The sequence below is a fragment of the Pimephales promelas genome, chromosome 7 (assembly GCF_988280905.1).
Source record: "Pimephales promelas chromosome 7, fPimPro1.hap1.1, whole genome shotgun sequence".
Classification (NCBI taxonomy): domain Eukaryota; kingdom Metazoa; phylum Chordata; class Actinopteri; order Cypriniformes; family Leuciscidae; genus Pimephales; species Pimephales promelas.
This window is the reverse complement of record NC_142775.1, coordinates 20,321,797-20,434,204: the sequence shown is the minus strand read 5'-3', so window position 1 is coordinate 20,434,204 and position 112,408 is coordinate 20,321,797. Positions and strand designations below refer to the sequence as shown.

The window sequence follows — 112,408 nt, the reverse complement described above, 5'->3', positions numbered from 1 at the left end:
AAAGGGCTGCACATTGCATTGATTGCTCTCTGAGGTGCTGTTTGAATTAAAAGGTTGTTCTGTGCCCCTTTCTTATTAATACATATTCAGAGGAAGAATAAGGAAATTCTGCCTGTTTACTGACAATGATGCAACACTGGTAAAAAAATAATTCATTAGTTGTTTCAGATGCTGCATGACAATGCAGCCCTCAATTTCCTCCTGCACGAATGGATAGTTTTATGTACATTATCCATGTTTTTAATTTTAATTTGTGTTATGTATAGTAAAAAGGATTTCCATCTTAGTTTAGGGTCATAATTTTATTTACTTTAAATAATTTCAGACCACGTCACATTATTTTAAACATGTATTTCTCCTTTAAATAAATGCATTGAATTGTGAAAGAGGCAGATTTTAAACTTTTAACTACATAATTCAACAATATGAACAATAACAGTGATGTTCTTTTCCATTTAAAAAGGCATCTTTGGAGTTTAAATGGTGCTTTTCATATCAACTTGCTGTGATGTCATAATCAGAAGATAAATAGTGTTTGAGGTTGTTCCTCATTTTGCACACATTACATGTAATAATTTATATTATAGTGCTCTTTTATTTACAGTTACATTAATCACATTTCACTTTTACTAATATACAGCATGGCTGTTATGAATATAAAATCTGCCTTTGTGCATTTCTAGTTTAGCACCATCTGATACTGAATATTTGATTTATTACTATAAGTTTACAGTGCAAAAACATAATCTTAGCTGAACTGAATCTCGAGTCCCTGGAATCAAAAAGAAATATTGATGTGAAAAGCTACACGTAATCACTTTTTTAGACCCCTCCCTTATTTAAACCTAGTCCCAGACTAAAATGCATGTTTGAGCTGATTCAACTGTAATCATATCTTAAAATATGCCAGTGCTATTGTTTTGTCTCAAGATGCACATCAGTTTTAATTTTTTTTTCTAAGGTTTAAAAAAGCTCCTTAATTGAACTAATCCCTAATCCTGGCTTAATCTAAGCAATGTCTGTGAAACTGGGACATCCATTTTTAAACCTGGTAATACGTCAAAGATATAGATTTGAGAAAAAAATTGCCAAAAAGTTTTGACTAAAGATTTTCTCATTAAATTTTGTTCAGAAAAAAACAAAACTGACCTGTGAAAGATCCTCTGTTTAGTGAAAGTTGGGCTGATTGTGTTTGGCCTGATATATCTGTGCTTATGCAAAAGAGCGTCAGTTCTTTTCCAACCATATTAATCAGAAGAATCACAATTTTTGGCACAGAAAGTGGTGATATGTAATCTTACAAGATAGATGGGAAGTTAAGCCCAATTTTCCTGCAGGGAGTAGACAGTGAGTCATTGGACCAGATGTAGGACCAGCTGAGAGATGGAGACAGCACATTACCCACCCTTCGTTTCGATAAACCTCCATTTGATGGCGAGAGGATGCAAAAATACCACACTTGGAGTATTGTCACGCCGCTTATCTCCCGCTCTGAACAAAAGGCAGCATTCCGTACATGTTCCCTGGTGAGGGTGTTTCCTGTGGAGGGGAAATGCCTTGATGGATCTTGGAAGTCAGTTGGGGATTGGCGCACATAACACTTCCTCTGCACAACCTTATCAGTGCTTTTTGTTTAATACCATGTCCATCCTCCCACTCATAGAGATAAAACAATAAAGGGGTTTATGTCAAAGGGTGACAGAGTGCTGCAAAATAGCCATCAAACTGCTTTGTTTGGGGCATGTTTCCCCTCCTTGTGTAAAAACAGATTTCCAAATTGAACAAAATATACCAGATAATTTTATAAATATTGAAAAAAGTCAGGGTTAATGGCCTAATAGGCCTTGAATGAATGGGGGTGAGGAAATGCTAATATACTAGTAACATGTATGCAAATAAACAACTAGTTAATAGTGATAATTGGACCCTCAACTGAAGTATTACCAAATAAACAAAACAACAAATTAAAAGTAAAGCAGCAGCCCATCATGGATGACTGCCAAATAAACAAAAACTAAGACACTAACATAAATGTCCCAGGCCTGGTCCTCTCTCATCCTTCTCTGACGATACTCCTCCTTTTATCCTTCCATAGCTCCTCCTTGAGACTTGAGACCGGTGTGGTGTGTGGCGCCCATTAACACACCACTGGCCTCGCTCTGTTCCAATGGCTCTCGCTTGCCATAGTATAGAATATTTATATAGAATATATATATATATATATATATATATATATATATACACACACAACATATACAGTATATATATATATATATATATATATATATATATATATATATACAACAACCAACATTTAACTGCAGTTGCTAAACCTTGACCAAGTGGGTCCAAACTGTCAATCTCTCCATAAGCATTACCATGTTAAAAACCCACAATGCTTTACACTTTTTAAGACAAATGAATAAAATATAGCAAACTTGTCATTACATTAAGTACCTTCCTTAGTGTCTCCCCTTAACTTTAAAAGAAGCCTGTTTCTGCAGTTTAATTCTTGGCCAGAGATAGGCTGGAGTTGTCAAGCAGAGTTTGGAGGTTAGACTTAATACAGGGAAACAGTGTCCTCTAGCCATATAAGGTGAATGGAGCAGACTTGTGTTTGTGATGAAGCAGACAATAATTTGGGGCAAAAAGCAAAAACAGTGGAAGATGGGGGGGGGGACTACTTTGAAAAGCAACTATTGTAACACTTTCGATGGCCCCCTTTAAGATATTCTTTTTACTATATAAATAATAGTTGCACCTACATGTCAACTAATTCTCATAAGAGTATTGGTAGATGGTCTGCCTAATATCTGCTAACTCTTTATTTTAATGCACCCCAACAGATTCTACTTACTATAAGTACATGTCAACTTAATTTGCTAACCCTAACCCCTTATTCTCCTAACCTTAACCTAACCCTAACAGTCTATTACTCAACTGATACTCCAATGAAAGGTAAAGAATTTCGGCTCTACTTTTAAATAACTGCATAGCAACATGCTCAAAACTACCCTGAAAAACCAAGACACATGCTAAAAAAAACCACCCAGAACACAATAGCAACTGCATAGCAACATGCTAAAGACCATGGCCGTGTAGTTTGTGAATTTTATAAGGTTACTTATTTTGTCATTCAACATTGGAGCCTGATACCCCCTCACCCTCTGCTTAGTAAGGAAAGCTGTGACAGTTGGGTTAGGGTTAGGGCTGTTACTTGTATATTTTCCATCATTACACATTTAGTTTTTTTCTCTCTTTTTTTTTTTTTTTTTTTATTAATTAAGTGCATTATCAGGGTATTTTTCAGCTTGAACACTACTCACACTATTTATGCTATTAAAAAGCAAAGAATAGTAAAAACATGAATTGAGATGCACTAACAGAACAGCCTATAGCAACCAACCACACAGCAAAATGCTAAAAGCTATTCAGAACCCAATATAGCAAGTGCATAGCAACATACTAAAAGCAGACTGAGAATAACTTTGCATCCATGTGCAGTAGATGGCATAGCAAACACCCACAACACCTCTGTGACTTTTGAACATGTATTGAGTGATTTTCATAGCTTTTTTGTGTGTGTATATGTGTGTGTGTGTGTTGTTCAAACTCACTACTTGAACTGGCCTAATATCCTGATTTTGTAAATCAGATTTCCTTTTCAAATGCTGAGCTTCTATATCGTTTTATTGGGGTTATTTATCATCTTGTCTTATTTGCTGTTCACTTAATAAGGATTCCAGACTTTTATGAATATTTTGTCTCACAATTACTTAATGAGTACGGTCTGAACTTGGGATAGTAAAGTCTCGTCAGAATCTCACCGGAAGTGACCATCATGGTACTCTTTGAGTACTGTGAATACTGTGAGTACTCAGACATACTTCTTTTGTCACATACTTTTTCACCTAACTATATAGCATGAGCGTATGCAATTTTGGATGCAACCCATGTGTGTTCACCTTGAAGCGGAGCTGCACAAACCAATCGGTGTCTGCCCTCAAAGTACCATGAGAGTGATTAGAGAGAAGACAGCTTTGTATGCTTTCGAAACACTCTCGCGGTATGTCATACACTGATCCGTCTGTGCAGCGCTGCTTCAAGCCGAACACACCTAGGGCATTTGAATTTGAATGATGTGCATGGATAACTAATAATAAATACTGCAACATACTATACAAAAAAAAAAGAATAGTCAAATTTGATTTTGTTGTGACTAAGTGCATTCAAACATTTAATGCACACTGATAAGAGTGGCCGCTCTGGATTCCCAGTAGCACCTCATTGCAGTAAACAAGATCCAGGGGGCGGAGTTGGATCCAGATCTAAGGGGTGGAGATGGGTAGGATTAGAGGTGGGGTTAGGGATCAGGGGGCAGAGATAGGTAGGTTTAGGTAAATGTCAGGATCTGGATCCAACTCCTTCTCCTGGATTTTTTAATGTTCTACAGTGAGAACCTTCTCCTGGATTCAGCAGTCATGCTATGTTTGGGAATTGTACACAGAGGCCAGGTGACAGAGGTGTGGAGACGGTTACCGAGACGCAGGTGTAGAACTATTGCATCTAGCCTTGAGAGCGAGGAAAGTCTGCCCTTATCTCTCCCCTTTCTCGTTCAGTCTACCCCAACTCCAAAATCAACTTGAGCCCCTTTCACGCAGAGATTCCGGAAAATACACGGATAATGTGACCTGGCATTTGTCCCGGGAATGTTTGATCTCGGTTCATTCACACTGCCGGTGATTCGCCGGGATCTGTGAGTGCGTTCACACACAACCCGTAAAGATCCCAGGATGAGACGTGTAACTTATGGTTCGAAAACATGTACACACGCATACCGTTCCACAAAGTTGGTGAATGATCTCAGCTTCAGCGCGGATAGTGAGGAGCTCCTGGTCTCTGCTTCGTTCCAGTTTGCAGACATTTGTTCGTCCTTTCTTTGTTGATGACGAACACAAAATTTCTTCTAAAACCAACAGAGTCGTGCGATGGCACGAGCGTCATCACTATGACACACCCATTACGGCATTGGTCCTGGCTTTCGTTCACACAGCGCGCGTTCCAGGACTGATTCCAGCAATGTTACTAGGTCCCCAACCCGGCATCGATGCCGGTATCAATCCCGGGTCGTGTTTGCGTTCACACAGAAGGCGTTCTGGCAATTTCCCGGGATCAACGGACTGTGTGAAATAATGCCTAATGCACAGACATCCCACCTTATTGAAACATCATGCAGATTGTCACATTTATATTTATATGTCCACTTATCGAGGATTACATTTGTCAAGAATCTGTGGCAACCCATTAGATTATCAGTACAGACATTTCACAGTCACAGCACATTTTAAAAGCAGAGGACAGATGCTCAAACACAAAGAGAAACCCTTCTTGATATGTATCAAAGCAGACAATGTGTTTTTTGAATAGAATTAGTGTTTATCCTAGTGTACCTGTCAAGGCTCCTTTCCTGGCTGGAGGCCATTTGCAAGCCACACTTCCACTTTCATCCCCCAGCTGCTGGGCGAATGTGCAGCTAATCCCAAAAGACCGGCTGCAACGTCCCCGGGAAAATCACTGGGCTTACCTGATCCAGCACTGAATTAATCTCCTTCCCCTTTGGGAGGGGAACAAAGCACAGTTCGGTCCAGGAGGGATGGTGAGAGCGAGGAGGGAGGTTCCATACATGTTCTTGGTATAGCACAACGCTCACACCCCCTCCCAGCTGGTGCTGCTTGTGCCACCATGTATCATATCGCCAAAAAAAAAATAAAAAAAAAAATAAAAAAAATGCTTTTAGCCATTTTTGCTCATATCTTCATTTATTTATTTATTTATTTTTTTGTCAAGGAAACTCACTCTTTAAAGGAACACTCCGACTTTTTGGGACTTTAGCCTATTTACCTTACCCCCCAGAGTTAGATAAGTCCATACATACCTTTTTCATCTCCGTGCGTGCTATAAGTCTGTTTGACGCACCCACCGCTAGCCTAGCTTAGCACAAAGACTGGATGTGAATGGTTGCAGCTTTCATACTAATCCAAATGAGTGACAAAATAACGCAAACGTTTTCCTATTTACATGTTGTGGTTTGTATAGTCACAGAGTGTGCAAATATCATGGCCATATGAGACACAGACATCTTTTGACCGTATAAATACTATATTTTCTGAAGGGGAAGCACTGCTACTTGGGCAGAGTGATAACAATCACCTGAGACGCACCGTGACGAGAGAGTTCGCTTCGCTCAGCGTTGGAATAAAGAGTCAGCAATTACTAACGTTAGATAGAAAAGCATAGTTTATCATGGGTGTTTGCTTTATTGTATGAGCTGTGACAATAAACAGGGGAGACCAGGTAATACAGTACCATGTTTCATTGATTTCCAACCAAAAACGCACCCAGATTTATAAATATCACATGAATAAATGATTATTATTACAGGAATCAATATATTTTAAATGTAATTTATTAGCTGAACCAAATCTATTCAACAGTAAATACATTTGCCTATATAATATACAGTATTGCATTACTATAGGATAGAATAAGGGGAAAGTAATAGCACAAATTGTTTTTGCACAATGAACTCACAGCCTATCGTACCCTTTTGCACGCTCAAGTTCGTTATTTCCATGGTTATTTCAAATTTAGGCTACTAGGCGCGCCGCGCGCAGGGTGCAAGTTCAACGCGGTAAACGCGCTCGTTTTTTTTTCCCAAGCGCGTCCGCACCGCATCAAGATAAAAACATATTCATACCCTAATCATATAATAGTGTCACTAACGTTACATTAGATCTGGCTAAAGGCACTGTTACAGTAGGTCATCTAAAAACATGACGGAACACTTACCTCAGCCGCAGGTCGCAGGTGATCCACTTGTCCTGTCTGTGCTGTCGATGGGATGGCCGTATCCTTCAGCACATTATGGTCCGTGTGGCAAATTCCATTTTTTCAAAATAGTCGTCCTCATTGAAATGTACCGAGCAAACATAATGTCCCTTGATAATCTTAGGTGTGTTTGGATAAATATCCAGAGTAAGTTAGCCATTTCTTCATCCAGTCAGCGTTTTTAGTTGGAATTCTGTGAAACATGGTATTACCTCCCCTGTTTACTGTCGCAGCTATTTAAAATAGAGCGAAAACCCATGACTCTAAACTACGCTTTTACTATTTATAAATTGCTTACTCTATTACCCAAACACCGAGCGAACTCTCCGCTCCTCACCACAGCGTGTCTCCGGTGATGCGGTTATTACGCCGTCAAAGTAGCAGTGCTTCGCCTTCAGAGAATAGTTCCCAGGTTTTATACGGTTAAAAGATGTCTGTGTCTCATTTGACTTTGTTATTTGTACATTATGTGACTATACAAATCACAACATGTAAATAGGAAAACGTTTGCGTTATTTTGCCACTCATTTGGATCAGTATGAAAGCTGCAACCAGTCACATCGAGTCTTTGTGCTAAGCTAGGCTAGCGGTGGGTGCGTCAAACAGACTTATAGCACGCACGGAGATGAAAAAGGTATGTATGGACTTATCTAACTCTGGGGGGTAAGGTAAATAGGCTAAAGTCCCAAAAAGTCGGAGTGTTCCTTTAAGGGCCACAGGATAAGCAATTTTAGTTTACTGTGGTAAAATTGTGATAAAAATATTAATTACCTAATTCCTGCATCCCTTTTTCTTTCCACGGAGCTACCATCATGGGATTGTCTCTCCTGACAGTGCAGAAGCTGCCGTTAGAATAAGGATTGCTTTTATTCAGCAAGGATGGCTTTAATTTTAAAAAGGATATTTTGAAATTCCAATAAATGTTGTTCCTTTTGAACTTTGTATTTATCAAATAAATGTATGATGGTTTCCACCAAAATATTAAGCAGCAGCACAACAGTTTTCAACATTGATAATTGATAATAATTTTTCAGCACCAAATCAGCATATTATAATGTTTTATGAAGGATCATGCGACCTTGAAGACTGGAGTAATGATGCTGAAAATTCAGCTTTGCCATCACAGGAATTGGTAACACTTTACATTACGACCCGCAAGCAACTGCGTAAGTAAACCGGAATTATGGTGTATATTTCTGTAATTATAGTGTACTTCTGTATAGGCCTAGGTATAAGGGGAACAATATTTTAAGTTTTGGGTAATAAAGGGGTACAACCAGATATACTGTACAAGCAAATTATTTATAATGTAATTATTTTTAAAATGATCAGGTTCTGTTATTTTCCAGGCTACAGTTGAAGCAGCTCTTACGCCTTTTAACGTCACGTAATCCGTCCTCATTTATGTCCAAGAGACTCATTAATAATATTTTACTCCTTTAATTTTAATCCTTTTAATCCTTTAATTTTTCATATTATAAAAAGGGTTGTGTGCAGCAGCACATCCATGTGTTATTACTAATGCGCTCATTAAATAACAAAAACAATATTTCGCCATTAACAGACTTCATAGCCGGTTTTAATTGGTCAATGGCGTCTATTTTAGTTGCCTCAAAATAGCAACAGGCCAACAATGTGCCTGAACACACCTCATTTACACTGTAACTACACAGAACAAGGGGGTAACAAGCACCACTGTAATTTACAGCCCGCAGGAGTTACACACCCTGTAAAAACACAGTTAAAACGGGTAACAAACACAATATGTAACAATGCGAAACAACACTATTTGCACAGTAATTACAGAGAGAAATGTCTTATTAAGAAAAAAAAAAAAGAAAAAAAACGTGACTTTGCAACAAGCATGGTATACTGGAAGTCAATGAGACCAGAAACTGTCTGGTTACTGATATTCTTCTAAATATGGGAAAATCGGCTGAATGGATTCAAAAACAGTAAAACTCAACTGTTTAACTCTGGGGTAGTTGTAAAATGAGCCTATTTCTAAAAAAAGTGGAGTATCCCTTTAAGTCTTATATTAAAATTTTTAACCCAATAGTTGGGGTTGTTCATATTTGACCCAACTTTTGGTTTAAACAACCCAGCATTTTTAGAGTACATGACCGTGCAATTATCTCAGATAACTCAATCCAGCTATAATCATAACCGGAAGGTGTGTTCGAAGAACCTAATTAGCCAGATCATGAATAGGCCAATGATATCATCTTGGATGTCTCATTTGATCTCGGATGTTTTACCAAGAATGAGTCCCTGACATGACAAATTTTACTGATCCTAAACTTTTGAATGATGTACGTGGTTTTCAGTTTAATACACCACCAAATCTGGCAAGTTACAGTATTTTATTTAATATTTGGGCTAATTTAAATACTCTCAACTTCGTTGCACACATTTTCCCACAAAATAAGAGCAGAAATTCTATCTCTCTGGGACTGATTAGGGAAAAATATAGGTATTCTTTCAGTCATAATAACTCTCACTGTTTATTAGGGACAGAAACATATGATACATGTTGGCTTGGCAACATGTAAGTTTTTACACTGACATCAACAATAACCTTTATGACTTAACCCTAATGAAAATTGATTTCTAGATGAGGTAAGTTCACATGACAAATGCGAACTGATCCCAAAAGAGACATAGAATATTCAATCTACTCCCTTTTTAATCATATTATCCTTTCACAACCAGATCAGAGCCCATTGTTTACATAGAAAGAAAACAGCAGTGAAAGAGGCCAGTTTCTTTGCAAAAAAATTAAATATATATATATATATATAAAAAAAAAACACTTGGTTTGACAACCTTTGAGGGAGGAGGCCAACTCTGGGGATTTTCTGGACTATTGGTGAGGGGCGTTATGGGTGTGAAACTACACTCATATCATACATACATCCTCAACGGTGCTGCAGTGGGCAGAGCGAGAACGAGAGATAGAAAAAACTGGCTGAAACCACACTCTTCTGACGTCTGTGATGACCTCAGTGAAAACAGTGTGATAAGTGGAGACACTCTCCACCAGCAAAGCAAACATTCGACTGGGGGCTGCTCTTGTGTGCTTTTGGATGGGCGAATGACTGCCAAATATTTGTTGTTCTGCCCTGTTCCTTTCTACATGGGTCCAGGCACTGCTGATAGACTGTTGCTCATCTCCCACGTCACATGTCTGGATTGAACTTTGGCTTGCAAGGTGCAGCGTTAAAAGCCTGTTTTGAAGTCCTTTGAGTTGCACATCTGTTAGAAAGCAAGATTCAACAATTGTGCAGACAAACTCGCACAAGCTCTGCTGAGCAGGCAACATCGTAAAGGAGTGCAACTATGGGCGCACCCTCAATTAATTTCACAACCCACCTAGATCTCATTGCAATGACACCACACCCATCTTTCTAATAACAAACAGCCTCCACCCTCAGACCACAACTCACCAGCTCTCGTCACGCTCACACTCCACCACTTTTTTGGGGCCTCTGAGGTCATTGAAGTTGCTGTGTAGGTATGCTGAACTCCCCGAATGAGGTTTCTAAAAAAGACACTGGTGTAATGGTCGGCTCACTTAGGTTTTGTGTATCTGGCTAAGAGCCAATGTGCTTGCTCTATCTTTCCCTCTCTCTGTTTTAATCTTTATCTCGCACTCTCACTAACTCCACCCCTGACCACTGTACTTCCTGTTTCTGAAGGAGGGACCAGTGTCATTAAGCACTATTTATGCAGACAAGAGAGAGGAGAATTATGGGGCAATAAGTGGCGCTTCTCTTGATCACATCATTCATTTTTTAGCAGATAGCTATACGATCATGAAAAGAACAAATGTAAAAGTTTTTATAAGTATGATTTGGTACTAATATTCCAGATTTCACTTCACAAATCAATTTTAAATTCCTTTTGGGTATATTTCAAATGCAATATGAATTTTACTTTCCAAAGTTTCCAAACTTTAAATTGCATTTCCTGTATGAAACTAAAATATAATATAACAACGTGTAAAATTATAAAAAAATATATATATATATATATAAACTCATCAAACTCATGAACATTCAAGTACAAACTCCCAGTATAAAAGCTCTGAATTTGATATATTCTTTGAATTCATGAGTAAACTGAAATGGTTCATGATTTCATGAGTCATTTTAAATGATTTATTACAAGGGCCAGTTCAAAATTCGACAACACAGGTTGCGTTGTAAAAAAAGACGTATAAGTGGAAATAATTCCAAAAAGGATACAAAAGTCATTAACCTGAAAATTGTGCAATCAATAGCACAAATATGCATAGCAATCACCAGCCTGAATACTGTACCCAAGAGAATCTAAGCACTGCCTATAACAGTTTCTGTTAAAAAAAAAAAACTCAGACTAGCTCATGTTTCTCCAGTCTTAACATTTTCTATTCCTAACATCTATTTTGCCTTAAAAAAGAGTAACTGATATATGAAGTTTCACCAGCAGAGTTTCCTACATCTTGCTTCCATTCTCCAGTCCCCAGCCTGACTAATAATTGAAAGCCTGCATGGTTTCCCTGCGCACTGGGGCTGGGCCGGGCTTTGATTCAGGCAGTGTGGGCACTGCTGCTTCATCGGTCACTGGAGAGAACCTGAAACTGCTCTCTCCCACTCCACCTAGAGAGAAATCCTTTAGCCTCTTCACAGCACTAGTGGAGGAGGGCTGATTTCCCATTGTGCTTCATTAACCTTTCTTGGATCTCATCAGCATGGATTCATCGAGGTACATTTGAAGCATGCGCTCCAATGCCATTATCACTTGGGGGAGAAGATGGGTCTCTTGATATTGTGGTGACTAAACAGAGAAATATGGATTAATATACACAGATTAGACAGGCATATGCTTCCAAAGAAGGTGTGCCTCAGGTATGGGTACTGGGTCATTTTACTTTTCTCACTAACAATTGTATTGTTTGATTACCGAAATAAAACACCAAATGTGATAATCAGAAACCAAATAAGTCAGTGACACAACATCACCACAAACAATCTATACACACAAATCTGAATTATTAAGAAAGGGTGGCAAAGGTGAATAGAAGTATTGATCCAGCATCTTTAGGAGTGCAGATTGACACCATTAATCATGAGGGTGGAAACACACCAAGATATACAAACATAACTATGTAGGGAGTTGGAATACAAGCCCAATCTTATCTTCTGTCAGGCAAGTGGGCAGATGCAATTCAAGCATTCAAATTTTGAGGCAGTCTAATTTTGAAGATAATGTGAAGCACATGTATGGCAGTGTGTGTCCACGGACTTGTGTATAGAAAAGAGAGTGAGTGTGTGTTGGCTTTTTTAATGAGCACATACCCCTGCCCACTGCAACACAAACGATGAGAGGCTGTCAGCCCTAGTGGACTGGGGATGTGGAAATTGAATGGAGTCTTTCAGTTCTGTTGCTCATCTCCCCTGGGGTGAGAGACTTGTTACCATGGTTATGTTGGATTCCTGCAGCTAATGGGTGGGAGTAGCGTAACTCTGGCAACCTGGCTCCTGTCTAGGGTGGAATAGACGCGCTGAGAGCTGGGGGGTGTGGTGGCAGGACTCTAGGACATGGGAGGTCACACACTGACAGGACTGCACAAAGACACACACGGGTACTGTTAGCTGAAAAAGGACAAAGACACAATAAAATGTGAAAGATTATCCTAGCACTTTCATGTCCACATGTGCTTCGACTGAAAAGACTAGTGTAAGAGAAAAATCTATTACCAATGTAATAATTGAAATCCTTCAAGAAAATAAATGACAACTACATCATGCATTTATCATTGTTTCCCTCCTACATGTACACCTGACATAGAATATCAGAAAAAGCGTATTATAAATTACAACACTTAGAGTAAGAGTATTTAAAAAACTCCTAATCTTAAAGCTGCAGTCCAGCGCTTTTCCCCTTTGTTGCCATCTCTGTTTGAAATCTGCAATTGCAGTCATTCATGGAATTATCAACTTTACACAAGTACCGAAACCCCCTTCACAAGGCTGTCACTTACCGCGCCGGTGTGGATACTGTTATTCAGAATCACAGATTATTCTTTTTCGAAGTATGACCAACATAATAATTTTCACCAGAAAATGTCATCTGAACTAGTAACTTTTGGATGATCAGTTCAATTCTGTTATCTCCAATAAAATCAGAGGACAGAAAAAAAAAATACAAAATATAATAGGACAGTGGTGTAATAATGCACTACTTTTAAGAGAGTGTTGCAATCTATTGCTGAATATTTGAGACAGCACACACACACACACACACACACACACCTTCCCTCTGGCTGTGAACATTAGCACAGGCTATGGCAGTACCTGAGGAAAATGATGACAGGAAGCTTACTGATCTTTTCTCCTCTTAAAATCAGTGGTTCCTCAGACAATCAGTCACACAAAAACATCTTGTGGCAACAAAGAACAAATTAGCATTTCGAAATCAAAGTGGGTCATTGATAGGCATCACTGCTTCCCAAAATTCCCAACGCTGAGTGTTCCAAATCTGCGCCTCAGTAACCTCCTCTTGAGCGATGCAGATGTCTTGGCTCGGATAACACTTGAAAGACTGAGTCATGGCTGATCCCCCCCCCCCCCCCACCCCCCACCCCCAATGGACTCAAAGGAACTTGGCTCTGAGATGTATGAAACCCATCCCATTCCCTGCATGGAGCCGGCATAGCTTAGAATATATGAGCGACTTTTGTTTTCCAAACTCTGATGAACTTCTAGCTCCTGCTAAATTAAGGAACTCTGAAACAAAAGATTGCTTTCAGACATTTGCCGGCTGTCATGAAATTCCACCCTCTAAAATGAAGCAAAGAGACTAATGAAAACTGAAAGAGTTAGGAGTGAGGAAACCTCAGAGAAGGTTCAGGTAAGAAAGAACTTGTATGTTTTATTGATGTGGAGCATACGGTAATATTAATATTGGAATACGTTAGTGGTGTAATTAGCCAGGAAAAACTTGAAGCTCTCAGAGCAAGCAGTTACTGTGGAATGTGGGTGGGGATTAAGATCGACTCACCAATCAGGGAGCTTATAATATTATTTCACGTCTTGCCCTCTCAAATGTTGCCAGAAGAGTTATGCAATCCAATAAAGATTTCAGACTGTATTAGTCAAATAACTGAATCAGCCAGCTGTTCTCTTAACTTTTTAAAGCTGAAGAGATGACAGACAGATGTGTGAAATATAACTTGTATGTGTTGTGTGTTGTGTCCTTATACTTGCTTATCTAAACACGAACAAGCCCTTATTATTACATACACTAAACCAGATCATAAAAGGGTGCGCATAATCACATTTTAATGACACATTAAGTTTGGCAGTAGTCATAAAACAATATAAATGCAGTGATATTTGGTCATAGATCACGCCCTATACTGTTGACATCCATTTTTTAAAATAACTTTCTTTTTTATAAACGCTGCCACGTAAATGCAACAATGTATACACATTGACAGTGGACAATTCTTTTCCTAAAATTCTTCCATGTAAATTTAAACCAGGTCAATTTGTTTTCTTGCTGATTCTCTCTCTTTTGTCTTCCAGATCTCAGCAGTTTCATTGCTCACCCAGACTGACTTGAGTCGTGGCCACCACATGCTCTCACCGTCCAACTTTACTAACCGCAGTGAGACAGCTTTCGTTTCAGTGGCTGCAGGGTCTGAAGGATACCCCGAGTCGACTACACCCAAACACTGAGGCAAACTGTTTGGATCAAAGCCCTGAGGTCATATTAGTGGCTCAGGGGACAACTTCATTATTCATATTACACTCCATAGAGTTTTCTTGCTTGAGTTATGGCAACGCACTGACCTCACTCCACTTTAATCCAGGGAATAGTCTGATTCAAGATCTGTTCCAGCACAGTAATATTAAGGAACAACCATGGATTAACACCAAAATTAACACTAAGGACCAGATGTATATAACATGTAAGTAAATAAGAAAGAGGTACTTACCCGTTGTTGGAAAAATGGACTACATTTATATAGTGCTTTCACAGACTATATGGCTACTTCTTATTATTAACTAAAACTATTTTCAGTGAATGCTTCTGTCGGGAGCAGCTGTTAGGTGTCTTGCTCATGGACACCTCGACACTTGGTCTGGTGGAACCGGGAATTAAACCACCAACCTTCCAGTTTTTAGACAACCTACATGAACCACTAAGCCACTGCCTCCCACTTCTTATTATTAACTAAAACTATTTTCAGTGAATGCTTCTGTTAATCTAAACAAAGCTGGGTTGCAATAAAATATAAATATTAGATAAACAAATTAAAAACTGAAATATCAAATAAGTTGAAGATGAAGTAAAATGACAAACTGAAATAAAGATCATTTAATGCTATATGTATAAACGACTGATGATAGATAAAAATGACAAACATCTATCATAACAAAAATGTTTTAATTAAAAATATAAATAAAAGATCATTAAAATTAATACTAAAATTAAATAATAGTAAAATAACACTGCATCGGTTAACTGAAAAAAACTGCAAATTTCATGATTCCAATCCAGTTGTACATATGATAATCTGACCATTGCTGTAACACATGAAATTTAACTCAATTAAGCCTTTTCTAAGAAATGAGTCATTAAAATGAATAGGATCATATGAATCATTCATTCAGGAGTCATACTACACTTGTCACGCTGAATATGTTTGATTCATTAAAAAGAAGCTCATAAAAGTAATTTATTCTGTATTGGACTAGACTTAAAGGGATAGAAGACAATAGTGTGCTATGGAAGTCAATGGGAGCTCATCAACTGTTTGACTATACAATTTTACATTTTCTATTGTTTTCAACAGAAGAAATAAAGTTGAGTGTGATTAAACGATGACAGATTTTTCACTTTTGGGTGAATTATCCCTTTAAATTTTCAACATTATTATTGTTTTGACTGCACTGACATAATTGGATGAGAACTGAACTGGGCTGGACGATGACATCACTGTTTTTCTGCAGAAAAGTTTTATAGATTAACTAATTTAAGGAATAATTGACTCTGGGCCATTGAATTATTAGAAAAATAAAGCGCACCGAGGTGGTAATGCAGCAATAATTCAACAGCCTGGAGTCAGTTATTCCACTTATGTTACCACACCTCAAATCATTGTTCGGATGATGTAATTCAAGACATTTGTCAGGTTTTTGTCCTTAAAACGCTCTTGTTTGTAACTGTAAGCATGTAATCCCAAGCCTCTGTTGCTATACAAAACGTCATTTTAGAGCTAGTAACAGAAGCTTCAGCCACTGATAGCAGTCTAATACAGTTATTAATGCTGTTAGACATGCAAATGCACGTTTATCTGCCTCAAGAACAGCACTGTTATTACCGCGCTAATGAGAAATTCATAGTTCTTTTAAGTTGTTAAACTATTTTACTGAAAATCATCAGAGCAGAGCTGACAACATGATTCTGTGCGAATGTGTGTCCGTAATGTGTGTGTTTGAGTGGGAGAAGGGCAGGACTTAAAATTAGAGTATGTGCTTTCCGTACATAATAAAATGTAAATTTTGTGGCAAAAAAACATGGAAATAATTTGTAGTTTTTACCCTATTGTTTACTACTGTTTGTTTATTTGCTTGGTCGGTGTCATAGTGGGTTTTCTTTTGCTGTAGGCTGTAAAAATCTTTGAAATAACTGAAATTATTTGGTAATATGGATCTGTAATGTGGTCAAAACCTGCCTGGATGTGTGTGTTTCACTGAAAATAATTGCACACCTTAGAACCTTCAGCAACCAATCAGATCCAAGCATTGAACTGCCATAATTGACAATCTTTACAACGGAACTGAATCAACACTTAACAGACTTCAGCTGAACAATGACACTATTTGACCTGTTATGAATATGTACTGTTTGGATTATCTTAAACAATCTGCATTGTATAAAGCTCTATATAATTAAAGGTGACTTGACACTGGTTACACTGTCGCGCTTCAGATTCAGTAAATGTTACAGCCCTTTGAAAAAAAAAAAATTATTGTAGGAAACTTTTTCTTCCTAATACATTCTCAGTGGCAACTTCCTTCATTTAAAAAGCTGAACAAAACATATAATTATTACATTGTCATTAAACCGAAACGATTCCAATTTTTTTCGTTTTCATTTTTTAATGTTTCATGTCCTCTAAGAAATAAGTTTACTCGTCATTAGGTGTGGTAAAAAGGTAGCCTAATTTTGGAGCCTGGGAATAATTACTTGTGTGATGTCAGTCTTGGACACAGAGGCCATGTCTCAACCCTTTACAGCGACTCTGGGTCTATTAATCCGTTGCAGGAGCTCCAAATTATAGAACAAATGAAAGTAGCCGGCTCTCACCACAGGGACAGGGATCGCCTATTTTGCTGACTCGTTAGTTGCATTTGACATGCCTGTTTGTGCAAGAGGGAGAGCGGGAGAATATTTATTGGCTTCCAGAAATGTGAGAGAGCCGGGTACGAGCGGCTCAAGGGTCTTGTTATCGTCCTCTTTGCCTGCGTGTACTTTTTGGGGTTTAATGAACACTCGGGCGGTTCTCGCGCTCCAATCAGACCGAAGTCTCTGCCACTTTCCGCCGTGCTCCGCCAGGCTCGCTTCTGCTCCGCTCGCCTCTCCTGTCCTCCAAATCAAATGAGAGGGACATGATGGCGGTGCTGAAAGGCTCAGCCGCTGAATAATTGATGCCTTGACAAGTGTGGAGTCAATTTATCCAGTGGCTCACTTTGAGTGAAATTGTGTGCATAATCAGCAGCAGCAGGGGGAATAAGTGTTCTCCTAATTTTATTTATTTCATTTTAAAGACATTTCTGGAATGCAGTAGCACACACCACACAGTACAATGTTTTGTCGGAAGACCATCGTTTAGTCGTCTCTACTCATGCCTTCAGAGTAATATGGGTCCAATTAACTGCATGGGGAAGTTGGAAGTTGGTTAATTGCATGGGACATTTCAGTAACATTTATTTATTGGTTTATGTTACCATATGAAAATTAACCAGTTACATTATAAATCTGACCACAAAGTGTGACTCTCTAAATCTGTTTTGACCAATTTCAGAATGGATTTGCCATAAACAGGAGACCTTTGAGATTTAAGTATGATACAAAGCAGACGACAGCACAATCAAACTTCATGCACTTCTTCTTGTGCTGATTAACAACAACAGAAATTCCCTTGAGAATAAAGGATTCAGGCTCAGTTTGTGCAGTCGGTCTTATTGCAAACATATTCAGTGTTATGATAAAGCAACACTAGGCCTGTGTTGAGCACGCTACATTTATCCAAAAAAGCAGCAAGATATACCAATTATACTCACAGAAAACAATTAGCTAAGCTAATAGCTATTGTTTGAAATAAAGCAAAAGAGGTTTGCTAGAGTACATTTAAGCCTGCTACTTCAGTTTTTTAAAGACAGTATTAAAAAAGTCAGCTGTGTGTATATGATAGTATATTGAACAGCTTTGTACAACATATCTCCCATGTAATGATCCTTAAAAAGTTTTTCTGCACAAATTACAGTGATGACATGAACTAAAGACAATAGATATTGTGGCTTGTATAAGTTTGTGACAGTGGTTGAGTGTTAATGAAACACATTTGCACAGAAAATAAGCAGATATTTATATGAATATTGGAAAGAAGTGGACGTTATGAAACAGGACACTGGCTGGGCATCAAAATGGAAGTGTGTTTATGAGACAGTTTTGGCAGGAGGAAACAAAAACCTGGGCCAGAATCAGAATAAAACACCAATTTATGTTACTTCTAGGAGTAGCCCAAGTCATAAAATTCACTTGTGAAGTGACTGATTTCAAATTGGGGGTTCATGTGTGTAAATCTAAACATGGTAGCCTTCATTTCATTAATTCCATGCAACTTTTTTGGTGACTTTGAAATGGACAGAAGTGTCCACTACATTTCAAGTGTTCGTTTTCAAGTGAGACATTCATTCCATTGTTTGGTAGTTCGTAGCTCATATGATCTCCTAATTTAGTAACAGGGATTTTTTTTTTTTATGCAAAATGACACTTGAGATTTTACAATAGCCTTTAACCACAACAGAAAGCATTTTTACTGAAATATATTTGCAAAATATTATTTCCCCATATATTGCTCTCATATATGTTAATTATAATAAAGAATAGAATAACTATATCCCTTGATAGATTGAAAACCAAACCTGAAAATGATCATTTACCAATGAATGCATGCACATAATAATATTTAATCATATCACTGTTAGCTGTGTGTACATAGTGTGCTTGAAACTTTTATGTTTCATTCTCCTCCTCCCCTTCACCATTCTGAATGAGTGCTGTAAGGAAATGTCGAAGGTGGAGGGTAAAGCCTGGCCAAAGAAAATGATTCATTGAAACACGGTATTCACTTTCAATCTATCCAGTGCCTAACAAGGTGAAGGCTGCAGTGGAAGTGAGTTTGAATGTGAAGTGTTTCTATTTCTCCTCAGGCGTTGGACTGTGGCAGATGCCACGCACCTTCGCCCACTCTCCACCCACACTGGAGCAGCCGTGTACTCGGGGCAGATTCTATGTGCAAGCTGCACTCTGACAGATAAAGAAAATCACATTGACGCAGAGAGGGAGAAATGATGAGCTTCTGCTAGTGACTTAGCTCTGAATATTAGTGCTAGGTTAAATTAGTCTGAAAACCCTATTCACAGAGTATGGAACAAACAGTTGTGATCATTCCAGTCATATCTATCACAGATTCCTTTTTTTTTTTTTTGGTGTGTGGTTTGGCTGATGTACGTTTTCATAGCTATTTTGTGTCACAGCGGATTGTTAGTTAAGCCGACAGCCATTTATAGAGCGTTGCCGTGAAGGGTTATTGAAACATGACGTGTGTGAGGGTGTGAGTCTACAGTCTTGCATACAGCCGTAAATCTGGTGCATTTATAGATGGCTCCATGCTGTTCCACTTGAGCAGTTTCTTTCAGTGTTTCGCTGCCATTCAGTGGATGGAAAGGGACTTATTAATTTATATGGGATGAGACAATGGGTGTGCGCTTGCTTCATAACACTTCACCAACGCCCTGTGCCATTAACATTCTATGGTTGAATGTTACAGTCCATCTAAAACAATTCAGAGCCAAAGTGCCATTCCACCGGTTAGACCCACATCAATGGAGTCCATTTTACTATTTTTTTGGTAGGAAATGAAACTATCAATTACTTAAGAGTTGTCTATATAAAACTAGAGCAGGAGAAAATATTTTAACATTAAAAAAACAAACTTTTCTCCTTTACAACAACTTTCACCTAAGTGCAGTACAGGCTTAATGGGGAAAAAAAAAACAACAACATAAAATTATAAGCTTTTAAATAAAAAAATGGTCCCCATTCAACTTTGCAAGAGCATTATCATTGATTTCTTCTTCTTTTTAATTTGTATTAACCCAAAATATTCCTTTAACTGTGAACTCTAAAAAGTGTATAAGTTATAAAAGAGCTTTCCTATGGGCAGCTCTGGACCATCTATAGTGTATATGTACTGTAACTGGATTGCCATACTGTACCTCTCTACTGTCTAATTCCTACGCATGCCTCTCAGAATTAGGCCGTCAGCCAAGTCTCTGAGCCTCAAAGGCAGACAGGTACACTTCTCACCAGCTCATCCGCAGCACTCACCTACAGCCGAACATTAGATAAAGAGACACTCTGCATTATTAATCAGGGAGTGTAGGGAGGGATAGGGGAAGGGGAAGAGAGAGCAAGAGTGAGATAACAAAGTGAGCAAGGCCAGCCGCACTTCTGCCTGAAATGTGACACTACGCCCAGCAGACATGCACTGCGGAGCCAAAAACACCCGCTGACTTTTCCTTCTCCTTTGTTTTCTAATTCTGTCTGCAACAAAAAAGAGAAAAGACGAGCAACAATCCCAGCCATTCCGACCTGCCAAAACCACAGGGAGATCAATGCAAAACATCTGGGGATGGAGTGGACAGGGCAGCTTTTGTTTGCTGGGACCAAATCCAGAGAAATACAGTCCTGCCGGATCTGCCCAACTATGGTTTGGGTTGCCAGGGAGGGAAAGAAAAGGTGTTCGATCGACTGATGGTTAAAAGCCAAGAGGAAGAAGGGGAGAAACAGGGGATTACTTCCTAAATCCACACAAAATCAAACGCAATTTTAGTCAGTGAGAGATGTATTGTTTTTGGTCTCATTGACTTCCATAGAATATATATATATATTTTTTTCCTACAATGGAAATCAATGAGACCAGAAACTGTCTGGTTGCTGATATTCTTCTGAATATCAGAAAATCAGCTGAATGGATTTGAAAACGGTGAAACTCAACTGTTTAACTCTGGGGGAGTTGTAAAATGAGGCTATTTGCAAAAAAAGTGGAGTATTCCTTTAATAGGGAGCCAATGCAGTGTTGAAAGAACCGGGCTAATATGGTCATACTTCCTGGTTCTAGTAAGAACTCGAGCTGCTGTGTTTTGGACCAGCTGTAGTTTAGTTATTAAGCGTGCAGGGCAACCACCCATAAGAGCATTACAATAATCTAGCCTTGATGTCATGAACGCATTAACCAATTGTTCTGCATTTGTAATTGAGAGCATTTACATTGTTTATGGGGGCTCAAAGTTAACAATCAGAAACAGAGTGCAAAGGGCAAGCAGACAGGGTGTGGACATATTGGTGAAGTAAAGAATGATATTCAGGAGAGAGTCAAAATAACAGACTTGATATTGAATATAAAACTTGCTTAATGTTTAACAGACATTTTTGCTTAGGTTCAATAAGGAATTAAATCAATAACACCAATGGGCTCAAGGATGGTCTGCAGAACGTTGGGCAAGTGTGAGAGAATTTCTGACCAGTAGATGAAACAATCACTTGTACTTTAAATTTTGCCTACTGTGGTGGCAAACAGAATTACACTCACCTAAAGGATTATTAGGAACACCTGTTCAATTCCTCATTAATGCAATTATCTAATCAACCAATCGCATGGCAGTTGCTTCAATGCAATTAGGGGGTGTGGTCCTGGTCAAGACATTCTCCTGAACTCCAAAATGAATGTCAGAATGGGAAAGAAAGGTTATTTAAGCAATTTTGAGCGTGGCATGGTTGTTGGTGCCAGACAGGCTGGTCTGAGTATTTCACAATCTGCTCAGTTACTGGGATTTTCACGCACAACCATTTCTAGGGTTTACAAAGAATGGTGTGAAAAGGGGAAAACATCCAGTATGCGGCAGTCCTGTGGGCGAAAATGCCTTGTTGATGCCAGAGGTCAGAGGAGAATGGGCCGACTGATTCAAGCTGATAGAAGAGCAAATTTGACTGAAATAACCACTCGTTACAACCGAGGTATGCAGCAAGGCATTTGTGAAGCCACAACACGCACAACCTTGAGGTGGATGGGCTACAACAGCAGAAGACCCCACCGGGTACCACTCATCTCCACTACAAATAGGAAAATGAGGCTACAATTTGCAAGAGCTCACCAAAATTTGACAGTTGAGCACTGAACGAGTTTACGGCAAATGATCCATCATGCCTTGTTACCACTGTACAGGCTGGTGGTGGTGGTGTAATAGTGTGGGGGATGTTTTCTTGGCACACTTTAGGCCCCTTAGTGCCAATTGGGCATTACGGCCTACCTGAGCATTGTTTCTGACCATGTCCATCGCTTTATGGCCACCATGTACCCATCCTCTGATGGCTACTTCCAGCAGGATAATGCGTCACAAAGCTTGAATCATTTCAAATTGGTTTCTTGAACTTGACAATGAGTTCACTGTACTAAAATGGCCACCACAGTCACCAGATCTCAACCCAATAGAGCATCTTTGGGATGTGGTGGAACGGGAGCTTCGTCCTCTGGATGTGCATCCCACAAATCTCCATCAACTGCAAGATGCTATCCTATCAATATGGGCCAACATTTCTAAAGAATGCTTTTAGCACCTTGTTGAATCAATGCCACTTAGAATTATGGCAGTTCTGAAGGCGACAGGGGGTCAAACACAGTATTAGTATGGCGTTTCTAATAATCCTCTAGGTAAGTGTATATCACTGAATGAGAGTAAAACATATACCAATTGTTTTTGGTGAGGTTTATTTTCTTGCAAGAAAAGTTCAACAGTTATACAGTCATACAGAGTGGCAGCAGAGGGTGACAATGAAGGGAAGGCATCCTTCCTCGTGTATAGTTTTGACCTCCTTGATAGTTTCCAATGGAAATATTTTCAACCATACATGGATCATTGTTTAAACTTGTTCATCACATTCTATCCTTAAGCGGAGGCCCCTCTGTCACGCATATACAGTATATGACCCTGGATCACAAAACCAGTCACATGGGTCAATGTTTTGAAATTAAGATCTATACATCATTTGAAAGTTGAATAAATAAACTTTCCATTGATGTATTGTTTGTTAAAATAGGACAAAATTTGGCAGAGGTACAACTATTTAAAAAAAATCTGTAATCTAAGGGTGAAAAAAAAATCTAAACATTGAGAAAATCGCTTTTAAAGTTGTCCATTTATGCGTGCAATTGTGCTGCATTCACTCACAAATATATGTTTTTTTTTTTTACATAAGTATGGTTAGAAAATTTACAAAATATCTTTATTGAACATGATATTTACTTGATATACTAATGATATTTGGCATAAAAGAAAAATCGATAATTTTGACTACAATATTGTTGGCTATTGCAACAGATATACCCCTGCTACTTGTGACTGATTTTGTGATACAAGGTCACATATAATGGTCACACATTTCTCATTTCCAGCCAAAATGGTCATATACATCATACATTCATAAGATCAATAACCGTTTCAAATCAGTCCTTGTGCAAATTATCTTATTATCTAATTACTGCCTTTCTAGGCAATTCCATTAATAAAGAAAAATCAAACACATAGAAAATGCAAACATAGTACATAAATTACATTTCTTCCACACCTACACATTGCCTTCAGCTTGTGCATCCATTTTTATGCCTTACAAACTTAAACATTTGGTTTTCTGTTATAAATTCTAGAGTTGTTGCAAACATATCAGTAATGATTTGAATTGAATTGATCTCATCAACGACTAAAACCCTACCCAACATTTTTTTCTTTTTCAAATATGAATTTCACCATACTGTACATCACAATACAGAAGAAAAGATCAGTCTCTACTTTCGTTTAATCACAAATTTAACAAAAAATAAATATTGCATTGCTGTAAGTAATACAATATTATCATTATTTTGTTTTGGGGCCAGAGCAAATGTTGGCAGGGCAAGTAAAAATTGAAAACTATTGACCCTTGCAAGAAAACAAAAACCTTATTGTTGAGCCCTGAGTCCCCAACCAATCAAAACTGTCTGAAAGATAAGTGTCTTAAAGCACTTAAAGATGGGTGTGATGAAAAAAAAATGTGTTCTGAGATGATACCGACCCATGCTGAGCACTGTTTTTTCTAACTCCACTTGGTTGCCTGCAGTCCTATATCTCACTGATCTCCCAGTGGACCCTCATAGCCCCAGGCAGGCACAATCATTACACTTCCAAGATGCATCAGTGCCCCCTTTGCCAAGGTGCCCCCACATGTTGGTATTTACGACCGAGGACATTAGGCGTTCCACTTCAAGGACAATAGAAAGCATTGAGGATGTTTTAGCTTGCATTAATGCATGTAGCAATACAGTACCCTCCCAGCCATGCTAACATTAGCATGTAAATGGGTCCATTAATTGCCCTAAAAATATTACTTGGGGAGCTAGGTGGCATTTTAATGAAGGAGTCTTTTATGTCAAAGTTTGGGCATCCTTTTAAAATGGCTTTAACATTGGGGGAGATCAGATGTTACATGAAAAGTGATGCACAGAGCTTGACTAGGAAAGTGCCTCTTGAGAAGAACTTTTCATGTGAATGAATGAATCACAATGAAATAACACATTAGGAGAGAGGAGCATTAGACACAACGGACTGTGTTTTAGAGTGCAGTGTGACTCAACCTCTTGACCGTCTGCTTGTCTACTTGTGCAGTTCCTGTGTATGCTAATGTAACACACACTATGCATCACATTCTCAGAAAGTTCATTACTACAAACCCATTAGTTTCAATGGCAAGATCCTTATTCTCAATATCCCTCTAAAAGTGCTGGACTGCACAGAGCATCAGGCACAAGGTCTAGGCTACATGTGGAAGACTAGAACTCAAAGGTAATGAACCCCTTGACTGCCCCAGTGCTATTTGCAGGGAAACTAATTGGTAGAGAGCAGCAGGGCATTCATTTGAACACACGGCTGGGTAAATGTAGTGCAATCGGCTGTGAAGGGTAAATCAATGCCCTACAACAACAGAACCCATGCAAATGCTAACAAGGATCCTATTGATTATGAAAGCCACACCTTCAGTGTTTGCAGCAAATGGTCTAATAGAGGGCTCCAAGTATGAGTTGAATTCACAGAGACAATGGCCCTCATTTATCATTCTTGCGTAGAAACGGGTGTATATGTTGGCGTAAGATTATGCTTATACTCCTCTCACCGCCTGATTTATGAAGCTGTGCGTACCTTTGAAATCCAGGTGTACGCAATGCCTGCCCTTGATAAATCCCATGGCCGAAAATGATCGTTATTAGAATAACACGCCCCTAAATATTCAAGTCTCCCCTCACGCCCTCATTTTACGCCATGGACATACGGAAGACGGCAAAGAAGAGAAACTTCTCTGACGTGATGCCGAAATGACCTATCACAATGCATTATTTTACAACACGTCTTTTGAATTAGCATTCAATTTAGAATCACTTCACATCTATTGGGGTGTACAATAGTGATGATGATGGTGTGATGTGGGGTACAATTTTGGGTGTACGCCAGGTGTACGCTGGAAATTTAGTTTATGCACTTTTTGATAAATGAGGGCCAATGGCTCTGACAAAGTCAGCTGAGGTGCTCATATGGGTGATGCGAGATCAAATATAGCTCATAACATTTCAGTCCCTTTTGGCAGTTATATAGCTGTACAACAACAGTATGCTGCATGATATTGCCAATTGGTATTTTTATTATTATTACCAAAAATTTTGTAATTTGAATGGTAAAATACTGAAAAAAGCAACAGAAAAGACATATCAATTGCTTAACAGTATGTACCCTTATTATATACCATGAAAAACTGTAATAGCTGTCACGGGACATTTCATTTCTGTTAAATGTACTGATTTTGGAAGCACACAAGCGTAAAACATATGGTAGCATTTTTTTTTTTACACCAATGGACTTAAATTTATGGTAAAAAACTGCTAACTGTGGTTGACAGTCCTTTACCATAAAAAAACGGTAGAAATATGTATGTTGAAAACGTTCCTTTTGCTGCTTAATATTTTTGTGAAAATCGTGACACAATACCATTCAAAAGTTTGGGTAGACAGTTTTAAAAAGAAGAAGAAATTTACACTTCACTCAGCAAGAGAGCAAGGTGCAGTGTGTGATTTTTGTTCGGTTGAAGGTCCCCATAACCCGCGGTTATGTAAATGTCTCAATCTAAGGTAATAAAAACATTATGGTTTATTAAGTAAGTTCTTTATACACCACTGAAAACATAGTTATGGATGTCATATTCCATTTCTGTTAATAGATACTCAAAATATGTTCAATCTCTTCTTGTCTCTTTTTGCAGTTTAGTACAATGTAATCTTGCCATGAAAAAAAAAAAATGTATGAATGAGTGCTCGCTCTGCTTCTGCCATCTGCCTCTCAGTTTGTGCTCAGCCCGGTGTGTCCCCACGGGAGATGTGTGGTGGGAAGTTATTCAATTAGAGGTGCATTATTGGGTCGGCCACATCAGTGTTGCTGAGTTGATGATGTTGTGATTACCTTGGTCTGCATTCCTCTGCCCCACCACAGTAAAGTAGTCGACTCTGCTTCATGGAAGACAGAATGGATGAGAATGAGATAGAGAGAGAGTCGGTGAAGGAAGAGGGGGAGGGAGAGAGACATGGATAGAGTGAAATGGAGGTCTATCAGAAATGCCTGACTGGTTTCAAATGAACCTCCTAACCACCTCGGTCCCTGGCCACATTCAGACGCGCAGATTGACAGAGTGGGCCAGCAGCAGTCTGCTCCCACTTTATCAGACTATAATATTCCTGCTTTTTCCTATCCAAAATTCGTTCAGGTTTGAGAGGTACTTTGGATCATTCTTGCCAAAGATTTTTTGACAGTTCTGAGTGCGATATGTCACCCCTGAAATATTTTTTATTTTTTATTTTCCTCTTTGACATTTATTTCTTTGCACTGTTATTTTGAATCAGCAGTGTCACATCTGAATAACCCAGAGGAATTATTTTTTTTTGCTCAGAGGGTTTCCTCTTTAAGGGCGACTTAAACTCTCTGGAGATAGACTTAAAGGGTTAGTTCACCCAAAAATGAAAATTAAGTCATTAATTACTCACCCCCATGCTGTTCCAACCACGTAAGACCTTCGTTCATCTTCGGAACACAAATAAAGATATTTTTGATTGAATCTGAGAGCTGGATCACTCTTCCATAGGCTTCCTAAGGGACTGAGACTCAGTTCTCGCGCATGCGCCCATAAGGAAGTAATGGAATAGTGGAATAAAGTCGTTATTTATGTTTTTTTTCGCACAAAAAGTATTCTCGTCGCTTGATAAACTTATAATTGAGCCGCTGTAGGCACATGGAATATTTAAACCTTTTCTTTAATGACTTTATGGGCCGTCAAGAGCCAGTCCCTTAGGCAGTCTATGTAGGACTGATCTAGCTCTCAGATTCAATCAAAAATATCTTTATTTTTGTTCCGAAGATGAACGAAGGTCTTACAGGGTTGGTACAGCATGGGGGTGAGTAATTAATGACTTAATTTTCATTTTTGGGTGAACTAACCCTTTAATTGAGCTCTCAGTTAGGTTTCTTTCAAGTGTCACCTTTATCTGAAATTTCTGAAAAACTAAAATAGACCAAAATGTAAAATAAATAAATAAATACAATTAATGTGAATTCCTCAGCTCAGACAATTGGGTAATTAAAGGCTTTTTTGAGACGTCATTTAATTATTTTGAAATCTCTGACAAATCTAAGCACCGTTTGTAACATTTTCAAGATCTTTTTCTCTAGATAAGACATGTGACGTTGCTACTGCATCTTTGTCTCAGGAGAAGCTGATTTAGCCTAAGCAGAAAACTCAATTTGTAATCAAATGTAAAATAACTCTGGATAGTCTTTTAGTCCCGGCTAAATTAAAAACATTGGCTATTCCTAATTCCTTACAATTAAAGCTATTTTTTTGTTGTTTTGACAACAAAATTAATGACGTACCCTACATATTAGGCTGCTGTCACTTTAATAGCAGTGCACAGATTCATTACCGTTTTCATTATACGGTCACATGCTTTTTATGCTTATAACCACTTGTGAGGATGTCACAAGTGAAACTTATGTGTAACTTCATCTCCGATTTTTTTTCTAAAAATGTAGGCTTATTGTTTACATACTGAATGAGTATAAAGCTGTAAAATGAATGTTTATTGCATTGCTCAGACAGTTTGGTCTTTGAAGGCTTTGATGAGTTAATTTTGAAATTTTGATACTTGATTTTTGCTATTTCCTCAAGCCTTTGTTGGAGAAACATTTTAAATTTAATTAAATCTTATTTGTGATAACAATAGCTAATCGGGCTTGCAGTGATGTGCTAATAATAAAAATTTGTTATTTGTGTTAAGAATTGTCCTAACGTTCTTCTGAATCTGTTAGAGCACTGAACCAAGTGTTTTATCTCAGAGGTTGTTCTTTTAGCACTCGAGATCTCAGTTATGTTTATTTGATTTATTTATTACTTTTGTGCAACTTCATCTCAGATGTTTCTCCAAAAATTCCTTTGGAGAAGGAAACATTAAAAGTCACAAATGTGATAAAGTTATAACATTGTGAATATCATAGCTCAGATAATTTGGTCTTTGAAGGTTTAATTAATTTTGTAATTTAAGTTAATTTTAAAATATAGTTCACCCAAAAATTAAAATTTGCTGGACTCACCCTCAGACCATCCAAGATGTAGGTCTATTTTTTTGTTCGGCCAGTAAAACAGGCAAAACCTAATCAGCCTTGGCAAGCGGTCCTGAGCGCGTTCATGGCAGCTTTAGCTCAAGCTTGCTGTCGCACAATGGTGTATTATACGAGAGCTCAAACGTTGGGAATATGTAAAAAGTCTCGATCTTCTCTATTGAGCAAGCTATGTAATCTTATTTTTTATATGGGTTGCAGCATCCAGGATAAGCACAATTAAGTTGCACTTTTATGAACAAACACGTGCGTCCTCTGTTGTAAACAAAAACACAGCATCAGCTCACGTCTGTGAGTTCAGTCCAAAGCAGCATACTTTACGTCATTATGCGACAGGAAGCTTGTGCTGCAGACTGTTGAACGTGCTCATGACCGCTTTAGCCATTAGCCATTTTCTCCCCATTTATTCTCAAAGCTGAACTAAAAAATTTAGACATTACATACATCCTGTTTGAATTTTTTTTTCTTATTGATTTGCAGTGGTTGAAAGTGTCACATTTGTGTCAGGATTGATTCAGGAGAACATCTAACACAGTCTCATCCCAAAAAGTCATATAACTGACGTTTTGGGACGTATTTTGACCATACGTCAATATCCGCCTTTTTAGGGCCCCCTTAAACGTCGGTAGATGGCGATCATACAACTGACGCTTTACCTTTAACGTCAGTTAGGTGACGGGTTAGGTTTAGGGTTAGGTTTAGGTATGGGGTAGAGTTAGGATCCCATAACCTCATCTACCGACGTTTAAGGGGGCCCTAAAAAGGCGAATATTGACGTATGGTCAAAAGACGTCCCAAAACGTCAGTTATATGACGTCTTGGGATGAGACCGGGCTGGAACATCATAACCAATCAGGCACTGAGTGACCACTGGTCTTTTATGATCTTAGGGATGAGGATACACTCCGAGTACCACATACCCAGGTGACAGCGAGGACATGAGGCTGGAGTCTGTTCGTATATGCGTGCCGAGAAGCTTCAGAGGGTTATGGTGAGCTACTGCCAGGAAAGGCTGGCTCTGGTTCCCACAGCCAGTCCCCAGATGCCCAGAGCAAAGAGGGCAGGGTGCCTCATCTGCTGTGCAGAGAATACAAATAGGTCAGTCAGTGTTGTAGAGGAGGGGCGGCCCTGGTCAGGAAGCCCTGCCAGATGAATTCCTCCATCAGACTTGATGGTGAGGGCCATCTGCTGCAAATGTGGGGGAAGTCGAGGTTGGGCGATGTCTCCTGTTAGCCTCTCACACAGGAAAGGGTGGGATCCGGGTGGGTGGTAGTGAGAAACAAGAGTAGTTTGTGAGCAAGGTGCGTAGTTAGAGCTCCACCCAGCACTATAACCGTTAGAAAGACTCTCGATTGTGCTGAGATCTCATGTAAATGCGAACTAAATAATAGGCAGGTTAGAACAAATGTTGCCAGGTCTTTCACAATAGTCTAAATAATAGAGGCATACACAAGCAGAACCATACTGAAAATTAGAGGTGGGCGAAACAGGGTAGAATGATGCCATGGCTTGCAAATGATCCAGTGTTTTTAGGCTTGTGAAGAAAAGCCATATGTAACTTGATGAAACCTTTTACTTGTGCTTTCTCTTTCATTTTCTTAGCATGAGTTTTTTGCATTTTTATATGAGCCAGGGTTCACCATATTTGACAGACAAAACAATGGAAATCTAAATGGATTTCTAATAGTCTAACATGAGGTCTGCTGGCTTAAGATCACTGGATGTGGATGATGCTAAAATGTGGTTTTCCTTTGAGATGTCATGCTAATTGTAGCAGAATCATGACTTGTTATTGATGGTGCCATGGTCATTCCAGTTTGGGACTAGAACTAAAAAGACCTCCTGTGGTGAAAATCAAGTTTTAAATTTTGTTTAAATATCTATGTGGTGTTTTTTTTAATATGCTTTAAGACAAACCAGGTGCAATTTTTTCTATCAACACCATTGCTGAGTATTTTGTCCTTTAAATGGCAGTGCACCAAAGACAGTCTCAAAAACACGGTTTGAAACCGCCTCTAATTCCTACCATCACAAATATGTAACCAATCCCATCACTGTGCAGGGTGGATCTTATTGCTTAGCAATCATACTGTATGAACTGTGTTCAAGAGATCATCAAACATAGGCTATCTGTGATTGACTAAAGTGCTCACCGCTGCAAAAACGCATGGTGAATAAACATTTGTCTTTCTCCAGAGCACAAACACAAATTCCCACTGGAGCGTTTACCAAATCTGTTTTGTCAATATGATATTATAACATATATATTATATTATTATATTATAGTATATATTATAAGGGGACTTTAGCACCAGCATCCTCAAGCACCCAGAACTGGGCCTTCCTTTGAAAATTCTTCCTATTCTTCTTCTGAATCAGTTTCTGGTTTATATATATATATATATATATATATATATATATGGATGAATTAAACCCATATTTCTACTTGTAGCTGTCACTTCCTGTCTTCCTCATCTGTCTCTGTCTGCACTACACTTCCCAGCATCCCTCATGTTTACACACCTGCCTGTCATCATCGTTGTCACCTGTGTCTTGTTAATCATCATCGATTTCACCTCTCTTCACTAATCAATGTTCATCAGTCTCTGTATTTAGTTTCCTTCAGTTCAGTTAGTCTTGGTAGGTTGTTAACGTTAGTTAGACTGTGTTTCCCTGACTGGTTGAGCATTTTTGATTTATTTTGAGAATAATACTCTTGTGTTGGAACCTTCAGCCTTACTTGTCTGCATTTGTCTGAACACACTGTGACAGTAGCATTCACTACATTTGACCAAGTGGATAAGTTAGTCTGATCTAGTGTGATCGAGTGGAGGTGGGGAATGATGTGCATATTCATAGATCTGCGTATACTAAATGAAACAAGGGAATATTTACGTTCAATCTATTTCAAGACAAGAATAAATTATTTTCAAATATGTTTAAATAAGGGACTTCAGACCTGTGGTATTTTCAGACCTGCAGATCGTTTGTTTTGTACCTAAACATGGACTTAAATTGTAACAATGTTGCATTTTCTTCTTGGTTCGGTTGTTATTGGTTTGGTCTTCTCATATTGGTCAGAGTGCACCTGTGCCAGAGATAGTCTTATTATTAGGAGATACGAGGGTCAATGGCTTTCATTCTCACATTACAGCCTTGACGTCATTGAATTTCATTCATAGCTGTGTGACAGTCAATTAGTGATTAGAAGTTCAGATCATTTTGCTGACTCAGGATCTTTGAATCTTTTTTTTTTCCAAGTAATTTCTTTCATTTTGTTCATTTCAGCAGAGTATAATAAACAGTTAGGGCCAAATTCCCTAACACATCTACTTACACAAACGTTGATCACATTTCTAATAAGAATAAACTACAATGCAGCCAAAGTCAAATTGTGAGAACCAGAAATGATTAATTCATTGCTTAACTCCAGAGCTACTGTATCGATAAATGAACTAAGGGTACGTTTACATGACAAGGATGTAAATACCCAGAAAAAGTTATTTCTTCTGTATAGATGACAACATCAAAATGATTCCCTTTCACACAGATTCACGAAATTGTGCATGCAGACAAGCAATTGGCAATGTCACTTTGTAAAAATATATGTGCCTGCGCACATACTGTATGCGCTCAAATACACATACTTACTAAACACGTAATGCATGTGTTTGCCATCACCGTTTTCACAGATTCGCGTTTTTGAATTTTACACCGAGATGATAACGGTATCGATTTGTAACTTGTTTTTTGAAATCTATTTTAAAGTTTGTGTTCCCAGGCCACCAAAACGGTGTTATCGTGTAAAGACACAACCCATAACCAGAATGTATAAAAACTTTTCTGTTGTCATTTAAATTAATAACCACTCATATGTTAGCTGAATAACTATAATACGTGATTAACTTCAATAACTGATTAACAAGTTTGTGTAAGAGTGGATTTTGCCAGTGACTAAAGAAATGTTATTAGCAAGATGGTAGAAAACTGTACAGTTCTTGTCTATTCCACGCACTACCACTTATACTAACGACGGAAATAAGTGCAGTTACATTATCTTATTATGTGGGAGAGCTTTGCTATTGAGAGGGACAGTATTGTATTGCAATAGGTAGCAGTTCAGAGCCAATACCAAATCAAAACTATTCAGCACATAGTTGTAACTGAAAAAGGTTTAATTACAAAATATGATTACACTTGGTTATAGTTATAGTATAGTTTATAGTTACAAAATAGATGTATGAGATGATGATAACTTATATTACCCAGCATGTAAAATATTACCAGAGAGAGAGAGAGAGAGAGAGAGAGAGAGAGAGAGAGAGAGAGAGAGAGAGAGAGAGAGAAGAGTATAAGCCCCCAAGAAAGGGAGAGAGAGTCAGAAAAGCATAAAAACAGCAGAGCATTAAAAGAGCCACAGCAACAGTTACAGTCTTCTTTTATCCTTTCTCTGACAATGTGACTAAAACCCAATTGTGAGACATTCAAACTGAGCAATCAGATAATTACACTCCCCCCATTGTTCTAAGGTGTGACAATTCATTGACCCCCAAAGTACACTTCAGATTACTATATCAGATTACTATCCCTCTCTAGCCCCTTTCACACAGAGATTCCAGAAAATACACGGATAATGTGACCCAGCATTTGTCCCGGAATTGTTTGATTTCGGTTCATTCACACTGCCAGTGATTTGCCAGGATCTGTGAGTTTGTTCACACACAACCCGTAAAAATCCCGGGAAGACACGTCAGGATGAGACGCATAACGGACGCGTCAAAAACATGTAAACGCGTATACTGTACACGCGCTGGTGAACGATCTCAGCTTCAGTACGGATAGTGAGGAGCTCCTGGTCTCTGCTTCGCTCCAGTTTGCAGGTATTTGTTCGTCCTTTCTTTGTTGATGACGAACACAAACTTTCTTCTAGAGCAACAGAGTCGCGCGATGGCACGAGCGTCATCACTATGACACACCTTTTACGGCATTGGTCCTGGCTTTTGTTCACACAGCGCGCGTTCCGGGACTGATTCCGGCAATGTTATTTGGTCCCCAACCCGGGATCAATCCCAGAATCAATCCCAGGTCGTGTTTGCGTTCACACAGAAGGCGTTCTGGCAATTTGCCGCCAATTTCCCGGGATCAACTCGTTGTGTGAAAGGGGCTTCTGTGTATGGGAACTCCAAATCCTTGTGGTTGAAAGAAGGGGTGGAACACAGTAAAAGTTCATTTCAAATGTCTTGGATTATTTTCAATCCTACATTTGCAAAATAAATCTAGCTCAATCGTTCATAATTTCTCAAAGTTGTACAAACAACAAACAGTGCATTAATAGAGACAATTTTATAGAGATTTGAGAAATAGTTATCAGTAAAATGAGAAGAACACAACAAAAGATTGTAATTGTACTGCTGTGGTATTGTTGAAAAAAACTATTTTTAAGCACGGATTCTTCAAAGCCTCATCATTCGGAAGTGAAAATAAAACAAATTTACTTCCACAGCCTAGAACACAGTGTCTTCTTGACATCTATCTATAAATTAAAGAAATGTCTGTCAATCGCATATTTCTCAAACCGTTATTCCGATGGATTTCAAATTTGACAGGTGTCTTGCATTGCACAAGTAAGTGCAATGCCAATTTTGACGTTGTTTGGATAAGAAATGCAAAAGATATTGTTAAATATATCGGTAAAAGAAGCACACGTTGAAGTTGTGGTTAAAAAATAAACATTCTGACATTAGAGAGGGTTGTGTTTTACTCACTGGTGTTTTACTGTTTTCTTCTGAATATTGTAGTTATTCAGAAGTAGTTGTCAGTAGTTAGTTACATTTTACATATTTATTGTATGTCATTATGTCAGTATCAGAATTTGCTTTCAACCATACACAAATAAAAAGTCACTGGACTATTGCTGTGTAATTGTAACAATGAGCACTCAAACACACCAAACCAAGAATTAAAAACACACAAACTGATTTTGCACATACAATTTTAGTCAAATCGATTAATCGCGATGAATTTTTTTTTTATTTCAAGGTAGATAAGGGCTGGTTACGCACACTAACGTAATCAAGAACCAGCAAGGACTGACTGAACTGAAGGGAACTAAATACAGAGACTGATGACAGGTGACACAGATGCAACGCATTCTCACCCCAAGGCGTCACCTTTGACCATGCTTCAATATTTGACGCTTTAGGCGCCCTTTAGCGTCAGTTACATGACGCAATCCTACAGCGTCATCTAATTGACGCTAAAGGAAAAGCGTCAGTTAGATGACGCGGATGGATTAGGTCTGGGGTAGGGGTAGGGTTACACACGATCCTAGGGCGTCGTCTAACTGACGCTAAAGGGCGCCTAAAGCGTCAGATGATAGCCTACTTAACACAGGTGAGACAACTTAAGACAAACAAGGAGAAAACTGAACAAGGAAGACATATGACAGATCAAAATAAAACAGGACAGATAAACATAACAGTGACATTACAGCCCTCTCCCGGTAGGCGCGGCCTCGTACCGTAGATGGACCAACAGAGGGAGAGAGGGAGGGAGGTGACACAAAAGGATGATGAAAGGCAGGAGGCAGGCTGCCAGGATGGAGCTGACAGTGCGGGGGACCAGGGTGAAGAAGACGGAGGGAGGAGCCATGGAGGAGGTGGGGCTGATGACTTCAGGGTGCCGACTGACAGGAGTGGAGCAGGTGGTAGAGGAGACCAGGGTGGAGCCTGAGAGCCGACTAGCCCAGGTGATGCCGAAGATCCACCGGGACATGGGGTGGCCGCCGGCTCAGGTGACAGAGGTCCAGGCGGGGACATAGAAGGGTGCGGTGAAGGCAGAGGGAGTGAGGATTGAAGAGGAACTGAAGGAAATGAGGAGTCCAGATGAGCCAGGGAGGCCGAAAGGACAAGGTGAAGCCAGAATCCGGGGGGTGGGGGGTGGCGAGGGAGCCTGACGGAACTGGTGCACTGATGGGCAATGGTGGAGCAGAAGGAGGTAAGAGCCAAGGTGACGTGAATGGATTGATGGGTTAAGGCGGACTACTGGTCATGGAGGTTGGAGGTGGAGACCGGGGATCTACCCACCAGACAGGAGCTGCGGGCTGATAGACCCATGGTGACTCCACCTCGCTGAAAGAGATTAGATGAGGGTCTGAGGGGCTGACAGATAAAAGCTGAGTAGAGCGGTGGCCGATTGAAGGAGGTGGTGAATGGTTATTCCGGCTCGGGGACAGAAGGCTCAGGTTCGGGTAAGCAGACATGGAGCACCGGCTCATCCTGGCCTTTGTGAAGTGCAGGCTCTGTGCTGGAAGGGACCAGCAGTGGAGGCTCTGTGCTGGACGGGACCAGCGGTGGAGGCTCAGTGCCCCAGTATATAAGCCAGTCATAACGCTCCACCAAATTTTCCACTGTCACGGCGGGCATGACGTAAAGCTCAGGCTTGGCAGGGCTGGGCTCGGGACCCAGAGTGAAAGGGGAGCCAACCCAGCCACAGCACATCTCTAGGTACTGGGAGAACGAGCCTGGAATAGCCATCGCTGGAGCTCGCTGGTACAGATGGTTAACCAGTCTGCCCCGAAATACTGTTTTCAGGACTTCATCTGTCCAACATACCCCAACAGAAAGCTTGTGACATATTCCTCAATGGAGCAGCCATCTTGAAAACAATGAATCAAGCGATCAGGTGGGGTTAGAGGGAAGTAGGCGAATTCCATACTTCTTGTGGTCGGTTTTTCTGTCACGGTGTGGTGTTGGAGGAAGACAAGGCAAGCATGCAGAAGTCAAATATAAAATTATTCATGTAACACACTCAAAAATAGCCTACTAGCAGTTTATTACATTATTCTAGTATAATATCTGATTTCTTGATTACTTTAGTTATGTTTTCCCTGCACACTGTATTTGTCCAGTAGGTGGCAGTGGAGGCACTGCATAGAGATGAAAACTGATACACTGACTCTCGGAGAAGAAGACAGAGACCACGAACCGTAGAATGATAGAGCTGAAGCCCTATTTCGAGTTTCATAAAGTACTATTCCAAAATCGCAAGGCCTCTGAACGACTTAACAGCTAGTTACCTGCCACCAAAAAGGAAGTCCGCCTCATATAGCAGCTCAACACATCTCTCAAGTGTAGATTTCAGAAGACCATTTAATGAGAAATGGACATCAGCCTGTGAAGACGTATTCAAGACTCTTATTCAAAAGCTCACAACAGCTCCGATCCCTGGGTTTGCCGACCCAAAGAAGCCTTACGTGGTACATACAGACGTAAGCACTCATGGTCTTGGTGCGGCTTTATATCAAGAGCAGGAAGGCAAATTGAGAGTAATAGCCTATGCGAGCAGGGGACTCAACCGCTGTGAACGAAGGTACCCTGACACAAACTCGAATATCTCTCTTTAAAGTGGGCCGTCACAGAGAAATTCTTTGATTATCTCTACGGGGTGAAATTCACTGTTGTGACAGACAACAACCCACTGATGTATGTACTGACGTCTGCCAAGCTTGATGCTGCAGGCCACCGCTGCCTGGCTGTCCTTTTCAGCTTTGACTTTAACATCCAGTATAGAGCTGGGAGGAAGAACCAAGATGCAGACGGTCTCTCCAGGCGTCCACATCCTCACGAAGAAAACCAACCTGACTTCACTTATCAGGATGAGGATAATCACATTCAGCGCTTCCTTGCCCAGTTCCTACAGAACAACAGAGGAGACGTTTTTCCATCTGATGCTGTGAAGGCAGTGTGTCAGAGGTACCAGCAATCTCAGCAGCAAGTACAGAGCCGGACCTCCAAACGCCGGTACCAGTGGAATGTTTAGCAATTGAGGCCTAGGATTCTGATTCCCATAGGATTCTGTCAAGCTGATGTACTTGGGTCATGTACGTTACCGCAAATGTCACTCCAAGTTTGGGCACATGAGCAAAGGCAAGATCCAGGGGATCGAGAGGTCTAGTTGATGTTAAGAATAATGGAGCGCTTGGTATTCTCTGATGAAGTCTTATACCGAAACGCATAAGTCAAGGTGAGCCTTTCCATCAGCTTGTCCTTCCGGCGAAATACAGAAAGACAGCTCTAGAGAGCCTCCATGATGCTGTCGGACACCTGGGTACTGACAGAACTTTGGAATTGGTTCGTGCCCGATTCTATTGGCCTCGTATGGACATGGACGTGACTGAGAAAATCAGGACCTGTGAGAGATGTATACGGAGAAAGGCACGGGCTGAGAGAAGCGCTCCCTTGGTGAACATAAAAACGAGTCGTCCTTTGGAGCTGGTCTGTATGAACTATCTTTCACTGGAGCCTGGTGGGAAAGGAACAAAGGATATCTTAGTCATTACGGACCATTTCACTAAGTATGCAGTAGCGGTTCCAACAGCAGATCAAAAGTCAAGAACAGTGGCAAAAGCTCTATGGAACAACTTTTTCATTCATTACGGATTCCCCCGAGCGGTTGCACAGTGACCCAGGTCGTGACTTTGAATCAGCACTGATCAAAGACCTGTGTCTGCTACTTGGCATTAAAAAGACGCACTCAAACACACCGAAAAAAACTATTACTAAAAAAACACACAAAAACTAATTTTAAACAGGTATATCTTTTACTTGCATATCTATCGAACCGTTAGTCCGATGCATTTCACACTTGACGGGTGTCTTGTTACGGTCACAAGTAAGTGCAATGCCGAGTTTGATGTTGTTTGGATAAGAAATGTAAAAGTTAGCGTTAAATATATTGGCCCTCATTTATCAAAAGTGCGTACACCAAATTTCCAGCGTACACCTGGAGTACACCCAAAACCACGGTGACTTTGTGATTTATCAATATTGACATTGGCGTACGGCACACTCAAATCCTACACCAGCTCAGGAGGTGGTGTATGCCAGCCCGTTCTCATCCTTTAACGTCATATAGAACGCTATATGACAAAACGGTGCTATACTACGCACATGGCACCCGTTATCGTTAATATAACACGTGCTGTGAGGGCTAAGTTTAGGTGTGGGGTAGGGTGTGCGTGTCATATTCACTCTAAAGGATTTATAACGTCTTGGGTTCGCGTGTTATATTAACGATAACGGGTGCCATGTGCGTAGTATAGCGCCGTTTTGTCATATAGCGTTCTGTATGACGTTAAAGGATGAGAATGCGTTGTGTATGCACATTTTGAGTTAGTGCAGAAATGCGCAGAAAAAAAAATATCCTAAAACCATAAAACGCATTGCCAAACTAAAAGATATGACCCTCTGTGAAAACAAAAACAACAAAAAAACATAGTAATTATAAACTTCAGTGTTTATTTGCAGTGCAATATGGACTTCAATGTTTAATTTGTGTGACTATACCAAATCATTTGATTTGGTTGCGTAAGCATATGTATTCCTTCAGTTGCAAGCCTGTTCGCTTTACCCTGACGTTTCAGGATTATCCCCGGCTGGAGCGCACGGACTAGGTTCGGTAATAAAAGGCTATCAATGACCAAAAAAATAATTCAGACTGACAAAATAATAAAAAATATATTCCTCTTCTTTTACATAATAATAATAATAATAATAATACAAATAATAATACTCAAATAATTCTTCTAAATAACAATAAGCATCATTAATACAAATCATAATAATAATAATAATAAGAAGAAGAATATTACAAATTGTCACGCAATTATTAATGTGAATGAATGGTAGGCTACTCCACATCACATCATCATCATCACTATTGTACACCCCTGTACATCACTGAGTGGTCACTCACACTGCACACTGAGGCCACTCCACCTCTCACACGGCACACTAAGAAATATTCTGATATTAGAGGGTTGTGGTTTAAAAATATCTGAATATTATATTTTATTCATGGTCATCATTTGTAGTAGCCACTCACAAACTGTTTGCTCAAGTGTAGCGTTTTCTCGGAGTTCACTGTGTAGCTGCTCCAGCCAAGGTCTGAATCTCCCCTGAATCGTCACGCTTATTCGTTTGTGGATGTTAGCTGAATCTGAAAGTCAGCTACACTGTTTAATTCTGAATATTATATTTTATGCTGGTGCGCGTAACGTTACCATTTTTACGTTACCATTTTACCATTTAACGCTACCGTGTGTAGTAAGAGGCTATTCAGACACTCAAACATACCAAACCAACAATTACTACAAACACACATAAACACATTTTGCACTGGTATTGCACTAGTAATGTTGATCACACGACAAAGCTACAGTCTTTGTGGGTGGGTCAAGTTGTTCGCGGACAGACAATGTAGAACATAGGCGAACATTGTGCATATTTGTTTCCCAGTGACTTGTCATAATGCTGTCCAATTCAAATTCCTGTTCAGAGTTGATTCTTTCTTCCTGCACTTTTGACTTTACACAACTTTGCAGACTGTTTACATTCACAGCCAACTATATTACACACTGCATGAAAATGAATATTTGAAATAATACCATAATATGGGGACTTTAATACTGTATGCCTAAATGAACCAAACCAATTGAGAAAACATCCCAGGTTCTGAGACAAATGGTCCATATGAGGAGGTTTTAAAACACACTAACTAAACACTTATGGGCCAATGATGTAAAATAGTGTTCACTATAAGGAAAATTGTTTAAAAATCTAGTTTAAAACATGTGTGTCAAGTTATTTACTCAAAGAAGTCATGTTGGTTTCATATGGTTTTGAAAATGGTTTTTCCAAGAAAGTTCTTACTAAAGCAATGTCCTCATAAACTAACTGTTCTTGTGTGAGTGTGAGCCGGGGAGCCTTACTTCCAATTTTAGACCTCTCTAATGGAAATTCCTGATTTGACAAATTGTGTTTAATCAGCATGTAAAAATAGAAATGTTTTGGTTGTGATGTAATCTAATTGTAATATTCTTTACAGCAATTCACCCCAGTCTTGATGCAGCCAAGACTGGGGTGAATTATACTGTACACCTCTTTGAGTGTGTGATTTACATTGGCAATAAATCAAATCCCGCTCCTGATTAAGTTCAGAAAAATCCAACTAAAAATAAGCAGCTTTGAGTGACTTGCCCTGGTCAGTATCATAAAGTCAAAACAGCCTTCACCAATATGAGACATTCCAGAGTTTTACAGTGATATCGGTTTTCCTGTTTTACACCCGTGCCGAGTTAAAGACACAAAAAGCTGATGAAAATAAAGGAAATAGACCCAGTCAGACTTGAGGGTTTTGTGGCTTGTGGAATTGTAACTCTTGCCAAAATGTAAATACACATGATCTGGATTATAATTTTTGGCTCATACAGTATGCAAGAAATTTTGAAAAAATCAGAATGTGTGCAGAGCGCTGTAATCATCCATGCAGACCAGTCAGTCTTTTCTGACTGTAAATACGTAGTGTTCAAGTAAACAGCACTCATGACTATTGATATGAGGCGTTAACTGAAAGATTCACTGCTCATTGTCTGCACTTCTCCTTAAAGTTAGATGTTTGCATACCCCAACTACCAAGTCGACTGTTTACCAAGGCTAACGCAGAATGCTTGTAATTACACTGAACTTTTCTGACAAATGCATTCCTTGTAATCTCTCTTCCAATTTCCCACTTCCAACATAAATTAATCATATTACAATTGAACGAGCTGTCTGCTTAATACGCTCATTTTTTCCCCTCCATTTTACCGTTGCTTTGCAACACATCCGTCTCTATGATTATTTCAACTGGTGCCAGCAAATGACTGTGACCTCTTTAATTTGGCCTGTGATGAGGGCCCCTCCAATTCTCCACAGTCCCCTTTTAAAGCACAAAAAAGTAGAGAGTGAAAGCAATGTTGTTGCCATGGATACCTGCTGGCAGCCTCCTCCGTGTACCGAAAGCCCCCACAATGAACAGCACTGGCTGTTCCCAACCCTGAGCCTGGGTGGGAGGGGTGGAGCTGCTTGGAAACAAGGGGAGGTCTCTCTTCAACCAAACCAAGGCTGCTGGCTGGGGAAAGAGCAACAAAAGGTTCAACACAAACCCAGTGCTCTCCCTTGTGTCCGTGTGGCTGGGTGATGGGCGCGCTCTGTATATAGTATTTGGCCACTCAGATGATGCCAGGGCCTGTTATCGATTCTCATGACAGGTTGATTAGTGCTGCATTTACATTCAACTCTGCTGAAACTCCCAAAACAAATCCTTATGAAAACTGCCCATAGCAACTGCCCTTGCATAGCAATTATAGTTGAACTGTGGTATTTATGTTAATACCACAGCAGGTAAAACCATGGAGGAGTCCTTATTGCAATGCTTAGACCCAAAGTAACAATGGTTTCTGCAGTTAGTGTTACTAATACTTCCTATTGTAAAACTAAGGTCAATTTTTTATAAGGGAAGAGGAAGTATACAATAGTATCGTAACATTACACGCAGATAATATTCTTCCGCCAAGGCGAGCAACCATCAAGAAAAGGTATTAACACCAATTCTCGCCCAGGACAACTGAAAGCTGCTAGGGACTGGAAGATGCTGGCTGATCTTGATCAACGACTTATTTTTCCAACTGAGATTGCTTCCACTAACCTCCGACCAGATATTGTTTTGTGGTCTGGATCAGCACGCATTGTTCAATTGATAGAGTTAACAGTGCCATGGAAGGATTTGGTAGATGAGGCATATGAGAGGAAGAAACTGCGGTGTGCTCATCTGGCCGCTGAAGCAGAACAGCGAGGATGGAGGTTTTGTGGCGCACTCTACAACCCGGTTCTTCAGAGACGTCGGATTCAGTGGCCAAGAGTTGCGTTGCACAGTAAAGAACTTTTCTGAAGCAGTAGAGAGGAGCAGCAACTGGCTGTGGTTGAGAAGGAAAGATTCTGGCTGGCTGTGTACAGGTCGCCATGCTACGGTTTCGTAGAATTCTTGAAAAACTTGAAGAGTCTGTTGGTTTATTTGTATAGGTTGCATAGTAATTACAGTTATTATGTTCCTGTGTATATTGCATGAATGATGGCTGGTGTTTGGGCAGATATTGTGTTTTGCGGTAGGTGGTATACCATACGGAACCATTGAAACTGAAACTGCTTTAACGAAGACAATGACCTTAGTCAAACGGGTTGGCGCGTATGGTTGGGTTGCGGAGAGCTGGTTGTGGTTAGGTCACATGAACTACGAGAAACCTCAGCAGCAGGAGGGAAGTAGAGGTCAGTAAGCTGGGCTGAGTTGAGTGGGGGACGGAGGGGGGTAACTCTGGACGCCAGAGTCACTGTCGAGCCCTCTTGAGGTGTCGTGGGCTAGTCGATGAAACACTGAGGACGGAAGGTGTCTACTTGAAAACCCTAGAGATGTCCCCTACTCGGCTCAATCCAGATGGTTGTCTTGCTGGTCCACTGGGGAGACCGCACTGTAGTTGCAGCCGAGTACAAATCAGCATGAAGTTTAACATCTACTCTCGTGTAATGGTGTATTATAGTTAGTCTAGTCTAGTATAGTATAGTATAGTATAGTATAGTATAGTATAGTATAGTATAGTATACAGTCAATACAAGGCATATTTTTACGAGTTCGCACTTACAAACAAGTCACAACCCAGGGCTCCGGGTTAGTATTTGGCCCGAAATGTGGAGACACACACATCGCATTTGATTTCAATAGTTTTAGGTTAGCATGCTGCTAGGCTAAAATACATAATACGCATGTAATTGGTTAAATAATCAATACTTTATAGCACTTATGGTGTGGTCACATTTACCATTGTGCAGATAATTTTCTTGAGCAAAATCCATTTAAAAAGGAATCCACACAATTGGGAATTACCCATTCAGATTTCACAACACATTCAAATTGTTTCTTTGCGTTGACCTGCCTGGTTTGAATGTGACTTCTGTCATCATGAGCTGTGGTCCATCCATACATCGCTACACTATGTGATAATAGATGAAGACAATAGACATGACTACACCTTTAGTCTGTTGCAGTAAATTCTGAATATGATTTTTTTGCAAGGGGCGTATGTGATCCTATCTTAGAATATGACTAAAACAAGGTATCTGGAAGCATAATTACAATGACTACCTTTGAAAGCATTACGGTGATGCCTTAAACAGATGCCTTGGTAGTCCACTAGGTTTCGGAACATAGCATTTATCTCAAACCTTGCTAACAAAATGAACCACTGTAGCCTGTTAAATTTCCAAAAGAAGAGGAAAATGTCTGAATGACTGTAGGTTATTTATTAATGAAGTTGGGTAGTCGTATCTACGCCCATCGCAATGCTCAGGTGACTTTGGTAGCAGTTTGCTGGGGGTTAAATGTCAGCCCCGCCTTTGCTAAGTCAGACCCTGTGAGGGAAAATAATCCAGGTAATGGATCTGAGCGGAGATCACATAATACCCAGCCTGGACTCTGAGAACACATCGCTCTCGCTTGATACTTTCACAGCTGTCCTTTGCAAAGGTCCATTTCTTCAGTAGTTTTGTGTGTTTGTACATATCCATGAACATCAGCTGATACATATATATATATATACATATATATATATATATTCTAGTGTGTGTTTGTGCCTGTGTTGGTAGTTGCCCACAGTGTGGACACTTCTTTCCTTCTGCAGATGCAGTTGCTATTGGACACAGAGGAGGTAGTGGTTGTGTTTAGGCAGCCGCCCCCGCTCGTGCCCCTGCCTCTGCTTCTGCCCTGCGGTGATGCGCTGACCTTGGCCACAGCACATAGATGCAGACCCGATTCAGTCCCTGCAGCCACACTAGCCAGAGCCCCCTCTTTCTGTGCAGGTGGACACACACAAACACACAAAGTGCCTCCAGAAGAGCCCTTGCCCCCAAGCATGCACAGGTCATGTGCTTCTGAACTCCACACTGAAGAACATTTACTAGAATAATACACTTGTTAGCTAGAAAACAGACTGCCTGGTTAAGCACAGACTTCACACAAAGAAGATTTCATGTGCCTTCATACTAGTAAAAAAATGCAAAAAACAAAAAAAACAATTGACCCCAATAAGTCCCTGATCCTGTTTTTACAGCCATTCTATGATTTGTGGTCCTTTCTTGGATTGCTGTGGTCAAATTGGTGGATATTTCACTGTAAACCTTCTATAATATTTGAAAGAACTGAATTTTTAGATTTTAATAAACAATATCATATACAATCTATAAAATTTACGTCGATAACGAAGATAAGCTCTGGACTTTTTTACTCAATATGGATTTATCTAACAGCCCATCACACAGCAGAAATAAACACTACTGCCATTCAGTGCATGTCGTAAATAAGTGATTTCTGTGTGTCACTGTGTGAATGAACGCCGTGGTTTTGTCTGATACTCAAACACACTAAAACTGAAACCAAAACTGAAAGATCTTAACAAAAAATGTCAGAATAAAAGTGTTGGTTGAACTCTGAGAACTTATGACAGAAATGTATCACTTCTGTATACTAAAATGTACTTCTCAAAGTAGTAATAGTAAAATTATTATTTCTGTTGTATCATAAGGAATGATACAACCAAGATGTTGTTCATACATGATGTTTTATTAACAAAGTTCGGAAGGAGCACGTTCAGGTAATCAAACCTAGTTAGACACGAGTGGAACACACTCTTCTAATCAACCCAATCAACGAGTTAAGAGGTACAGCAAACTTATGCCGCGTTCCAGGCAACCTGTAACTCGTGTTTTTCCAACCTTATACTCGTGAAAGTGCACTGGAACGGCAGTCAAACCCGTGACTTCCCACCCGTGAACTCGTACTAGACCGATGTACTCCCAGTTACGAGTTCTGACGTCACATAGCCCGCGAACATATACAAAACTACAATCACAGCCCCTACGGATGCAGTGTTTCTGCAGGCGGTACTCGGTGAGATACACTTTAGGACAATATAACGTTAACTAGTTTTCAGTCCATTGAGTGCAAGGATAAATTAATACCAAATACATTTCCAAATATACAAATAATGTAAAATAAAAGGTATAACAGCTTATCTTGCCTTATGCGCTATTTTTCCTCCTCAGTTTCCCACAAATAAACAAGGAGTAAGCACCTTTGGCGTTAGAAATTATTACAAATGCGCGTGAGCCCCGTAAGGTCCGCCATGCTGGTTTGTTTACATCTAGGTAGTTTGACGTGAATGACCTGGAATGCTACAAAGTCGTAAGTCGTGGTTTGAAGTCGTGATTTACGTGTTCAAAAACCTGCCTGGAACGCAGCATTACCTCAGTTCATTGACAGTTTAACAGCATCCCTTCACCACCCCATCTCCTCACTTCTTGTCCTAAATACTCTTATAACAACGAGGGGAGTACTCTGGGTTTGGGCAAAAATTCCGAGCTCGGAGCCCTCCCTCCGGACAGCACGCCAAATATGCATAATCTTCTCTCTGTTTAATTGATGTAAGTGTGAAATTGGGAAATGTTTTAAATCTATACATTTGTGTGTTATAGATCCTAAAAAGAGTAGTATTTAAAGATTTGAGACTAATCTTGTATTGAATTAGCATGTCAGTGAGGAAACATGAGCTTTCTGCCGTATAGCATGCTGTTCATCACACTTAAGAGATCAGAGCCCATACGAGTGAAGTGACCAGATAGCATGGAGGAACACCCTATTATAAAAAACCTGTTTCTCAGATCTTCTGGCTTGATTTGAGCTGTGTGAACCTCTGAGCATGTCCTCATCCACAAAAGTACCCATATTGTTTCATATTAGGAATCATATTGTACCAAGTAGGTCAAATTCATTCAAATGTGTTTAACAGAAACAACTTATTCTGAATTAATTACAGCTTCTCATCTAACAAATAATGGACCTTATATTAAAAAATATAAGTTTTGTAATTAGATCTCAAGTGATTAATTTAGGAATTGATTGATTTTTTTTATTAGATCCTTACGTAAAAAAATACTATGGTGATAGCATACTGTGATTGTGTCAGATGGCAATAACATGGTACTGTAAAATTAGATTTTTTTTTTCATAATCCATTTATTTACATTCATTACTAACCATGTTACAAAAAGCATTATGATACCAAGCTAATGGATTCAGAATCTAAAACTTTCAAACTGAGAAAGAGTTTTGTCATACATACATCATTGGTGTTTGATTTTATTAAAATTCAAAGAACATAATCCCCTAATTTTATAATCGCCAAAGAATATAATTTACTAATTAGCTGCTAAAGTTACTGTAGTAACTTTACTGTAATTTCTAATCAAGCTGTATTTCACTATTCACTCGGCATCTCTTTGCGAATGATTTCATTTTGAATTGAACAATAAATAGACTCAGACAAAATTCTGTTATTGTAGTGACACTTCTCATTTACAGCAGTAAAAGATGCATATAATGTCATGATGTTTATATTCCAGTAAAATTTGACTGTGAAATGGTGTGAAGTAATTCATTTTCTTGTTCTGCAAAGAGCGTACAGGGCAGACTCACAGACAGTGGCAAGTTACCCAGCAGGAGATGCATTTATTGCGCCGCGACGGGTCTCTCATGCAGCCGGGAAATCTGTGGCTAATGCGCCATCAATGCATTTCCCAGCTTCTGCACTCTGCCGTAGATCGCTAAGTACTTTGTTTATTGATATTGCCCTCGTCAAAAGCTAGTTCTTCACACTGAGACATTTTGAAGACACCTCATTGAGTATTTCTGCAGTCACAGCTATCTAAACATTAAAAGGTTTGTTCTAGAATACCAAAAAAAAAAAAAAAATTCTTCCATGCCATTTTGTTTTCTATTGCACAGAAGACAAAAGGAGATGTTTAGCATTTGGACCAGAGACAGTTATGGTCACCATTCGCGAATAAAGCAGCTTGGCTAGTCTGCTAAACATCACCTTTTGTGTTACATCCAAAAGAGAAAGTCATAGAGGTTTGAAAAGCATGACAGAGAATAACTTTACATACTATCCCTGAAATGGACCTTGTATACTTGTCTCTTTTAATGGTGAAATAGATTAGGATTGCTGGAGGGATGACAGTCGCGTTTTTACTTTGAACAGTGCCGGTGGAACGGAAATCTTTGTTATGTAATTTATGGTTGATGTGTAAATGTGTATATATTGGCCTACATGGGCTTGGTTAATCTTATCACCTTACAACAACTGTTTGCCTGCTGTGTAGTTAACCAAGGTAAACACAGACATTGTAGCCCACATAATCGCCATGGGTCCTCTCTGTGCCACAGCTGTAATCATGGGTGTTCACTCTTTTTCTATCTTTCTTCTCTCTATCCGCTTTGCAGGGGAGCTAAGATGGGGCCATGTTCCCTGGCAGAGTTCCATACACGGCTCACCCTCCCACTGGAACGCCTGATTCCAGTTCAGCCCTTTACAAGACATGCCAGGACCCTTTGTGTGCCAGGCTGGGCTGGGTGTGCGGGCAGAGCAGGACTGCTTCCTCGAGATGTCATTATTGCTGGGTAAATTGCCACTCTTGTCAGAGACTGCAGCTGGGTGGCATAGCTTTTCATAAAGAAGCATCAGGGCTAATCAGCATTAAAAGCGTGAGCAGAGCGGTATTTCAATGGCCATTTTAGTCAGACACAAGAATACAGGTCTTTGTTTTTCTTGTGTAATTCAACAGGATGATCTTGTATTGATATGTCTTATACTTATCTAGTAGTTCTTATGAGGAATATGGGTTGTCGTTTGCGACGCGAGAATCAATATTACATCATTCTTTTTAGATCCGAGAAATTTCATCTGCTTGTCTCAAGTGCAAAAGTATATGATTAGTCTATTTAGGTAATGAATTTAGGGATGCCACAATACAGCTTTTTATTGTCAATGTTAATAAGTCCCAAATCCAGGTTTCCGTGAATTTCAAACATGAAAACATAGATAATGCAACATAAATAAGCCATTAAGAGATTTTTTTTCTTAGGTAAAAGCTAACATGGGCAGAGTATTCTTCAAAGCACAATCAACCCCATCAGTGTGTGTGCGTGGAACACAATGTCTATCAGAGATGCAAATTAGCTCTTTTTCCTATACATTAATTAGGACTCCCAGAAGAGCGAATCTGAATCTTGAAAATTGTAGCTGCCTCTTCTATTGCTGAACCTTTTCAACATTCCCCGGTGCATGCTTTTATAAACAGAAATAAATGGCTTTTAGGATTAGTACAGAGGTACGTTCAACTAGCGGAGAGCAATGCCTGGTGACTAATAGAAATGGAGCCAATTAAGAGCTGTGTGTGACAGACGGTTTCTTACTAAAACATCTTGTAATACAGACATGCAATGTACCGCTTTATACGTTAAAAAAGCATGTTAATATTGTTAATACATATTTTTAAATATTGGGATAAATGTGATTATTACACTAGGTCAAAATCTGATTTTCCACATAATTGCCAAAAAGAAAACTGAAAGTGAATATTCTAAAATATGTAAGACTGTAATACAGCATGACAGTTTAAAAACAATAACAACAAAAAAACAGTGTCAATACTACTATAACTACTTCTACTTAATTAATATTATTATTATTATTATTATTATCACATCATATTATTAAATAATTGAATAGATTATTGTTATTTACTTTTATTTTTAACTGTTAATTTAATTGCATGTTTTCCACTGTTAAGCTCATTTATTGGTCTGAATTCATAAAGTAGGGTACTTTTAGTGAGAAAAGATACCCCATCTCTCTCTCTCTCTCTCTCTCTCTCTCTCTCTCTCTCTCTCTCTCTCTCTCTCTCTCTCTCTCTCTCTCTCTCTCTCTCTCTCTCTCTCTCTCTCTCTCTCTCTCTTCCCCTTTAAACAGGGAGGTACTCTAGTGTTTCTCCGCTGCCTGTGCTCAGAGACATGTCGGAAACCTCCCACGAGGGGCCCCGTGTAATTCGATGCATGCTGTTAAAGCTTAGAGTATATTGTCTTCTCTTGCTTATGAAGCCTCCACCCACCGGCCCACCCTACATTTAGCGGATCATGTGACCGTGGTAAGTCATTTGCAAGTACAACAGTTCTCTGTGAGCTCCCATTCATTTCCTGAGAACTGCCCTGAGCAGCTGAGAGGAGCAGAGAGGGGAGGGAGTCACACACAGTGAGAGAGAGAGAGAGAGAGAGAGAGAGAGAGGGAGAGAGAGAGAGAGAGAGACAGACAGACAGAAAGGACTGTATAAGGAAGACAGTTTCTGTCGCTCTGCAGCTCCTGGTCAGGTCTGTGTATGTTTTTTTTTTTATTCTCTTTAGCCTTTTCTCGCTGTTCTTTTTTCTTTTCTTCTTTGAATACTTCTGTCTTGCTTGTTTGTGTGTGTGCTCCGTGCATCTTGTTCAGCTGTCACTGTGTTGTTACGCCAAATGACAAGTCTGATGATGGACCAACCTGCTAAAACAATCGTACAATGCAGGTGGTCAAAAAAATGTATTAAAAAAAGCATGATGTCAGTTTGAAATATGCAGTACAATGCACAATTTAAATATATTGTGAAGTGGTTTGAAGTGTCTCAGTAGAGTTTTGTTATTTATCTGGTTCATTTGGTGTGTGTTTTTGAGAAGGTTTAGGGGGAAAAAAAGAAGAAAAACAAAGAAAGACAAAGTGGTTTTCTGGGTTAAATATTGACACACTGTCAGAGTAGTGTATGCGAGGAAAGTGAGCCGGAGGTTTCTGAGCAGCCACTGTTCCACTCTCAAAAAAGTTTCATCCCCCCGCTCGGCATGCATGCATGAGCGTAAGCGAGTAAGAGTAGGCTACGTTTGCCAACGGCACGTGTATCTCTTAAGCGATGACAGGCTTCCCGGTGAGTGGAGTTACCGTGGTGACAAACTGGGGTAGGAATCAGAGACTCAAGTGGTGGAGTAAGGACAGCGAGGGGGCTGGAGGCAAGCGTTTGTGTGTGTGTGTGTGTGTGTGTGTGTGTGTTGCATGGGTGGTGTCGTGGATGTCATCTGCTCCTCAAGGAACAGTCATTGGTATTGATGGCTGGCTGTCAGTGGCAGGCTCCTGGGTTGGCCCGTGGCTGTTCTTTTCAATTATGCCAGACCTGGCCGCAACTGACAGCGAAGGCATTTTGTTCACGGAGAGAGTGGTGAGAAGGTCGATGTGCATTTGTCTGTGTGTAATTGTGTGTGGAGGTTGGATTCCTCATATGTGTGTGTACTTTGGGACTGTGTCCTGATCTCTGTGACTCTTCACAGTGCTAATGTTGGTCACTCAGCCTTAAACTGTGAGGCAGCCACTGCTACTTAAGGCTATTCTGCCACAGAGATGAGGTTATTTAATCCTTTTCTGGTTAAGACCCTTGATTCAGGACACACTCAGTCAGTGTATTCGTGTGTATTGCCCAAAACAGTAGTAAACTATACTTTTTCTGCTGATACTATAGGTCATGTTGACCAAAAATGGCACTCAGTAACCAATTGTTGTTATTATTGTATATATTGCGTTTTTTTTTGTTTGTTTTTTTTGGTTTGAGGTTTGAATAATGCCTCAAACTGTGTGACTTGCTCAGGAGAGTACTAAGTGATCCAATTTACGCTTTTCACCTGGCAGACCATGAATCGGGTGTGGAAAAATCTCTTAGATTTAGATTGAATAAGGGATCTTTGAAGGAGCGTTTCTTTGAGGTGGCCTCTCATGTCTTGGGTCAGTAAATAACCACCTAGCAACCACACAGAACACCTTAGCAACTGCATAGCAACATACTACAAACCACTCAGAACATCCTTAGCAACCGCAACCAAAGCCCTGGCAACCACCCATCATACCCTAGCATTGTGGCAGTCAGTTTTGCGCAGACAGGGAGCTCTTTAGATAATCAAATGGATCAGTTTTTTTTATTTTAGCGTGTCTTTGTTGGTGTTAAAATCTACATTTATTTTGGCTTTGCAACTGTTCATGTTTCAAATGTATTCTATTACAATTTATATTCTACATAAAATCACTTTTTAGGGTTATAGTTTCAGTATGGTTCGGTATGTGCTATGTTCAGGGGGAAAAAGGTCTACTGCCAAATAAGTCAAATAATAATTCAGGTTTTTCAGGTATTAATAATGCACATAATCTTCACTGTATGAATTAAATAAAGATGAATCATTATTCACTATTCAGTCAAGAGTTGTGAGTAATTGTTTTTGTCTTTTGTTGTTTGATTAACATTAACACCACAGACAGCAGGAATATTAGGCTGCTGTCACTTTAAGACATAATTCACTGTAGCCTGACGTCGTCATACTCAGATTCCAGTCAGAATATGAGTCTGATACTGCTCATAGACAGTAAAAGAAATGGACTCAGCGATCCCATAGACTTCAACAGAGAAAAGTGAAGTCGTGCAAAGTCTTGCAGAGCCGGACTTGAGTATTGGCTGTCCATGAGCGAGTAGCAATAGCAACTTTCTAACTCTCAATGGGGTTTTCCCTTGATTTTTTGCTTCCACGTCCCCCCAATTGCGTGCAAGCTTCTCCTCCTGTCTATATGGTAATTTCTCTAGTGTGCAACAGAGAGTCGCGTGTTATAACGCAATCGTTAGCCTATTTTTACAAAAACTGCTTACGAGGCCATAACGTAAGATACAAGATACTGGAGCCTTTTATACTTTGTCGCGTTTCTTTAGAAATAAACAATGGACAAATGGAGTCTTTTAATGCCTCAGATGTAAAGTTATTCACTGTAAAAGTGACGCCAAAATGAATGGGAGTCAATGGAATGCTAACAGCAGGTGAAGGCTTGTTAGTGATGGCGACCCCCAAGGAGACTTCAGTTTTCGGCTGGTGGATTACCCCCTTGATACTGCTCCATTTGGCTGTGATTATAGGGCATGTTTCAACCAAACCAGGAAAGAAAATGAAAAGAAAACCTCAAATGTTGTGGGTGGGGCTAAATTCGGCTGGCATCTGACACTGAATACATGCGTTGTCTTTCTTGACTTTTTATGTTCACTTCACTGTGTTTATGACACTTGTATGTCACGTTCACGGACATAACCTACTATGTTTGCTTGGATACTTACCAAGACAGGCGTGCTAACAATTTTTTGTGTGAATTTGTCATTTCAAGCGCAAGACTCGAAAAAGAAATCAATATGCGTGCTGTCTGAGATGCGGCTTTCTGTGTGCGCACAATATGTAAAGCATGTTGGACAGTCTCTGATAAAAAACGTCCAACCTTTAATATGATTCATTTGATTCAAGTATAATTGTTTGACTCAATAGCCCCTGTTAAAAGAGTATTGGAGAATTTTATCAGTGGCATCCAGATAGCAATCAGCCAGATAGAGGGCTCAATAATGGGACCCAATAATCACAGGGCAGCGTATCTGCTTATCACCTCAGCTTTGCGTTGCACTGGAGGATTCCATTAAAACGGTCTCCAGCCACACAAGATGGCCATGTGGATCAGGAATTAAAAGGTTAGCACCCTTCTGCTCGAAGGAGCTTCACACAGGTGGGCTTGGGATAGTTAATTATTGATGGAACTTATCTGAGACTGGACATCTTGCTGAAGGGATTATATGGGAAATCCTCAAAAGACACCCCCAAAACAACCCACCCCAGAGGAAGTGGGCGGGGATGAAGCCCAAACCGGCCCCATCTGTACCAGGCTCAGCCCAGGGGACTCAGGAATGCCCCTGTGGTCTACATAGCTGTCGACTCCAGCTGATCAAATGTTCAGCGTTGCCCCCAATCCTGCTTTAGTAAAAAAACAGCTAAAGAGCACAGCACATTCAGAGCGGACATGTTGAGTTAATGTTGGGTTTGTCACCGGGCCTGTCCAATGACATAGAGAGCGTGTCGGTTTAATGATACCCTTCACTGCACTGATGGATCCAGGTGTGTTTTGTATAGCCAGACTAAACTGAGCGATTCTGTGGTGCATAGTCTGCATTCTAGGAAATAGTATGAAAAAAAAAAAATTCTATGTCATTCCTTATTGGATCATGACATACAATATGTGTCTGCGCTAAGGCTGGCTTCATGCATGTCTGTGAGTAAACTGAAGCATGTGACAGAAACGGAGCGTGTCCTTCAATAGAGTAATGACTCATAAATATTTGCCAACTCAGAAAGTAATGTCATGATTGTTTGGTAATACAAGAGGGATGTGGTTGCCACTACTCAGTATATTCAATTTCAATTTGATTATTTCCAGATAATTTATTTATTTATAATTATTTCAGAAAACCATTTCAGTTCATTTAATTTTTTTACGATCATTCATTGATTTATTATTTTTTTATTTAATGTAAACTTTTGGGCCATTTTCCATGTGCACCAAGAAAAGGGACAATCTAAAATTATCATTAATATTATTCATCTATTTCATTGCCATTTTGATGTTTCTGAAAAAAGGGATCGCATGAGGTCGATTGATTGACTTATTTAACAATTTAGGGCCATTTTCCATTTGATATATGTTTCTTAGTAAGAGGACGATCTGAGATTATTATGATCACTCTTCAGTGTCTGTGTTTAGTTCCCACACTAAGAGAAGAGTAGGTGAGAGAAGGAATTGTGGGTAACTACGTGGGTCTTATGATTTCTCTCTTCCTCCTCATTTCAACATTTCGCTAAGCTGACAAAATGTTCTAGTTTGTCCTCTAGTGTGTTCAACCCTTGACCCTCTTGTCCAGCCCTAGTTTGTTTACTGAAGCTGTGTGTGGTGAGGGGGGAGGGATGATTGTCGAACACTCTGGCACAGAACGCAAGACGTGGAATTCTACATCTACTTCAAGTACACAAATTATCACTGACACATGTCACTATTCAGTATCAGTAACTCTGGAAATAAACTCTTTACAATCTGTACTGATGTTGCATCCTTTCAGTTATTAGACATAGTATGGCTCTTCATAACAGTAAGAGAAATCAAAGACGACTAAACCTGCACTGTACACTATCTATGTGCTGTTCTCTGCCTGTCGTCATGACAACACTGTTAGCGCACCTATTTGCCGTCCCTTAACCTGAGATGACTTTTGGGAACTTAATGGAAAAAAAAAAATAGAATCAATATAATCCCTCAAAGCATAACAACACATTTTTTTTTAATTGCTCAGTCAGGGGACTCAGAAACCATCAGTAGGACATTCTGAGATATGCATGAACTTTGTTAGCAGTTTTAGGTCCAGCGATCGGGGGGTTGAGAAATTATGCAAACAACATATGGAGTCAATTACGATCCAAAGGCAAAGCACAGCATGCATGGCTCAGCTTTGAGAGACTCGAACGTGAGTCTATGTCATATAGTATAACTTCCCTCCGGCGACTAGCTCAGACTCATACTTGGCACTTAATGTTGGATATAAGAAGAAAACGTGGAAAAGTAAACTGAAAAGCAGACGCTGCATGTGAAGCATAAATAGAAATCCAGCTGTTTATTCTATTAAGTGAGGCTATGTGTGCTGGAATTGTATTTTATTTTATTTTATTTTATTTTATTTTATTTTATTTTATTTTATTTTATTTTATTTTATTTTATTATTTTATTTTATTTTATTTTATTTGACACTAACAAAAGGTTCAATCTAAGATTGTAAGAGTATGTATTTATTATTTATTTATTATTATTAATTAATTAATTAATTTATTATTATTAATTAATTAATTAATTTATTTATTTCAAGATACATTTCTTGCCATTTTTCATTTGATAAATGCTCTAAAAAAATTACAATCTGAGATTTATTTATTAATGCCATGAACAACTTCAGGACATTTTCCATTTGATATGTTAGGTTACAACCTGAGATGATTACAATCATAAATATGTAGTTATTTATATTTTTATTATATACACATACACATACACATTTATCTATTTATTTATTTGTCACAAATGATTTTTATTTATTTCTTTATTTGTTTATGCCCAGACTGGGACCTAAATCTGGATATTAGCAGGGAACGTGGAAAAGTAAACTGAAAAGCAGACACTACATGTGAAGCATGAATATGAACCCAGCTGCTTATTCTATTAAATGAGGCTATGGGTGCCTGAATGGGTCAAATTTCAGGACAAAAACACCCTCATGTGGACTTCCTGTTTTATGTAATGTTCGAGTGAGTTGAACTCTGAATTTTTGCTCTGTAGTTGTTATTAGTTGTGGCAAGGTTATAGATTTGCAGAGAAAAAACGAGAGTGCAAGCGAATGGATACTGTGCTTTGTACGTGTTGTGATAGTGTGTTTTCTTGTTTGGCACAAATGCCATTGCTCAATCAGAGAGCGTGTGTAGGAGGTTCCACGAGAGGATGTGAGCTGTGTAAATATGCACATTCTGAAACTGTGAATCTGGGTGAATCTGAAATTGTGAATCATGGGAGACTATTATGTAGGTCCATCCTGTTTACATTTATATAGTGTAGGTCCATCCTGTTCCCATTTAAATTCTATAGAAGTTTAGTTAGCAATTAGTAGCAGGTAAGTCTGTGTTCGTGCATTGATACCTGGTCTAGTTTAAATGTATTTATTTGTGTAGGGGGAGGGGGGCGGTATGCAAGGCATTGTAAAGCTACAGAGAGGCGTCTTATAGAACCTTTTCACCATTAAGGCAGGAGGATGCAGCCAGCCCCCGAGACATGAGGAGTGGGTTATTGTACTGATGATAATACACTCCAGCACCTCCACCCACAGACCTCCAACCCTCCTCCCATCTACCTCCGCAAACACTTAACAGACGCAGTACGTTGTATAACCTGCACTGCTATACATAGGACGACTGCTCTTATTTCCACATGATGTATGGTGAACAGTAGAATGACATGCTATGAATGAAAGGCCTGTAGCTGATCTCCTTAAGCATTGATGGCAGTTGTGTAACTGCAAGCGGTATTCAAGTGCACATTTCAAATGCTGTTATTTACAGAAAATCACCAGTCCCCTGATACAAAAGCATGTGGTATAACTAGACCTCATTTTCTGAAGAGAATGTGAGTGCTGCTAACCTGTGGTAAGCTAACGACGATGATGCTAAGGTGTTGCCAGGGCATTGCAATAGTTGCTGTGTGTTTTTTGGCTCATTGCTATTCAGTTCCTTGGATTGTTGGGTAATTTGCTTACTATAGGTTCAGCAATACTTGTACCGGTAATTGTTATATTAATTTAGTTACATAATTGATGTTAGCTGGTCAAACATACCACTCTCCTAAAGTAATATGGTTAATGCACATTATTATTATTGTTGTTGTTATTATTATTTTAAATACATCATTCAAATTAAGATTTTTTGAATGTTTATTCAGGATGCATTAAATTGTTCAAAAGGGACAGTAAAAATATTTGTAAAAAAAAAAATACGATTTCAAATAAACACTGTAAAAATGAATATGCTTTATCTAATCAAAAAAATTGTGGCAACAGATTACAAGCAATATTATTAATTAAATTTAACAAATTAGAATTGAGTAATAATTAATCAAGTTAATTCCTTAAAAGTTAACTATTTAAAATGAGTAAAACTTACAACAACAACAACCAATAAAAAAATAAATTGAAGTCACCATTATGGTGATCTGTGTTTGTTTTAGGTTTGTTTTAAAATTACAGTTTTCTCCTTCCGTGATTCTGCTTGTTAAGGAATAATTTGATTAATTATTACTCAATTCTAATTTGTTAAATTTAATTAATAATATTGCTTGTAATCTGTTGCCACAATACTATTTTATTAGATAAAGCATATTCATTTTTACAGTGAATGCTGTTCTTTTGAACTTTACATTCATTAAAGTATCCTGAAAAATGTATCACGTTTACCACAAAATATTGCAGCACAAGTGTTTTTAACATTGATAATAATAAGAAACATTATAGTGAGCAGCAAATCAGCATACTATCGTTATTTCTGAAGGATCATGTGACACTGAAGACTGGACTAATGATGCTTAAAATTAAGCTTTGCCAACACTGGAATAAATAACATTTTAAAATATATTTTCAAATATAAAAATAAAAAAAATCCCAGTAATTTTACACTGTAATCGTATTTCACAATATCACTGTATTTTAGTCACATTAATGCAGCCTTGGTGAGGATAAGAGATTTCTTTCATAAACATTAAAACATTTTTACTGAACTAACAAACTTTTGAACAGCAGTGTAAATCATTTGAATGCACATTTTATAAGCATGCATTAAACATGAGTTTAGATGAGTAAGTCACACTTTACTGCTGTAAGTATAAAGGTGAATATTTGCCCTAAGCATCTGACAGTGCACAGCACAGGTGTGAAAATGTATTGTTGTTTGCTCATCTGTGTGTGATGTTTTCTTTGGATGGAACTTCTACCTTTCCAGCAAACAGAGCCACCCTGCAGCACAGCTGGTACGATCACATATGACCCTCTTAAAAGTTAGCTTTGGACACCTTTAAATGGATTTACTAGAATGGTGGGGACAGCTGTGAGCCTCTTCTTAGCAAGCGTAGGATTTGAGAGGAGGGGCATTCTTCTTAACTATCAATCACATCACAAACAATTGTGGTTGGATGACAAAGGGATGTGCATTTCTAATGGGGAGGGTTTTCTTTTCCAATTTATGCATTTAAGTAATAGTCAGAGAATAACCTGGCTTTCCCAAATAGGACTGTTGTACTAGAGCTTAATGGTCAAAAAGTCACACTCTGAAAAAGTGGAGTTTTTTTTTTTTTTTTTAACAGCAGTGACATTGCTGACGGTCAAGACTGTCAATTTATTGGTCACGTGTCAGTGACAAGAGTGATTACAATGGGCTGGGTTCATTAAAAGTGGATTAATGGCATGTGAATCAATGTGACATTACCACTACATGACTCCTCGTTAGTCATAATGACTTGTCGAAAAGAAAAACAGAGATTCAATTTTTGACTTCTGTGATTTCAGTGCAGCTTGCTGTAACTCAGGCAGTACTCTTTTTTTCTGTGGACAGACCCTGTTTTTGATAGCCTGTCCCGACTGCAGTAGATGTCCTCGGAAATGTCTTCTTTTATTTTTTATGTGTGTTTTACTGAGATATTGTCCATTACCATAACCTACAGTGTGTAATTTCTTTATTTCTTTTTAAATAATAGAAAAATTTGGACTAAAACAGAATAAAATCTTTACCTTTATAACTCCAATTCATTAAGGCTGTTAACTGTAAACAACATTTCTAATTGTACTTATAATGTATAAAACAGATAGTGTACATTGCTACATTGCTTAGCATAAGGATTATTATTTGTTACCAGTAAGTTTTTTTAATTATGTTGTAGGGATGCCAAACGATTAATCGCGATTAATCACATCCAAAATAAAAGTTTGTGTACATAATATATGTGTGTGCACTGTGTATAATTGTTTTGTGTATATATATATATATATATATATATATATATATGCACCCACATATATTGTGTAAACACAAACTTTTATTTTGGATGCCATTAATCACGATTAATCGTTTAACAGCCTTATTATGTTGCTATGTGTTTATTTTATGAAATCTTGTCCAGCTATATGTAGTAACCATTTGATAAAAATAAAAAAAGCCCCGTGGTTTACAATGGTTTTAGAACATTGCTCTGCATTATGCCTAGAAAAGTCCCTTAGCTGCTCTAAAATCACTCCATTATACAGCTTCTTGAAGCTTATTCCTCTATTACGTTTCTAAGTTCTTCATCTAATATTTCTATTTTGTTTCATTTATTGTTTGTTTTATTTTAGCTTTATTTCAGTTAATATTTTAGTCAACAAAAATTCTACTTCTAAACTAGAAAGGCCCTCGGTTTTCATTTCAGAAATCTGGTCACTTTACAGTTCTGCAGATTTCTGACGTGACACATTCTGAGAAAGAGAGAAAGAAAGTGGAAGCTGTGAGGCATTGCTGGTCAGAGGCAGTTCATTAGCTTTCTTTTCTGAATTTGAGATGAGGTTGGGTTTCCAGTTCCTGTGCAAACTGAGGGCTTGGAGGGAGAAAATATGGAGTAGGAGCAGCATATGAGCACATGCACATTCCCTATTGATCCAGCACAGATCATCATCAGCATTTAAGTCCACCTCTCTCCAGCTAAATCCCTCTGCGGTGACCACTCCGCCCATTCCATACCTCTCGGAGCAATTGAGGTTTTTGTGTCAGGTCTATTTTAAAGCATGGACCACTGAGACCACAGCACTTTAACTAAAGGGGGAAGGGAAGAGGTGTGCTAGCAGTGGCCAGTGTCGCCCCTCTCTTGTGCAGCCTACAATTACAGATTATAAGTAGTTTGTGTAACAGCAGATTTCTTTGTATTTAATGTCAGGTCTGGGCGATATATACTGTATAAAGATATTCTCAATCTCATTTTCTCATATTATTTTCTTTATCATATTGTTTAATATCTTTTTAAAGTAATCATATACATGTTTTCCACATCCACATTTCCACAAAAAAATAATTAATTAATTAATCAAATTAAATGAATTAAAATATTAAAGTTGTCGTGAAACGGAAGTTGAGATTGTCCTTTTTTCCTTATTGTGACGTGGATCCGAGTGAAACGACCTCTGAAATTGGAGAAAAATTTGACTTCGTTCTTCGGGAATTGATTGGATCGTTGGAGTTTGGGCATTGCTAACAAAATGGAGGCAGATTTGAATGCCAGTTTAAAGTCAGTTGTGGATGATTTCTCTCCACCGCACTCACCACCGTTACCCTCCCATGAAGAATTTTTAATTGAGGAACCCAACGATGAGAACGAGTAGCCAAATTTTCTGGAAGGAATCACCCCATATGAGCCTAGAAGATGAGGCGGCTGATGAAATGCCTTGCACACAGTCGCGAACCTGCTTTTATTCCTGCTTCTTCGAAATGCAGGAATTCGAGCCAGCGGGCATGCAAAAAAGGTTGTTTAGGGATAGGACAGAGGACGTGAGGAGCGCAACCAAAAATACACTTAAACACCATATTTGCTGGCTGTCAGTGACACTGGCAGGTTTCTGAGAGGCGGGCCAGAAACGAGACAGATCCCAATAGCTACGCCCTCTAGTAATAGTTTTTGATCGGAAGAGAAGAGAAGTGGTTTCGAGGGGGGAGGGAAGGGTAACGCACTTGGCTAAAGATTATAAGGGTACATGAATATAAAAAAAATAATGAAGTGCACAGATAAGTCATTTATAATAAACACTACAATATTACATATAAAATGCGAATGGTATAAAATTAGATTTCGTGACGACTTTAAAATCTTTTTATTTTATATTATTTTAAATGGGTGGTCGAATATGTTTTCACTTATTAGTGTGTAATTTTGCTGTTTGAGCATAAACAACATGCGCAAAGTTACAATGTTCAAACTTATTTTATTTTAAAGCAATTGCTTTTTAAGGACTACAGCAAACGACTGGTAGGGACTACACCCGTTAGTGACATCATGAACGGTAAAATGTTCTTAAATCCTACCCCGTAACACGATTTATAGATTATCATGACAGAATATGCTAATCAATGACTAGAACATAACTACACATAAGCTACATAAATTTATCAACTAACCATTCAGAAATGTTTTCTGTTGTCGCTTCTTCTTGAGTCTCTCCATCTTAGAATACAAAAAAGGCTAAAAGTTTTTGTTCAGTGCATGTGTGTTTGAGATAAAAATGACACAAGCTCTTGAAGCTCCGCCCTCTATACAGAGCAGCAGCACATTTACATTTAAAGGGACAGACAAAAACGGTGCATTTTTGCTCACCCTCAAAAAACTTGCTATATAAAAATATCTGTGGGGTATTTTGAGCCAAAACTTCACTCTCTGGGGACATCATATATTTATTTTACATTTTGTGAAATACCACCCCTTTAAAACTCAGGGTTGCATAATTTAATATCGCCAGCAAAATCATTGCAAATATTGTAAATATTGAATAGATCCCCCAGCCTTAATTCTACTCCACTCTACTGTTAAAGCACTGCAGTGAGATGGATATACAGTAGAGACAATAGTATTAATTACGTGTGAGAACTAGGGTGAATTGGAAATTCATGAGAAATATTTTAGACGTCATAGAACCACAGCTCGGCAAGCCAGACAGGTTTACGAGAACCTGCAAAACCACGTGAAAGGAAAAAAAAACACCCCAAAAAACAATGCCTTTGCTTTAGCTAGTAAAGACGCCCCTTTGCCGAGTTGAAAGCCCATCACTCTGCATCCTTATAGTGTACTTCAAACTAAATAGCTAAGCTGTGACTAAATGTCTCATGGGTGCGTTTAGCGAAACTAATCCCTTTAATTCTGTTTTCAGAAACTTTGGCAGATGTTTCAGCTGAAAATGCTGATCAGGAACAGCTGATCAGGATGCAAGTCAAGTCACCTTTATTTATATAGCCCTTTTTACAATAGAGATTGTTTCAAAGCAGCTTTACAGTGATAACAGGAAAACAATGCAACAAAGTTTGTTTCCGCTGTACAGCAGATCTAAAAGAAAAAGGCAACAAGTCCAGCTTAAGTAAGTTCAGTGAAGGTTCATTGTTGCTGTAAAAAATGTATTAATAGTTAATTTATATATAGCCGCTCTGAAGAAAACGGTGATGTCATCGTCCAGCTCAGTTCAGTTCTCATTTAATGGTGTCAATGTAGGCAGATGAATAATATTGTTGAATATTAAGATATCGTCAGATATCGGTTTGTGCAAGTAACTGTGTAGGTGATGGATAAAAAAAGGTTAATTTTAAAATGTTAGCATTAGTATTTTTCTTAGCATTACATTTTGCTGTATGGATTCCACTAAACATTCATTTGAGATGTTTTTATGTTTTAAAAAGGGTGAAGAATGGACTCTGACCTCTCTTTTCTCCTTTACTCCCTTTTACACAACTCATGACCTCTCACCCCCATAGCACTGACCAATCAGTAAAATAAACCTGGCTGATATTTTATCTCGTAATATTATAGTTATGCATGTGTTTTAAATCGCACCGCAAGTTTTCATACCAGATTTAATCTCTTTTCTAAATTTCAGAGGAAATGAATGGTTACATTAGGCATGATTTTTCTTGCTTCGTTAAACGTACAACCGTACCAAAGTTTGACTGCGTGCAGCTTTTTAAATGCGAGTACTGTGGACTAGGGCCGTATCTCATGCACTAAGCTGTCTTATCCTCATTGAATCACTGACACAGGATCTCCCTGTGCAGAAATAGCCAGAGCCCAAGGGCATTTTGCTGGACTACGGGTGCTTCCGTCAGCCTGTGTTTTGGAAAGTTGGCCTAGTGTTTACAAGAGCCTCAGCGTTCTATTAAAGGTCTCTCACTTCCTATCAGGTGTGTGAGGCCTAGTGATGGGGGTAGTAGGATAAAAATGATGTACAGTACAGGAGTCTTTTTACAGCTGCCATCTTGGATGGATCCCAGCATTTGACTCTGCTGATGGTGTTTAAGGCTGAAAGTGAACTTTCATCTTGATTGCACTGGCATGGCTCTAAAACGGGCATTCGAGAGTAGCGCGTTCCCTCGTGACCTAATTTTTTTTCAGAGGAGTTTATCTGGTCATGTCTTTCAGCACTCCTTCTGTTCGTCTCTGAGTCAGAGTACATTTGTCACACTCAGAAAAATAAAGAGAGCTACAAGACAGCAAATCTGCTTGGTTGGGGGCCCGCGTGAATGACAGGCATTGTTGTGTGGCTGTTTTTAGCCAGAGGAAAATGGCAAAGTGGGCTCCCTGAGGTGAAGCGCTACCGTCTGGATGCGCAGGGAGGAGAACACGCACTCAGATTACTTATCCACAAACTCAGCTGGTACTGAAGCAGCACATCTCTCTAGAGCTTGAATCAAAAAAGGTCCCAATAGCGGCCAAAGTCTTAGGGCACAGACTTGCCTGCCAAGGAAAATGCGCCTTATGAAATGGAAAGTCTGAAGACATTCACAGTATGGCAGAAAAGATTAACTAAAGAAATATAGTCCACTCCGAAGTATGGGGAGCATTGGGGTTAGAATCCCTCTACTAGGAAGAGATATGGATGTGGGTGTGATTGTATTATGTTTTCTGAAATTCATTCGCTTTTCAGTTTGTGTAAGGACAGAAGTCAAGAAGTAAATTCCTCTTTAAATGCAGTACTCTGACAGTACCTTAGATGGCATTATTATTATTTTTTTATTTTTATTTGGTAAGTGTCCTTGAAGTGTGCTATGGTACTTAGTTGTTATTATCAGTTTATGATAGCAGATGGTTAATACACCAAAAAATCTCATGACTGCTACAATGTGCAGAAAAAAAAAAAATCATGATACTGAAACAAACCGAGCTTTCCTTTAAATACCATCACATCTCCTTCTGCCCCCCGAGGTTGAGTTACTGTGTCCAGGCGGTAGCCTATTTAGCCTCCAAGTTCTCTACTGGTAATGACAGAGTGCTGACTCGTCATATTTGCTGTTTACAGGGGCTCCAAAGTGGGAAGTGAGCTTGAGCCGAGCTCTGTCTTGCAGACATTGTCTGGCAGTGGCGAGATGAAGTCTGATTCTCATTGCATCATGTAAACTTGTTGCATTTTTGACTTGTGTGGTTACAGGATTTTTATTCGGTATATCAGCAGGAACTTTATTTGATAAAATCCATAATGTAGATGTGAAAAAGTTTGAGTTTGGGCTGGAACTTTCTCTTTACAGACAGTCACTTTTTTATTTTATTTTTCAATCTAGCACTAGTGATTCAGAAATTGCACACTTCACCTTTAATATTTCCAGGGTGTTATTTTTTTGCAAATCAAAAGGCAAGGTAATCTATTTACAAAAGATCAGCGGGAAGCAGCTCTCAATAGCTCTTCTTCTCAGTGTGGAGTCTAATGTTACATAAAATGCTGTTCTTTTGCTCTGGTTGAGTCTGAGAGGCTCTCTTGGCATGTTTGAGTTCAGTGTTCTTGTCTGGTTCTTGGCTGAGTTCCAGTGCTTAAATCTCTACCTCCCTCCTCAACCACCTCCTCCTCCTTCTCTCATTCCTATCCGCATTTCCCCCTTCGGCCAATGGCAGCAGGACCAGCCTCTGTGCCACAGATGACTGTAGTTGCTCTGGGCTCTCAACATGGGAACAAAGCATTGGCAGGACCAAGGGAACCCGTCTGTTAGTGCGCTACTCCTCCAGTGCAGATATGAATTCAGATATGAAACGCCTCCAAGCAGTAGCATGATCATCCTGCTCCTCTTTCTTTTCTGCTCATGTTCCAAATTTGGTCTTATTTATTCTGAAATTTCTTGGTGTTTTGGAATATTTTATACTAGGATGTATATTGTCTGATTTTGGAGATGTTGTCATGAATGTTTTATACATATCGGCCAACTGTATATTAATTATTATGTTGTTTGTTGTTATTGTTATCTAAAACCAAAAAGTGTTAAAAATAGTATTCAGTAATTGAAATAAACTGAAATAAATAATTATAACTATTAATATGTAGAAAAAAAAACTTTTATAAATTAGTAAAGAACTATCTGATGTCAGCATGAAAGACACTGTTTATTGAAGAATTGTCAGGCCAGTGCTGCTTCGTCAGAATCGCCACAAAGGTTGATCATATGCATGTCTAGTATCAAGTCATTTTGAACTATTCAAGAACAAGATGCGAAAAAGAAACCAATTCGATATTTAAGAGAGGCTACGGAAAGAAGAAATTGAGTTCTCTTTTGCGTTTTTTCTGCGTGAAATACACAGAAAATTATGTTAAGATACCCGTCTTGGTGATTAAACCTTTGAGAATGCAAACATGTTTAACAGTATATTGGATCCATGCATTAGCTCTTAAAGTGACATGAGCCTATATTAGCTGCTGCTTTCTGTGCTGTGTTCTTAATGTTAATCTAACAACTAAATACAGAAAAAAACCAATATTTATTTATTTATGCAAATAAAAATAAAAATTTAGACATAAAAGTAGAGAATTTAAATATCTGCCATAACACGAAAATGATTATTTAATGCTCGGTATCGACCAAACTTTTAATGTCAGTGCTTCCCTATTTCATACCCCTTGACACATTTATATGCTATTACTTTATAAATACCTCCAAAGCACTTCAATAAAGGTTCCCACTATACACTGTAATGCCCCTCACATCAATGCCACACTAGGCTTGGCAAGGCAGAAAGTTATACAATGAGGTATGCAACCGGCTCCAGGGGGCAAGTTGAATACTCTTTAAATCTTTGTGTAGCAAGGTCAGCGTGGGGTGCAGGAAGGTCAGGTTTTTCCACCCAGGCCTGTCACCTCATATTGATCCGCTCGTCATTCGTTGGGGTCTGCTCGCCGGTGCTCCGTCTGCACCAACGTGCATCGGGGAGTTCTGGAGCTATGGCTGGGCATGGGAGTGCCAGCCAATCCCCTCCCTTGGCTCCCCCATCCTCAGCCGAATCAAATCCCAGGCGGTCCCCCTCCCTGTTGCCCCGTTTCCAGTTGAATTGCCCTCATTCTTCTCAGGGAGCCTCTCGGGGGACGGCTCCAGTCGTGCATGGCAATGAGATGCCTGAGCACTCAGTTACTGCACCTTCCATGCTCATAACGCTCACACCTAGGATCACCATTTCATTTCGCCATCCCGGTGAAATGGAAAGGAGATCTTAATCTCTCTTGCTCGCTCGATTGCTCTCTTTCCATTTCTCCAGTTTTTTAAAGGGATAGTTCACCCAAAAATGAAAATTCGGAAACGCATTACAATAAGGTCTTGTTAGTTAGTTAATGCATGACTGTAACTTACAAAGATAATACATTGGTTCTAGTATTCTTTCATCTTTGTTAACATTAATTAATAAAAATACAACGGATTATTGTTAGTTCATGTCCATTAAATAATATTAGCATATAACTTTTGATTTTAATAATGTATTAGTTGCTGTTGAACTAAGATTAGTAAATGCTTTAGACGTATTTCCTAGTTAACTTGTCAACAAATGTTAATGAATTGAAACTTATTGCAAAGTGTTTTCGAAGTTCTGTCAGACATTTACTCATCCTCATGTTGTTCCAAGCATGACTTCCGTGGAACACAAAATATGATCCCATTGACTTTTATTGTATGATTAAAAAGAGTTGAAACATTCTTCAAACTATCTTCTTTTGTGTTGCGCAGAAGAAAGAAATGCAAAAAGGACTTCTGCTCTGTGTGCTTGATCTCATTGAATGCAGGTCAAGGCAATCAAACATACACACATGGGTCTGTTTTGGAATTAAAACTAAACTGTACATGCACAAGATGATTAATTATACATAATCATCAAATACAAGTCCTAATGTGAAAATTCCTTTGTTAGGGTCTGCTAGGGTAATGCACTGACAGAATACTAGATTAGACAAATCGCACAATCTGACGAAGAGCATTTATGCTGTTTGGAGAAGGCGGAGGAAGATGGATCTAGAATTAGTCATCATTACCCTTGCCTCTAGTATCACATTGCCACTGTTAAATACAGTTGGCGAAACACCATCCTCCATCACAACCTCTTGATTAAGTGTTAATCAATTGGAGCTAAGATAGACAAATTGTGCCTAAATGTTAACCTCATGGTGCTGTACTCAATTATGCTAATAATCTGTTCATTTGATGGTTAATGAAACAACTGAGACCTTGCTCTTGGTATTGATTTCCCATTTGGAGCTCTCTTAAGGGACAAGGTTAGTTAGGCAAGAGGTTGGCTCATTTATCTGATCTAATGATCAATGTCTCTGAGTGATATGCTTACACAATTCACAAGAGTGTGATGACATCTCCTTGGACACACACGCACAAAAAATAGCTGGCTGTTGAACAGCGGGTGCCCTGGTCATCTGTGAAATCTCGCATGTCAATCCAGAAGGACAATAACCCTCTGAGCTCCAACTTGAGTTGCCATGGCAACATTATCTCAGCCTACCACTACCTGGAGCCATTGGATATCCTGATCACAATATCAATCCAATGCACACAGATTAACTTGGAAACACGCTCAGTTACAGTTCACACAGAAATTATATTTTGCTTTTAACTCCTTATGACTAAGACCTTTGTTTTTTAAAGCTATAAATGCTTAAAATACAGTTCAACTGTGCTACTGCTAAATGCTACTGCTAACATGCATGCTAGTGCTGATCTCTGAACTGAAATTGCTGTTAATTTATGTTTTTTTAATTTTGTTTATTTAGCTATATAATGACAAGACAATATATTAAAGAATAACACTGCAAGATGTTAATAAAAGCATGAGAACGTTTTCTCAAGGAGAAATGCAGAGCAAATTGTGCAAGTGATCCAACCATATTGAGTTTAGATCAGAATTATCCTGCTTGAGTTGAAAGACCTTTATACCAGTATACTGAATTCAATTGCACCCTACTGTATATTATAAATCATTTAAGTATTGGAATTTTTTTAAAATATATTTTATAGGAAGTCTCCTATAATCACCAAGGCTGCATTTATTTGGACAAAATTGCTGTAAAAATAATTATTTTGTAAAATATTATTACAATTTAAAATAACTTTAATTCTTTTAAATGATTCCTGTGATATCAAAGCTAATATTTAGCAGCCATTTCTTAGTAATGTCACATGATCCTTCAGAAATTATTCTAATATGCTGCTTTGATAGTAAGAAACGTTTTTAAAGGTGCAGTAAGCGATTACCCGTAAACGCTGTTAACATTTTGAAATCTCCAAAAAAAAAAAACATGCACCTATACCCAAATGGATCACACCCCTATCTTGATGCCTCTGCCCCCACATTCACGTACACACTAAGCACGGGCAACAGCTATGGTGGAATTTGCTGTGCCTGCCGCTCAAGGGTATGATGTCATCAATGAACGAAAGCAATTTGTGTTACGATAATTCAGGTTGAAGGTCTAATTGTTATTTAGCTTACTGATTGTAATCATTCTTTTAAAGATATATTGACATTTTCCTCTTTTGAATTTTCTCTCTTTCTGTAGTCGTTCTGCTAATGTCCGTCTCATGCACTGAGCTCTCTCTCCCTCTCTCATCATGAGTGGACACGCCCCTTACTGCTGATTGGTTACAAGCATGTTTTAGTGCGATAAACTTTTCAATAGCGTTTTTCAAAAATCGCTATCGCTTTTGTGCTGCATAAAGTTTGAGTGGAAATAGTGATACATTTTTTGAATGTATTGAACAGAGCATTTATTTGAATGTAACATTATATGTAATATTCAAAATGTCTTTACTCTCACTTTTAAACAACTTAATGAATCCTTGCAGAATAAAAGTATTTCTATCAACAACAAAAAAAAAAAAAATTACTGAGCACATGCATGCAAATAATTTTTTGTCACTTTTGCATATTGTCACTTTGCCAAATTGTTTTAATTGTATTTCTAATGGCTAAAATTAGTAATGACTAAAATGTTTGACTGTGACATGACAAAATGTTAGTATTTTGTCAAAACACAATAGCTGTGTGAAAATGTACACAGGCTATTTATGCATGACAATGTATGTATTCAGTAGATAATGGGCCTCATTTCCTGTTGCCCATGCCAGGAGAAGTGCAATAGAGATGTTTAAAGCATATCTGCTTTGCTTGCATTCCATCATGTGCTGCTGCTAAAATAATAAGTGCACAGGTTACTTCAGGACAACTCCCTCTGAGCCACAATCGCATTGCTGTGATTGGCTCTTTCCTGAGCTTCTCCTTTGCTAAGAGTCGTAACAACTCCGAAAGCCACACTGACCGTATTTGCAACACTAGTGACAGATGTTCCTACGAGCCGCACACATCAAAGTAAGTCATTTTGACAGGAATAGATTTATGTTCACATTTCTTTCTATCCTCAAGACGAGTCACCTGTCTGTTTGTTTATGTGCAAACTCATTCCTTCCAAAAGGCAAAACCCAAACAAACACGAGGACACATGAATATTACATATCCCAAGATGCCCATGTGTCTATTACTGTGCTGTTATGGTGTTAAACATGGTAAATTGAGTAGACAGGGGAGAGAAGCTGTCTCTGTGGGAGTTTTGGAGCGTCTCATCTCCCCATCATGCAGTGCTCTAAGAGCTATATTAACTTGTAATCAGATTCCACCAGTTCATTAAGGCTGTCTCCTCGTGCATCCCTTGGATGGGAGGTGGCCACTTTTTTTATTTGTGAAAGAGTCTGGTAGAGCAATGCCCACTGTAAAGCACAGAGCTGTAAGAAGCCTCTAGTCTTTGTTTCGAGACTCAGACGCCTGAGGGTAGTTTGCACAAAGACGTGGATTCTGTTAGGAAGTCTTGTCATTTGTGTGGATATACAAGAAGAGAAATGTCAGGAGACTCTGATAGCAGAGGCAGCCTTGAATGTGTGAATGCACTGTATGTAGCTATATTGTACAAGTGAGTGCAAGTGTTTGCAGCTCTACTCTATAGACTTGCAGCAGGTTGCCTAGGTGATGCCAAATGTTCTTTTCTGTTTACACTCGGCATTAATGCATTTTCAGATCACTGAAAATGTACTCGGTTACTAACGTAACCTCGGTTTTCTCTAGAAGAGGAAACAAGTACTGCGTAATATCTTACGTTAGGGGAAAACCTATTTTACATGAGATATTTAAGCCAAAAATGATCCTTAATTTTGAATTAATGTAAAACGTGTTGTGGCAGCATGCAGACATAGGCAAGACGGCTTGCGTGCCTATTAGCTGTCCTGCGGCAACTACAGCAGCCAATCGAGAGAGGCCCTTGGTGACGTCAGATCCAGTGGGGGCGCTTCGCACCCACTACGTCACCTCCTGCCAAAGCGGGCGTGGCCTGGGCCAATAAATATAGCTCGATCGGCTGAAGTGAACCAGAGCATGTTGCAGGCATGGCAAAGATACGCAGTACTCGTTCCCTCTTCTAGAGAGAACCGAGGTTATATTAGTAACCAAGTAGGTTCTCTTACGAGAGGTTCTCTCGTACTGCGTAATTTCGTACACTAAGGGAACACAGTGTAAAACTCTGTGCATGCTGGGATCCAACACCAAAGTCCCAAGGGCAGGTGCCCGGGGCTCATATAGTGCATAATCACCAGGGACTCAAAAAGAGTCTGAGAAGAGAGGCATGAGAAGTGTCATTCCCAATAAGTTAGCGGGATAATAAGTCAGGGTGAAAATGTTCGGCCTGAACTGAGTAATGGTATGGGTCTTACTTTTGCCATGGAGTTATTTTATCAATCAGCAAGTGGTGCTCAAGCGGGTGTAGTATTCTGAGCCGAAGCAATGGGGCAGACAATACTGATTTTAGACCGAAAGTAGTTTAGCATGTAAGGCGGGAACCTCTAAGTTATAAAACCTTATAAATATAGACAGAGAGGCCCAGCTTGCCGCCATACATTTATCCTGCAAGGTAATCTTGCTAGACCAAGCCCACGATGAGGCCATGCCTCTCGTGGAGTGCACTCTAACACCTAAAGGACACTTCAAGCCTTCAGACCTGTATGCCGAGTGAGACAAATGCCTGACTGGGCAAAGGAAGCTTGTGCCCTTTTCCTCATTGTAAACCGGCAAGGCAGACAGGGAAATAACCCGAGCCCTGAACGGTGTGTTTAGGGATTTAGGCACGTATCAGTGTCTTGGTTTGAGTATGACTTTCGAGTCATTTGGCCCAAATTCCAGACACATGCGCTTCACTGAAACAAGAGTCATGAGAAACATTGCCTTGAATGAAAGATGTTTCATGTCTGATAAATAGATTGGCTTGAGCGAAGCACCTTTCATGGCTTCCAAAACCGTGGAAAGGTCCCACATGGGGACTGAGGGGCGTCTGGGAGGATTCATCTCCCTTTAGCTCCCTTAAGGAAGCGGATGACCAAATCGTTCTTCCCCAGTGACTGGCCAGTCGCATGTTTCATAAATACTGCTATGGCCGTCACATAAACTTTGAGCATGGATGGGGTTATACCCTTATCCAGCAGCTCTTGAAGGAAGGTGAGAACTTCCGTAACTCCTCAGTCTAGGGATAAAAAGCCTCAGGCTATGCACAAGCCAGAAAACACAGACTATTTTGAGGAATAGAGTCATCTAGTAGATGGCGCTCTAGCCTGCGTGATCGTGTTTAACACTCCCTCTGGAAGGTTTGCAGGTACCCATTGATAGCCCATGCATGTAGGGACCACAGCTCCGGGCGAGGATGTCAAATCGAGCCCTTGGCCTGAGATAGGAGGTCTTTCCTCGTCAGTATTGGTCATGGGGCAGTGCTTGTCAGCTGCATCAGAACTGGGAACCAGGCTTGGTTTTTCCAGAGCGGAGCCACAAGTAGCACCGAGCATCTGTTTTCCCTGATTCGTTCCTATACCTGAGGCAGGAGCGAGATGGGGGAAAAACATAGAGTGGGCAGCAGGGCCGGACTTGGGCCAGCACATCCCTGCTCTTGGAGAAAGACTTTTGTCTTTTGGAAAGTGAGCGTTTTCTTGTGATGCAAACAGGTCTACCAACGCTCTGCCGAATGTCTCCCACAGCAGTAGGACCTTCTGAGTGCAGAGACCATTCTCCTGCTGGAACATTCTTTCTGGACAGTCTGTCTGGTCCCGCATTTTCTTTCAATGAACGCAGATTGTGCTGAGCCCAGACCAGAAGGCGTTCCGTCAGCCTGTAAAGGTTTCGGGATCTGACGCCACCCTGGCCATTTATGTAGGCCACCACGGACATGTTGTCCAAGCAAAACCAAGACGTGGTGACCTTTTATTCGGGGAGAAAAACGCCTCAGCGCCATCATTTCTAGAGAGTTTATGTGTAGGAGCTTCCCCCGTTCTGACCAATGGCCAAAGAACGGTCTGCCCTCGAGCAGTGCTCCCCCTCCCGAGGTGGAGGCGTCCGTGTACACTTCCTACACACACAAGGAAGTCCCCAGGTTTACACCTGACTGATACCAGTAGATTGCTCTCCAAGGTTTCAGAGCTGAGACACATTTCTGAGAAGGTCAGCTTATAAGATCTGCAGTACGGCCATCAAGTGTAATGCCAATACAGCCTGCCCAGTGGCGGTATAAGCGCGGCTGTGCATAGCGGAAGTAAAACGGCAAGCTTTAGAATGTAGCGCCATCTTAGCTCACCGTCCAGCAGAGGGCGGGCAAAGATGGGCCGCTACAACTTCTTCTACTGGAGGAAGAGATTGGTATCCTCTGTCTTTAGCACCGTCCTTCACAGAGAATGCTGCTGAGACAGAGGTACGCTGGACATCCATCCAGTCGGTTGTGCGCGGGGGGAGGTCCACAGAGCTCGCCCTATCCTCACTGTCCGACATCCGGATAGAGTTGCTGGCTTCCTCTACAGATGCAGCTATCTTGTCGTCATTAATGATGGAAGCGGCGGCGGACGGCGGCCGTTGTCCGTCGATGTAAAAAAAAAAAAAAACTAAAAAATGTTTATTGATGTTTATTTTTGATTGGGCACCAACTAGAGTACTCTAAAACATATTCTTCCAGTTGATTGAGTATTCTGCATCGAGATTTTGAATCTCTATAATGTTTAACAAAAAACTTGTATTTTTACTCTCAAAAGTTATTTATTGGTGTTTATTCACAAAAAAGCTTACTTGATGCTGTATTTATCCTGGACTCTCTCAGCTTTCTCTCTGATTTCTTACTACTCTACATTCACTCTTCACAGCCAGATGCGTTTGTTTACCCTCGGACTTAAACCTGAACTGCTTACTGACTGCATACCGTCATGACATCATTGCCTGTTGCATTGTAGCCTGCACTATTGTTTCAGAGCATTCTAGGTATGACTCAATCACTGAAAAGGTGAGAGGAGTCACACGCAGCTTTCTTATGCCTTTCTCTTTCTCTCTCTCTCTCTCGGCTCACAGACGCCATCAATAACAGGATGTTAATGCTAGACGGAATGCCTGCAGTCCGAGTCAAAGCAGAACCTCTGGAATCTGAAAGAGGGGTAAGAGAACAGTTGTTTTTTTATACAGTTATTGTCCTGAACCTCTTATCCATTCTCTTATACCACCTTCCACTTCTTTTACCCCTCACACCCCCACTCTCTCGCTGTGATACTCCTAATTAGTCCCAGGCGTGTGTGTGCGTGTGTGTGTGTGTGTGTGTGTGGAGCAGCCCTGATGTGGAGAGCCACAGATGAAACAGGAATGCTCCCAGGGCCACTGCAGCCAGGACAGCCATTTTGGCAGGGCACAAGCACAGATGCAGATACACTGCTGTTGAGAGTCTTTTTCTCTCTTCTATCATTATTTCTCCATATGCTGCTTACCTATGTGCATATGTACTCTACATGATCATCCGGGCACATCTATTAGAATACTGTTCATCTATCAGGGTTTTCAAACATGCAGAAGGGTGCTAGGGGGTCTGCGGAGCATTTTGGTGAGAAAAAGTATTTTACATAATGTGTATTTTAGGGCTGTCAAAGTTAATGTGTTAACATATTCATCAAATATGTTTAAGATATTGTTTTTAATAAAAAGAAGAATTTTTTTTAAGTTTTTATATTTAATTTGTTTTATTTAATTAACACATTTACTGACTTACTGACTTGATCTTTTTAATTCAGCCATTAACAGCCATAGCTTCTAACTGAAAGAAATAAAAAGAGATTTATAGTTATATATTAAACACTGATATTAAACACAACATTATGTATAAGTTTGTGGTGAGTAAGATTTAATACTTTTCTTTAGCAAGGATTCAGTTGATCAACAATTTTGTTGGAAAAAAAATATTATAAATAAAAAGTTTTCATAAATAAAAATATGTTTTTATTTAAACAGTCTATTCATAAAAGAATCCTGAAAAAAATATATATTAAAGATTGATAATAATAAGAAATGTGCACCACATAAGCGTATGATTTCTGAAGGAAATCACAGGAATTAACTGCATTGTAAAATATATTCTAATAGAAAGCAGTTGTTTGAAATTGTATTAATATTTCACAATATTATAGTTTTTAACTCAAATAAATGTAGTCTTGGTGAATATTTGTATTTTATAAACATTGGAAATCTTACCATACAAACAGTTGTGCATTTTGAACATTTTTTGGATATCAATTTGTTTCAAAATAGGGATTGCCGAAATTTGAATTGAATATTTCGTGGTTCTTGAAAGTTTTAAAAGCCCTGAATTATATAACTAACCTGCCACATTACCATAAGCTTTTGACTCAGAATAGCTTAGTGTATAAATTTGATTCTATTCATTCCACATGACTTTCTCAGTTAATGAAAAGCACAAAAGCAGATAATAGATGGACGAACCACTTTCTTAAAGATAGAACCTGTTAATAGTTGTGTCTGAGAGCCAACAACGTCCCCATATTTTGTTCTACTTCAGAAGCCCACATAGCAACACCTTGTTTCCTTTTTGCGAAAGGCTGATAGACGAATTTTATCCAAATGTGTCAAAATGCTGTCAAGCGCCAGGAAGTGTGCAACCTACACAATGACTCTTTGAAGTGCATCTCATTGCTCAAACGTGGTCGTCATTCCTGTGGCCACTTGCCAAGACCTTGCTGAGAACGGTTTGCCCCAGTTAATGCCCTCACCTGCTAGACCGAGATCTCATATCCTTATCCTCAAATAAAGTAGAAGTCATGAGTAAAAAGCCAAGGTGGAAAGTACGGAGGGGCGGGTGGTTGTGGTTTGAAAACCTTTCTGCAGAAACAGCTTTTTATCACCTCAAAAGCTTTTAATTTACATGCTATTCCATATGAAAGGAGGTCATGTGTTACACAGCACATCAGCTTACACTTTCAGTCTGCTATGGTTTACAGTTTCATTTGGTTTATTTCCTGCATGTTGTGGATCAGCCAGTGATACCATATGAATAATCATCAGAGGTGTAAAGAGTACCTGAAAACCATATTTAAGTAAAAGTACATATATCTTACAGCGAAAAAGACTCAAGAGGTCACTAATTTCAATACAACTGTAAAAGTTGTATATTTAAAGCCTACATGCGCTGGACATGCTGGTTTCTGCCTCATCATCTGCATGTTCTTATCTCATATGTTTCAGCAACTACCTACCTAAACGCACAAGATATATGGTGATGGCTACTTTTGTAGCAGAAATAAGCTACTGCTGAAAAAGTTAGGTGCCATGCAAAATGTATCACTCATCACAAATGTATTAGAGTAAAGAGTTTTTATATTTATTTTATACTGTATAAAGAGTGGAGATGAGGTCTATTTTGAGGTCTAGATGAGGAAGAAGGTTTGTCTCAGAGGGGCCTAAAAGGCCTAAGGCTACAGCAGCCGTAGGCACAGCTCCTCACAATGTTCTAAATACACACACAAACAGAGAAAAAAAACATATGCAGTATAAAGCCTCTTAAGCACACCCTGAAGGGTACATCACAGAAGTCAATAGAACAAGAGTGAGAGTTCAGTATAGACAAACACTGTTCTGAGTGATGGTTTTCAGCAGAAAAATAATGCAGGTTGCATTACTGCGCAAGGAACTGATTGGAAAGGGTTTGTCCCTTTTGCTTGGAACACAAAAGATTACAGAGGCAGGTTTTTTTTTCAATTAGATAGCAGTCTGTTAAGCACGGTGCTGATTGGTCATTAGAGGCACCTCCCTTCCCTTTACAACCCTCATTAGCAGGGTGCTGATTGCATGCTATGCTAATAGAAATTCACTCACTGGGTTTGATTACTACCCTGTCTGTGCAGCTGTGCAGCATTTTTGAAGAATATAATACTAAAGTTTACTAAAAATCTGACCATGTTCAGCATTTATTACAGCAAAAAAGTAGATGATGTAAAAAAAAAAAAACATGCATTTCATATAAATGTGTTATTTGATTTGCGATCAGGTTAATGGATGGGTTCAGTATGAATCAGGAGTTTCTCTTGTTTAATTTGATATACGTAAGCCTATTTACTCAACTTTCACCTAGAATGCCTGTTATCTGTTTTCAATTGGGAGCCAATGTTTTCATGTGTTTGTTTAATAATGTCTTGCCAATTTGGTTGCTGTTTTAGAACATTTTAATAATTATATTTTTGTTGTTGTTTTTTTTATCAATATGCTTATACAGTGGAGTTGGGGAAAGGGGTTAATGAGGGTTGGTGTAAAAAAAAAACTGATTTGGAGATATTTGCAGACCCTATAATCCCTTAATAGCCCCTTAATAATAATAATCTCTTAATAGCAAAAGCCACACGCCATAGTTATTGTTACTACGCCCGTCAAACAAATGGTCAAACACGACCAGCACGACAGATTGCCATGACGGGAAGAGGTGTATACCTGTGCATGTCAGTGACCTTTTTTGGAGCAATACCTCACCAAAATCCTCCAGATCGAGGCAAAAGGGGTTACAATATGCAATATTCAAAATATAAAAATGTGCAATGAAGGAGACACCACTACTATCGAGGCTAATACTTACCGGTCTCAAGCGAAATCTGAAAACCCCATGACCTTATCCACAAGTTTTCTACGCCCCATGAGGCCTTGCGTCAAAAGTGGGCGTGACTTCCGGTTTGAAGTAAACAAAGCGCTACTTGACATGCTTGACACTCGTTCATTCAACAGTTGACAGTCATTCAAGTTATAGCGATCCAAACTAGCTAACGATGTGGGAACACAACCTCAACGAAATTCAAAAGGGTGAAATAACAGTACCTTTACCTCCGCAGTGGTTGATTGGGAGTATTATAATAACATTATTAATAATCAATACTCATCAAGGCATGGTGACAGACAGTTGTGCGAGCTGACAAACAATTAAAATAAAAAATACACACTTAGTCATTGTGCTTTGGAGTTTATTCAAAATTATAAATGAATGTGCAGCTTGAATACATTAACTGGCACATTTGGTATTCTGTCAACACAGGCTTTGATCCTGAGTTTAGGTGTAACATCAGTAGCGAACAGCCAATCACATGCTGATAGATTTTAGAGAATATTAAGAATTTAAACAAATGTACACAGGAAGATTCGTCGTCTTTTGGGAGGTGATGGAAACTACAGTCGTTGGCAGGATCAGAGACGGGCTCTGGCAGGATCGCTGTGATCACTCAAAACAATCCCGTTTAAGCCACTGAATTAGTTTAGTCCAGTTCCCTATCGAGGGAACTCAACACTGCGTCGATAAAATCGACTCTTTGGGGACGCTCCCTAAGCGATTTTATCGACGCAGTGTCTCGTTCCCTTCTCAGGGAACAAGGGTTATAGTCATAACCCAAAACGTTCCCTATCGAGGGAACTCAACACTGCGTCGATAAAATCGCTTAGGGAGCGTCCCCAAAGAGTCGATTTTATCGACGCAGTGTCTCGTTCCCTTCTCAGGGAACAAGGGTTATAGTCATAACCCGAGACGTTATACATACAACCGCGAACAGCACATGTTGTCCCTGAGCTCCGTAACGGCATCTCTCATAAAGATTGGCGTCTTTAAATAGTAAAATAATTCTTCGAAAAACAGCTAGCCTCTTTGCTAACTAACACACAAAATACCATTGGAATGCTACTTCCGCCGCCTCACCGGAAGTTTCACCCACTTTATTTTTTACATGAGCGCCCCTCAGAAACTTGTGGATATAAGCTGGTTCAGTGCCTAATTGTTTGGAGTTAGAAATATATCGCACTCGCACTGCATATTTAGTAATTTTGCCTCAGTTACAGGATTAACGTTATAACTTACATTCGCTTTAACAAGCAGGTTGTTCATTACCACAGCAACCGCTTGCGTGTCATGTTGAATGGGATTTTCGTGTTTAAAAAGCAACGATACATAAGAGATGGAAAGATGCAGATAACCATACATTATTTAAGCTTATTTCTAATCGATGCAATATTAAAGGTGCTCTAAGCGATGTCACACGTTTTTTAGGCCCAAACATTTTTTTGTCACGTACAGCAAACATCTCCTCACTTTCCGCTAGCTGCCTGTCCCCTAATCACACTGTAAAAAAACGCGGTCTATGCAGACAACCCAGGCTCCACAAATGGCAACAAAGACAAACTGCGGCAACCCGCTCCACGAAACATAACAAACTGTTCCAGCCAATAGCTGACAAGAAGGTCCTGTGGGTCAGTGCAGATGAGGAGGAGGGAGGGTCTATCTAGCCTCCGTTTTGTTTAAAAATATGACATCGCTTAGAGCACCTGTAATATATGAACTGACGTCAAGTAAGCTTCATAGTTTCCCCATTGCGAACGTGCACTCCTCTAAACTGTAACTTTACTTAGTCCACGGGTGCTGCACTGCTAGTTGACTGCTGCTCATTTCCCCCCAAGAATATCACGTTAACAACAACCCTTTAGAAAACATAATTCCTTTGTGGATCCTCTTGATCTGCTTTCATATTGCTTTGACCAATCGGAGTTGCTCAGTCTCAGTACGCTGTGCGCAAGTTAACCAGATTCGACAAATTTAACTGGGATTGGGGCCGTCCACACTGTTTTATCGAATTGTAGGCACCACTCATGCTGTGGTTTCTGCTTTGGAAACTCCCCCAGACAATCTCTTGGGGTACATAGTGTCTGATTTACAAACGCTATGGGCTTATGTACAAACGCTTCACCATCTTGCTTGGAGTCAATGTTTGACGGTCCTGCTTACATAGTAATGGTTGCTATGATGTGTGATTGGACAATGGCTGTTTTGGGGGAGGGGCCGGTGAAAGGTCAATGAAGTAGAGCTGTGAACAAGTTTCATTGTGCTTTTTCTTTAGCCCCAAAACTCCTGAAAGAGTCTAAATCACCAATGAACCATTGCTGTCAGCGCTGTCACACTTTTCAGAAAGCGGTTTCTTTGTTCTGGATATACTGCTCTTTTCCCTGCCCAGTCATATCAGTATTGTAACCCTGACCTTAAGGTCATGTGTCCTGACCTGTGACAATGCCCTGTGAACCCTGAATGACTCCACCTGGGTTTTTACAGGTCCTGTCAGCATATTTAATTGCCTGACATTTGTTTGTTTTTGGATTCAAATGCAGTTTTATTGTACCACATACTGCTGATTCATGGGTCGGTAACGCTCAGAGTGACTCTACGTGCCGGAGTAAAAATAGTATGAGCTCTGGGGGGAAAAATGTAATTTGCTTCTGGCCCACTCAGTCTGCACAAAGAAAAGTGAGTCTATAAACAAAGTCAAGCCGTGATTGTGCAGCAGATTTATCACATCTGCAGTTGCAATTCGAGAACTTTTCCCCTCGGTTTAATGAGCTGCTCTGTCATGATTATCCACCTGCCCAGGACTGATCATTTCACTGTATGCGCTTACTGTAGAGATGAGCGCTTTGTCTGCTATAGCACTTTAGGTGTTTTTGCACAGACAAATGTGAGGAGTTGACAGATCCTGTCCCCAAGATGTAGTTCTGATAGTTGAGAAAGCAAAAAAAAGGGGAAACTATGTTTTGTCCATGTTGCTGACCACAATTTGAATGTGCCGGAATTGTTGTTATTAATTATATTATGAAAAGCTTTTCTTCATGTTTTTGATCAACTGTACAATTGAAAGAATTTTACATCATTTGATCTAAAGCTTCATTGACTTGATTTTCCGATAATTGATTCACTGTAATACTAGGGGCCTCTATTACACATCTTCCTGAAATAGTACTGAATTTCTGGATCTAAAACGAGCGGAGAAGAATCAGAAATAAACGAAAAAAGCATGGCTGACAAACATGTAAGCTAACACGATCAACAAACATTAAACAGCATTTAAATCAAAACTGGCTACCGTTAACGAAAGAAATGTCGACCCAGGACAAGATATACTGCTGTGCAAGCTTTGTGGGTATTGATGGACTCGATCTATGTCTTGATCACCACTCTGAATCCGAAACGGTGGTAGTCTTTAACAAAAATGAGAATGTCTCCGCTTTTTTTCAGAATGTTGTCTTGAACAAATGTTTTTAATGTTTTTTTTTCAAAAAATAAATAAATAAATAAAAACAACATGAGCCTTTGCTTTTTAACAACACAAAATATAACAACATATTTTGGGGGCCATGAAAGTTTTGGAAAAAAAAAAATATATATATATTTTTAAAATGCTGGTATTTAATAGTTCATATTTAAATACAATTATACATATAAAAAATGAACAAATTATTATTATTATTTTAAATCAATGAATTACTGTCATTATGCAAATAAAAAAGAGCTCATCAATGAACATTTGTTTTAGAAATTTAATTAAAGAGATTTACATGGCTTTTATATATTTCTTCCTCACAGTCACCCAAAGTGCACGGCTATCCTGATATGGAGTCGGTGCCAATCCTACTCAGCAAAGTGAAGGCAGAACCTCCAGAAGACCTGCTCTCATCCGAGCAGTTCCAGACCCAGACGGAGCCCGTGGACCTGTCAATCAACAAAACACGGACATCGTCTCCTTCATCCAACACCTCACCCATTACCTCAGCCTTCTCTCCATCTTCTTCTTCATCATCGTCGTCCTCACCTTCCGTCATCGCCTCCATCTCCGCGGGAATGCCCTCCGTTTTGACACCCGGGCCGTTGGTGGGCTCTTCTCATGGAGTTAGAGGCCAGCAGTTTTTGCACATCATCCACCCTGTTCCCCCTTCGAGTCCCAGTAAACTGCCCAGTCAGGTGCACCGTATCCCTGTTGTGGTGCAGTCACTGCCCCTCATGTACACCACATCCATACGCTCTCCTTCCACCCTCAACTCCACCATCATGTTACCTCTACTGGACGAGGCCAAGTGCCTGGGCAAAGGTAAGGACCTCATTTTTGGATTGTTCAATAATTGCAGTTGATTCATTTTTCATACAGTTGAGTTGAAAAGTTGGATACACCCAAAAATGAAAATTCTCACCCTCAAGTTGTTTCAAACCTTTATGAGTTTCTTTCTTCTGCTGAACACAAAAGAAGATATTTTTAAGAACGATTGGAACTTTGGCACCATTGACTTCCATAGTATTTTTTTTTCTACTATGGAAGTCAATGGTGCCAAACAACTGTTCCAAACGTTCTTCAAAATATCTTCCTTTGTGTTCAGTAGAAGAAATAAACTTGTACAGGTTTACAACAACTTGAAGGTGAGTAGATGATGACAGAATCATTTTTGCGTGGAGTATCCCTTTAACAGTTTGATAATTACTTAATTGATCACCACTGTGCCCCTGGAGGAAGCACTTAACATCAACCTGCCAAGGGAATGCTGAAATCGAATGAAATTTTGATCACTGGGGGAAAAATTAAAGCTGATTTAAAATAATCTGTTTGGATTTGTAAAACTAGTTTAATTTCTCCACAGAAAAGTACCATACTCATAATGACATGCAAACAGCGGTTGATTATCCTCAGCTGCCTGTGTACTGCCTACTGTTAGGGAGTATGTGATATGTGTTAAATATATATATAGTATACAGCGTAAAAGCAAAGTGAACTAATAGTCTTTTGCTAATGAACCAAAAATGAGATTAAGCGAACATTAAGCAAATTTCTGTTTCACTTTGTTGAAATTTTATTTTTGTGGGGTCAAATGTGAAAACACAATTGAGATTAAAGCTACAATGTAGAGATGTGCTTCTTACAGTTGTTCAAGTTAAGAAATGGGTGTTTCTTCAACTTTAGGCACTTTTACATCCCAGTTTTTATTATACGTCTAGCCCACAGTTGCGGTGTTTTTTTTTTTTAACCTCAAACAACAATTTTTCCCATAATAATGTTTTATATATAAGTGTGTGTACTTGTTTACCAAGGACACAACAATGTTCAGTGAGGAATGAAACATTACTGCTCAAAAGAAAATGGTGCCATAGTTTATTATAGTAATTTCAATTAAATTATGTGTATTTATGATACATAATGTGTTAACTGTGAAAATAGCCATAGCTAGATTAAGGTTTCTTTTTATTAAATAAAAAAGAAGAAGAAGCTCAAAATGTCCTTTCCACCACGAAATTGTGAAATGTTCAGAAAAAAAAAAAAAAAGACAAAAATTGTCCTGGAATAGATGTTTGGCCTCTATTGGACATTGTTAGTAGACGAATTTACTCAGGGCAAAAGTGGCCATTGTTTAAGAAACATCCATCTAGGGAGTTGTATTGCACACTTAAGGCCCACAGTTATGCAGTATCTTAAGACACTAAACCTGGGATGAATGTGGTTTCTTCAAATGTAGGATATGTGTTGCTGTCTCAAGTCCATCATGCCCTAATCAGAAGCACACATCTTGCGTGGTGCGTTCCCAAACTCTCGAGACCTCACCGGACTGCTGTTTAGAGTTGGTTTCCTGTAGGGCGTTTTAATACTCTGGCAGTAAGCCATGATGTTCTTGGGTGTTGCTGTCAAATGGTGTTCGGCCCGAGCAGAGGGCACAAGGGAGCTGTTTGTTGCTCAACCTCTTGTTTATCTGGGAAGGGTGTCTGTCCCAAATGGTTGGGCAGGGCTGGGCATCCTGCTAGAAGGAGGATTTAAATACTGGGTGTCTTGCTCAGCTTCAGATGAGGAAAGAGAGGAAAAACAAGGTTTGCATAATGGGGTGGGGCGGATATTGAAGATGGGTGGCACCGCGAGTAGTTAGGAACATAGCAACACGGACTCCACCCAGAGAGCTCTGAATCGGCACAGAGGAAATGGGGTCAGACCTGGGCGGGTTCAACAGGGTAGCAGACGGTGATATGCTTACATGATAGTGAGACAGTTACATTTTACCTCTAGATTGAGACACCAGTATGCACCGATCAGCACTTACATGTAAATGTTTTCATCATGGCCACTGACAGCTGGAAACACAATGGACAGCGCACACTTTTACATGCTCACGCATACTCGTGCACAGGTTGCCAGGGGGAGGTGGGAGGGGGTGTGCCCTTCTCCACAGCTCTGTCTCTGCTGAGTTACCATGGAAACAGGCAATGGCTGGAAACAACAGGAGAAAGAAATCATGGGGTTTGCTTCACCACCTCTTATGAACTCTCGCTTTTGTCATTGCCTTTATATGGTCGTTTTTAAGAAATATCCAGGCAAGCTATGGACTGTAGGTAGATTGAATGGATTATGGTGGAAACAGTTGACGGGCAGTACAAAGACAGGCATTTTTATTTGCGAATGCTGTAATATCTGTCTATACTACAGAGGAAATTCAAAATTATTCATATTTTTTAAAGATGGTTTTCCTCATAATTTAGTCTTGCATCTTTTAGTTGAGGTATATAGCAAATTAAAAAGTGCAGCACAAACTAAAAAGACAAATAAAATTAAATAAAAGAATACAATTTCAAAAGTATAGTACAAATAAGAAGTTATAAAATATGTTTGTGCATTAAAAATAATCAGGGGAATCAACGGTATACAAATATGATTCTGGATCTGTTTTGAACATTGATCTTGTATCATAATAAATTGTTTTGCATTAGCCTAGAGGTTATAATCTGCAATATGCTATAACTGATTTGAGTCTAGCCTGCTCTGAGTAGACACAATGGAGAAGGAGAGAGAAAAGCTCCAGGCTCTTGTAATGTCTAATTAATCTTTCGTTGAAATCCTCCGTAGTTTTTGTTGAGCGTTTGTGGCTAAAGTGGATGTTTAAGCCCCTTTGCAAAAGGCATAGAAACAGCTTATGGCTAACGGTAAAAAGCAATAGGTGTAAAGCTAGACCAGTGCATGTGATGTTTAACTTAATGGTTCTTTACTAGTAAATTGCACATTTAAAAAAAGGAGTGCTGGTGTTTTCTCGCAGGGTTGTATGCACACAAGTTTTGGCTCTGTAAGATTTTTAGAGAAAGTCTCTTATACTCGTCATCGCCAAGGCTGCATCTACCTGATCAAAAATACAGCAAAAGTATTGCAAAATATTATTATAATTGAAAATATGTGCTAATAGATTTTGAAATGTAATGTAATCATCATTACTCCAGTCTTCAGTGTCACATGATCATTTTTATAAATCATTCTCATATCCCGTTTTGCTGCTCAAGAAATAATTATTATTTATCAACGTTGAATAGAATAGAAAGTTCAGCATTTTGAAATCATTTTCTGTAAACATTTTAAAGGCTTTAATGTCACTTTTGAACATTAAAAAAAAAAAAACATTATCAGTGTGTGGTTTACTGAGGTGCATTGTCTGCAGTCGCAGTTAAAAAAAAACATGGCCCTCAAAATGTTAAAGTTTTACACTTAAATGCTTCTGAGTTCAAATAACTGACATCTTAAGTTTTCCCATCATTCATACAGAAATTCATAAATTGGCAGCATAACTATGTCCAACACCCCTAGAAATAAAGGGTGGGTGGCAGCACAGAGCTGTTGTCTTTATGCTCTCCGGGTGTCTGATCGCCTGTGCTGGTGACATGCCCGTAGTACACACCGCCCTAGGCTGATTGGGAGACAGCACGGACACCTCTGATCCGGGATCAGGTCTGACAGACTGCTGAGAGAGCAGCAAATTAGAAGTGTAGCCCTGCAGCCTGGGCTAACCCACATAATATTAACAAAGCTTTGAGTCAGGGAGAATGCTGCTCTCAATCTGTGGGGAATGAGATACAGTAATCAGAGATGGGTGTACTGTGACCGCCAGGCTAAAACAATGACATACAGCAAGACATATGCAGGTGTGTCTGAATTAAGAACTTGTAATTGATGACAAACTCACAAACAAGCACACACCTGAAATGTATCATTAGCTATTAAAATACTGGTTGTCTTCGTAGTACATTATGTCCGAACCAGGACATGATAAAGCATCAATATTTTTCCGTTTCCATTTTTGTGTTTGGCAGATGCTTCTATTCAAGGTTTACTTTTTTCATTTTTTTTTAGGTGAATAACTATGTTCTGATTGTCTGAGTCTGTCACTTCATACCATTGTTGTTATTGTTAACTAAAACTATTAAGAGTCCTTTAAAAAAATTGAAATAAAACTGAAATATAATACATATAAATATTAAATTAAAAACTTGCAAAGCAAAAATAAATGTTGCCTTGGCACCTAACTGAAATAAATAAGTAAATTACTTATTTAAATATTAAATTATATTAAAATATAATTATATTATATTTATATTAAAATATTAAATATATTATATTAAATTAACTTATATTAAAATAACAAAAAGCATATAAGAATATTGCTACAAATAAAATATAAAAATTTGCTAATAATATAAGCCTATTCAAAAAATTAATAAATACTATAATAGTAAATAGTAAGTACTATAATACAAAATTAAATAATACTAAAATAGCACTGCTACCCGCAGCAGTCACTTTCAATGAGGACAGAAATTGACTGTGTCGCTGGAAATGCTGTTGTATTGTGGCTGGTTACCAATAAGTTTTTAGGTGCTGTAAGATGAATTGAAGGGTGTTCCTTTTTCCCAAGGACCCTTTTGGCCCTGTCAACCTTTTAGTAAATAAACCGCAGGGTCATTTCAGCCATCTCAAAATTATGTACTGTGTTTAATATCAAAATTATATTTATATTATTTTTGGGCATTTGAAAAGTTGCAAATATAAATAATGAGGGGACGATAATGTTTCCAAGACAGTTAAAGTGACCTTAATACAATAAACTGAAAAAAAAAAAGGTTGAAATCTGTTCGTTTTAATAAAAATCAACCCCAGGGACATTAAGGTGCCAAAAGTTGAAGAAACACCCTGAAATGCTGTGCTAATTTCTGCTCAGCGTCATGTGGCATATTGTGAGCTTCTGAATGGGCCTGAGAATGGCCTCGGGCAGAACGCATATTACAGTCATGTAACTAACCTCCTCCTCTGTTGTTCTCCCCCTGCGGCAGCACAAACAGATCCCAATGGCCTGTCGCCAAGACAAATCAAAAGTGACAGTGATGATGACGACCTGCCAAACGTGACCTTGGACAGTGTTAATGAAACAGGATCCACAGCGCTGTCTATAGCACGAGCAGTGCAGGAGTGAGTATCCTCCAAATACACACTCTCACAAACACACCAGCCTGCACTGGAAATTAAGCTCCAACATATGCAGACCGGCAATCTTCAGCTAGAAAATTGTATCGACATACTGCTAACGGTCTGCTTTGAAGTTTGACTTTAAAGAAGTGGATCCAAGGCCCCCCTTAGTCCAAGACAATATTCAAGGTCCCTTCCATCTACTGATATGTTGTAATAAAAATAAGTAAACTCCCAAATACGATGATAGCTTAATGTTGTACATCTGTATTTTTAGTGTATTGTTTCAGCATCTTAACTAGGATTACACAGAGATTTAGATTTATATTAATTATATTAACTTTGTTCAATTAGGACATTTGAGTTTTTTATTAAAAAAACAAAACATTACTGATGTGCATCTTGAGACAAAACAAATGTACTGACATATTTTAAGGAATGTCAGTGCAAGTTGCTTTCAGTTAAAACATGCATTTTGGGCTGGGACTATAGGCTTAAGGCCATTGCACACTGAGTCCGATATTTTCGTACACGTGATTTGTGGCTCTGAATTGTCAAAACACCATTCAAACGGCATTCAAACTGCTTGCTACGGATGCGAAAAACGCCGAAAATCGAAACCGATTCGATTTTTTTTATGACGGACGAACATTTCGGAGGCAGTGTGCAAGCGTCATTGACATAACGTGAGGTCATATGCGAAAATTCCGGACGCGAATTTCGGACTCAGTGTGCAAAGACCTTTAGCCTTGTCTGTGAAACCGGGGGTTAATATAAATAATTTGAATACTTATTGGGACCCCCTGGTTTTTTAACGTGCGAAAATTTCGGACGCGAATTTCGGACTCAGTGTGCAAGGGCCTTTAGCCTTGTCTGTGAATTACCGGGGGGTAATTTGAATACTTATTGGGACCCCCTGGTTAAGAACCACTGCTTTAAGGTTGTTCACCCAAAAATGAAAATGTATTTACAGTTTTGTGTTGTTCCCCTGTTTGACTTTTTTCCCTGCGAAACATGATAAAGATATATTAAAAAAATGTCTTTGATTGGACCCCATTGACATTCATTGTATGGACAAAAATAAACCGAATGTTGTTTTAAACCTCTTTGACTTTCACTGTATGGAGAAACACTTGAAAATCTTCCCCAGAGAACAAAAAGTCATGCAGGTTTGGAACGACAAGAGTGTGAATGAATAATTTCAGAATGGTCATTTTTGGATGAACTATCCCTTTAATGTATTAAAGAGTTGGAAACGAACACCTATCAACAGACTTGTGCAAACTGTGAAGCGTTTCCTTATAGGCCATTCTTTGAAAAAACAGCTCTTTGGGAACATTAGCTGTCATCTCCCATTCTTGCCCGCACTACTCTTTACTTCAGATGAGGTAGTCGTCCCATTAAAGACAGTGACATGATCAAAACCAGAAGACTCTTAAGCCTGCAGGCTGTAAAAAACAGACTAGGACTTCTCCCAAAGAGTTTTCCATAAGCCAGCCCCCCTACCAGCACCCTGTCGTCTGACTGTTATTTAGGCAAATGGTTTGGAAAGTATTCCTGGATTCCTCTGTATGTCAGAGCTCATGCACTTATTCCCTGCAAATGTTTCCCTTTGCTCCGAATGTGTTGCGAACGAACAGTACTAGGACTTTGCCCCCCAGTGCAGCAGAATGCCAAAACACAGTTTAACCAGGTTTGCAAGAATGGTGTTATTGGGAGAGCTGCTGCTTTTGGCTGTTTACAGAGAGAGATGGAGAAAGAGGTCATGTGTGCAGCTGTGTTCATTCTAGCATGTGAAATAAGATAACATTGTGGGCAGCGTCACCATAAAAAACACTGATAGCATGGCGGACTCAATGAACATGAACAAATAAGCATCTATCACATCAAGGAAGTGTTTGATGAAGAATATTGTCATTTAATTGGGTCAGTGTTTTTGCGCAGTAATCGAAGGAGAAAATTTGGGCTATAAATTGCAGTCTAAACTGAGACCAGAGCGTCTAACGGTAGGAGTGATGTCTTCCCTTTGAGGGGTGAGTTTGTGGACGCATAGGTTGGCTGGCACCGTGAAGCCCGCGGGACTAAAATAACCGGGCTCACGGACCTGTCAGAGGCCAGTCACAGCCGACCCAAAATGACTCAGTCTCCACTATAAGACTGTCCTCAACACCAGACGAGCCAATTTAGGAGAGAGAGAACTGCTAGCTCTGCACTTAATTTAAATATCTATGCTGCTAAGAAGCCGTCTATTACACTGAGCGAGAGGCCAGATGTATTATGTGCTGATATCTGGCTTTAACTGACTGATATCAGTTTCAGAAGAACAGATAAAAAGCCTGTGCCTTTCGCCTCTCTGAGTGACAAATGCATCTACTACATGTGAGTTGCTGTATTTTGTGTGTTCAACAGCAATCTATGAATCCCAATGGGAAAGGGACTGTAATATCATTAAAGCGGCCATGGCAGGTTAATTTGGGTCCCTCGAGTACCAAAGGGTTATTCGGTCAGACAGGTTGGGACTGTGGCTACACACACACAGACACAGTTCTTTTAGGGCAGAAACACACTTGCATGTTCCTGTATTACGGGCATTATCAAACTTCAGTACTAAGGATGAATGATTATATTCATTATTATTTACTGCTGTGGCCTATATTAGATATCTATTATTGACTTATATGGGATACTTTTGCCATTAACTAGTGCTGACTTAAAATGATAGCTCAATTAGTATTGATACAATATTTATAATAAATATTCTACTATATTATTTTATATTTAGACATGGAGTAGGCATACATTAGTCTAACCAAATCTCTCCCTGGTTCTTCTCTGTCATTCCTTTCTGAAGCCTGTTTTCTCTTTTAGGGATTGCTGGATGAGATGCAGGTCTTGTTGTGAGTGTATGTTTAGGGGAGCGTTTCAGAGCATATTCGCTGGTTACTCTGAAGGGAGAGCTGAGACAAAAGGAGCAAAAGCTCAATTCATTCTGATTTGAAACATTTTAGAACCAAATGATTATTTTTATTAGCTTGTGTACGCATAGGCTGTTGTCTACTATTTTTATTATTATTATAGAACCAAACAATTCATACACCCCACCTCCAAACACAGACAAAAGCACAAAGTCAGGACGACAGGATTTACAGGGTTGCGGGGTTTACACAAGAGGTGTTTCAAAGGTCGAGGCATCATCTGGCCTGCAAAGCTCTTCTATGTTCTAGTGACGGCATAGCGTATGGGGGATCAGTGGCTGGACATGGATAAAGACTTTGATTCAACTAAAATTGTATATAAAAGTGAAGAAAAAAGTGGGGTATAACTAAAAGTAGCTTGGTCCTCATCGTGCTGGGGGTGTGAGGGTTGGGCTTGGCAAAATACGAGTCCATCCAACCAGGAGATCATCCTACAGTAGTACTTGGTGTCGTTGCACCATACATGAATCTAAAGGACACCTGGTGCCTGCAAGGGAGGACAGCAGATGTGTGAGACTGGATGTCAGGACTCTTGGCTAGATGTTTATTACATTATAGATTTAAATTAAAGATATACCGAAAATTTATTTAGTTGATATTTAAATTAATTACTCAAAGTTTCAATGTTTTATTTATTTATTTTTTTGTTGTTGTTGTTTTTCAACCAAAAATCCCAAGAAAAGCTAGTAAAAAAAAAACAATCAATAAATAAAATTATATACATATACGCTACCATTCAATCATTTTGGATTTTTTTTTTTTTTTTTTTGAAAGACATTAATATTTTTATTCAGCAAGCGTCAAGGACACATTCAATTGTAAAATAAAAAGGCATAAAAGAAATGTGAAATGTATAATATCACAAAAGTTTTGCAGAACATGCTGCTGAAAATTCAGCTTTGCCTTGACAGGATTTAAATTCCATTTGAAAAATGTTTGAAAAAGAAAATAGCTTTTTAAAATTGTAATAAAATTTCACAACATTTTATTGTATTTTTGAACAAGAAAAAAAATGCAGCCTTGGTCAGCATAAGAGACTAGTTTCAAAAACATTTAAAAATCCTACCGGCCCAAAAACGTTGAACAATATTAGTTTCCCTCATGTGTTTGTAAGCTGTAATTATAAATATTTTTTTTTCTTTTTTAGCTTTGGCTGATTTAATAAAATAATATATTGGTCGAAGTCAATAGACAATGCACCTGATTTGAGAAGGACAAAAAATGGAAGAGGTGTCTATACATACTTGTCTGGTGAATATGTATTTTCAAGTCATTTTCCACGATTCAGACTACTGTATCACTATTTATGTCAGTGGCGTCCCCTCTAAAATATATCAGACTGTAAACATCCAGTGAGAGTTCTTTCCACTGTAAATCCTGTCACTCCCTTCATGCTCCCTCCAAGCTCTCCTTCCAACATCCCCCTCCCCTCCATCCCTTCCCTCCCCTCCCTCCATTTTTTATCTTGCCACCAACTTTCCTTCTCACAGAAACTCTCTGTGACTCTCTTTCACTCTCTTGTAATTTCTCTGAGAGTGTGTGTGTGTGTGTGAGAGAGAGAGAGAGAGAAAAAACAACCTGTTTGGCTCATTGCCTCTTTCTCGGCTTCCCTTTGTCTTCTCTTCTCAATTTCACTTCTCCCCTCCTGGGTCTCTTTCTCTCTCTCTTTCACTCTCGTTGTGCTTTTGCTCAAGGCAGCGAGAAAGTTCAGCCTCATTTCTCACACATTGGCTCATTTCCGCTAGGCCTTCGCTTGGCAGCGCACCAACACCAACAGGTGACCCAGGAGCAGGGGAGAAACAGGAAGTGGGCTGCGTGTGGTGGAGACAGTTCACTGGAGGGGTTGTCTGGCTCCGCCCCCAGGCCCGGCCCATGCCAATCAGCAAAGCAGGGGACATACAGCTCTTATTACCTTAGAAGGGAAGGCGAGCGAGGACAATGTAATGTAATTAGGCACTCCTCTCTGTCTCTAGCCTACCTATGGGAGAAAAGGAACAAAACGACTCGTACGCTCTCTTGCTTTCATACACAGTGTGTCCTAACACTTACGTGGCTCTCTGCTCTTCTCCAACAGTTCAGTGAGCTCATTGGTTGATATGTACAAATCCTCTCAATGAGAGCCAGCTTTACAGTCTGAAATCGGGCCTACCGTCTGGAATGGCAATAATTCATTTTCCCACAGCAATCAGAACAGACAGTGTGCTAATACTGTGCGGTTTTATTCATCTGATCCTGTAATATTGTGATTTGGATTAAGTATGTAAAAACATTCTCTTGGATTTTACTAACAGCAAACTAACAGGCAACAAATATCACATCTCTATAATAATTATGGCTGGTTTTGTAAGAAAAAAGGCATGTTTTTTGGCCTCTGAACAGATGACTTGCACCATCAAAATGCAGCTATAGCCTACAGCACCATCTAGTGATATATTTTGAGTAAAACATTAGCAATAAGGTAAACAATTATATATGTATACTTTTAAAAGCATAAACACATTATTAATGACCCTACAGTACCTTGTGAGGAAAAGTCAGTAGATTAATGTCAAAGATGTTTCTTGCCATTATTTACTTCTTATTGCATTACATTAAGATGGAAAACTAACAATCACATCTGTGGTGAAATATGATTTAATTTGTTTTGACGCATATATTCACCACATTGCGAACGCTGCTGCTGAAAATTAGTGCTTGAAACACTTTATCATAATAAAGATAATGACACGTAAAACTGACACAAAGGTGGTTCATGTCTAGTATGTCAAGTACTACTGATTTAAAATCATGTTACCACATGGTGGCAGCAATTAGCTTGTATACATGCTGCTGTGTTAGCTGATTTGATTAGGATGCTGAACAAGTTAGTCAGTTGGCTATTTCCTGCAACATTGTAATGGTGTGTGTTAATCAGTGTTAACTAAATGTCTTTTTCTCTGCCTTAGTTCCATGTCACCATTCAGTATTGAGAGCATTCGACGGCCTCAGCCACCTGAATCTCCAGACTCCAAGAAAAGACGCATCCACAGGTGTGATTTTGCGGGTTGTAATAAGGTTTATACTAAGAGCTCCCATTTAAAGGCACACCGGAGGACACACACAGGTAAGTGAGCACACAAATGCCGTCCATACGCATAGTTTCACTACCAATTTATTTGATTTTGGGGGATTCTAGTTTACCAGTCTTAATTTGGTTCAGATTTTACGAATTGTATCTGTGTCTTTTTTTTTTTTGCTTAAACTGTGATCCATTATCTCCACCAGGTGAGAAGCCATACAAGTGCACCTGGGACGGCTGCACATGGAAGTTCGCCCGCTCGGACGAGTTGACACGGCATTATCGTAAACACACAGGGGTCAAACCCTTTAAGTGTGGGGACTGCGACCGAAGCTTTTCCCGCTCAGACCATCTGGCCCTGCATCGTCGCAGACACATGCTGGTCTGAATTCACACACACAAGGGAGAGCTGGATCTCCCCCAATAGTGTTCAGCTGGGCTGGATACAAAAATGGCCATCCCTGCCCCTGAGAAAGAGAGAGAGAGAGAGGATAAAAGAACAAGTGAAGGAGGAGTACAATGCTTTCCTCACATTTGCAGAGCTAAACAGGGTCCATTCAGGGAGGGACGAGGCTCCTCTACTGGCCTGAAACATTTGGAGTCCAGGATGTTGATTGTCTCATGTGTGTTCAAAGGAATATTTCACTCGGGCAAACGGTTCGTTTTCTGATTTTTCCATTCTGAATCATCCTTGTGTTCTGTTTAAATATGGCTGCTTCTCAGTCGACATCTACAATGTGAAGAAACGCAGAGTGGAAGGGCTTTACGTGTTGTTCTGGCAGATGCAAAGGGGAGCTTGACCGGGAATTGTATGCTTGCACAATTTTTTTTTACATTTACATTATTGCGGAACATCAAGAGCCAGACACATCTGTGAAGGATCATGCAGTTCTTCTGATGACGGAGACTTTGGGCCAGTGATTCTGGAGGTTACAGAGGTTGCCATTTACAGGTTAACTTACCAGCGAAGGAGTTTACGCAACAAAAACAACATATTTTGGGTCATTATATCTTCTGTTCCCCACAACCTTTGTTTTTAAACTGAAATTGATAAACAGACAAAACATACTTGGGCTTCTGCAGTCTACCATCCACATTTGTCTTAATTTCATAACACTAACTCACTAATTAGAGTAAATCTGGATAATGAGGGTCTACTAAGACAGGTAACTCGAGGTAGAAGAGCAATATATTCATTCTGATCACCAGATAGGTGAGCTGGTCTGGCTCTTATACTTATAGTGCATATCTATCTACAGTATCTATCTATCTATCTATCTATCTATCTATCTATCTATCTATCTATCTATCTATCTATCTATCTATCTATCTATCTATCTATCTATCTATCTATCTATCTATCTATCTATCTATCTATCTATCTATCTATCTATCTATCACATCAGGTGGCTTTGAAACATGGACAAAACTTTGAATTTCTATCAGTGCCGCTTTGTTTTCTATAATTCCTAAAGCTCTTCTGTTTATAGTGGATTTGTAGCTGCCACATTTTGGAGGTAAAGTCGCTTTGTAGAATATCCAGAGGTTTTCTTTTTCTTTTCTGAGATTGCTTTTGTACTATGAAGCCTAGATGTAATTTATGGTCAGTACAGCAGCATTGATAGGCTTTGTCCTTTACTTTTTTATTTACTGAAGTATACTGTAAGTACTGTGTTAATGCTTCAGTTAAAGTGTTTGCAAACATCAGTGCATCCATTTGCTAATTATTTTAAAAAACACTTCAAGTAGTTAATGCATCGGGTAACATTGAACTTACTGTGTACAATACTTTTCAAAAGTTTGGTGTCTATAATTATTTTTTGTTTTTGAAAGAAGTCTCTTAAGTTCACCAAGGGTGCTGTTAATTCATCAAATATACAATAAAACAATAATAATGAGGATTATCATTACAAATTGAAATAACCTTTTTTTATTTTAACATATCATGTATTTATATATAATATAACATTTAATTTATTCCTGTGGTGGCAAAGCTGAATTTTCAGCATCATTACTTCAGTCTGTATCACATGATCCTTCAGAAATCCTTTGAATATGTTTTGCTGCCCAATAATTCTTTTTTTATTATTATTAATAATAATGTTGAAAACAAGTGTGTTGCTTAATATTTTTTCTGGAAGCCAAGATAAAACACTTTTGTAACATTATTACAGTTATTTACACTTTTGATTTGACATTAACAATTTTGACAATAGATTGACAATAATACATCCTTGCTGAGTAATGGTGTTAATTCAAATAAAAATCTTATTGACCCCGAACTTTTGAATGGAAGTGTGAAGTACAACAGTATTTAAAGCATTTACAAATCTACATAGGCTAAATGGTAAATTATAACTATACAATTGTTCTGTTCATGATACATTAAACAAAATGTTCAAATGCAGGCTATTGGTAGATGTAAAAATTGCCATTAACCCAGATTAATAAATGCTATTATTATTATTTTTTTTCATGGTTAGTTCATAAAGTCTAATTTTAATGAATTGAACCTCATTCTAAAATGTTACCAATGTTTTTTTTTACACATATTTTCTTTCATCACACCGTTTGAACAATCCCCAAAGTGACCAGAGGAGGGCGAGTGACCAGTGAGCTAAATTCCTCTAGAAATGCTATCTATCTATCTATCTATCTATCTATCTATCTATCTATCTATCTATCTATCTATCTATCTATCTATCTATCTATCTATCTATCTATCTATCTATCTATCTATCTATCTATCTATCTATCTATCTATCTATCTATCTATCTATCTATCTATCTATCTTAAAAGGATTTCTTAATTTATAAATATATAGCCACACACACTACAATAACCAAGATACTCAAAAGAAGCAATATGCCATGCTTTTATGAATACAAGTAATTTAATTTAACATTTACTGTACCCAGATAAATCCACTGTACGTTCCCCAGTTCGTGTAAAGGTATATGTTTTTCACTAAACTAATTCTGTTTCTGAAAGGACATCTGTAAGACTTCTGTCCCTTTGATCCATATGCACTTTCAAGTGGCTACAAAAAGTCATGTGATCGCTTCTCAAATGATTAGATATTACTAGAATTTACATTGAGAAAGGCCACTTGACTGCATGCACAGACAGATCAGGTGATCAAACACACAATCAATCTCACAGTTGCTGGTGCATGTAGGGACTTTTTGTCACCAACAAAAAAAAACTGAAGTGCTGTGAAAGGAAACATGTCGAGAATCATTCTGTAACCGTTTGTCAGTTAGAGACGACCAATCAATTTCTAGCATTTTTTTGTTTGTTTGTTTGTTCGTTCATTCTGAAGTATTATGATCCTCCATGTTTTATGTTCCTCTGTATTTGTGTACACACGTGTGTATTCTGTTGTTAATCGGCTTGGACATAACATGAGCACCTTGTTTTTATGAAGTAAGGAAGTAATTATTTTAAGGTAGATGTGACATTTATCACCAATGTATCTTATCATATTCTGTATTTTGAAGCGTGTCTGTAATGTGGGACACTTCATCAGCATATGACTATTTTCTGTACAAAAAAATACTTTTAAAGATGTTGTAATATATGTGAAAGTGAAAGGATACTGCTCCGTTTTACATGCTGTAAATACCTATCAAAATAGGGCTTTTTTAAAATACAAGGGATTATCTTTATACGTAATATGCAGATTTTTCAGAGACATTAATTTAGCTAATATAATTAAAAAACTGTTCAACTGTTCTACAGTATGTGTGAGAACAATAAAGGCTTGACATCTTAAAGAGATAGATCAGCCAAAACTGAAAAATCTGTCATCATTAACCCACCTTCATGTTGACCAGTAGCCTATATATATATATATATATATATATATATATATATATATATATATATATATAGGCTCATTACAGTATTCAGGCAGTGCTGCCTCATTTTTAGCAACTATTTCAATGTTTTTATACTGACTCTTAAAATGTGAATAAGAGAAAACAGTGTATCCAGCACAGTATGCAAGAGTCATGAGCAACAAATAAAGTGATCTATATTCTACTGGAAAGATTTCAGACAAAATAAAGGGTTGTTTTACTCAATTCTGCATTACTTTCCCCCCTCCTTTGACATTCTTATGTTTTTTGTGGCATAATTTTGCAAAGGCAAACAGGGTCAAAGTTATGCAATAATGACGAGTGCCTAGTATTATGAAGATCCTCACGTACAGGACGTCACGGTTTCCCTGGTTTAATCACCCGGACATGACACAAAGATCTGTTCTTTTAAAATGCACTGAGCCTTATGAACCATTTTGAAGCTGTAAATATCCAGGGTTGGTGTTTGTTGAACACTCTTTATGTGTCTCCTATGGAAGCTGCATAAGATTTATAGGGTAATACTCACCTACGGAAGCACACATTTGCTTAATTAACAGGACTCTGGTTTACCCAACTCTGACTTTATAAAGTCGCGTGAACCCCTGATGCGTCGTCCTCAGTTATGGAAATCGAGCAGTCACAGGAAATATTCTGAAGGTTAAGACACTGGTGATACGGCGTAATAATTCCTCCGTGAGCAGCATTTCCCCTCTTCAGTCTCTGTAAAATATTACCTTTGTTTATGTATTTGCTTTACTTTCTTTGGAATCAAGTATTTACTCAATGGCCTTTGTTTCTTGTTTTGCTGATATTCTGTAATTATATTTCTTGTATTTATGTATAGTGTGTGTATTTGTAAATATATTCAGAGTTTTTTTTTTTTTTTTTTTTTTGGTTTTGTTGTAAAATTGTGATATTTCCCCCTGCTAATCTTCAAAGGGACTCCCTTCCCATTGGAGGATGTCACTTCCCAATGTCACAAGATACCTGTTTCAGAGGTTAAAAGTGTTTCAGCTTTATTTTGCTTCTCCAGAAGTTGTCTAAATATTTGTGCTTTTTGCTATTCTCTGTATTTTCTTTCTTTTCCAGAAGATTGAGCTGTGAATTGAAATTGAGGTTATACATTATACGTGTTTGATAATCTTGGAGGCATGGAAGTTAATAAACTTGCATTTTGTATGGAAAATATTGGCATAAAGTCACGTATTTACATTTACTTCACATTAACATTTCAAAACTGATAATAGAATAAAGATGTTCAGTCCTAAAACCTGGAAAAATATTTGCTTTTTTGTCTCATGGATTTCCATGAGAATGTTTTATGTACAGTATATAATATAGCATTTGAATTAGAGTAATGTGACATTAGGAAAGTTGCTAACAAGTAAAGCTACCATATTTAAAATAAATAAATAAATAAATAAATAAAAACATTGAAATTCAAAATTAGGCAAATTAGTTTTAAAATTAGGTTACACAACAAACCGACATCATGACTGAACAGAACAGAAAAGGAACACTATTTCTGTCAGTAATTTTTATTTATTTATTTATTTATTGTGTGTGTGTGTGGGGGGGGGGGTGGATTAATGCATTTATTCATTAAATGGATCAAAAGTGACAGTGAAGTAATTTATAATGTTCCATTTTAAGGAACATTATAAATGGAACCTAAGGCACATTCTATTTTGAATAAATGTTCTTTTGGAATCCTAAAAAAAAAAAAAAAAAAAATTATCATGGTTTCCACCAAAATGTCAAGCTGTAACTCCTTTCAACATCGACAAATGTTGTTTGAGCACCAAATCAGCATATTAGACTGATCGTGTGACTCTGAAGACTGGACTAATGATGCTGAGAATTCAGCTTCACCATCACAGAAATAATTACATTTTAAAATAGAAAATAGAATTTTACAATATTACTGTAATTTTGATCAAATAAATGTTGTCTTGGAACAGTGTCGGGAAAAGTTACTTTTAAAAGTAATGTTACTCCCTTGAAGATATTGGTTAGTAAGGTGAGATTAAATATATAAAGTATATTTGTTATTTAATATATTTGCATATTATCCTTATGCAACGAGTTTGCATTTCACTGTTTTTTTTTTATTTATTTTTGAGGAGTATTGAAATGTTTTAGTGCCAGTGAGATGAGTAGCTGCTGACATTTAGTCTAGAACTACAATAACCCTCATATTATACACAACACACATTACGCCTCTGCACTTAGGCTACTCCTGATTTATCTCATCATGGGGACAGAAGAGGTATGTCAATAAATGGCAGCACAAAGTATCTTGCATTACTTATTTGAAAAAAGTAAATGAAGAGTTCAGATGCAAAAGCCTCTAAATGCCATTTTAAAATTTTCTTCTTGAATGATGATTTTTATCAAACTTGTATATTTAAGTTCAGTAATTTCACTTAAATAACAATTAATTGGTAATTATCATTGCCATTTTAGTGAAATCACTGAACTTAAATATACAAGCTTGATAAAAATGATCATTCTAGAAGAAAATTTCAAATGGCACTTAGAGGCTTTTGCATCTGAACTCTTCAAATGTAAAAGTAATATTACTTTACTACAGTAGTTAGTTGAAAAAAGTCATCTGATCGTAACATGCGTTACTTGGAATGGATCACCCCAACACTGCTGGTGAGCATAAGAGACTGTAAATTTTTTTAAATCATTAACAACAACAACAAAAAACTTCTCACCGACCCCAGACTTTTGAACAGTAGTGTTTTTATCTGAGATCATGAGCCTTTATAAGACTAGAAGTCAGATGATGATTTTTGTGTCGCGTGAAACATTTCAATTGATATTGCTTTCAAACCAATGATTTTGTGGGAAAATGAAATGGTTTTGCCTGCACTCTTAGAAGAAAAGGTTCTATATAGAACCTTAAAAGGTTCTAAGCGCTACGTATTTGGAACCCCTAAAAGGTTCTATACAGAATCCTTAAGGGTTCTTTGTAACCAGGGAAAAGGTTATATGGAAACTAGGGATGCGCGGTATACCGGTTTTGCAAAAATACCGGTATATAATAAATTTCAAACGGTACAATATCATCATTTTGTTAAATTCGGTATTTGATGAGCTGCTGTTCCGAAGTTCTCCACTAGGCGGCAGTGCGCTACCGAAACTGACGCGAGTCACGCGAAACCGGCAAACGAAGGAACACGGTGGAAATGAAGCTCATTCGGATTTCTACACGCCCGAAATTAATAAATAGAGAGAGAGCAGTATGAGTGAAATAAGGCATTACTTTGCCTACTAAATTAATGAGAATAGTGTAGAAACAGACCTCAATGCACCACTCTGCAAACTTTGCTTTCAATAATGTGTTGCCATGGAATGCAAGCGCTCGTCAGTTGCTCATCCTGACTTGTTCAAGACTCAAGAGATCAACTGGTGAGTTCATCATTCAACTGATTTAATTTAGACTTTTATTGAACACTGAACAGCGCACATACATAAGAGCTTATCAATTAAATATGATACGGTAAACACGAAAGCTCAAATCTTCTTGCATGACACGCTAGAACGAATTCAGTTAAGTTACCGTCTTATGAACTCATCATTTTTGCAGGTTCAAACAAATATATTCATTTAATTTGAATTAATAAAGCATAAAAGTGATAGTAAAATGAATGGCATTACTGTCGCTGTGGCGACCCATAGAGAGAGAGAGAGATGGTAGTAATATAAATATTAATAATATAAGCCCACAATTAATTTTGTCAACATTCACTAAGGAACCTGGCTTAACAATATAGCATTGATTAATCTAGATCAATCAGTAATAAAATGACCTAAAAATGTAATATCCTAATAAATGTTTAGCATCATAACATTACTTTTTGCAATGCATTATATGCATAATATGAACCCAAACACAAACAGTAACCAAACCAAGATGAATAAATGCAATAAATGTTGATAATTCTCTGTTGATGCATGACAGCTGATGGTTTACGTCATTTCATTATTCTATTATGTTAATCTATTATTATAGATATTAACCTATTTCAATTGTATAATATCAGTGGTTTTTTTCCCCAAATCAAAATTTTACCTACACATAATTTGTTTATTTTTTAAATTTTGATATGTTTTTTTTTTTTGGATACTTTTCTTTGCACATATGGTAGTTGAGAGTTTCAAGCAGTGTTTAATAAAATTGTTTCAATTCACTTAAATTTAGACTTTTTTCCGACTGTGGTATCGATTTAGCATCGATACCGAGGTATTAGGTTCTGGTATCGTATCGAAGCCAAAATTGTGGTATCAAGCCATCCCTAATGGAAACTTTTGGGTTCATTCATTATCATTTGTTTTGTCCTTTCCGGATTATATAACAGCAAATAACATCAAACATCAAGACGAAGAGTGCCATTTTTTCTCCTCCAAGAGTTCAATTTTTCTCCTCCAAAATTCAGCATGATTAAAATGTGATATTAAGTTACTACACCAGTTTAAAAAAAAAAACAATAATTTAATTACAAAATGTTGCAGAATTATAGCCTATAAAGAACCTTTGTTCCAAAAGGGTTCTTTCTTGACATTATAGAACCTTTTTTTTAAACGGTTCTTTGAGTAAAGAACCCATGCTTCACATATACAGTAGAACCCCAATTAACCCTTTTTTTCTAAGAGTGTGGGTATGAGCAACATCACAGTGATCCTATAAGTGCTTTCAGTAAATGACATTCACTAAAGAGGATCACAGCTGAGCTACTGTTTGATCCATACTCTCATCTGCAAAGATCATCTAAATGTCAGGTCAAATAGTGAATTAATCTATTGTTCCTTTGCATGAAAGAAAATAAACGAGTTTCCTATTGACACAAGTCTTTTCAAAGAAACATGAAGGCATTGACTCCATGATAACAATCTTCCTCAGAGACAAAGCAGTCGGGCTGATTCCAGTCATGTTTAACAAGTATTATATAACATAAAAATGTTTTATACTCAATCACCAATACTCAAATACCACCACTGTTTGACCAGTGAAGTTTTACATGCAGCTAGCATGATAACCTCTGCTAAAATCTTAAAAGATAAAACTCTTACTGAAAGATGGACAATATCTACCTCAAGCGTGGTGATTGTCTTGGACTCTATTTGGAAATTGTATTTTTATTTGATCAATACTAAATAATTATACATGCTTCCGACTTAGGACTTGTTAGCACACATACTTCTGAAGTTAGCCCTACACTAACATGTAGTCCATTAAGTTGACATTTTTTGGTGAATCTGTTCCAGTGTAGGCCTGACTGTTATTCATGCCTAGATGATAGCATCAGTCTCCATTACTAACGTAGGGAAAAATGAGTAAATTACTCGTGTTCAGAATCTGTTGCTTATGTAAGAAGAACTGATTCAATAATATACACCCTAACGACAAAAAGAATGCATTGTGAAAACGTCAGGTTATTTCCATGACTGAGGTTTTTCTCCTGTTACTCAGTGATTTGTATACAGTCAAGGTAATTATAGTATCAATTTAATTGGGTGTTACCACTCAACACTATCAACTTTTAATTCAGTGACTTAAAATCTGACAGACCGTATCAACAACTGTAACCACACCTCTTTATTCACCTAATCACATGTGAGCCAGGACTGTAACAGGACACTCCAGTTTAACCCAACATACTGAGACTTTAAAGATCTGCCTCTATAATAACAATAATGATGTACATATTTCACATTACTGTACTTACCTAAGTACTGGAAATTAGAGCGATTAGAGGGTGTGTTTAATCTTAAGCAGTCTGAACCTTTAATTACGGTGATTAAGAGTTATTCTCTTTGGGTTTTGGTCACAAAATGAAGAACTTCTCGTTACAAATATGTTCTTCCCCTCTCTTTAACACTGTGGATCCTCCTATTACATTAAAAACAACTCCATAAGTCCTCGTCTATTTTACTTCCATCTCAATAACAACATCAGCTTGTCAATTGTAATAAGGTGGAAAACATTTTTATCACTGTAATGGAAAATAAAGAGGTTTTATGAGGCCACACATACAAATGTAACACACCAAAAGCCAAACTAACAAATGTAAACAATCATCTGCCATATTGTTCTGCATAATGCAGCCATTTAGAGCACTATTAGTTTGAACAAAGATTTTTAAAACCACTTCCCAGTAACCCAGTACACATTTCATGTGATCGTTGAGTTACGTTTTATAAAATACAAATGAAAAACTAAACAAAAAAAACAATCTGTGCAAAATAAATACACATCTTATGTACATTTAAAGCTATCATTTATCCCAAACAAATGCATAGTAAGGAAAAACAAACAACTATGGAAGTAATCGATATCCAACCTGTCCTCTTGCCAGGAAAAATACAGTATTTGTACCACTTATTGCATTTCAATAAAACACATAAAGGAGTTCAATCAAGCTTCAGATTGTGCTCTTTCAAACATTTCGCCGACGTAAAGTGAATCCTCTTCGACACATATCATAGTTTGGACTAAATCCAACTCTTTGGTGTTCTGGAGCTTCATTTCATTTTATAATTACCCGACGTCTCCCACACACATTTCTGAAGCACGGTTTCTTATCAAGTGCTGCTTTTAAGAAACCTTAATACATTGTGACTCAGCGTTCGTGGCTAACATACTCATGACTGTTCTGCGGGTTTGGTTCAACAACCAAGACTACAGCTCTGTCTTGATATTATTTACCTTGTGATAAAAGTACGAGTAGTCGCTTACAGGAATACTATGGTTTCAATACAAGTTAAGCTCAGCTAAAAGAACCTGTGGTACCACATGACTCAATTTCAATGGGGCCAATTTGTAAACGTTTCAGTTCTTGACGCTTCAATCGTATAGCCACGAGACGTAAAGTATGTTTTAACATACTTTAACAACTTTGATACAATGTCAAAGCAAACTCTAAAATGACCATAAAAGAACAAGTTTTAACAGAAGAATTAATGCAAGTGCTTATATAAAATGATAAGCTTAACATTTCAAATTGGCCCCATTCACTTCCACGGTAAACTATTTATTTATTTATTTTTTTAAAGAAGTTTTTGCGTTAATTAACATTACACCACAAATTATGTAAATTAAGCTTAACTTCTTACTAAATCCAGAATATTCTTCTATAGTGGAGTAAAACTGTACCCCCCACAAGATTTCATGTGGCACTTCGATTCTATAAGGTAAAAAAGGCACATTAAAAGTAGTTATGTCATAAATAATGACATCAAAGTATGGAGATGAAAAAAGAAACATGTCAAAAGAATGTCCCAGCTGGCAAATAAGCCAAGTTCTCACCAATTAGCTGGTTTTGTGACCACAGGAGCCGTACCGACGGCAGGGTTTGGTCCTGTTGTACCTGATGAACTGCCAAAACCCAAGATTAACCAACACACCCAAATCCTAATTAGTATCATCAGCAGAGGTCCTGATAGCCCTCCCGCGGCACCGTCAGAACAACGAGAGCGGGCAGCTCTAGTTCTGGTGCCTTTTCATGTGGAGGGCCAGGTGGTCCGATCGGGAGAAGCAACGGCTACATACGGCGCACTGGAAAGGTTTGGCCCCCGTGTGCTTCCTGAAGTGGCGCGTTAGCTCGTCAGAGCGGGCGAAGCGCCAGTCGCAACCCTCCCATGAGCACTTGTATGGCTTTTCGCCTGCAAAAAACACAGGCCGATTCAGTTTGAGGGGAGAGCACAATCACAATTCAGTAGTATAAAACATTGGCTTTCCATTGAGTCATCCTAATGGGCTGTACACAATATAACACACAGCACAACTATTATTATCTGATTCACAAACAAATCATCAAATTGGACATTTTTACATGGAAACAAAACCCCATGAATAATAAGTATAATTTTATAAAATATTACAATGTTTTACAGAATAAATTGGTAAAGGTTAGTTTTTTTTGTTGTTGTATTGATTAGTATGTTGAACTGCATAATTTGGGAGGGTTGATTTTAACTAATGTTGTTTTTAACTAATTTTTTGTCATTTACCATACCAGGGACATTATAACATGCCTGAATGACTCAAAATAGAGAGCTTGTGAATCAGAATCAAATCACTACATGTGTAATTCTGTTTAGTTAACTTTAGTGAACTATTGTATGACAGCAACATCACACTGAAAATTGTGTGAACAGCTCTGTTGTTGTCTGTGTGATATTGCTTCTTATTCAAAGTCTTACTTACCTGTATGAGTACGTAAATGGGCCTTCAAATGTGATGACTTGGTGTATACCTTCTTACATCCTGGCAAATAATACAATAAATGTTAGTATACATCATCATAAGCTTTACCATTAAAATTAAACCTTATATCCATTATATGAACATTAAATGGATAGTTTAGCCAAAGCTAGTATGACTTTCTTTCTTCTGTGACACTTAAAAGAAGATATTTTGAAAAATGTCTCAAGTGATTTTTCTCCATAACAAAAAGTCGTTTTGGAAAAAAAAAAAAAATAATCTTCAAAATATCTTCCTTTTTGTTCCACTGAAAAAATAAAATCATTCAGGTCTGGATGACAGGGTGAGTACACAATGGGTCAACTATGGCTTTAACATTCTGGCCAGCTCTGACTTGTCATATGGTATACAATGTCAAAAGGTTATGCCATTGTGTCCTAAGCCTCTTAGTCCAACTTCTAGACCGGTAATTGTTAGATGATTAGTCACGTCAGTCCACAACATCTATTCAACAACGTTAAATCACCTGAATAGCCATTTAAGCCTCCGCTGTGTCATTTATTTGGAAAAAAGCCGTGGTTTCCTTCTAAGACCTTGAATATCATGTCAAATAAAGTGTACACTATGTGGTTCACATACTTAAAAGTGTCTAGATGTTAAATGGAAACTTACCTGGTACATCGCAGTGATGTATCCTCCTTTTGTCTAGATCGGGATTATTCCTGCGGTTGTATTGGGCAGGTACTGCTTGTGTTTGGACAGAAAGTGCTGGTCCGGGAGTAAGACACGCCATTTTAGATGCCATGCTGGCAGCATATGACGGAGGTGGCGATAAGTTCTGTACCAGTTCTTTCCTCCTGTCCGGACTGCCCGGTTCTGAGTTGGGAGGAGATGGTGGTAGATAGGCCGCCCTCTTCTGAGGATGCTGACCAAACTGGGCCGGTAGAGAATATCCACTGCTGCCCATATTACAAAGAGATCTGTCTGCAACATGACTGGCCGGTGGGTTAACGCCATTGTACGTTGACATCGGAGAGCATGCGGCATTGTGGGAATCTGTGCAAGAGTGGCCTCCAGGCACGTTGGGCTCAAGCTCCGAATTCAACAGCTGAAACAGAGGGACTTCTGGGAATTCGAGGGATGGGGTCTCGTGCTTGACGTAAACATTGTTACCCGTTTCCGCAGCTGGGCTGTAGAGGTTCATGTACTCTGTGTGCGTCATGGCAGGCGCAACGGATCCGTGGCAACTGGAGTAGTTGAAAGACGTATGCAGCGGTTCCGTCTTTATCTGTGTCGCTGCGGACCGAACGGGTCTACACATGCCTGTCCGTAGGTAGGTGACGTCAGGTAAAAAAACATTCATGTTTATGCTGTATGGCGCGCCTTGGTCCATCGTCAGCGAATTGTCTTGACAAAACTTCTTATGCTCTGACAAAACATGAAACTGAGGCGGCAGGTATCCATCCATGTCTGATCTGAGGGTCAGAAAAAAAAATTGGTTTTCTTTCACCACAAATTGTACATAAAATACATGAAAAGAAACAAGTTTGTTCAACCATATCCAACAATAATCCTTGAAATTGTGTTAATAAAGATGTATCAGCTTGGCATAGCCATAGCTGGTGGATACTGTAACCTAGTTGTAGTCTACCAAAATTGTAAATACATAAGATTATAGTTTTTACCAATGTCCAATTCTTTTTTGAGGACTTTTAAAAGCTTACAAAACATCTGTCGTCTTTCACATCGCAGTTCAGTTCAGTCACTCAGTGAAGGTTTTGGGACTGTGTGAGTTCTTATGTTCCCCATCAACATTGTCATGACACACTACAGACATTAGTCACATGGTATTTACGACTCAGCTGATTGGCTCAAAACACAGTATATTTCCAGCCAAGTAACTGCCATTGACATGGGAAACCTAATTGACAGCTTTCTCCACTTATTGTACATTTTAATTACTTTCGCATAATCCTTTAAGCTTTCAAGTAAACAAGGAAGAAATCCCTGATAATTACAAGATGAGTTCAGAGGAATGAATCTTCAGCCTGACTTCTTTTTTTCTATTATGTTTACCTGTACAGTAGATCCACACTCTCAAACTGAAAGATCAACACAAACTCCTGTCATTTTTATGTCAACACGTCAGCTTGTGTGCATGTCTAAATACTCTAGGCTTGTTGCTACCTTACACCGAAGAAGGAACCCCCATGCAAGCCCTCTCTCTCACTCTCTCTATCTGCTATGCATAAACTAGGAAATACTCCATCTGAATTTAGAGCCTACAGCTGCTCTGCTGTTATGGAGTTTTCAGATTAAGGTCAGAGCAGAGTTCAGCACTATTCATCCAGCATGCTTAATACAGTATGTAGGCTACTGGAGAACACCATGAGAAAACATTACTATAAAATGTAATAAGCTGTGTAGCGATCATGTTACGCTTTAGATCAAAAGCATAAATAACACTGGCATTTCGGAAAGCATGGCACCCAGCACCGTATACCAATGTAACATGCGATTGCAGATTCACTCTACCAGAATGTGATGCTTTGATGGACTGTCATTAAATCCACTGTAATCGTCCTTTCTCAATTCCGCGCTCAGTTCTTAGAGGTGTTTTATTCTAGCCGTGGATCCTGATCAACAAAGCGTTTCCCATAACGCATGTCCTCCGCTGAAATAAACTGGAGATCACGTCATTCAATATGCCGCAAATGAAAAAGACACGACAGACAGCCAGAGATGTTAAGCGCTTTTACGCGTTTGACAAGACAAATTACGCAACTGCCTCGTTTCAATGCCTCAAAACGGGGCGGGGCTTTGCCATCATACATTTAATAATTCATCAAAACAGGTTTTCAGGATCTGTTATAGTCTAGTAAAGAAAAAAAACAATGGTAATGTAAAAATATTATTATTATTATTATTAATTATTATTGTAATTATTATTTGTGTTGTTGTTGTTTTTATTGTTATATTAATACAACTGGTTGATGTGTATTTGTATGGTAAATTTCTGGCAACTACATCAACCAGTTGTATTAATATACACTATAGTGACTAATGTGTATGCCATTAAATTATAGTGTTAATATACCAACCTATTTGAGCTATTTAAATGTAAAAACCAACAACAACCGCAACAACTACAAGAGAGACAAAAGAGAGACAAAAAACTTTCACTCACCTTATAAACACTTTTTATATTTTATTTTCAGTTTTATAGTATATAAATAAAATGAAACTCAAAGTTTGAAATTATTTACCAAAATGTTCAAATAATATCCTTATCATCTTATTGTTATTAATATGACACTGTTTCCCCAACTACACCTGAAGATAATCAGACCAGATAAGCCACACAACCAAAACTATTCTTTGGTATAGACTGATAAAGTCCTTAATCCCTGTGAATTCAGTATGGATTTTCAGGGAATGGGTTAATTCACATTTATGTGAATCTCTCTCTCTCTCTCTCTGTGCTTTGGGCCATATGTGCTGGTATGCAAAACTGCTTGACTGTACTGCAGCTGCCTGTGTGGATTGCGTGTTCTATGCCAACATGCTAGGAGAAGTGTTGAAGCAGACAAAGTTGCTGCCAGGGAAAAATATCAGGAATGTTTTGATTAAAATAGCACACGATCATAAATGATCAAGGAATGCCTTAGTCTTCAAAAAGGCATTTGTATACAAATTTGATGTCACTTCTAAATCTAGTTGAAAATTAATTATAAAAACTGGTATGCTTTAAAAATATCAAAATTTAAACCAGCATGTTTGCTTGCCTGGCTGAATTATTGTAGCAGAATGGTTCCACATATAGTTCCCATTCATCAAAATGTCGCTGATTACTGAAAAGGTGCCTGAATTTCATTTCATTCATTTTATCATGAAAGGAAATCAATGTTACAACAAGTAAAACATACAGTGTGTGCTAGCATTACAAATCAATTGTGATGTTGAAATAAAGGCCATTCCCATTATTCATAAGTGAACCTGTATCGTCCTGTTCCACAGAAACATTTGAAAACTAAACACATGTACATTAGAAAAACAAAGACACGTTAGACAGGTTTCGAGATTATTCTGGGGCCGGACTAACCACTGAAACTGGAACAATGTGATGGACCTATGATGTTATTTTTTATTTTTTTAGTTAGACTTTCCTGGTTTTCTGACTCACATTTGCAGCGAATTCAATGAATATTTCTTCGTAAAATAAACGTTGAAATGGACAGTTCACCCAACAATTTCACCTTATTATTTATTGTTTATGTTTTTGTTTTGTTTTGTTTTGTTTTTTTTAATAGTGTGTTTTATGTGTTGTGTGTTATGTGAAACTTTGGTACGGCCATCTTGGCCAGAACCCAATGGAAGAAGATTTTTTTTTCTTCTTTTGTTTATCTTAGTGGGACTTTCCTGGTCAAAAAAGGATAAATAAGTAAATAATAAAATACTGATTATGATTTTGAGAATTTACAAATATGCATAAAACATACTCGGTTACATAAGTAACCTCAGTTCTCAGAGGGAACAAGTATTGCGCAAGTTAGCTTACGCTACGGGTAAAGTTATCTTTTCTCGAAATATTGAACACAAAAATTATCCTTAATTTTTCATACGTTGTCAACGCAGTGCAGCAGCCAGCAGACCTGGAGCAGGCTATCTTGCGTGCCCATTGGCTGCCTTGGGGCAACTGCTGAGGCCTACCACTGAGCCTTGCGCATGATGTCACGTTCCGGTGAACATAGATAAGTGGGAAATAGGTGACCAGCAGCGTGGGCCAGCACATGTTAATTAGTACATATAGGGTATACAGAGCAGCGATGCCGGTCCATATAATATTCACCATACAGTACGGCTCAACCAGGAGAGCCAGAAACCTGTGAGTGTAGTCACAGGTAGTCACCTGTGAGTGCACATGATAAATCTGGGCAAGACATACACACCGCTCAAACTGACAGAAGTCTTGCCTTCAAGGCAGGAACTTCCAGATTATAAAACCTAACAAATGTGGATGGAGAGACCCAGTCTGCCGCCTCACAAATGTCTTAAATGGAAATTCCACTGGACCATGCCAACAACGAGGCCACGCCTCTAGTGGAATGTGCCTCAATGCAGGGAGCATTGCAGACCTCTAGACTTCTGAGCAGTTGCGATAGCTTCCACCATCCATCTAGACAGGCTCTGTTCCGAGGCGGCGAGACCCTTGGTGCGCCCACCAAATGAAAAAAAAGGTGTTCTGAACGCGTGAAAGGGGTGGAGTGCGTAATGTAAGCCCTCAGCGCCCTGATAGGGCAGAGGAGATTAACATCGCCCTCACTATCGGATGTTGGCAGAGCCGAGAGAGAAATGTCCGGCACTCTAAAGGGGGTGCCCAACACTTTTGGGACATAGCCGTGCCTTTGCCTGAGGATGACTTTGGAGTCATTTGACCTGAACTCAAGACATTTGACTGATGACAGAGCTTTCAGAAAAACGCCTTTGAGCAAGACGTACTTTAGGTCCACGGAGTCTATTGGTTCAAAGGGGAAAGCTTTCAGGGCCTCCAGGACCCATGAAAGAACCCTCATGGGAACCGAAAGGGGGGATGCGAAAGCGGATGACGAGCTTGTTTCTTCCGATTGACTGACCGTGCATCGACTCAGTGAATGCTGCAACGGCCACCACGTATACTTTAAGAGTGGATGGGGACCTACCCTCATCCAAAAGCTCTTGAAGGAAGCCAAGCAACCGTGGGACCCCACATCTTTGTGGGTCTAGATCTCTATCGGCACACCAGTTGGAGAACACTGACCATTTAGAAGCGTAAAGCCGTCTTTTTAAAAGGAAGTTCTGGATTGCATAATCGTGTTCATCACTCCTTCTGGCAAGACAATGGGTATTCGTTGATTACCCATGCGGGCAGTGACCAGCGCTCTGGATGGGGATGCCAGATTGAGCCGCGGGCTTGAGAAAGTAGGTCTCTCCTCACCAGAATCGGCCAAGTGGCTGTGTGTGACAGCCGCATCAGCTCCGGGAACCAGATTTGATTCTCCCATCGCTGGGCTATAAGGAGCACCATGTGGTGCGTTTCCCTGATCCTCTTGATTGCCTGTGGTAACAGAAAGGCCAGAGGGAAAGCATAAAGAGGGAGACTGAGCCAGGTTTGGGCCAGCGCATCCTTGTGTTTAGAAAAGAACAGCAGGCAATGAGCGTTGTCTTTTGAGGCAAACAGGTCGACTTTAGCTTTGCCAAAAATGCGCCACAGTAACTGGTCTGTCTGGGGGTGCAGGGACCATTCCCCTGGGAGAACATGGTCCCTGTATAGCTTGTTTGGGCCGTCGTTTTGGTGGCCTGGCACATGCACAGCTCTCAGTCAGCTCGGGAGGTGCTCTGTCAGATGGCAGAGACTCCTGGATCTGACACCGCCCTGACGGTTTATGTACACCACAGACATGTTGTCCGACCAGAATAGCACATGGTTAATGGGATGGGATATGAATGGGAGGAAGCGCCTGAGCGCGTTCTCGATCATTATCATTTCCAGACAGTTTATGTGGAAGCGTTTCTCTTGGTCTGACCATGGCCAAAGACCGTTCTGCCCTCGAAGGGGGCCCCCCAACCTTGGTTGGAGGCGTCCGTCGAGATGACTTTTCGGCGCGAGACAGCTCCCATTGTCACACCCTGCTGGCACCAGTCATCAGCTAACCAGGGCTGCGGCCTGAGGCCCAAACCTGGTGAGGCACTCGGGCGTTCAGCCAGTGCTGTAGCGGGTGCATGCGCAGCAGTTCCATCTGAAGCACAGCCGAGGCACGGCTGACAAGGGCTGTGGTGGTCCTGCAGGCTGTGGACGGGAGGGCAGACTTTGAGCGCCCTCTCTCAGAGAGCGGGCAAAGGTGCGCTGTGACCGCCTCCTCCATTGGGGGGGATTGTGTTGTACAACCTTTTGGCGGCACCGTCCACTTGGGAGAGCGCCGAGGAGACATGTGAGTGGAACTTTGTGGAGAATGGTGCATTCCACGATTTTAAGAGGTCAGCGTAAAGTTCCGGCAGAAGCATATCTGGAAGCGGGCGGTAGGCGGCGGCTGTGGAAGAAACAGCCATCGAGCCTATTGGGCACTGGCTTCTTAGGGGGTGACCAATCCAGGCGGGATGAAATCTGGCAAGCCCTTCACCATGACCTCAGGCTCCGGTATCCTCTGAGAACTGCGCTTCTTCTTGTGCGGTTTGGAGGGCGGGGTGACAGCAACCGTGGTGAAGGCTTCGAGTCGAGCCGACAGGGTCGACAACAGAAGCGCTTCACAGTGCACGCAGCCTCCCGAATCCAGGGCGAGGGCTGCGTGGTCTGGAAGGGCTGTGTGGAACCTGCGTGGTCAGGGCGAGGGCTGCGTGGAACCTCTCGTAAGAGAACTGATATTTCATTCATCTCATTGCTGATATACTGTCATGTCATGTATTCCGATTATACTGTAGAAAGTGACATATTTGTAAACACATTTTGTTTTGCTAATATGCCTCATTGCCAAATGTTAAATCAAGGTCCACTGATTCCAGTTATGCCATGAATGTACATCAAAGGCAAGTATTCTCTGTTGCTCATTAGAGAATTTAAGGATCATAACAGCCAGGGAGCATCTGTTGATGTTGGCACATGGATATCCACATATGAATGCAA

The 112,408-nt window shown here is 39.0% G+C and overlaps 2 protein-coding genes across 5 annotated transcripts; one reads left to right on the top strand and one right to left on the bottom strand.

The window, feature by feature from the left end:
* Window positions 1-49,749: 49,749 nt before the first annotated feature.
* klf12b (Kruppel like factor 12b) lies at window positions 49,750-93,161 on the top strand. Of its 4 annotated transcripts, none has more exons than XM_039655452.2 (6): window positions 49,750-49,882; window positions 73,615-73,697; window positions 80,975-81,476; window positions 86,507-86,642; window positions 92,560-92,717; window positions 92,879-93,161. In XM_039655452.2, the coding sequence occupies exons 2-6, from the start codon at window positions 73,632-73,634 to the stop codon at window positions 93,058-93,060; spliced, it is 1,044 nt and encodes a 347-aa protein (XP_039511386.2). In that variant the 5' UTR covers window positions 49,750-49,882; window positions 73,615-73,631; the 3' UTR covers window positions 93,061-93,161. The 4 variants fall into 4 exon arrangements, with proteins under 4 accessions (XP_039511386.2, XP_039511385.2, XP_039511387.2 ...); XM_039655451.2 differs by lacking the exon at window positions 49,750-49,882 and adding an exon at window positions 49,929-50,102; XM_039655453.2 differs by lacking the exon at window positions 49,750-49,882 and adding an exon at window positions 69,366-69,567.
* A 10,545-nt stretch (window positions 93,162-103,706) lies between these two features.
* On the bottom strand, window positions 103,707-107,551 carry klf5b (Kruppel like factor 5b). The gene is made up of 4 exons (XM_039655236.2): window positions 107,287-107,551; window positions 105,424-106,226; window positions 104,755-104,814; window positions 103,707-104,210 (listed from the first exon to the last, which is right to left on the bottom strand). The coding sequence occupies exons 2-4, from the start codon at window positions 106,217-106,219 to the stop codon at window positions 104,032-104,034; spliced, it is 1,035 nt and encodes a 344-aa protein (XP_039511170.2). The 5' UTR covers window positions 106,220-106,226; window positions 107,287-107,551; the 3' UTR covers window positions 103,707-104,031.
* Between the last annotated feature and the right edge of the window lie 4,857 nt (window positions 107,552-112,408).

Coding starts and splice junctions, on each gene's coding strand:
- klf12b (XM_039655452.2), top strand. CDS start 73,632: ATGTTAATGCTAGACGGAATGCCTGCAGTCCGAGTCAAAGCAGAACCT. Junction 73,698..80,974: donor CTCTGGAATCTGAAAGAGGG/GTAAGAGAACAG, acceptor TCTTCCTCACAG/TCACCCAAAGTGCACGGCTA. Junction 86,643..92,559: donor ATAGCACGAGCAGTGCAGGA/GTGAGTATCCTC, acceptor TCTCTGCCTTAG/TTCCATGTCACCATTCAGTA.
- klf5b (XM_039655236.2), bottom strand. CDS start 106,219: ATGGATGGATACCTGCCGCCTCAGTTTCATGTTTTGTCAGAGCATAAG. Junction 104,815..105,423: donor ACATCACTGCGATGTACCAG/GTAAGTTTCCAT, acceptor ATTATTTGCCAG/GATGTAAGAAGGTATACACC. Junction 104,211..104,754: donor CCATTTACGTACTCATACAG/GTAAGTAAGACT, acceptor TGTTTTTTGCAG/GCGAAAAGCCATACAAGTGC.